The 144179-nt window shown below is 39.9% G+C and overlaps 1 long non-coding RNA gene and 3 pseudogenes across 1 annotated transcript; 1 reads left to right on the forward strand and 3 right to left on the reverse strand.

The window, feature by feature from the left end:
* Nucleotides 1-31359: 31359 nt before the first annotated feature.
* Nucleotides 31360-31902, reverse strand: LOC148009721 (uncharacterized). Its single transcript, XR_015689790.1, has 3 exons — nt 31787-31902; nt 31592-31684; nt 31360-31422 (listed from the first exon to the last, which is right to left on the reverse strand). It is a non-coding gene; the product is annotated as an uncharacterized LOC148009721 (long non-coding RNA).
* An 809-nt stretch (nt 31903-32711) lies between these two features.
* Nucleotides 32712-37272, reverse strand: LOC148009722 (pyrophosphate-energized vacuolar membrane proton pump 1-like; annotated as a pseudogene).
* Nucleotides 37273-41678: 4406 nt separating this feature from the next.
* LOC148009723 (TGACG-sequence-specific DNA-binding protein TGA-2.1-like) lies at nt 41679-43875 on the reverse strand (annotated as a pseudogene).
* A 13432-nt stretch (nt 43876-57307) lies between these two features.
* On the forward strand, nt 57308-116197 carry LOC148009724 (uncharacterized; annotated as a pseudogene).
* The last annotated feature ends 27982 nt before the right edge of the window (nt 116198-144179 follow it).

Below are 144179 nucleotides of genomic sequence, written 5' to 3' on the forward strand. Positions count from 1 at the left end.
TGCCCCTGGGAAGGGTAGGGGTCATGGGGTGGGTAGGGTATAGGAAAAGCGGCAGAGGCCATAGGAGGGGGGGGGGGGGGGTGCCCAAGGAATGGGGTAGGGGGGATAGGGGGGTTGCCCAAGGGGGAAAGGCGTACCCCCGTCCCGCACACGTGCGGGGGGCGGGGGTAAAAACATTTGCCGTGACGGGATTGAAAGGGCGCCCGGATACTGGGATGAGGCACGCGGATGTGACCGGGGCGCGTTAAGATGCGTAAAATCGAAAACGGACGCGTTCACGCGCGGGACGGGGCATGCAAAAACATATAAAAATAAAGAAAAATTAATATCTCCCAATCCAGACGTCAAACTGAAATGTCGTAAAAATAAAAAGTGGGCAAGACGGCAGGGGGAAGACAGGGAAAATATGCAATGGAGGTTCGGGGGGGTAAAGGACGGTCACGTGCAAAAAATACAAAAAACGGATCAAAAAACGCAATTAAAAATGAATATCGAAAGATCCGTGCATCGGAATGAGGTGCAGGAAAAAGGAAAAATGTGCAAAAAGACGTGCCCGACAATGCTATCACATCAAAACATAGTTCCGACCAAGATAAGACGTGTTCACGTGGGAAAAACCCAAAAAAAAACCCAAAAATGGGATCGGATATTAATATTGGACGAACCGTTCGCCAGAATGACATGCAGTAAAAAGAAAAAATGTCCTAGGAAAGGGGTGGCACAGGTTTGTCATGTTAAAACGCATTTCCAGTGGAAGTAAGAGGTCTTCTCATGCGAAAAACGCCAAAGGACGCCCAAAAACACATTTAAAAATTAATAATAAAATATCCAGAAGGCAAAAGAGGGTGGAGGAAAAAGGAAAAAGGTGGGGGAAGGCACAGGGACACGACTGCTAAATCAAATTGGAATTTCGATGCAAACAGGGCAGGTTCACATGGAAAAATGTCAAAAAGAAGCACGAAAAAGTCGTAAAAAACTGAAAAATTAATATTGGACAAACCGTGCATAGGAATGACACGGAGTAAAAAGGAAAAATGTCAGGGGAAAAGTGGTTGTCAGGGCTATGATGTCAGATCACGGTTCCGAAGCAAGAAAAGCGCGTTCACATGGAAAACTAGCTAATTTGCGTAAAATGCTTCAAAAATTAATAACTCAAAAATCGTGCATCGGAACAAGGGTAGATAAAAAGAAAAAATGGTCAGTTCAAAAGGAGGAACATGGCTATAAGGTTAGATGTGGACTGCGATGAACATAGCGTGCATTCACATAGCAGGACCGCAAATCAGGAATGAAGGAAAACTGCAAGGGAACAGTCCCAAGGGTGGGTGGAAAATGAACGAGGGGGTGGGAAGGGACCCCACCAAGGTAAAAACAAGTCATGGCATAGAGGCATTACCAGGTTGAGGCATATGCAGAAGGGTATTTAATATAGACGCGCAGGGACGCGTCCCCACACTTAAAACCTTAACGGATAGGGTTAACCGAGCAACAGGGACCTAGAACCACACAACAGACCAACCACTAACGTCCCCACACTTAAAACATGATCGTCACTGAGAAACAGAGTGTAGGGTTAGAAAAACTTGGCCCATGTTGTCGGGAATCAAGGTTGATTGTCAATGGCCCGTCTTGTGTTGTTGTCGGCTGCAGGAGATACCAAGGCATCTTCACAACACACATCCATCATGGCAGGGACCACGCGGCAGCACCCAGGGAGGTAGCTAGTTGAAGGGATCGCAGGAAATTTGTCGATGACAAGGAATGTTGCACTTAACTCACAGTCACTTAAATGAAATGAAAGAACTGTCACTCGCCCCAGGACTAATATCACTCGAGGAATAATGATTGAAACCCATATCGCATACCCGGTTTAGGAATCGACAAGGGGATGGTGCAGAAGGAGTATGCCAAGGTGCACAGTTGATGGTGCATTAGTGCATCCAACCCATCTGGCATAAGTGCAAGGAGGAAGGCAAGGGAGCCTTATAGTGCAGTGTACAGAACAGGGTGACGTGTCCTGTGATGACGGTAGAGACCCATCCCATGGGTACATAGGGAAACGGAAACATACTTGACTCCAAGTGTCGTAACGTCCCTCAATCTCACCTCTCGGTAATTGATTGAAGAAACTCCAGTCACACTTAGCCCACCCTCTGTCTCATGCTCTGTTGATAGATACAGGAGAGCAACCATGTCCTGAAACCCATTGATGTAATCCTCACAGTCACTTGTGCAAAGGTTGTATGCCTTGTGGGCATTTGATGGTGCAACTGTGCATCCCGCCCTGTGCTGGCATACGGTGCGAGAAGAAAGGCCAGGGAGCCTTATGGTGCAGTGCACAAAAACAAATTGTGCTTTGTGCATTGAGAGGCTTGTCCCGTGCATGCAACACTTCATTCATACTACTCACCTCTCATTTGATTTGAAGGGAAAAGACTGGTCACTCGCCCCACCCTCTGTCTCACTCGTTGTTGATAGTTACAGAGGGCAACCCATACTCACGTCCCCATCCGATTAGGATGGAAGCTCACGTCACTCGATTATTTGTCGATGAAGATCGCATCGTCAGTTGTTGAAGAGACGTACCCAGGGAGGTAGCCATCAAATCGAACGTTGTGTTGGATATGAACATGGCATCTGCTAAAGGACAGTTAGACGCTCTGCAGAGAAACCCAGGACACAGCGTACCAAGGGAGGCAGCTTCGGAACTGGATCCTGAGGATGTCAACTGATGAATCCACTTTCTGGACTGCTGGGTGTTGCCACCTTTTCCACAGCCAGCTTCTCGCCCAAGGGTGTTTGCCACTTTTTCTTGGAACGAGGCCTGCTATGACAGGGAATTGCTTCCTTTTCCCCCATAATAGATTTATTTTTTTTAAATCTTGTTTTTTTCTTCTTCTTCTTTTTTTTCCCCTATTCCCGAGGGTGTTTCCACCTTTTCTCGAAGAATAGGTCGGCATGACAGGGACCTAAGTCCTTTTCTCCCATGACCGATATGTATTTTTTTCTTTTTTGTTTCTTTTCTTCGAATTAAGCAAGGGAATGGTAGAAATACCATGTATCAAAACCAACCTCGCCACTGTCGCTGGTGGAAAATAGAGGATAAGAGATCAAGGCTAGAAGATGAGGCTGAGGAGACAGAGGGTTGCGTCCACCTCATCAGGAGTGGCTGAAGAACGGCTATCAGAATTAGCATCATAAGAAGTACAGTGCCGCGCCAACGAGGGAAAGGATCAGGTGACCGTGATTGTCAAGATCCCCAAGGAGGGAAGTACTTCTTCAGGCGATATCCATTGATCAGGAAGGGATCATCAGAGGCATCAACGGTCTGCACTTGGACAGAGCCATTAGGGTTGACGGCAAGTACCTTATATGGGCCCATCCACTGTTGTTGGAGCTTGCCAGGAAACTTGCCAAATCGTGAATCATAGACTAGGACCAAATCACCTTCTTTGAACTCATTGTGCTTGATGAAGCTGTCATGGTAAGCCTTGCATCGAGCTTGCGTGGCTTCCATGCACTGTAGAGCCATCCTGTGAGTTTCGTCTAAACATTCCAGGTGCAGGAGACGGCGTTGCAGTGAATCATTGTCCCCCAAACGCTCTTTGATAGCCACTCTCAAAGAGGGTAATTCTAGTTCAACAGGGAAAACAACTTCTGTACCATACACCAGCTGGAAGGGTGTCTGTCCTATTGCTGCTTTGTGGGAGGTTCTGTACTCCCAGAGGGTCTCTGTAAGTCGATCATCCCAATCACGACGATGTGTGGCAATCGTTCTTGTCAGAATCGAGCAGAGGATGTGATTGGTGACTTCGACTTGGCCGTTGGCTCTGGGGTAATAAGGAGTGGACTTGCGATGGCGGATCTTATACAACTCTGTCAACTCTTCCATGACTTTATTAATGAAATGAGTGTCTCTGTCACTTACCAGCTCTAAGGGACTGCCAAAATGGGTGATGGTATTCTTGTACATGAACAGGGCCATGCTGTTACCATCGTCCCGCTTTAGGGCTTTAGCTTCACACCACTTTGTAATATAATCCGTACATACGAGGATGTATCGGTTCTGTTTCCTTCTGGTAGGAGGATCGATTGGGCCTACGAAGTCAATGCCCCACTTCTCAAACGGCTTTAAAGGAAGGATAGGTTGTAGTGGCATGGCACTTGTCTTGGTAGGTTTCCCCATTCACTGACAAGCATCACATCTTTTACAGTAATCATAGGCATCCTTATGAAGGGTAGGCCACCAGTATCCTGCTAGCATAGCCTTCCTGGCTATAGCTTCTCTTGCAAAGTGGCCTCCACATGGCTCGTCATGGCAAGCCTTCAAAACAATCCCAATCTCATCTCCTGCAACACATCTTCTAAGCACTTCATCTTTTCCTTTCTTGTACAGTGCACTGCCTAACAGGGTGTAGGGGGCTGATTCTAACATGAGCTTCTTCCTTTCCCGACTAGAAATGCCAGGAGGGTACTGTTGGGTTGCCAGCAGATTGGCAATGTCTGCAAACCAGGGAGTTACAGTTTCTACCAGGATTAGGGAAGCATCAGGGAGGTCTGGATCATCCTACTCCTCATCTGCAGTTTGTGGGATACGCGACAGATGATCAGCCAGAACATGGGAACAACCAGGTTTGGTAATCACCTCAAAGTCGAACTCCTGGAATAGAAGAAGCCATCTCATCATGCGTCCTTTCACATCTGCTTTGTTCATCAGGAAGGACAGGGCCTTGTGATCCACATAAAACTTAAAGTGGATAGATAAGAGGTAGTGGCGAAACTTTTCTAGGGCAAACACCATTGCCAAGCACTCCAGCTCTGTCACTGTATAGTTCCGTTCCCTATCAGTGACTTTCTGACTTGCGTAATAGATCGGTTAATCCAGCTTCGAGGAGCCCTTTTGGCATAGAACTGCGCCTAAGCCTTCAATTGAGGCATCAGTGTGTACATGGAACTCCTTCGTCCAATCAGGAGGTTGTAGAATGGGTGCCTCAAATCAGACACTGCTTCAGAGTGTTGAAGGCTTTGTCACATTCTTCCGTCCAAGTAAACTCGGCATCTTCCTCAAAATCTTGTGCAAGGAGGTTGCCTTTGTTGCAAAATGGGCTATGAACCTTCTGTAGTAACCCACATGGCCTAGAAATCCCCTCAACTGTTTGAGGTTGGTGGGTGCTGTCAGAGCTGCAATCTTTTCGATTTTTGCAAGGTCTGTTGATATCCCTTGTGCAGAGACAATGTGGCCCAACAGAACTCCAGAAGAGACCCCAAAGATGCATTTGTCGGGGTTGAGGGAAATCCCATACTCCCGGCATCAGTCAAAGCATTGTTCCAGGTGTCCCCAGTGTTCACGGATCAAACTATAGACATAGAAGTCATCCAAATATACCTCAATAAAGTCGTGCAAATGATTTTGGAATGCGGCCATCATGACTCGCTGGAAAGTAGCAAGGGCATTACAGAGGCCAAACGGCATCATGCGCTAAGCGTAGGTCCACCATTCTGTGGTGAAGGTTGTTTTGGATTGGTCTTCTTCTGCTATCTGGACTTGGTTATATCCACTGAACCCATCCAGAAGGGAATAAAGCTCATGTCCTGCCACTGTGTCCAACAGTTGGTCTGTGAAAGGGATAGGGAAGTGATCCTTCTTCGTCTTCGAATTGAGCTTGCGGAAATCCACACATATTTGAAGCTTGCCATTCTTCTTGGGTACAACCACGATGGGTGAAACCCATTCACTATTTGCCACTGGATAGATGAACTCGACTTCCAGAAGCTTTAGTAGCTCTGCTTTCACCAATGTGGAATAATTCGGGTTCATTCGCCTCTGTCGTTGCCGTACTGGCTTGGCATCAGGCTCCAAGTCAATATGATGCTGACATATTGTGGGATCAATCCCCTTTAGGTCTTTGTAGGACCATGCAAACACGTCCAAATTCTCTTTCAACAAGCTGTACAAGGTTGACAACTCCTCTTCTAGGAGGCTACTACCCACCTTCAAGTGGCGTTCAGTGCCTTCTGCATCCACAAAGGTTAACTGCCTTTCACCTTCTACTTCATGGATGAAGGTCCCGCGGACTGCTTCTGGGTACAGATCCGACTCCTTCAAGGGAGTGATGTCCTCTTCTGATGTCCCACTAGACCCAGCTTCTTCTTTTGGTGGAGACTTAGGTTGCTCCTTAAGATGTTGAAATGGAATGAGAGCTGTTTCGGGTTTGGTTTCAAGATTAATTACCTCTTGGCTTGAAGACTCATCTTCTGATGACACATCCAGGAACATCACATAACAAGGACCCTCTGATGCCTGTTGGAATTGTGAGACTGGTGCTTGTTGGCACGGTGCATCATCATCATCTTTCTTTGGCAAGGATGGGTTAGGACAGCATGAGCCACTGCTGAAAGATGGCTTATTCTTCGTAATTTATTTCTTATAAAGATTTTGCATATGAGAAGATCCATTTACCAGACCAAATGGTACCATCGCCATTCTGTCCCATAGCATGAGCTCGTTTGCTTCTGATGCTTCTAGAACTTCTTCTTCATAGATATCCACTTCGGGTGGGATAGATTCTTTTGGTTCACTTTCATAACCTTCTTCTTCCATATCATCTCCATCCTCTTCTGTCTCTGTCTCTGTCTCTGCTTCTGTCTATGTCTCTGTCTTGTCTATGTCTCTGTCTTTGTAGGAGCTCTGTAAGAGAAGAACAGGTTCTCTGTTTCATCTTCTGCCTCTGTCTCTGGCTCTGCTATGGCCACGTAACAGGGAGAGCAGTACATCCATGCTTCTATCTCACTGTCAGAAGTGATTTCGGAAATCATTCCTGGTTCCGGTAGGAAGTATTCTCCCATTGACAGGGACTTTGCATCTTTTGGAAGTCGGCTTATAGTATCCACTCTTAAGGAACGTGCCACTGTTTTCTTGGGAATGATCTGTTTGACAGCATCTTCGTCTGCTGATGTTCCATCTGTAGGCTCAATAGGGGAGTCAGAAGATAATTCCAAGGAGGTGGATCCATGTCCTTTTTGAGCACCATAGAGCTTCAGCACCACTTTATTAGGTCCTCTACCCAAGGTCAAGGTTCCTTTGAACCAATCCATCCTTGCTTGGGCTTCAAAAAGCCATGGTCTACCCAGTAATAGGGGGTAGGATGTACCATAAGAGTTTGGCTTCACCACCAGATAGGTTAGCCAATAATCTTTCCCAGCCACTGTAGTCTTCACATATGGGAGAATGCCCAAAGGCTTGATTCTACTCTGATCCGCCAGTCTGATGAGCCATTGGGTTGGTTGCACACCTTGTAGGCCTAGATCCTTCATTGTCACATCCGTCATAATGTTCACTGATGAACCTCCATCAATCAATGCATTTGCAATGAAGCAGCCTTCTATCCACACACCAGTCTCGGGGGTACCCGGATCTAGGAAGGCGTTAGCCACATCCACTTCTTTTAGAGGCTCTGGAGCTTTGTTGGACTTTGTTGCTGTTGAGGGAGCAATCCTTAAGCCACGTCGTCTTGTCAATATACTTTTGAACCTTTTTCGGCAACTCGGAGACAACATCAATAATTGTCAAAATGTGAGGTTTGGTTTAAAGGTATCTAGATCTCTGACCAGATCGTATTCCTTAATAGGATCCACTGGCTTCTCTAACTAGTTAGGGAATGGGGCAACACCCATTTTCATTTTCCTTGTTTCTTCCAACAGAGGAATTATGGGAACTTCTTCTGCCACTTGTGGCACTTCCTCCTCTTCTATCTCATGGACCTCTGGTCTTGTCTCTGGAACTGTCTCTGTGACTCTCTGTGGCACTGTGGTGCTCTATACGGCATTGTCAGGCTCTGTTCTGTTCTGTTCTTCTAGTGGAAGATTGAACTTTACTGTTCTGGCAGGAGGATTGTTTTCTTTCTGAATAGGTGGTTCCTTCTTCTTTGCATGTGTGATGGCAGCAACTTCCAATTCCACTAAATTGGAGGTCGGCTCTTGGGCCTTGGCTGAATTATCAGTAGCACTATTTTTCACTGGGGCTGGGCTTGGACAGTCTTTTTCAGTGTGGCCTTCTCCTTTGCATCAACTGCATAAGGGCTTGTAATCCATTGACCTTCTGGGATTTGGACAATTTGGTGAAATGTGTCCCTTTTCTCCACATCTGTAACACTCCACTTCTAATCTCTGACCACCGCCAGACTGTCTTCCTCTGTAACTTTGTGAGGGAAATCTTCTAGGTCCGAAATTAGGACCAAACTCTCTAGGCTTGGGTCCAATATCCTGTGTTGTCATTTTGGATTCCAGCAAGTTGAATCTTGCATCTTCTTCCTTCCTTCTCCTATCATGCATCTCTTTCAGAGAGCAAATGTCCTCTGTATGGTTCTTCCGCAAACAGTAGGAACAGAAAGCTCCAGGGATGGTTGGTTTTCATGTACATTCAGTGGCTAAATGGCCTGCTTGATGACACCTACTACACCAAGTATTTGACCGCATCACATCTCTTCCTGCTCCTGCAACATTGGATATGCTGGCGGTATTCACTTTCAGCGTCTCTAGCTGTTCTGTAATCACATCCATCAACTTCTTTTTTATATTTGCAACTGAGTTGGATAAGTAATCCTTAAAGCTTTCTCCTCTTGAGGTACTGGCAATAGGGTTTTGAGGAGTCTCTGTAATCATTGCATAAACAGGTTGGGATGGTGCAGAAGGGTCTCTGTTGTGATTCTGATTCAGAGCTCTTGTTTGAACTGTTGGTTGTTAGCTCCAGTTGGTAGGGTTCCACTGTTGCTGCTGATTCGGCATTGGGGAAATTGGTTGGGACCATTGTTATTGTGGTTGAACCATCATTTGAGGCATGGATTGTGGCCACTGTGGATTTGGTGTACTGTACTATGATATTGGGGGCATCTGTTGGTAGGGGTAGGGGACTATCCCTGGGACTGCGTTTGGTGGGTACATCATTCCTAGCATCAGAGGAGGTAGGACTCCTCTTCTTGGATTCATCGCTAATCTAGCTTCCACTTCATCGTACAGTCTTGCACCTTCTGTTGCAGCTTGCAATGTAGCTGGTCTTTGCAGCTCCACAAACTTACGGACTTCTGGTTGTAATCCTCTGAGAAACACCCCCTTCTGAATACGATCATCTAGATTATGGTTAGTCCATCTCTTCAGGATGGATTCCATTCGTGAGACATAAGCTTCTACTCTTTCTCCAGAGGACTGACTTAAATTCATAAATTCCTCTCATATCCGCTCTTCAAAACCTTCACGCCTGAATTTAGTGAGGAAGGCCAACTTCAGATCGTCCCATGTGCCGAAAGTTCTTGCTGCTTGTCTCTCATACCACTGAAACGCCGTGCCCTTGAAAGTGGTGGGGAATATTGCCAACCAATGCTCAGGGGTTCTGGCATTGTTAGCCACACATGCTACCATAAACTCTGCTACATGAAGATCGGGGTCTTTATTGTACTCTCCCTTAAAAACTGGCAATGGAACTACATTCGCTGGCCTATCATCAATATTTCCAGGATGGATCTGGCTTGGAAGTGGACCTCCAGCAGGAGGAGGAAGGGCTTCATGTGCCATTGGGACTTCTATAAAGAGTTCCGAAAGGGCGTCAAGGCGGCTTCTACTGCGAGCTCGTTCTCGGCTCTGATTTTTGCTTTTTCTCTTCTCACGTACCTTTGGACTCGTTCTAACGCTTGCCTCTTTATTGCGTCATTCATTAGGGGGTTGGCTCCACTATGTTGTTAGTGCTCCACAGAGGGTTAACTGAAGGCTTCAGTCTCTCGAGGACTCTCTTGCCAACATTTCTTCTACTTCTTCCTTTTCAACGTCCCTGAATTCTGCTTTCATGCCACTGCACAGAGGAAGGTATTCGGTTCTGAAGGTGTCAAAATGCATACGTCTAAGCATTGTGGTGGTGCCATCATCATAGTTATACCAGATGGTTTCAATAGTGTAGGTTGTGAAAAACACTCTGTCTACCAACTTCCAATGGGTTGCCAATTGAACAAACAGAAGATTATCAGTGCACCAAGCATCCCATGTATCTTGATGTTGAGCATCTACGAACAAATTCCAACTCTTCTCCTTCTTGTCTCTGTGAACCTCCACAGACCAAGACTCCTGAAGCTTCTTCACAATCTCCCACTTGATGATGTCTTGAAACTTTTCAATGAATGCCAAATCTTCCATGTATGGTCATTCTCTCTGTTCTGCTCTTCAGTTTGTTCCCAAACAGTTTACCACCAAGATGCAAGTTTCTGCTGCTTCAACAGGAAGAGGAAACTGTCCACCACATAGAGCATGCATCATGATGGTGATGTGTTTCCGCCATTGTGGGATGAACTTCTTGTGGAAAGTGGCTTTGATTATGAGAAATTCCAACTCTTCAGTGGAAGAAGGAATTTTACAAACATCCATTGAATTCCTCTCTTCTTGGCAATGCCATTTCCTTCATTTTCAGCCTCTTCTGGTGCTTGTTGATGGCAAGGTTCCCCGGCTGCGCACCAAAAACATGGAGCCCCAAGAGGAACACCAAGGAAAAGGGAATTCTCTTGCAAGAAAATCTATCTTGTAACATCAACAAGCTTGTTTATTATGTTTTATATGATCACAATGAAGAAAAGAACACCAGATACAACAAATCTTCATGCAGCATCATGTAGATCTCCCAACGGATTTGATAGAATCAACCATATTCTTCAACATCTTCACAAAATCCATCAATATAACAAAGAAAGCAAAGGAATACACCATCTTTGAATGGAAAATACATCACATAGTATTCATCTTCAATATCTTCATAGTCTTCTCTCTCAATCTCTCATATACAATCACTCTGTTCAGTAGAATTGACTATCTCTGACTCTCTCTCTCTCTATCTCCATCAATAATACATCATATCCTCACTATAATCTCTCAAAATCACTCTCAATAATCCTTCTTCGGTCATGGATACCCCTCCCAAGAGGTATGTCTGATATAAAGAGTCACCAGAGCCACTACAGTGTCCTTTCATAGCTCACTATTGTCACTTCACTCCAGTCTTTACTTGAGTCTTCAGCAGCTACTTCTTCCACTTTTTTCAGCTCTTTTGCACTTGTATTCACCTCTTTCCGAGGATAGAAAACTTTTCCAAGCTACACTCTCATCCAACATAACACATACAGAAGCATACAGAAGAGTCTACAGAACAGTACCAGAATAGCTATAGTACAGAACAGAACAGAGACAGAAGCTCTACAGAAGACCTACAGAAGGTTACAGAAGGTCATCAAAACCACATAACTCATACTCAAACCATTCCAAACTCTCACAAACCATTCAATAAGCTTTCATAAGATCTCAATCTTCATCAATCAATACTCCATCCCTCCTTACAGAGAGAAAACAGAACAAAACAGAACAAAACAGAAGGTATACAGAACCAATCAGAACCTATCAAAACATCACAGAACCACTGATAAACATCATGAACTTACAAAACACAATCAATATCATCCAAAACACTCTCAAACCACTTCCAAACCAATCAATCATCTCATAAAATCAACCATTCAGCTCTCAAAAACAACAAAAATCAACCAAAAAACAAGTCATTTCAATACTCAACAGTGGCCAATGTCGTCTCATACGTCTAATGCTACGTAAATCCTCCCTTACATTGACAGAATTACGATCCCCGATTAAGTGATCCCATAATGTAGAGGTAACATTCTTGAATATATGCATGGGGTCCAACAGGTGATTGATCTTGAGTTCAGTCCAACATGGGAGACGAAAAAATATAGAGAATCTAAGGCACAAATAATATATTATTTCTCGTTCTCATAATGGAGTGTACTTTAAAGACAAACAAAAGAAGTAAACTAGTTACCGACTCATGCTAAGTGGAGGATGATCTTTGGCGTGTGTCCAAGTGTCCTTCCAATCTTGAATGGTCAGAGATTGTGGAGTTCTTCCATTAGTGGGGGGTGCATATTTGGGGTGGTCAATAGAAAGAAAACGATGAAACCTTCTTCAAGCGTGTCGGTCTAGAAGAAACCAAAGAGGGACCACAAATTGGACATGCATGATACCCTAAGGTAGTTAAACCTGTAAAAATAAGTGGGTTGATGATGACATCAATTTGATTAAGGGTAAGAATGAATAAAATAGAGTATGCAACTATACCTGAACACTCTCCATAGCTTGAAAAGTCATGCATGGTCCACAACAACATGCCCTTTAAAGTGAAATCTCTAGAGGACAATGATGTACTCACATCTTGCACCTCAGTACCTCTCCATAGCATTTCTAGCTCCTCGATCAAAGGCTCTAAGTAAACGGCCATGCTTTTTACTTTGTGTTTTCCAGGAATCAAAAGGGACAACATTACATGTCCTTTTTTAATTGTCATGGACGGAGGGATATTATAGTTCACCGATACCACTGGCCATACACTATATGAGGTGCTTTTGATGCCAAATGGATTTATTTCATCTAATTCTAGACCAAATCTCAAATTTCTGGGCTCTTCTTTGAAAGTAGGCCACAAATTGTCTACGTGTTGCCAAGCTGGTGTGTTTGAAGGAATTCTCCACTTTCCATCACTTGAATGGTAACTAGCATGCCATGATATGAGTCTCGCAATAGATTCACACTTAAATATAAGTTGAATGCATAGAATAATAGGAAAATGTCACAAAACCTTATGAGGCACATCAATTGATTTCATCTCCTAGTTGTATCTTGGTTCACCACAAATAGGACACTGTCATCCAGATGCATAATCCCCACGAAACAAGATGCAATAATTGACACATGCATGGATTTTAGCGTAATCGAGTCCTCCAAGAGATGTCAAGAAACACCTTGCTTGCTCCCTTCTAGTTGGTAATTTATTTTCATTTGGAAGCATTTGTGACAATAACCTGCATATATTGTGCAAACAGAGTTAACAAACTACGAATATTGTCTAGAAACATTTATGAATTAATATCAAATGATACATACTTCAATAATGCATTGAAGCTAGCATTACTCCATCCATAAATGGTTTGTAAGTTCAATATATCGAGAGATGCACATAGAACGGAGTAGGTCCCACTCTCCGTACATGCTAAGGTGTGACATTGTGATTCAATGTGCTAGAAAAAATCATCCTCGAAAACGATCACACATACATTTGACTTCCGTCGTAGCCAAGGTTCGCGATTGTGAAGATGCAATGTCTCATCCTCACTGGAGGATGTACTGTTTGTTGACTCAACATGTTCCATACTAGTAGAAGATGACGATATAATTACACCTGAATCATAAGGACATAAATGATTTCATTTGGTATATATGTCATATTCCCTAAATGCATTGATACTTACAACATGGAGGCAAACATTTTGATATTGAAAGACTAGGAAAGTCATGTTGATAAAAAAAATAACCAAAAGCTAGCATCTAATCAGTTTAATTGTAATTGCGCATCTATCAGCGCATGTAATATGTCTTACCTGCACATATACACACGCAATTACACGTGCTTATAGACGTGCCACACAAATATAAAAAGAATTTAAAAATTTTATGGCTTTCTTTTCAAACCTGTGCTTTCCTGCGTTTTTTGCGTGTTTTCTGCAGTTCGAGCTCGACATCACTAATCATGTCTATCTATCACTTCATGAAGACAATGAGGGAAGGAAATAGGAGTAAAAAGAGGACATAAGGAAGAAAGAGCCAAAGAGTAAAGAACAAGAGCCAAACAGCAAGGAAGAGAAGAAGAATCAAGCAACCTACCAAGGGAAGGGAGAAGGAGGACAAGGAGCTTGCAACCTAGCCGTCACCCATCGGAACAAGCAAAGAATGTGAGTTCTTCTTCTCTCTCTCAATATTGTTTGCTTTCTCTTTGTCTGTTTGTCTCTCTCTCTCTCTCTCTCTCTCTCTCTCTCTCTTTACATGCTATAGATTTTCATCTATGGAGGTTTTTTTGCTCGTTTTTTATAACAGTTTGCAAAATATGGTCCTGCTGTGTGCGTTTGTCAGCGTATCTAGATGATGCTGTAGACGCATGTATAGACACAAGAATAGAAGCGCTGACAGACATGGGTATAGACACATGTATAGACACAGTATGTAATATGTTTTATCTGCATAGGGTAGTAATGGATTTTTGCTTGTGTAGATGTGGAATCCTGGATCTTCTAGCACCGATCGTGAGTTGGAACGCATGAACAACACCTTAGCAGAGTTTTCTAGAGGTGTTAGTAGCTTTTTTGGAGGTTTTTTGAATAAGGAGCAATTCATGGGAGAGATGACAAATTATCTTGGTCGCCCTCCCATTGCAGAGGAGGTTTTTAGTGTCATGTCTAGGACACCTATCACATATTTTTCTAGCACTCCCGTACAAACACCAAACCTTGGCATACCAATCCTTGGTACACCTCTACTAACAGGTACTCCACACACTATGCATACACACAGATCAGATGAAATACATGGATCACCGAAAGCATGTGCATCTACAGAAGCACATGCATCGAGTGAGGTAAAGGGTAGTGCCCGTCGAGGGAGGAGGGAGAGTCATACGGGAGGACGAGGAGGTCAAGGGCTTTGTGGGGGTTGCCTAGGAGGTGGCTCTTGATCACCCTCACCGGGAAATGAGAGAGGTGAGCCTCCACAAATGTACTACTATGTCATGTTGGTGGTATCTTGCATAACCCTGAGGGGAGGGAAGTAATAGCCTACTTGAGGAGTGTCGTGCATGCCACATACAAAGATTGTATGATTCCCTTCAAGCACAAAAAAAATGGTTTGTGGCAAGAGGTGTTGCGGGCAGTACATAGAAGATACCCTAATCTCGAGAATTCACAATTCTCAAATGATTGGAAACGGTCAAAGGTGAGAGACGCGCTTGATAACAAGAGGTCTCACCTTATGACGCACGCCAACGAGTCACTATGGAGACAAGAGTAGGGGTGCCCTAGATATGGCCAACCACCCAATTGCCACCGCAAGGAGTGGAAAGAGGCCAAGAAGAGAGCAGTAGAGAAAAGGACAAGTTGCCAGCGTGTAGAAGCAGGACGTATCCAGATGGAAACCATGGGGTTGTTGCATTATGGATCGGGTGGTAGGGAGTCATGGGAGGCTGAGTTTGTAACTATTATTATATTTCTTTTTTAAAATTAAATTTTGTAATTTGTTTCAATTCATTATATAGTGTGTTCAAATACGTTGTATATTCAAATTGTTTTGTAGTATCATATCATTGGTAGGATGCCTACTCCTAGAGAGGTAGGATACCATCGAGGTCATAACCGAGTGTCCACTTGGCAGCATTTCTACGAGGAGGGACTCATAATGGAGGAGCAATATAATCCCGCCATGAGGATTCCACCACCAGAAGAGGTATGTTTTATTTTTTACATGAAAAGTATAGGTAACTCTAATTTATTTTTTGTAATGGTATTTATATACCTTAATCATTTGTGTAGGCGAACCCTTATGCAGTTGAGGATAGCGAAGGGGGGACTAGCAGTAGCGGTGGTGGCAGTGGCAGCGGTGGTGGTAGCGACGATGATGCCTCTTTTGAGGAGATATAAAGGAGCCCCATGCATGTATACCTCCCCTTGGCTTATAGTTTTCATTTTTGATATGTATTACTTTCAGCTACTAGTGCTTGCGACTATGACCATGCTTGAGGTCACAAGCACTAGAACTCATAATGTAAAAACGTTTCATCTATATATATGAAATTTCGTGTTCTACATACATTGTTTTGTTTTCAGTACAAAAATCTTCAAAATAATCTTTCTCTGTTTTCCCTAAGTATACAATTTGATGTTGATGGGGGGGAAAAAAACCAGAGAGCATGTGGCTTGCAAAGCCACATGTTCTCTGTTTTTTTTTTCATACCTTTGTTTTGTGCGTCTATCAGCATGTCTAAATTACAGGAAAAATGCGCGTCTATTATCGTCAAAAATTTGCAGAGTACACACCTTTTTAGATCCGCAATTACACGCGTGTATAGACGTAGAATATGAATATATCTACTTTTTTATAAATATGATTATATATTTACGAAGCGCGTCCATAGGCGTGTCTATATGCACGTGTAGATTTCACTATAAGCGCGCTTGTAGACGCGAAATTTTAGATGCGACAATAGACACGGTAATAAACGGGCCTAACATTTTTTAACACAATTCAAATATTGCGTCTACAAGCACATCTATGGAGTCTTTTTGTTGTAGTGTCTCTACTGAAATCTTGGGTCATCTGCCCAGTGCTATTCAAGGTGCATCTATCATCAAGACTATCATGTCTAGTCATTCTCGCAGTTGTAGCTTAATGTTGTTACATTCTGCTTTGACTAGATGCAGTTCTGACCACAACATATGCATGTTTTTCTAGTGTGACCTTTTTACCCTTATTGGCTAGATTGGCCCATTGAGGTTCTAGGGTCTTTGTTTATCATTGTTCGAGTATGGGATTTTGGTTGCTATTTTCCAAGTGAGAATCTATGCTTGTGCAGAGCCATTACTACTCTAGGATCTATTGGAGGACATGTCACGGTGCACATTTTCTCTCTTGCCTACTTGGGGGAGGTGCGAAGAGGGCAAAGCCCCCTCTACGGGGGTAATCTCTCACGACCCACAAGGCTGTTACGCTAACTACCATGCACGATTTGAAGAACCGTTTGTAGCCAAGTTTTGAACTACTTGCTCTAGATTTCAGCCTAGTGACAAATCTATGATGTGCTTTCGGCTCTATACAGCTCGATTTCAAGGGTTAGATTTGTCAAATTTGTATTCTATTCACATGTCCAATTTTGACAATTTTTTGTATGATTCTCAAGAGTTAAATTATTATAATTAGATGTCTAATTTTGGGTTGGTCTGATTGGCCAATTGAAAGGTTCCAGTCTAATTTTGTATATGTTTGATCAACCGATTGGCTTATATAGTAAAAAGAGTCATATTAAAATGATTAGAAGACCTAAAGATATTGGCTTCATTGGTCTAGTAAAGAGATTAGTCTAAGATACATATATCCTCAATAGTCAAAGGACTATTATGATTTTTTTAAAACAAGAATCTTCTCTTTCACCACAACAGAAACGAGGCATAGACGCGCATGTTAGACGTGCAAAGTCGGGGGCGTCTATCATTGTGTCTATATGCGTTGTAAAAGAGCGTGTAAATAGATGCAGATTTTGCATCTATATATCCGGGCAAATAGACGCGAATATAGACGCGTTTTCAGACACATAATTATTTAACCACCTGAAATTGGACTTAATATAATAAAAAAATCAGAGTTAATAATTATTTTTGCATTGCTCTCTAATGAATGGCAGTTCCTCTAGTTGACAAGCTTGATATAAGTAATTAGTGACAAGCGACACAAACCTTATTATACAATTAGTAGCAAGCATTGCATGTATCTCGTAATTTCTCTACTTGAAGATGATAAAAAATACTTCCTTTTTATTCTGAAAAATTCAATTTAGCTTTAAACTTGACTATTGATTCTTGAGTATGCACGTGTGTGCATGATATTTTCCATTGAATTAAGAATACACATTGAATCATTAAGCAAATTAAGTATGTTACAGTGAATGATCCATCTCATCTTCAATGAGATCAGCCCTTGCTAAACTATCTACTTCTAGGTCTATGTTACTGAGAGGTAACGAAACAAATAAGTCTATCCCACTATCATATGTTTCTCTTTTCATCTATATGTTGGTAAACATCTTTTCATCAGACGTCATCTTGGGTATTTCTCTTTTCATCTATATGTTGAGTTTGAAGATGTTTACCCTCACACCAAATAGCATTGAATAATGTGCACTAGTATTAAAAGATTAAGATCGAACATGTCAATTTATTATACAAAATATAACTAGAAATAAATTAATTGATAGTAGGTCTCACCTTTGATAAGCAACCTCGTGCGTATTTCCACTCTTCTTGAGATATATTAATTTCCTCCTCTTTTTCCATTCTCTCCATTTCCTCATGTAACCAATCTATATCAATATGACATGGGAGCGCATTTAGATAATCTTGAAATGAGACATTACGTCCATATCTGGTGCGAAATGCTCGACTTTCACTTTTTTTTCTTGCCCTTGCTTCATTATATAGTGTCACCCATTTGCTCATTACATCACTATTGAGCACACAAAAACTATTTAACTTACGAAGTTCTTCTTCTGTTAGCACTTTACTCATTCATTTTCCTTGAGGTATTAAAGAGGTCATCCTCAAGTCTTCATCGTCTTTCCATAGTCGTGGTTGGCATGGGGTCCAACAGGTGATTGTCAGTCTAATAAAAAAGACAAAAAAATATAGAGAACCTAACAAACAAACAATATATTATGTAAACAATTCATCATGCTAAATACTTTAAAGTCAATCGAGAGAAATGCACTTCTTACCGACTCATGCCGAGTAGAGGGTGGCTGTCGGCATTAATCAATCTCTCCTTCCAATCTCGAATCATTAGAGATTGTGGAGTCATTCCATTAGTAGGGAGAACATATTTAGGATGGTCAATAGGAAGAAATCGATGATGATTGTCATAGATAACCTTCTTTAAACGTGCTAGCCTAAAGGAAACTAGAGAGGGACCGCAAATAGGACATGCATGATATCCTGATGTGGTTAAACTTGAACAAACAAGTGAATTAATAAAATGTAATTGATTCAAGTCTTGAATTTCAAATATAGAGTTATATACATGTACCTGAACACTCTCCGTATCCTGGAAAGTCATGCATGGTCCACAACAACATGGCCTTCAACGTGAAATCTCTAGAGGATGCAAATGCACTTGTATCTTGCACCTCAATACCTTCCCATAACATTTCTAACTCTTCAATCAAAGGCTCTAAGTAAATGTCCATGTTTTTTACCTTGTGCTTTCTAGGAATCAGAAGGGACAACATTACATATCCCTTTTTAATTGCCATGGATGGAGGAATATTATAGTTCACCAATACCACTGGCCATACACTGTATGATGTGCTTTTGATGCCAAATGGATTGATTCCATCCATACCTAAATCAAATCTCAAAATTTCTTGGCTCTTCTTTGAAAACGGGCCACAAATTATCTATATGTTGCCATGCCGGTGTGTCTGCAGGGATCCTCCATTTTTCATCACTTGAACGATGACTAGCATGCCATGACATGAGCTTTCCAATAGACTTACACTTGAACATAAATTGAATACATGGAGCAATCGAAAAATGTCGCAAAACCTTACGAGGCACATCCATTGACTTCATCTCCACTTCGTATCTTGATTCGCCACAATTAAGACACTCTCGTGTGAACTCATGAATCCCACGAAATAAGACACAATCATTGACACATGCATAGATCTTGACATAATCGAGGCCTCCCAGAGATGTCAAGTAATGTATTTCTTGCTCTCTCTTAGTTGGCAATTTGTTTCCTTTTGAAAGCATTTGTGATAATAACCTACATATATTTTTAAAAGTGAGTTAAAAAACCACCAACATATATTTGTGCCTGATTTCAAAATAGAACAATTGATATTATGATTCATAAGTCAAACTAAATTGATACCTACTTCAATAACACATTCAAACTGACATTACTCCATCCATAAATTGTTTGAAAGTTAAGTATCTCGAGGGACGCACGAAGAACGGAGTACATATAACCTTCATACAACGGAGTAGATGATGCTACATATAGTCGGTCATCTGGCTTGGTAGAGTGACCTTCTCCCTGAACTGGTTGCAAAAATAGATGGTGTACCATGTTGTTCGAAAATCTCATCCTCTACAACTTGATGGGGCATTTCATGAGGGCTACTATCATGGTCGTCAATCTCCACTCTTCTTGAAAACTCAGCCTCAGCCTCGCGTCGACGTTTTGCAGCCTCTCGATGCCCGGGAGGGAGCATCTAAGGATGTGGCACCGCATCTTGCTTAACCACAAAAGGGAGTTTCATGTACGTTGATATATATTGAGTAACATAGACTAGCAATCTTAGAGTTAAAAAAAACAATGAATACCGGTGATTTTTCTTAGTCCCATTCTTAATAGATACTGAGGTGTGACATTGCAACTCGACATGCTCGAAAAATACACCCTCGACAACGATCACACATGCATTTAATTTTTCGTCATAGCCATGCATCTCGATTATGAAGACGTAATGTTTCATCCTCACTTGAGGATGTGCTCGTTGACTCATCAGCATGCACCACACTAGGTGATGATGACGACATCATTAAACCTAATTCATGACAACATAAAATTTGTTATTCATATGTTTACATAAAAACTTCAAGTTGGCTTATTAATTATTCTAAGATATCAATTTTAAATACACAAAACTTATCATAAATACATAAAAACTTATGATAAGAACTTACTATCAAAACTTATCTTAAAAACAAAAACTTATGATAAAAGCTAAATGCGCATCTATATCTGCATTTATCTACGCGTCTAAATCTGCACCTATTTGCGCATCTAACTTCGCGTCTATAAGTGCATTTACGTAAACTTAGACGCACATATACACGCGAAAATAGACGCAAAAGTCAAAATTCAAAAGATACTTGAATCATTTATTTTCAAACTGCGCCTTTCCTTTCGTGCGTTTTTTGTGCATTCTGAAGCTCGAGTTTAGCCGATATGCAGTCTACCTCCACTAGTCTCTTCATGCCTCACCTCCTCATGACTCACCTCTTCTTTCACTTCAAAGAGATAAGAGGGGAAAAAAGAAAGCCAAGGAGAGGAAGAAAGAGAGAACAAGAGAGAGGAGAACAAGAGAAAGAAGAAGCAAAGGGAGGAGACAACAAGCAGCAAGCAAGCATGAAGGGAGAGTAACTCACCAAGGAGAGGAAGAAGAAGAAGGAAGAAGCGCCACCACCCATCCACACTAAACACCCAAGGTGAGTCCTCTCTCTCTTTCTCTATGTATTAGGATCTATGATTGAACTTCTTATAACACAAATAAACCATGAATGGCGGTTGTCAGATTGAAATCAACCGACTGAGCGCATTTGTTAGCGCATCTAAATTTCAGTACAGACGCAGATATAGATACGAATCTATGTTTGCTGTCATTGCTTTTGCAGTCGCATCTTGTAACACGTGTATTTTACCTCTCAGACGCGAGAATACACGCGCTCTGCCCAGAAGCTTTGACTTTAGAGTTGCGTCTCCACGCACGTGTATTCTGCATCTCAGATGCGGGAACACATGCGCTCTGCCCAGAAGCTTTGACTTCAGAGTCGCGTCTCTAGGCGTGTGTATACTGCATTCCAGACGCGAGAATACACGCGCGCTACCCATAAGTATTCACTATAACAAAAAGGCTCCATAGACACGCTTGTAGACGCAATATTTGAATTCTGAAAAAAAATATCGAGCGCGTTTATTACCTCGTCTATTTCTGTGTCTACCATATCGCGTCTAAAAGCACGCTTATGATCAAAGTTACATGCACACTTAGACGCGCATATAGACGTGCGTATTGACGCATTACGTAAATATATAATCATATTTATAAAAAAGTGGACATATTCATATTGTGTGTCTATACACGCATGTATCTACGTGTTTGAAATCGTGTTTACTCTGCAAGTTTTTGACGAGAATAGACGCGCATTTATCCTGCAATTTAGACGCGCTGATAGACGTGCAAAACAGAGGTATGAAAAAAAAACCAGAGAGCATGTGGCTTTGCAAGCCACATGCTCTCTGGTTTTTTTCCCCCCATCAACATCAAATTGTATGCTTAGGGAAAACAGAGAAAGATTATTTCGAAGATTGGATACTGAAAACAAAACAATGTATGTAGAACACGAAATTTCATATATATAGATGAAAGGTTTTTACATTATGAGTTCTAGTGCTTGTGACGTCATGGTCGCAAGCACTAGCTGAAAGTAATACGTATCAAAAATGAAAATTACAAGCCAAGGGGAGGCATGCATGCATGGGGCTCCTCTATATCTCCTCAGAAGAGGCATCATCATCGCTACCACCACCGCTGCGTGTGCCGCTGCCGTTGTCGACACCGCTACTGCTACTTTCCCCTTCGCTATCCTTAATTGCATCAGGGTTCACCTACACAAAGGATTAAGGTATATAAATACCATTACAAACAATAATTAGAGTTATCTATACTTTTCATGTAAAAAATAAAACATACATCTTCTGGTGGTGGAATCCTCATGGCGGGATTATATTGCTCCTCCATGATGAGTCCCTCCTCGTAGAAATGTTGCCAAGTGGACGCTCGGTTATGACCTCGATGGTATCCTACCTCTCTAGGAGTAGGCATCCTACCAACGATATGATACTACAAAACAATTTGAACATACAACGTATTAAAACACACTACATAATAAAGTGAAACAAATTACAAAATTTAAATTAAAAAAGAAATCAAATAATACTTACAAACTCAACCTCCCATGACTCCCTGCCACCCGATCCATAATGCGACGATCCCATGGTTGCCATCTGGATACGTCGCGCCTTTGCATGCTGGCGACTTGTCATTTTCTCCGCTGCTCTCTTCTTGGCCTCTTTCCACTCCTTGCGGTGGCAATTGGGTGGTTGGCCATATCCAGGGCGCCCCTGCTCTTGTCTCCGCAATGACTCCTTGGCGTGCGTCATAAGGTGAGATCTCATGTTATGAAGCACGTCTCTCACCTTTGACCGTCCCCAATCATCTGAGAATCGTGAATTCTCGGGATTAGGGTACCTTTTATGTACTGCCCGTAGCACCACTTGCCACAAACCATTTTTTTGGTGCTTGAAGGGAATCATGCAATCTTTGTATGTGGCATGCATGACACTCCTCAAGTAGGCTATCACTCCCCTCCCCTCAAAGTCATGCAAGATACCACCAATATCAGTGATAGAGTAGTACATTTGTGGAGGCTCACCTCTCTCATTTTCCGGTGAGGGTGATCGAGAGACACCACCTAGGAAACCCCCACAAAGCCCTCGACCTCCTCGTCCTCCCGCACCACTCTCCCTCCTCCGTCGATGTGCACTACCCTCTACCTCACTCAATACACGTGCTTCTGCAGATGCACGTGCTTCAGCCGATCCATGTACCTCAGCTGATCCCTGTGTAGGCAAAGATGTGATAGGTGTCCTAGACATCACACTGAAAACCTCCTCTGCAGTGGGAGGGCGACCAAGATAATTGGTCATCTCCCCCATGAATTGCTCCTTGTTGAATGGGGTAATAGAGAATCCAGGATTCCACATCTACACAAGAAAAATCATATTACCCTATGCAGATAAAACATATTACATGCAACGTCTATACCTGCGTCTCTATGCGCGTCTATATTTGCGTCTCTGTGGACGTTTGTCAGTGCGTCTCTGTGGGCGTCTGTCAGCGCCTTTCAATGCGTCTATTTCCACGTCTATACCTGTGTCTACACTATCATCTAGATGCACCGATAGATACGCACAGTCGAACTATTTCTTTTCAAACTTACTTTAAAAACGTGCAAAAAACCTCCATAGATTACAAGATCCTGCATGTGAAGAGAGAGAAGAGAGAGACAAATAAACAGAGAAAGCAAACAAGATTGAGAGAGAGAAGAAGAACTCACCTTCTTTGCTTGTTCCAACGGGTGGCGACTAGGTTGCAAGCTCCTTGTCCTCCTTCTCCCTTCCCTTGGTAAGTTGCTTGAATCTTATTCTCTTCCTTGTTGTTTGGCTCTTGTTCTTTACTCTTTGGCTCTTCTTTTCTCCTGTCCTCTTTTTACTCTTATTTCCTTGCCTCATTGTCTTCATGAAGTGATAGATAGACACGAGTAGTGACGTCGAGCTCAAACTGCAGAAAACGTGTAAAAAACACAGGAAAGCATAGGTTTGAAAAGAAAGCCACAACTTTTTTTAAATTTTTCTACACCTGTGTGGTGCATCTGTAAGCACGTGTAATTGCGCGTTTATATGCGCAGATAATTCCTGTTACACGCGCTTACAGATGCGCAGGAACAATTTAGGGAATCAATGCATGCATTTAGGGAATCAATTGACTTATGTGGTGACATATATAACAAAGCTTGAGGATAAGAGATAACAAATTTGCAAGTCAATTGGCACATATGTAGTGACTTACTAGACCATCCCACTTACAATTGCATACAAGTATCAATAGGTGGATAAAGCACGAATGGTTTTTAGCTAGAGAGAGATAATGCAATGAAGGTGTGCACGAAAGAGATAGAGAAAGGCATATTATCCATCCATCAATCAAAGATATGTATACACTTTATATAGTAATTAAAGTATCGTCATTTTTAGGATGATCCATTGACTTCTGCAAGTTCCTATAATCTTGAAGTAGAATATAGCCAACCACACTGTCCATGGAAGGAAAACTTGGCCTCATCAAATTAACCAAGTTAATTTACTTATACATTTCATAGATAAGAGATTTGTAGTTGGCTTGTTGGTGTTACCAACAAGTGGACACACTGGCTAAAGATGACGAAAAGAGGACATGTGCACATTGGCTACATGTGGTCCACCTTATCTAAAATTATCTGTGAGCTATAAGTGCACCTTGATATGATTGGAATAGCTTGCACATGCACAAGGCAACTGATTTACATCAATCTACTCATGCTATGAATTGGCATGCATGGCTAGATTAAGTGCACAACAAATGAGACATGTGAGTGTATTGATCAGTTCTTTATCTCTCTCTCTCTCTATATATATATATATATATATTGCAAATGCACAAGTCAACCTTTGATCTATAGATACATCCAATCATCATGCCCTATCCAATCACATTTGTATAGGGCATGATTGGATGTATATAGGGCATGAAATTACATATATGTAATTAGCTTTGAATGATTGGATGTATATTTGTAATACTCAGAAAGAAGTAAAGTTGGTAATGTATATCATGTCCTATGCATGTATATGCCCTATACGTGTATATCATGTCGTATATACATGTATATCATGTCTGTATGATCCTATACATGTATATCATGTCCTAGTGTATGATTCAAGTGTAATTATGTCGTATATACATCCAATCATGCCCTATTCAAACAAATACTAGTTGTTAAGAGGTTTGGTCATATTTAGGGACTTTATGAGAAATGAAAAATATGTGCGTTTATTTTCGCATCGATAAGCGTGTTTATCAACATGGATATATAGACACGTTTTTCATACTAGCGTGAATAGATGGGCTGATACATGTGCTTATAAATGCGCCCGCTTTTTCGCGTGTACAGTGCGAATTTATAGGGCCTTTCTCTTGTAGTGATTGACTTTAGAATCGCATCTGAGAGTGCGTCTATGCTGCATCTCAGATTCTGATATACACGCGCTCTGATTAGAGGGTTTGACCTCAGGGATGCATCTGAATGCACGTCTATCCTACATTTCAGACACAATTATACACATGCCAGCTAGCTCTGATAAAAAATAAATTTTTATTTCTGGAATTGTACGAATTTGTCTTTTTCCTATGTTTTATTTGCAAATGTCACATCCTAGTTCATCTAGCAATGACCCAGATTTGGATCGCATGAATGATACATTGGGCTTGTTTGACAAAGGGATCAATGCATTTTTTGGAGGTTTTCCTAGTAAGGAAGACTTCAAGGGAGAGATGACTAGACACCTTGGCAGACGAGGTACTGAGCCTCATGTCTAGAATGCCTCTGACATCTTTGCCTGGCACATGCATCCAGTGAGGCAGAGGGTAGTCGATAGAGAGGGAGGAGGGAGAGTCGAGAGGGAGGATGAGGCTTGTGTGGGGGTTGCCTAGGAGGTGACAAGCGATCACCCTCACTAGAAGATCACGTAGAGGAGCTTGTATGCCAGTACTATAGAGTTACAGATACTGGTGGCATCTTCCATGATGATGAAGGAAGAGATGTAATGGCATACATGAGGAGCGTCGTGCATGCGACGTATAAAGATTGTTTTGTTTACTTCAAGAATCAGAAAAGCGGCTTGTGGCAGGAGGTGTTGAGGATAGTCCATAGGAGGTACCCAAATCCTGAGGGTCAGCGATTCTCGGATGATTGGGGATGCACAAAAGTGAGGGATTTGCTTCACAACAAAAGATCCCACCTCACGACACGTGCTAGGGAGTCACTGCGGAGACAGGAGGAGGGACATGGAGCCTATAGCCAACCACCTATGTGCCATCGCATAGAGTGGAAGAAAGCCAAGAAGAAAGCAACAAAGAAAGTGAAGAGTCACTAGTATGTAGAGGCGCGACGCATCCAAATGGAAACCATGGGATCATCGCATTACGGATCGGGCGGCAAAGAGTCGTGGGAGGAAAATTTTGTAAGTATATTTTGATTTTTAGTTTTTTAAAATTTATATTTCTTTTAATTCTTTATATAATTTGTTCTAATACATTGTGTCTCATAATTGTTTGTATATATCATAGTTGTTTTGCAGACGACTATTGTTTGTAGGATACCTACTCTTAGAGAGGTAGGTTACCATCGAGGCCATAACCACGCAGCCACATGACTTCACTTCTATGAGGAGGGTCTCATCACTGAGGAGCAATACAATCGGGCTATGAGGATTCGACAGCCAAAGGAGGTATGTTTTTCTGATTCGACAACCAGAGGAGGTATGTTTTTCTTACTTTCCTATTAAAAGTATAGCTAATTATAACTTTTTCTTTGCAATTGTACGTAAGCAACCTTGATCTTTTGTGTGTATAGGCGAATCCCGATGTGGAGCATAACGAGGAGGGGGATAGCGACACTAGTAGCCATGGTGGTGCTAGCGAAGATGTTTCTTCTTCAGATTCATAGAGCACCATACCTCCTCTATGACCTTGTTTTTTTGTATATCTATTATCCATTTTTGAGCCTACTGCTTGCGGCCACACTTTAGGTTGCAAGCACATAAACTCCCCATGTAAATGCGTTTTATCTATAATGAATACATGGATTTTTGTTTTCAATTCTCGTGCCTTCAGATCCATTGTGTTTTTTCCAAATGCACAATTTGATGTATGGGAGGGGGCAACCACATGCTCTCTGGTTTTTTTTTTCCAGTTCTGTTCTTCGCGTCTATCTGCACGTCTAAATTGCAGAAAACACGCGTCTATAATCGCGTCTAAAATGCAAAGTACACGAGCTCATACACTCACTACATAATTCAATTTTTTTTAAAAAAAATAAATATCTTTTTAAAAAAAGGAGATTTTTGGTTTTGCATTCGCATCTATCAACGTGTGTAAAAGCGCGTCTATGGGCGTGTCTATATGCCCGTCTAATTTGCCATATAGACGCGCTGGTAGATGCACAAAAGAAATTAAATAAATAATAATTTTGGTTTTTTTATGCACTTGTATTCATGCATGTATATGCGCGTCTATCATGCGTCTATTTTTGCGTATAAATTTCTTCATATATATGACTATAGACGTGAAATTGTAGACATGCAAATAGACGGGCGGGTAGACGCACCCGTAAGATTTTCTCTCAATTCAAAAATCGCGTCTAGAAGTGCGTCTAAGAGGCCTTTTTGTTATAGTGTTTGTAAAGTAAGTAATTCATAATAGACATTCTCATAGCTGGTAATGTTTGTTCATTGTATCCTCCTAAAAAACTATGATCTCTCTTGATAACGTTATAGATAGATTTCAATAAAGTATACAAGCTATTGATATAATTGTAGTATTTATGATATTTACTAAAATTCACTATACAAATTAGATTATTTTTAATTTATTTATATTTATATAGTTTTTTAATATTTTTTGTGTGATCCATGACTTGTTGTATATAGTGTTCCATGTGACACTAGTTGCATTATGCTTGGTAGATAGATGGAAGGATTTTAATATGCTGTGTTGTGGTGAATGGATTATTCAATGTTGTTATGTGTAATAGATATTTTGAGAATGTGCATTTTAACACGTGAAAATTGAATGCTTCATAGTGAGAAATTATGATATTTTTGTAGGCGTATAAAGGCAAGAGTTTTGCATGTTCATATGTAGAATTAATCTATTTTGAGATATGTTTATTATAAAAATGCCAGAAAGGCTTAAATATTAATTGTTTATATAAAGTTATTAGAATAGGTTATGGAAGGATTATTTTACTAGAAAGAAGTAGTACAAGAAAAGGAAAAGTAAGGAAATTAAAAAAAACATAAAAGATTCCATCAATGTATTTTGAGCATAAAAGCCTAATACAATGTATAAATACATGCATCAAGTAAGGAAAGGTAATGAAAGTAAAAAAACATAAAAGATGCCTTTAATGTATTTTGAGCACAAAATCATAATACAATGTACACATACGTGCATCACAAAACTACTCACCCATGCACATCAAGGAGAGATTACGAAGAGCTATCCATTCATCGAAGAGGTTGTACCATCTCCATCATCAAGCAATGCTCCTTTAGCTATTGGGCGAAAGCTTTAAACAATGGTTTATGGTCTCAAGCTTTATGTTTCTAATAGAGAGTAGGGTCACATGTAAACCTGGCACACCTTTAAGATCTCCAATAAGTCAAGTTTTCTAGTGTGTGACATGCCTGGGATTGCACCTCCCCTGCACCCTCCTATTACCCTATATTAGAAGTGTGGGGAAAGCAGGGCGCAACATATCCCTACATGCTCCCTCTTGCATCTTCCATGCCGCTCAATCTTCACAAATGCAAGGATCATTGCAACCTTTTCTAGGTGGAATGTCCGGCTCCCTCACTGCTAGCATCCTCTCTGCCTAACCGGATCATTGCATGCACAGACTGCCTCACACTGGAAACCCTCCCAGATATGGCGATCTACACAACATGATTTATATGCGTTATACTCTCTCAAAGACCTAATTTAATATCTGCAATTTGTCTCTCATCATATGGCATACAAACAAGAAGAACTTGCATGCAGCAATTTGCATGTGATTTCTGCTTTGCATGTAGAGGAATCGAAATCCTCAGCTGAGATTTCGTCTGCTTCATCACGCATGTTCCATATTTACACTTGACATCTCCTATGTACACAGGGCTCTGTGTGGGGCGATTGATCATCCGCATTGCAATGAAATTACTCATGAGCGATAATTCCACCATCTCTATTCCTCGCCCTCTAACCAGTTCGTTTCAGAATTTATCATAATCTGTAATTTCTCACTTCTTCATAGCCAAAACTGTGCGCATGTGCGTAGGCTGCCTTTATTGCGCAAAAAAACATCAGACATCCGACTCATGCAGAAGCAGCATTGGATAGGTTCAGCAAGTGTAGACCCAGCTTGCAGTGCTAAGCTTATTATCATAGCACACATCTACATCACATTGTAACATCCAGCTTGGTCTTACTAGTCATGAACACATGCAATTGGATACTGCAGTAGCTACTAATCGGATGCAAGAACTAATCTCGTGAACATCCTCAAAGCTGCATGAGTTCAATCGGACCTCGCAAACTTCAGGTGTTGCGTAGCCAATTAAGCTCGAGAAAGTTTGTGGTTTGGGATCTATGCAAGGGTTGTTTGACGATTCATTCCTGGATCAGTGTATGCATGCATTGTCTCAGCTGGAGGATCAGGTCTTGGGTGCTTCCCATTTTGCCTCATCATCGATGTTGCGAGGCACAGTATGAGCACATGTCGTGCACCAGAGCAGTATACCCTTCTTGACTGCCCCTCCTGCACCTATAACTCCATCGAGATCGTAGACGCCTATTGGTGTGACGTCTCCCTTCCCTCCCCGGCATAGCCAGTACCTTCCCATTGCAGTCTTTTGCATCAGTCATTCCTCATGCAAGGCACGCAATCCCTACGCCTATTAACAGTACTGCATTTTCATCCCCTCGTCACCGAGCTGGAGCTCTGCCACATCAGGGTGGCTCCCCACACTTTCCTTCCCAACCAGGAACAGTAACGGGGACGCATATGCATACGACTCTACTGCACAGATTCTCCCCATTCACATACCAGCTGCAGTGAGGCGTCTGGGAATGGGGTCTCATTCGTTCCTTCATGCTCCCCCTTGAATAGTCCAAACATATGCTGCTGGCACTAGCACTGAGGAAAACCATCACAAGGAACTTTCAATCGATCCCCATATAGGAAAAAAAGAGAATTCCCCATGGAATTCCCTAGTTGAAAATACATATAAGTGGGGAAAGTAAAAACTAGGGAAAATGGGACATTTCCTAGTGAGAATAAGTAGGGAATCACATAAGACTTTTCCTAACATAGGAAATATTTCCTATATAGGAAAATACAAAATTTTCTATGTAGGGAATAATTTCTATATAGGAAATATTTCATATATAGGAAAAATTTTCTAGAGGTGATTCCCTAGGTACTCTCACTAGGAAATCTCTCATTTTTCCTATTTTTTACATTCCCTACTTATATGTACCTTCAACTAGGGAATTCCGTAGAAATTCTCTTTTTTCCTTATCACTTTATCTACTTTTCCCTTCCTCTTAGACATGCTAATATCAAACAAGAAATTGCACAATAAATTTTTAACTAGAAAATTATATAGAGTATGTCATCATTTCTAAGTAAGGATCAATAACATACATCTAATGATCAAAATAGATTAAACAAATTAAGACATCAACAAAAGTAAAATGAAAATAATTTTAAAGGAGCATAGAACTAAAAACTAATTAAGCAACATGTGTCTCTTGATTGTTTTATCCCTTCAATCTCCAATATGTTGCAAAGTAATAAATGTTTGTCTACCCTCTTCTCTAAATTTCAACATGGGTGGCCGATAGATATCATCATATGATGGTATGCGTATCACTCCTATTGATACTCAAGTGATCAAATATCATTAGTTAGTATAACCATTTCAAAAAATGACTCATTATCAACATAAGAAAGCTGGTAATACCTGATTCTTGGCTGGAAGAAGTGTTAAGGCAAGCAATCTCAATGTCTTCCTTTCTTGCATTGTTAGGCTCTCCCCATCCTTCTCTCTCCCTCCCTCTTGTCAAATTTTGGCGGCCCTTAAGAAGAAGCCCTCTTTCCCTATCTTGCAATGAAACATTCGAATATATGCCATTGATGGTATGAGAAATAAAGATAGATTAAATTTTTATCTTTCTGTCCTACTTCTATTGCTTCTTTAATCCCCTTGTCTCCATGCCCTCCTCATTGCCAAGAAGGCACCTCCTAGCATCCCACAATCTCCCCTTGTGTCATCTTTAGTAACTTGTTTACCTATATATACATAGAGTTAACCAAAGCTCACGATAATACATTATGAAAAATTTCAATAACACAAAAGAAAGTAATTAGATATTTTGTATCAATTTGGGTCACTAAATTTGTACAAGTTTTTGATCCTTAAAGTTGGTACCTGCATCTTGACTTGAAGAAACATTATTGCGAGTAACCTCCTGATCTCCCTTTCTTACATTACCTCTTTTCCCACCTTTTGTTGTTCTTTAATCTATATTTATATATATACACACAATTACTCAAAGTTTTAAAATATGAATAACTATGAACATTTTAAATTAGACAAAGAGACTAATTAAAGCTAGTTAATCTCAAAATGAATCACCTAATAAAGCAAGATCTAAAATATGTACAAATTTTAATTTTCAAAAGACATATACCTGTATCATGATTTGAAGAGACATTAGGGCCAATTACCTCCTTAGCTTTCATTGTTCCATTATCTCTTGTACCATCATTTGTGATTTTGTTACCTTTATGTACACATAATAAACCAAAGTTTAGAAACATAAGAGACATTTGTAAAACATCAAAACATGCATTTGTAAAACATCAAAACATCAAAACACGCATACCTTTTTTGCCCTGTTCTTTATACCATCTGATAGTAAATTGAGCAGGTGAAAACAAGGAATTCATTGTTTATACTTTTATGGGCTCACCAACTTCTCCTTCTAGTTTGAAGCATCTTACAGACTTCCTGTTGAACAATGCGCGAAGGAGACGAGGAACAGAGGAAGAGAGAAGAGAAGAGAGACACGAGACACCGGAAGTGGAACCCCAGAAGTGCATCAAGTGAGCACACATTAGCTGCAACATCAGCTCCTTAGCTAGAATAGATAAAACATCAAGTAGAATAAACATAAGCTTGAACAGACGAATCAACTGAAAATAGACAAACAACAACTGGAAACAGTGAAACATAAGCTAGAACAACTCAACAGCTAGAATAATAATGAAACATCAGCTGGAACATTTCAACAGCTGGAATAAGAATGAAATGAAATATCATCCCATCAGCTCGAAACATTTATTATAAACAAAGCGTGGAATAATTTCAACGCATTAGCTGTAATATAGATGAAATGATATGAAACGTAGCGTGAAGAGCCAAAAATCAGCTAGAAGAAAGAAACATTTAGAATAATCAAATGATGAACAAAATACCGACAATCGTCAGCAAGAGCTCATCAGTTTTCTTACTGCTGCTCAGAGCCCAAGCAAACATCTCAGTAATCTGCTTCTAGGACTCTAGGAACATCTTTGTACACCTAGCCTCCAGATTATCACGAAATCGCTCAAACTCTCTCTGCATCTGCAGTTTCATCTCTTCTAATCTGAGAAAGCGCTCCCCCAAAGTGTGGATCATGGAGACCAATCTAAGAAAGCGCTCCCCCAAAGTGCTGTCAACTGGGGGCTGTTAATGCCGCAAGTTGGACTTTGAAGAAGTCCTATGGTTGAGGAATCTGTCCATCTTGAAAGCCTTTGCGGCCTCATAGTCTATACTGCGGCTGCACTTCTTGTGGAGAGATGTGTAAGAAGTATCATGGTCATCCAGAGACCGGTTGCGATAACAGCATTATCAATTATGGGACCATATGCATCTATGGCTAGACAGGTGGCAATGGTACAAAGCATTCCAAGAGCTACAACTGTGATCCCGTACATGGTTGCTAGGGTATGGATGACATAGATAGCAACATCAATAGCAAATATTGGAACAATTACAGACTTGTAGCCAAGTGCCAAACCAAAGATGACATTGGTAGCAGTTCCTGTCCTACAAGAATCAGCAACATCCTCGACTGGTCTGTATGTATTGTTGGTGAAATACTCTGTAACGTATCCAATTACCAACCCTACCCAAAGCCCTACTCCAATGCAAAAAAATAGTTTCCAGTTTTGAACCATCTTTGCACCACCGTTAGGATCATATATGTAAAATGTGGATGGTAGTGCCAGCCAACAAACAAAAGCTGCACCGAATGTCATTAAGATGGTGGATATCAGCAACTGTCTCTTCAGTGTAGATTCAATATCCCTTAGATTTGAGATCTCGAACACATCAGTTGCGAACAAGGTTGTGATGAGGCACACCACAATGCCCATAGAGCTAATGAGTAGTGGGAAGCACATAGCAGTGAAGTCATGATTTGTGCCAAATGATGACATGGAAGCCACAACAAGAGCTACGCAAGAAGCTTCAGCAAAGGAGCCAAACAAATCTGAACCCATTCCAGCAATATCTTCTACATTATCACCCACATTGTCAACAATGATTGCTCGATTTTGTGGATCGTCCTCTAGGATATTCCTTTCTACTTTTCCAACAAGATCTACTCCAACATCCGCAGTTTTGGTATAGATTCCACCTCCAACCCTTTCAAATAGAGCCACGGATGAGCGTCCAAGCCCATAGCAAGTGATGGCCTCAAAAAGGCCCTCCCAATCATCCTTGTAATAAAGTTGTAATAGTTTTATAGTGATGTATAAAACTATGAGGCCATTAGCAACAAGTAAGAAACCCATCACCGAACCTGATTGGAAGGCGATTTTGAATACTTGCATATCCCTTTTCTGGCTTCCAAAGTTGTGTGAGCATTCGCATATGTTGCGATCATCATGCCCAAAAATCCCGACACTATGAATGTCAAAGCTCCCAATATAAATGCAACTGTAGTGAAAATTGATGTAAAGAGAGCTGGGGCACATTCCTGCTTTGGATCGTATCTACAAGGCTGGGGCTTAGTACTGAACCCCTTCACAGATCCCAGGAACAAGAAAATGACAACAGCAAATATGCCCATGAAATAAACCAAAAACTTGTACTCTGTCAGCAAAAACGATGTGGCTCCTATGGATATGGCTTGCTGAATTTTAGCGCATTTCCTAATAGCTGCTGCATCTGATTCCTCATCTAATCTATCCTCCTCGTCACAGTCTGGTGATCCATTGAAGATGTTGTGACTGTGGGTGTCGTTGTTGTCAGATGATCCACAACAAGACAAATAATGAAATGATATTTAAATTATTTGCTCATGGAACCATATTGTATCATACTTACTAATGGGGATAAAAAGATGCATCAAAAGCATGATAAGATTCCTCCTTTCCATATCATATCTTCTTTTAATGTTTTGTATAACAACCCTCAACCCATAACCCAGAACGATTTTTACTAAAAGAACAAGAAACCTCCATTACACTTACCTTGGAGCCTTCAGATTTGCTGAGTTATCAACTTGAACATGTCTAGCAATAGAAGATACCAAATTCAAGTTATCCTACAAATTATGCAGATCATCATCACCAATCATGCCTCTTGATCCACCCATGTTGTTGAGCTGGAGCACATGCTCTTGACCAATGCTGCCTAGGCTTGATCTGCTAAGTAGTATGGATGTCCACGGCCAATTTAAGGATATGCTAATCATACCACCTGACCTTGAAATATCAGCTTGATTCATTTGATTCATGATATGGCCAGGTTGATCAGATGGATCAGAATCCTTTGTAGTCATGTTGGCCTTAATCTCGAGGAGGTTGCTGATGTTCAGGATATCTTGACCAAATTCGCCATGATTATCGCATGAAGTGACCAAATTCTTCATGATCTCTCTATTCCTGCAGCCTACAAATCAAATGTCAAGATGGAATATAGTCAATCACAAGAAGTTTTTTTGACATAATTTTCCCATGTGGAAAAGGGAACTGTTTTCCCTTGGTTTTCCCTAATAGTGTTCAATAACATGAGCTTCTACTTGGGAGCTCCTCTCTCAGCCAACCATCACAACTTGCAGATCCAGGGGCTGCTACTGCCTATTCATTACCCTCCACCTACTACTGATGACAGTCTACATGTGGTTCTATCTACTAGTTTTTCTGCTAATTCATCATCCTCACCTCAACTATTACTATTTGAGATCTTTCAAGTCAGCTACAACCAACATGACCTGTCGAGCTGCTGCATTTCCACTCTAAGCCTGTTGACCACTTATTGTGGACTGCCATGTAGCATCTCAATTGTTGCATTTCATATCTGCCCTACTTCATCTGGAAATTACATCACTTCATGATCCGTGTTTTGCTGTTTCAGTACTTCATCATCAATCTCCTTCAAGCTTCTTCAAGATTTTCATTATTTCTATATCTAACTCCATGAGTCATCTAAAATACAAAAAACAATATGTCTTTGCTATGGTCTTGGCAGAGTTACACTTCCTCTCATGATTTAAAGAGCATCTGATATTATTGAAATGCTATTTGTAAAGCCTTTAAGCAACAAGTGGCCAATAAGTCTAATTTAAAGTCTTTAAAAGGGATCCATTTCTTGCTAATGTGCAACAAGTGCAGCATTGTACCTTGAACTACAATGGTAAAAAAAAACTAGTCAACTCTTTCAAAGATATCTTCTTTCTAGCTTGAACAGAATCAAGTTTCATTTGCCAACTGTAGAATTCCTTACCTAAGGCGCTCCATCACACCATTCAATAATCCCACGAGCAATCACATTTCCCTACATGCAGAAAAATCAGCCTATTAGCAACATCCTAATAGTGATAAGACATGTACAATTTATTGATTTTACCTATGCTTAAAAGCCACAGACCTAGATGGAAATAACATGAAGTATAGCAAGGGCAGCATTGTATGATTCTGCTAGCCTACATGGGAGAGGCAAACTATATTGTACCCATCCTGAAGCTCTGGCCCATTTGATTTAACACACCTCAAACAGCTCTATTGATAGGCAATAACCACTTGAGGATTCAGAAATGTTTGGGCTGATCCATTCAACATAAACGTCCCTAATCTCATCAGTTGGTTAGCTAATCTTGGTGATCTCCAAATCAGTTCAGTTGATTAACGAGCGTCATAAGTCACAGTCTTCATTAACACCTTAAATCTCTTTACATTCACATGTAGCATAACATATTAAAGTTAATAAACTGCCTGTACCTTTGAGGTTAACCAGGGCCTTTCTCACACTTCTCTCACAATCGGTACAGTCCATTCGGACCAGAAGCTCCACCATCTGCACGAGCAATTATACCCCACAAGTTAGTTAACAAAATACTGCTAAGGCACAGAGTAAAACCGCTTCAGGAGCTACACTACATTCTTGCAAAGTTAAGATGTTGAATTGGAAAGGTAAGCAAATGCATCATTAATCTCTGCCCATTCCAAGTACATATTCATGCAAATGACAAGATTAAACTCTGTGTAAAGGAATGAGCTCACTTCCTTGTAAGGATTAGAGCCATCTTCTTTTTGCAGCTGAGGCCAAAGCTAAGCCTAGCACACTGGGCTGCAATAATGCAGCAGCTGAGGCCAAAGCTAAGCCTAGCTTTGCATCTCTTTCATTTGATATTGAAGCTGCTATTCTAGCTGTAACAATAGTAACAGACAAGGCTGCTTGCAATCGAGCATTTTTTGTTATGAATTTCTATTTTCTTCGGCCTTTGAACTAGTTTTTGAATGATGCAGTTTTTACTAGATTTCTCAGGCACTCCAAATGCTTCTCCAACCATGATTTTAGATGGAAGCAACTACCGGCTTTCATGAAAACAAATGGTTGTTCTCGTCTCATCCACAGCCAAGTCTTTAGCTCCTCAAGCCTTCTTGGAGTAGAATGACAGGTTCCAGGACTGTACCCAGTATAATCTGTAGTCGCCCTGCTGTAGATGTGCACTGCACAGAGAGCTGCCGCTAGAGGCAGAGAGGCGAGGGTAGGGGCAGGGGCAGATGAAGAAAAAGACGGCCATGGCCATGCAGATCATCATCTTCATCAAGCCGATCACGTCCTTGCTCCCTTCATACTGCCCCCTCCCTATCGCCCCTATAGTGATGCATCAATCGTCCTGCACGAGGTCCCTACCATCGACCTCTCGCCCTTGCTGTGCCAACAAATAGAAGGCAAGAACACCCAGTCGGGCCCCTGCTTCTGCCTCAGAACGGCTTCCCTAGGTGCCTTATCACCTTCTCTTACAACTTCGGAAGGGGGAACTCCTGTGGGAATCACCACCATCGGTGCCATTACCATTGTTTCCAGTGCCGCCATCTCCCCCAAATTCAGTAGAGAAGCATCACAGCAGGCCTTACCACGAGGTGGTGCTAGCTAGGAGTGTCTGAGGAATGTCTCTGCTTGGACGTTGATGCCGTCTCGCTAGGATGGACAGCACCTGTCCATCTCCTCTCTGGAGAAATACATCTTGGTGCTGCTGGATGTGCCGGCGCTAGAGCTACTGCTGCTACCAAGGGGATGATCTGATTGGCACAACACAGCAGGGATCTCGAAAGGTGCGACCGCTGGGGAAAGCCATCAGCATTTGTCCTGCTGCTGATGCTGAGGCTGCCGCCTGCGGACCCGAAAGCGAGCAAGAAAACACTTAAAAAGCGCCCTTCAGGAAGCTTTCTTCATCCACGACAATGCTTTCAATTTGCGCAGTTGAGGATTACCGCCTCACAGGTATAGTGCGAAGCAGTTGAGGATGGAATATCTTCTGGTTGGTGTAGTCCAAATCAACCACAACATGTCGATTTGTCAGAAACCCAACCTGAGGAGTCCCTATCCTACTCTCTACTATGGCTCCAAGTGTACCAAATGTCTCCTGACCTGCAACCTGTGAAATTCACCAGAGAGAGAAACGTATCAGAATTTTCAAACTAGTAATGATGCAACATTTATTTACATATATTGCAACTAAAAATCTGCCAATCTTCACCTCTACAGTGTAAAAAACACCATCAGTTGTTTAATTGATATATGATGAAGCATGTACACACTCTCAGCATTTCTCAAAGTTTATGGAAAGGAGGGGAAAAATGTGTGGAAAACATCTAATGACACCAAAAACATAGAAACACATGAGATGGTCATTTCTATTTTCTATACACAAATATGGACATCATCATGCTGCAATTGAGTATATCGGTAAATAAAATGATGATAGATTTGAGAGTGATGCCCCTCGAATATCAATGTAGACATATCAATCTGCCACTAAACTGTACACTATCATAATGCATCAAATGCCCTCATTTGATATGCTAGTTTATACAACTCAATTAAATAAAAAATACTAAACAGTTTGTTAGATCAATATAAGACATCAATCTTGATTACATAAAAGGGCCTACAGTTGATCCGAAAATTGAACTAAGACCACAAGCATGACATCAAAAGAGTAGACATATCGAGATTATGACCATGCTCTAAGGCTATGCAACTGATCCTTGAAATAAAATTTAGAAAGTTGGTTGTAAGATGCACACCTCCAAAACAAAAGTAAAATTATAGAATGACTAAATTTCAAGACAAGCAGTTTGTATTCAAACTTTAAAGTTATTCACTGGCTTTTTACCTGAGATCCTGGACCGATGGATGGGTCATTGCCCCTTAAATCTTCAGCCAGCTCTGTGTATACCTCTTGCTTAGGGGTTGTGGCTGGAATACCAAAATAAGAGAACTCTACCACATCAACATCACACCATATGCCTCCAGCTGGTCTACCGTGAGAGTTAAAGAGGACAAACTCTTGCTACAAAAGACATGTAGATGAGAGTTAAAGAGGACAAACTCATAGCAAGTTTGATGCTGTCAACCGTGAAAGTATTTGATGTGGTGAGCCTTGATTTGGTCCTTCATTCATACTAAGAGAGATCAAAATTTTCCTACAAGCTTAAATAGAATTGGCTAAGCAGCTGCATACTGACTAAAGGTTTAAAACTCTTCTTTGGCCAAGATGCATGCTGTAGACAGGTCTTCAGCCTTTTACCAGGAGCAAAATACAAAACAATGATCAATTAGAAAGGACATATAGGAAGACAGAAGGAAATCCCTTGCTACCTTACAGCATGTCCTGCTTCCTGAGAAGCTAGCCAAACAGCGATGTCAGGGGCATACACAACAGTCCAACTTGCAGCATGAGCCTTATGAAGGTCATGATTATTCTCCATAGTTAGTGAGAAAGTTGCTTCCCTTGAGATGTCTGGAGGTAGAGCAACTGCTTAGAAACTGCTGATGTCAGAATATATTTCAAGCTTGTAGGGAATGGGGTTGTCATTCAAGCTCTTTTGGGTGTGATTGTGATCTTTTGAATGAGGTTCCATGGGCTATATTGAGCATGAGTGTATGTTCTTAAACAGTGAATAAGAAGAGAAGTAAATGCCAGAAGATCACTTTGGGTTGTCTTGGCCTTTTGTTACAACCTTATGTGTCTGCTAAGAAGGCCACTGTCTTCCCTCCATTGTTGCAGGAAATTTGAAAAATTTACAAGCAGATGGGGCAAGCTTCTTAGTCTCTTAACTGATGGCAATGCAAGCTTAACTAATGATGCCCTGGAAATGTTTGCCACATTAGCACCATGTGCAAAGGGCCTGATGGCTATAAGGAATACTAGGTCCATACCTTTGCTGGTAAAACTGTTAACATTTGGGTCCACCAAAGGGAAGGAGAACTCTACTGCAGTCCTCTTGGCTTTGTGAAAGAATGGAGGAGGAGAAGTTAAAAGATCTGTCTTGATCCTTCCTACTGCTCTCTCCTCTTTGCAAAGGCTAGCATTGGATGGTTCTCCTAGAGCCCAAAGAAAAGAATCCCTGCTTTTGAAGATTCTTAGAGAATTTGATATTGAGTAATAAAACACGTAATTGGGAGATAATACCTGGTCAGATAAAATCATACACAAAACCCAAGTCCTAAATGTAGATTAAAGAGTTCTCTGCCATAAGTAGGTTCCAACCTACTTGTGAAGATCAATGTCTCCTTGACACACTCCATCACTGTGAGTATGCATTAATTTTTCCTGCATCTTTCATTCATCTTGAATAACAGGCTATTCCTCTAAGCAAAAAAAAGTCAATCGCAAGCAGACTGCCTTAAATCTCTTTACATTCACATGCAACATAACATATTAAAGTGAACAAACTGCTTGTACCTTTGAGGTTAACTAGGGCCTTTCTCACACTTCTCTCACAATCGGCACAGTCCATTCGGACCAGAAGCTCCACCATCTACACCAGCAATCATACCCCACAAGTTAGTCAACAAAATACTGCTAAGGCGCAGAGTAAAACCGCTTCAGGAGCTACACTACATTCTTGCAAAGTTAAGACGTTGAATTGGAAAGGTAAGCAAATGCATCATTAATCTCTGCCCATTCCAAGTACATATTCATTCAAATGACAATATTAAACTCTATGTAAAGGAATGGGCTCACTTCCTTGTAAGGATTAGAGCCATCTTCTTTTTGCATCCCTGCCATAAAGATCCAGCCCACAACTGGATAGCTCCTCGCCATTAACATCTGTACTTTTGTCATCATAACGTGTTCTTGAGTCGAAACTCTTTATGAAGTCAATGCAGGAAGGATTGGCATGATTCAAATCATGGTGGGGTGGTGATAATTTTGACCTTGTGACTTCACCTTCGAACTTTCAAAGGCATGCTGATTGGGTTCTGCAAATTGCATGGTGCCAAAGAACCGTGAGCTTGATTCTCCTGCACTCGGAATTCCTATTGACAGCAATTCAAAGGGACAGTTATCTTCAAGATAGGAGATGCATAAACACTAACTTCTAACATTAACAACTCCTTAGCTTCAGCACACCTTTGAAATCCTGAATCACTGAAATTCTCCTTATTTTGTTAAACTAAAAACCATGCACATGTTTCTATTAAATATTCTCGAGGACTTCGAGCTACACCGATTATCAAAAAATGGTGCAGCAATATAGAATACTAGCATGTCAAGAAGTTTTTGACATGTTCCCATGTGGGGAAAGGGGTTCCTCTCTCTTGTTTTTCCATATAGTGCTCAACATCATGAACTACCCTATGCCACCAGTCCCCCTGCCCTCAATCGCACCTAGCACCTAGCCAGGTATGCGGTCCCTCCCTCATAAAGCTCATGATGTCACCGTAATTCCAATGGGAATTATAGTGGGAATTTGTCTAAATCTTCTCAATGTGTAGAGATACAAACAACAGAGCACATTGACAAACTGTGGCCTAAGCTCCTGAAATTACCTTCCAAAGCAGCATCGCTAGTGATTAAATCAAGTTGAAGACAGTTGAGGAGGCGCCCAAGATCCACTGCACTTGTCCAATTCACAAGTGCATCTCCATTCTGAAGTTTCAGGCACCCACGATTCATTGTGCCTCCCCATATTATTCCCACAGGGCTAGGCTTTTCCTTGCCTTCCTAAGGATCAGTACTAGGCTGCCACTGTCTCCCTGCATGTCAAATGCCTGCTGGTTCTCGCCCACAATCAGGAAATCAGGAAATCAGTGAAAAAGCAACATGTCGATTTGTCTAGTAATCACTCTATCTCAACTCATGCAAGAGCTTGATGGGAATAACATAACTGCAATTGTTGTGGGAAAAACATGACTGCAATTGCTGTGAGCACTTTGAAACACATGGCAGCCCATGATAGCTCATCCATGCACAAGCTTATAATCTAGACTTATGCAGGCTTACTGCAAGCTGTGGAACTCAACCAATCTACATGCTCTGTCCCTCTCCTGTCTTCACCTTCACAGGTACATGCATTTTCTTCTGCACCAGCTGAAGTATATACTTGGTCATCAGGTAAGATGGTTTCTTCATAGTCAGCTAATGTGTGTTTGATTCCATCAAGTAATGCGGCTTCTTTGCAATAAGCCACTGGTGATTCTCTTCCATCAGCATGATATTTTCCCTGGCAATAAGGTGGTCTGCAAGCAGCATCTGCAGAATAGGGAGGAGACACAGACAATACTTGGTGGTTCTCTCTATCATCCTCCATCTTTGCTTTGGTTTTTAGGTCCAATGCTTTCAAAGCAAAAACCAGCTCAAAGGCTGCAAGTGTGCAATGGGTTGCCTGTACTGGGGTCAGTAGGTTTTGTAGCTCTTGGAGGGTATGCAGCCTGAGAGAGTTTGATCGCTTTAACAGCGAACTCAAAGTTTCAAGCTTTGACTCCATTAATTTTTGTCCTTGCACTATGTTGTGTGACATGATGAAAGAAGAGCTCCCAATCCCTATGGCTTCTTTCATGCTTTGATTTGCAATAAGCATCTGAAAGAACTCAAAGTAGTAGTCAGGCTCAGCAAACCTAGAAAAGCCAGAATATTATGAATCACAAGTAGCTTTAGACACTTTCCTGTGTCACTAGGAAAAGGGGATCTTTTCCCTTGTTTTTCCTTATAGTATTCAACATCATGAGCTTCTATGAGGGAGGGACCACATACCTGGTCGGGGGCAGGGAGCAACCACACTGAGCGGTATGTGGTCCCTCCCTTGCAGAAGCTCATGATGTTGTCGTAATTCACAATGTGGGAAGTATAGTGAGAATTTGTTGAAAAGTTCTTGTGTGCATCATGCCAGACCATGGCAGACAGCTTCAAAATGGCTTGGCAGAAATAGGATAAATTGCAACAGAAAACTCAAGAAGCAAAGGTTCACCTGCATGGTTGCTAGTTGATTTGAAAGCTCCATCTCTGCCTGGTGCATGTAATGCTAGAAAGCATCCATTGAAGCTAACTGTGTCTTTGACAATAGGCATGTCACATCATCATGGCTTATGCAACCATTAAACTTCTGCACATCAATACCCATTTTTGAGTACACGAGTGTTATAGCTGATGTGGGCCTCCAAGCACCTATCCACATAAATGCTGCTTCAAGAGCAGAGGAATGACGCCCTGCAGGAAAAAACTTTAACCAATACTAGAAAACATGCCTCAACACAAAACTCTATTTAGTGGGGGAAAGTAGAAAGAATCAAACACATTAAAGCCAAAGAATACTTGCATTCTCTTCTTGGCCACCCAAAAGTGGATTGAAATCTCACTCTATCACCTACACACGTATATAGAACAGATTCTCTGAAACTTATCATTTTAGCTTGAATGTTTTACTTACTAGACACAATATGTGTAAGCCAAGCTGTTAGTCACGACAATTTTCCTGATGAGAGTTTTGGAAAGAATATATATAATATGTGCTAAGAATAATTTTGAGAAACAAGCTAGAGTGTTTGAATGGTTTGAGCAATCAATAAGCCCATCTTGAGGCAATGAAAGTAAGCCATTGAGCGTGTTTAGATTAGTATTCTGTGCATGTTTGGATAGAATGACTACCAACTGTGTACTGAAAGTACTCTGTACATGGCTCCCTAATGCAATGAAGGTAAGTCATGCAATATCTAATTCAAATAGAATATTATTAGTGCTTTTTTAATGCTAGCTTAGAGTACATTTGTGTCAGGCAATTCTCCTGGACAACCATCGCTATATGTTTATTCTGTTCTCTTTCACAGGATGTGTTGCAGAAAATTTCTAAGTTTTCATTTGCTGAAATGCAAGCCATGGGGACAAATGGAATTGTGAAGGAATGCTTCTTGTCGTATGGACTTATGGGAAAAATGGAATAATGAAGGAATTCTTCTTGTTGTATGGGCTTATGGACCTAAGAGTCTCGCAACGGCACAATTCAATACAAGTTAATGCAATCCACAAGCAATGCAACAAATAAAAAGTGTGTGAAGCCTGACCTGAAATAGTTGCTCATGCAGTCCTTCACAAGCTGCCTGACATGGGAATCAGGGCTCTTGGAGACGAGGGCGAACAGGAGGGCCTACACATTGGCCTTCCACTGCAGCCAGACCTGAGCCAGCTGCCATGAGTCCTGGGCTTCCATGGGATCGATTAATGCTCGATGCGACGGATTGCGATGCCGATTAATGCTCGATGCGACGGATTGCGATGTCGAGCGTTGGATGTTGGACGCATGTAGTAGCAGAGCCCCTGCCCCATTGTTAGCCCTCGATTATGCACACACAGTGTGAATGAGTACTCTCTTTCCTTTTTTTAATGTGAAGGTTCGATCACAAAGTATTTTGAGGTTCATGGAAAAATATGCTATTGGGCTCCAAAAAGCCTTCCCATAGGCTTCAAAAATTTGTCTTTCTAAGGAGCTTGTACCCCCACTTTGAAGACATGCTCTCTCCTCCTCATCTTTCTACATGTTGCAAGCACTTCTCTTACATTCTATCTAGATAGTAGATCATATTTGAGCATTCTTATTGGCCCAAATGGTGCTAATGTTAATGCCCTGATGGCATTCCATAGGTTTAATATGTCTTCATCCAATACACCTTTGTCCCCAAACAATGCCATCTTCATCATAACCTCTACATTAAGGCCTGCAATTGTAATCCACCCTGTCACGTTCTTTTAGACAAAGCCTGCTCTTGCAAGGCAATGCCAGAGAACATGGAGAATTGACTCCCAAGATTGATGGCACATGACACACCATGCATGGATTTTTATAAACTTATTGGGCCTCTCCTTCATGTTTAGCTTCTAGATATACACCTTACATAGAGGGGTGTTCAATTTGTTTATGGATTACTAGACCACACTTTTCTAGTGCATTTCTGCCATATCTTCCAATGTTCCCTAGGGAAGATGGATCTCCACTCCATTTATTGCTGCTTGAGGAACACATCATTCTTCCTGAATTCCAAATGTTTCTTGTGCTTAGCTTGAATCACCTTTTTACCTCTAGCTATGACTTCCCCTTGAATTCCTCTTCGTATGAGTTTAAAATTTCTAACCATCTTCTCAGACTTTTCTTCTCCATGGCTTTGGAATTCTCTATCATCTTTTTTTGGGCCTACCTAATGCTCCTAATTATGATTTTTTCTTAGCATTTAAAATAAAGAAAATAGAGAATAAGGTATTTTGAATTTATTGTTTTGATCCTTTGTACCATTTGACTTTATTTTCAAGTCTTATATTTCTTGAATATATCTTCTTTGAGTCTTAATATCAAGGTGCTCCTAATTTCCCATCAAGCAAAGTATGTTACAGATGCATGAGGGATGCATGAGGAATACACTCCCAAGTTGAGTCTAATATGCTTCTTGACATGAGAGTCTAGGGCATAGCTACTACTTAAGATGGATGCTTATTGAAACCCAAAGCAACTTACTTGTACCCAGCTTCTCAAGAGGATTACCACACAACCTACTTGTACCAAGCTTCTCAAGAGGATAGGTTGAGGAGTGTACTAGATAGCTTGCATGAACCAAGCTCAAAGGACTATGCTAGGGGACTATGTTCAGAGGACAATGTGGTGAACAATGCATTACATGAATTTATGCAATGAGGCTAAGTCTCCTCCTAGTGATCTAGAATTGTACACATGCTTTAGTCATTTACTAGAATTTCTTCAAGCTATTTTGATAGAAAAAGATATAGATAATTACATGTTAGGCTTTAGATTTGCAAGCATTAATCACTACATAAAGGGCGTCATTAAATTTTGTTAGTTGTTATCTTTAAGATAACACACAAATTCAGGTGTATCCACCTATAGGTGGTCTGGATCAACTCAAGCTGGCATTGACCATCCCTCTCTAATTGTTGGCCATTGCCCTAGTTACAATGTGGGAAACAAGAGTCCTAGTTCAATTCTAGTGTCTTATACGATAATCTAGGCTATGGATCTTCAATCTTCATTAATCTCATTGGATTCATGATGCCAAAATTAGGCCTTTCCTGTGCATGTATTTTTGGTCACTATTGCATGTCACTTGGCTCACAGCATACATAATGTAGAAGATAATCAAATGAATTCCTCCATCATATGCTCAGTAATTAAGTCCCCAACCCAAACACATGCATGTTACTTGGCCTATGATAGATATGAACAATCGTAAAGGAGTGTTATAAACTTACTAGCATATAAAGCCCCCAACCCAAACACATGCATGCTCTCTTGATAAAGGGCATGCCTAAGCACAAGTTGTGGACATTGGCACCTTTAAATATCAACAAGTAACCTAACGATCCATTGTTGGTATGTTATTATAAAAGTGTAGTTAACTCATCAATATTCAAGGACTCAAATAATATTCCTAATTATTATCCTGAACATATCTCTTTTAATTTTTTACATAACATTGATGGCACTCCATCTTTTAATCTTTCCCTATTATTCATTTCAAGCTTTAAGTTTTTCCAACCTCACTTATGATTTGAAAAGTTTTATGAAAGTAATTTGGGTTTTATGAAAAGTTTTATGAAAGTAATTTCTTTGTTTCCATCTTGCTTTAACTTTGACATCTCTAGGATTTGGGTTCCTCCTTTTGAGGGTTGTTTGTTTTCTTGGATTTACCCTTCTCAATCTATGAGCTTTTTTCTTTTTACTTCTTTTGTGACTATGTTGCATGAAGTTCTTCCTTATCTTCACTCTTTTCTCCTTGGGCACTTCTTAGCTCCATTCCTTTGCAAAGCACCCACGTTCTTTGCATATAAAGCATGTAACCAAGAAGAGAGAGAATTCTACATTGACTAGCAACTCAATCACATTAGGATCATTGATGCCAGGAGGCATATTCCACGGTGAAACAAGAGTCCTACTTCACTTCTAGTGTCTTATATGATAATCTAGGCTATGGATCTTCAACCTTCATTAATCTCACTGGATTCATGATGCCAAAATTAGGCCTTTCCTGTGCGTGTATTTTTTGTCACATTGTTACATGTTACTTGACTCACAACATACATAATGTACAAGATAATCAAATAAATTCCTCCATCATATGCTCAGTAATTAAGGTCTGATGCTAAAAATCTTGAAAACACCCAAATTCTTTAGAATCAAGCAACTACAGCTCCAATTTTACTACTTGGAAGCCTAGATCCCTTAGCAACTTTGCTAACTCATTCAATCTTAGATAAATGAGCTTGCTTTTGCTCACATTAGTCACAACCCCAGATAGCTCTAGAAAACTTTCATACACTTTCATCAAATACATCTACTAGTTGCCTCTCTACTTGCACAATATTGGTAAGTTACTGTTGGCAAAGAATTGGGAGACCAAGTGTCTTCTTAATGGTATAGGAAGCCCCTTGCTTACTCCATGTCATTCAGCAAATTGAAACCACCATAAGCAAATTTTGTTGCACTGATTGAAGCTGAATGATCATCTCATGCCTCAATGACATCAAAGTTCCTAAATTCAAAAATCAAGCGTGCTCAAAGAAGTACTCTATAAGACAAACTCTTCAATAGCATAAGACAAAAAATATATCTACCTCCAAAACATGAACTTTGAAAGTGAATTAAATGACCACCATGTTGACAAAGGAATGATCGACTGTGAATGTACAAGTCACAATAGCTGCATAAATCCACAATGTCTAAGACATGCAAAAGCATAACTGAAGTTACAATGATCATCATTTAATATTGGCCACTGGCACACCTTGAGCATGAAGATTGTAGTAGAGTTTCTCAAAAGATACAACCAACCTATGCTGCCTTTGAATAATCTGTTGTCAACCGGCTTATGGATGTATGGTACGTTCCAAACTCTGGATGAGGTTGCAAAGCTCAGCAATTTGGAGCCGACAATCTGGAGGCAATCAACATATACAACAGGAACTGCATCCTTCTTGCTCTGCAGCTTCGCACCATCTGGTTGCACATAAGAAGGTGAATGACCTTGGCACTTGGTTAAAAGAGAGTGAGAAGTGGAAGAGAATAAAATGTTGATCCCCTTGCCGATAAGGCATCATCTCACATTAGCCCCCCAAAAATGAAGTTGAGCCTCATATATATCCTACTGAATTTGGAGGATCATATATTAATAACTCCATCTAATGTTTAGAAAAGCTACCCAAATTATTAGGTCCATCTAGCCATAGATGATTGGTCATTAGGATTGAGGTATTCTCATGTTCCTTGATGGGATTTATTTTACTTATCTAATTAGCAAAGGTACCATACTATTACAACATAAAAAAGTAGCTTCCTTTTATTATCATGTTACATAGGGTCCATTAACACAACATCTAGCACATGACAAACACTTTGAAAAACAACATTCTATTGCACAAAAGATAATATATAAAAACACAATTCCATGAAGTAGTATAAAATCCATCTCCCTACAGAGAAAACAATTGTCTAGCCTAGGATATGAGCTTCCAACCCCATAAGATTGGGTTGTATGTGATTACACTACTTCTGTCAACAACACACAGTAGGGAACTTATTAACTTGGAGCCATGATAAGCTTCCCTTAGCATTAAAGGTATCCTATATAATAGGGTCACTTGGCCTTTTGCCTTCTCAAGCACTCATGTAATCAAAAACACCTATCTCCTAAAAGATCATGGGATCCCAACCCACTAGTGAGTATTTTGGCATCTTATAGGATGCTAAGGCATATTGGGATGGAAATGCCAATGGCTTGAACTACAATGATAAAAATTTTGTCAGATTGTTCCATGAAAAAGAATAATTTTAGAGAATAATTTCAAAATATTTGTTATAATTAGACAAAATGATAATTTCATAGAGTAATTTTAAAATATTGGTAATAATGTTTTTTGGGGCCATAAATATAGTCGTTGGGATATGATCTTCACAAGTATATATGAATGGTCTTGCTAAAAATTCATGTGTCTATTATTTCCAAGGGTAGAGAAGGGATATGATAGTGCTCATGAATTTTCTTGAGTTGTTCCAAGATTTTTGGGAGCTTTGAATTACCTTTAAGGCTTGACTTATAGGAATAAGGGCTAGAGCAAGTTAGGAGGGATTAGAGGGTAGCATAAATAGACTTGTCATGGATGTTACACTTGATGTTTGTTATGACCACAAGATGATACTAGCCAAATAGGTGCCTATAGGAGAAGTTGTTACACAAGATTGCACACATCATAATTTTTGAATTGCCAAATGCATAGCATGATTGAAATCCTCATGGAGAGTACATTAAGATCCTCTAGGGGTTCAGCCTCTCTTATAGAGATTCAAACCTATGGTTTTTTACCCAACATGGAAGGTTTAAGATGTATAGGAGAGAATAGCCCAACATGCTTTCCTCCCCTCCTTGCTTTTTATAGTACTCTATTTTAATATTGGCCTTGTTGAGCATGTTCTTAGCACAAAAAGCATGCTTTTCTTTTGGCTCTCTTATTTTTTCTCAAAAGATAAATTCAAAATTTTTCCAATCTTAATTTGTTCTTCTTTTCCTCTTGTGTTTTCCTTTTATTATGATGCACTTTCAATGTTCCATTGAGAATTCGCAAGAGTTTCTACATTGTTTGAATTATTTCACCTACCTTTGAGATTGGTGAGAATTTGATATGCTCCCATCGATACTTTTCTATGGAATTTCTCAACTTCAAACCCTAATAAAATGAGAATATCCAATGAGGATTTCTTTGTTTTGGAGCACTAGTTCTTTGTAAAGGTAATATACTTCCACCCTTGTAAGGCTATTTAGGTGTAGCCTTCTTATTATTCAAGTCACCTCATAGTGAACCTTAAAGTAGCTTCCCATCTATCATGTTGCAAGCTTCCACATAGAGCTAGCTACAATAGTTGGCAATCACTAGAATCCTTGGTACTTATATTTTTGTGTTAAGACATGAAGTTTATAAGTTTAGTGCTAGTTTGAAAGGTGATAATATTTCATCATACAACTAGCAATGTAGTTTGCTTCATTTTCTATAGCCACATGTTTTGGGCAATGCAATTTAGCTTTTTCTCAATATGGCTACGCACTTTGCCTTGGTGGTTATTTTTTTCCATGTGCACTTCCATGACCAATATGGTCATGCACTTGGTAATGTGCTTTCCTTTTTAATATGGCTATCTAATTTTCATGATAGGGTATATATGATTGTGTGGTTTTCTTGCCATGCACTTTGAATGTTTGCTCTTGTTGCTCATTTGGAAAGTACGGAATATGATGTTAGTGTGTGGAGTTTCTATTTAATCCATTGGTACAATATGCTTTTTTCTCACTAATATAATCATGAGCTTTGCAATAAGATGGATGTCATGGCCATGATATATGCTTGGTCAATGTGGCCATGTACTTTGCTCCACATTGTAAGTGTTATTGTTGCTAAATGCAATGACTCTATTGTTGGGGCCACACAGTTTGTGTTATTCATGTGTACCAAACATCTTTCTTTTAATTTTCTTTTTTGTTATTGTGATTACCTTTCAACAATTGTGGTCTTGCCTTTGTGTCAATGTGAAAAGCTTAGCTGTGAGTAAGTATTATACAAATGTAAATGCCTAATCAATGAATATTTATTTACTAATTATACCTAGAAAAATCATGAATTCCAAGTTAACTTGATAGAATATCTATAATTCCCTAGTTATAGGATAGTACTTGCTAGTTATGACTAGTAAAAGGTAAAATTTTCTAATTAGGTTGATATTATTACTAGTTATACAATAACTTGCTAGATAATGTTGCTAGATAGGGCTTCAACTTTCTAGATACTATCTAGGAAAAGGATGTTACTAGTTAGAAGAGACTAGTGATGGCAAAATTATCTAGTTATAACTAGAAAATTCTACATTCTTCCTAGTTTGGTTAGTAATCTTCCTAGTTATAATGTGAACTTTCTATATAGTAAGTGGTTTAGAGTTTCTTGTGACCTTTGTCCTTACCTTCTCGAAACCATCATTATCAACTTGAATTGAGAAATAGAGAATTGTGATGAACATCATCTTTATCTTTGGAGCCCCAAGAGGAACACCAAGGAAAAGGGAATTCTCTTGCAAGAAAATCTATCTTGTAACATCAACAAGCTTGTTTATTATGTTTCATATGATCACAATGAAGAAAAGAACACTAGCACAACAAATCTTCATACAACATCATGTAGATCTCCCATGGATTTGATAGAATCAACCATATTCTTCAATATCTTCACAAAACCCATCAATATAACAAAGAAAGCAAAGAAATACACCATCTTTGAATGAAAATACATCACATAGTATTCATCTTCAATATCTTCATAGTCTTCTCTCTCAATCTCTCATATACAATCACTCTGTTTCAGTAGAATTGGCTATCTCTGACTCTCTCTCTCTCTCTCCATCAATAATACATCATATCCTCACTACAATCTCTCAAAAATCACTCTCAATAATCCTTCTTAGGTCATGGATACCGCTCCCAAGAGGTATGTCTGATATGAAGAGTCACCAGAGCCACTACAGTGTCCTTTCATAGCTCACTACTGTCACTTCACTCTAGTCTTCACTTGAGTCTTCAGCAGCTACTTCTTTCACTTCTTTTAGCTCTTTTACACTTGTATTCACCTCTTTCCAAGGGTAGAAAACTTTCCCAAGCTACACTCTCATCCATCAGAACACATACAGAACAGTTACAGAATAGTACCAGAACAGCTACAGTACAGAACAGAACAGAACAGAGACAGAAGCTCTACAGAAGACCTACAGAAGGTTACAGAAGGTCATCAAAACCACTTAACTCATACTCAAACCATTCCAAACTCTCACAAACCATTCAATAAGCTTTCACAATATCTCAATCTTCAGCAATCAATACTTCATCCCTCCTTACAGAAGATAATCAGAACAAAACAGACCAAAACAGAACAAAACAGAAGGTATACAGAACCAATCAGATTCTATCAGAACATCAGAGAACCACCAATAAACATCATGAACTTCCAAAACACAATCAATATCATCCAAAACACTCTCAAATCACTTCCAAATCAATCAAGCATCTCATAAAATCAACCATTCAGCTCTCAAAAACAACAAAAATCAGCCAAAAAACAAGTCATTTCAACACTCAACATATCCCCACACTTAATAAGGAAGCGTCCTCGCAACCCAGGAAAAAGGGAATACAAGTGCTTTTAAAATCACAACTTTGAGCTTCAATATCTTTTCAAAAAGAATCCATCCACCACGACCCCAACTTATAACCTGTTTCTGATATAAAAATACAACGAAAGAAAAACCCGTTTTACAGTAACACTTGTTATCAAACAAAAAATCACAACAAATTTGTAAAGGATATAAGAGTTTTCTTCTTCTTCATCAGCATCAGCTTCAACTCTCCATCCACAACCCCATCACCACAATTCTCCAAAATGTAGCTCACACACGAAATCCAATCCAATAGGAAACCACCACGTTCGTTTGACATAAATGAACTCACAACACAAACACTAATACAACACAACCATCTGAATGACTCCTCCAAAAAGAGAGTTTTTCATTAAAAAGCATCCACCATACATTGGAAAGGTATCAATGAAGATGATCCCTCTTGAAAGATTGATGTTGTCGGAAATGATCCATAGACAAGGATTCATCTACAAAGTTTTTGGGAGGATTTTGAAAAAACTGAAGACAACACATCCTTTTGAACAGGACTAGGTATCTGCTAGGCAAACAAAGGGCATGAAAATATAAAATATCAAGCTGTTGGGAATCAATGCTCACATTGACATTCATGCACAACTTTGGAATAGGCTTGGAATCATTATGAGAGTGCTTATGCATATACGCCAGGTACCAAGCAAAGTGAGCAATTAGTCTCACTAAGGGATCTGCAGACTGTGAATACTGCTGAGCAAAATGAACATAGTTCTGATAAGCTTGACTGGCAGCTGTCCATTCTCTTGGAATTACTGGCCAATTGATCTGAGGTCCGGTAAGGGAATCATCCGAACTCCATCCCCTTCTTCTGGAAATCTGATTATCAAACCCATCACAGTCACTAACTAACTGAGGTGGTTGAGATATAGAAGTGTTAGGAGAGGGTAGTGGAATAAGGAAAAGTGGATGAAGTGAGGGATAGGAAAAATCATAAAAGGAAGAAAAGTTTAAAGAAGGAGTGGCAGAAATTTAGAGGGAATCACTAAGGAAGGGTGTTAACTGATAAAGAGGAAATGTGGAGGGTACATGAATGGATGGAGAAGGACAAGGTGGAGAAGGGGAAAATACCCTATCCTCAATAAAGGAACAATATGTAAAAATGGGAATTTGAGGGAAAGATGAAGGTTGGAAAAGAAGGGGTAAAATAATTGTGGAATTAGATTGACAAAGGGAAAGATATATAGCATAGCGGTGAGCCATTTGTTGGTAATAGAGGAGGGTAGGAACAGAAGGTCCTAAGAGAGAGCGTCGATGATAGGCATCAAAGAAGGAAGAATCAAACGGATTATGTTTTGAAAGATAGGCTAAGAGATCCATCCTCAGTTGATTAGTACTCTGGGCAGAGGTAGGAGCTGTGTTGTGTCTTTGATTTAGGACCACAGAATCAATCATGGGATGCCACGAATTATCATGACAATCAGCCACTTTGGAGGAATAACTTTGGAACATGTCAGCTATGCACAACTCCAAATGGTTGACATACAAAACAGCCTGTAATACCACATCCCCCACGTACCATGCCATATCCACCTCATCTGGAATTAACAAGTCTCCTCGTAGATACATGTATGACATCAACATGGTATCTGGCGTGACAGAATCTTCAAACACCAGCCTTACTACCTCTGTCAATAACTCAGCAGACCAAGCCCCACTCCATCCATCCTCTGGAAGAGGTAAATCCATCGTGGAAAGCTTCATGTAGAAGACCAACTTCTGCAAGTGGTAGTGGACAAAGAAAGAATGGTCTGGTAGAACATATTCCTAAAACTGCTCAAAGGTAGACCATAACAAGTCCATTCTGGACTACAATCGTTCCACTTTATCTTGGAATAGAGGACACAAAGTAGCCTGTCTTTGAAGAGCAGCCAAGTCCTGCTGTGAAAGAGAAGGAATCAAGGGAACATTAGGGCTTGGAGGAACAGAGCGGGATTTTGCGAGTTGATCTTGCAACTGCTGGATTTGGGAGGCCACTGTATCATTAGCAATCTGTAAAGCTGAAAGTTTGTCATATAAGAGAGCTTGGAACTCTTGCGCTTCTCTGGACATCCTCTCCTTCTCCTCTGAAAGGCTAGTAACCTGTGATTGAGCCTCTAGTAACTGGAGCTTCAAAGAAGAGATCTCATCTCTTTGGGTTGCACAACCAGTTGGGTTTGTTGTTTCATTTGCTTAAACAAATCTGCTAGGGTATCCTTAGCAGAAGCTAACTCGGATGTTGCCTTATGCAACTGGTCCTTAGACTGCATGAGTTCTTCATAAAAAGACACGTACAGCTGTTGAACACAGGTTGTCACTGACAATTCAATGGAACTCTGAATGTCTTTACAGAGGAAAGGAATTGCATCTCCTGAGACTAGACTGTTCAGGAAGGGAACTGAAATGTCCAAGGATCCTTCTCGATGTGCTCGAAACAGGTTATTACAAGTGAGATACCCAGGGAGATCACTGCCAGAGGTAGCAGGGATGGGTACTGAAGGAAGTACTGAAGGAGCTTTTTCCGCTACCCTCTTCAAGCATTTGCACTGGATGACCAGGGGAGGCAGAGAATCATCATCCTCTATATCAATGGGTTCTGACTCATCTGAAGGTAGAGGAGGAGGTACTGGATCTGATGGAGGAGGTGGAGGCACAGTCTTCTGTAAACCGGAATAGGTCAAGAAGGCATACAAATATGATCCATATGTGACATTGGTAACATTACCCCTGGTGACTTTGACGAAATGTTGATCCATTTTAGTGAGGAGGTAAGTGCTCCAATCAATAGCTACTCCTTTCAACACCATCCTGGAAGCTGTAAAAAGCTCTTTGGACAAATACTGGGAAGGCATTTTGGCAGGCATAAACCTGTCCTGGAGAAACTGGCAGACCATCTTCCATACAGGATCAGTGATCATAGAAAAGGAACCTCCTGAAGAGTTGATCACCTTCTTAACATCCAGTAATTCCCTTGTCTGCTTTTGCAACAGCTTCAGAATCTCTTCATTAGAGAAAAGCTGACGAGTGGTAACAAAAGGTTCACCTTTGGAGGAAAGAGACAGAGCCTTCCCTAGGCCGCGAGGTGTCAAAGTCATAGAAATTCCCTGGACTAGTCCTGTCTTATTGCTGTAAGAGGCCAGAAACTCATCACATAACGACGGATCCTCTGGAAGCAATGGAAAAGAAGTAGCCACAAAAGCAGCGAGTCCCGCCTTCGTGAGAGGCTCAAAAGTAAGTAGGGAAGAGTAATCCCTACTAACTAATGGGACGTACTGGATAGGGGGAGGAGCGTGAGAAGGCGCCATTCAGATGGTTACACACACACCACAAACACAGACAATCAAGGAGAATGCCTGCAAAGTAACAGACAAAAAAACCAAGGATAAGAGAACAACCAAAACAATAAAACGTGACTCGACCAACTAACCCCAAGCAAACCACAACCTAGAAAAAATTCGACATGACCTTGAGACAAATGCGACCGAAAGCTTCATGCGATGCATCAGACAAACACCCAGAACCCCGTAGCAGGCAAGAAAAGAAAAAACTACATACCGTACCCTTAACTGTAACAAAGAAGCTAAACCAAAACATCACCACATCCGACACATATCAAGACTACATCGTGGATAAACCAGTGTTTGACCATGGAAATAACTCCAATGGCTGCGTATACCCATCCCACGAAACGGTTCGTTAAAAAAAAGGGGATTAAGTGCAGTGAGGGGAAAATTAATTTAATGAAGGGTTGATTTTAAGAAATTATTAAGAAATGGGTGAATTTTTATTAAGTGATAAACCTTAGCAAGAAAACGGCAATTCCTTCTTAAAAAATTTAATTACCAATTATTAGGTTAAAGCGGTGCTTTAATTCGAATCCCGGACTTCGATACCCAGACTGGGTCTCTAAATGCAAGTTCATTGATTACAAATTAAGGTGATGTGGAGCGCTTTTTTGCCAGCGCGTGCTCTTGTGACGGCTGGTTTATTTTAATTAAAAATTATTAAAGTGCCTCTTTAGCGCACTTAGTGCATGCTAAGTGAACGGCGGGTTTATTTTAATTAAACAAATTGTGTGTTGAGCGCGAATGCGCGTGGAAACCGTGGGTGAATAAATAGTTCATTTTAACAATTAATTTGTGATTAAGGGAGAAATGAAAATAAATAAAGCGCATAAAATAAATACCTGGAAGGGGTGTGTATGTAATGCAGAAATGCGCACGGAAGAGTCTCCCAAAAGAAGTGAATCTAGTAAAGGAAAAGTAAAGATCATTGACGAAACAACAAAGACAACTCCTTAGTGGATGTGTTAAATTTGTTTTTATTGGTTTTTTAAGTTTTGTAATTTGTGATTATTTATGGTTGGTTTTTGTTGCGGAGGTTGCTTTGTGGTTTGGTTTTGTTTTGTGTTTTTGGTTGGTTTGGTTTGTTGTTGTTTTTTTTTTTTGAATGGTAATAAGAATAATAATGAAATCAAGATATATAACACATGAATATGTGATGACGGGAAAAAATGAAAATGTAGCCATGGAGGAAATATCCACAATTTAGGGTATGAAAATAAGATGGGGATTTGTATGGTTAATTGTTGTTTGTTGGTTTTTTTCTTTTTTTTAAAATAGGGGTTCCATGTATGAAAATATTTTAAAGTGAAAAATGAATTTTAAAATGAAAAATGAATGGAAAAGGGTCAAGAGGGGTGAGGGGAATTTTGTAGAATTTTGTAGAATTTTCTTTAGAATTTTTCACTAATTGTAAATGAGTTTTTGACATTTGTTGGTAATTTGTGGGATAAATTAGGAAATATTGAATTTTCAGAAATTTTGGGGGTGAAAATTTCCAGCTAACAAATTTCCAAAATTTGGCAAAAAGCGGAGGGAATTGTTAGAAATTTTTCTAAATTTTTATGAGGTGGAAATTAATTTATAAATTAAGTAAATCAGTTAAATCAAGAAAATCAACTTAGTCTGGTAAGTAAGGTCAAATTAAGTCAGCTAAGTCCTGTTAGTCTATGTAAGTCATGTAAGTCTGACTAAGTCGAGTCAGGTTAGTCAAAAGGAACTAGGTTAGTCTAGGTGAAGTCAGATAAGTCAGTTAGGGGGACTAAGTCAGTGGAGACTAACCTAAAGGGGGTTAGTTAACCTAAGTTGGGTTAGGGTTAGGGTTAGGGTTAGGGTTAGGGGGAACTAACCTAACTAGGGTTAATGTAACCAACTGAAGGTTAAAGTAACTAATAGAAGGTTAGTGGAACTAATGTAAGGTTAGGTTAGTTAACTAATATAAGGTTAGTTAACTAACCTCTAATTGCAGTTAGGGAGGAGGAGGAGGGGGAAGAGGAGGAGGGTAGCGGGGGCGGCGTCAGGCGGTGCTCGACGGCGATCCGGCGAATGCGGCGGCGTCGGGCGGACGTTCGAGGACAACGGCGGCACGTTGGCGACAGGCGATGGCAGGGAGGACATCAGCGTCGACTGCGGCCGTTCGGCGGCCTCGGCGGCGACGGGCTGGCGAAGGCAGGGATGCGGCGGCATCGACTGCGGGCGTTCGGCGGCGTCGGCGGCGACGGCGGGCGGGCTGGCGGAGGCGACAGCGACGGCGACCTCCTGGCGACGGGCTGGCGGAGGCGACGACAGGGAGGACGGCAGGCGGCAGGAAGGACGGCAGCGCGTTCACGCGCGGGACGGGGCGCGTAAAAACTCATAAAAATAAAGAAAAATTAATAACACCCAATCCGGACGTCAAAACGAAATAGCATAAAAACAAAAAGTGGGTAGGACGACAGGAGGAAAACAAAGAAAATATGCGACGGAGGTTTCGGGAGGGGTAAAGGGCAGTCACGTGCAAAAAACACAAAAAACGAACAAAAAAACGCAAGTAAAAATTAATATCGGAAGATCCGTGCATCGGAACGAGGTGCAGGAAAAAGAAAAACTGTGCAGAAAGACGTGCCTGACAATCCTATCCCATCAAAACATAGTTCCAACTGAGATAAGATGCGTTCACGTGTGAAAAATCCAAAAATAAACCCGAAAATGGGATCGAAAATTAATATCGGACGAACTGTTCGCCAGAATGACACGCAGTAAGAAGGAAACATGTCCGCAAGAAGGAGTGGCACAGGGTTATCAAGTTAAACCGCAGTTCCGGTGGAAGTAGGAGGGGTTCACATGCAGAAAACTCCAAAAATACGCCCGAAAACACATTTAAAAATTAATAATAATAAATCCAGAAGTCGAAAGAGGGTGGAGGAAAAAGGAAAAATGTGGGGAAAGGAACAGGGGACACGACTGTCAAATCAAATTGGAATTCCGATACAAACAGGGCAGGTTCACATGGAAAAATGTTAAAAAGACGCACGAAAAAGTCGTAAAAAACCGAAAAATTAATATTGGACAAACCTGTATCGGAATGACTCGGAGTAAAAAGGGAAAATTTCAGGGGAAAAGTGATTGTCAGGGCTATGATGTCAGATCACGGGTCTGAAGCAAGCAAAGTGCGTTCACATGGAAAACCAGCTAATTTGCGCAAAATGCTTCAAAAATTAATAACGCGAGAACCGTGCACTGGAACAGGGGTAGGTAAAGAGAAAAAATGGTCAGTTCAGAGGGAGGAACAGGGCTATGAGATTGGATTTGGACTTCGGTGAACGTAGGATGCAGTCACATGGCAGGACCTTAAAAGCAAGGAATGAAGGAAAAGTGCAAGGGAACAGCCCCAAGGGTGGGGGAAACATAAAGGGGTGGGTGGGAAGGAATCCCATTAGGGTAAAAGCAAGTCATGGCATACATGCATGAGCAGGTTAAGGCATATGCAGAAGGGTATGCAATGTAGATGCGCAGGGACGCGTCCCCACACTTAAGACCTTAACGGATAGGGTTAACCGAGCAACAGGGACCTAGGACTATGCCACAGACCATCCACTAATGTCCCTACACTTAAAACATGAACGTCACTGAGAAACAGAAGTTGTAGGGTTAGAAAAACTTGGTCCATTTTGTCAAGAATCAAGGTTGAGTGTCGATGGCACGTCCTGTGTTGTTGTCGGCTGCTAGAGGTACCAAGGCATATTCTCGGCATACATCCATCATAGAAGGGACCACGCGGCAGCACCCAGGAAGGTAGCTGATTGAAGGAATCGCAGGAAATTCGTTGTCGATGATGAGGAATGTTGCACTCAACTCACAGTCACTCAAATGGAATGAAATAACAATCACTCGCCCCATGACTAATATCACTCGAGGAATAAGGATTAAAACCCATATCTCGTACCCGGTTGAGAAATTGACAGGGAAATGGGGCAAAGGAAGTATGCCACGGCGCACAGGTGATGGTGCATTAGTGCGTCCAATCCGTTTGGCATAAGTGCAAGGAGGAAGGCAAGGGAGCCTTATAGTGCAATGTACAGAACAAGGTAACGTGTCCTGTGATGAAAATAGAGACCCATCCCGTGGGTGCATAAGGAAACGGGAACATACCTGACTCCAAGTGTCGTAACGTCTCTCAATCTCACCTCTCGGTAATTGATTGAAGAAACTCCAGTCACACTCATCCCACCCTCTGTCTCACGCTCGGTTGATAGATACAGGAGGACAACCTTTTCCTGAAACCCGTTGATGTAATCCTCACGGTCACTTGTGCAAAGATTGTATGCCTTGTGCGCATTTGATGGTGCAACTGTGCATCCCGCCCTGTGCCGGCATACGGTGCAAGAAGGAAGGCCAGGGAGCCTTATGGTGCACTGCACAGAAACAAATTGTGCTTTGTGCATTGAGAGGTCCATCCCGTGCGTGCAACACTTCATTCACACTTCTCACCTCTCATTTGATTTGAAGGGAAAAGACTGGTCACTCGCCCCACCCTCTATCTCACTCTCTGTTGATAGTTATAGAGGGCAACCATACTCACTTCCCCATCCGGTTAGGATGAAAGCTCACGTCACTTGATTGTTTGTCGATGAAGATCGCGTCGTCAGTTGTTGAAGAGGCGTACCCAGGGAGGTAGCCATCAAATCGAACGTTGTGTTAGATAGGACATGTCATCTGCGAGAGGATAGGTAGACACTCTGCAGAAAGACCCAGGACACAGCGTACCAAGGGAGGTAGCTTCAAAATTGGATCCTAGGGATATCAATTAATGAATCCACTTTCTGGACTGCTGGGTGTTGCCACCTTGTCCACAGCCAGCTTCTCGCCCAAGGGTGTTTACCACCTTTTCTTGGAACGAGGCCTGCTATGACATGGAATTTCTTCATTTTCTCTCATAACAGTTTTGTTTTTCTTTTTTTTTCTTGTTTTCCCTTTTTTTTTCTTGTTTTCCCCTATTTCCGAGGATGTTTCCACATTTTCTCGAAGAATAGGTCGGCATGACAGGGACCTAAGTCATTTTCTCCCATGACCGATATGTTTTCTTTTTTTTTCTTTTTCTTTCTTTCTTTCTTTTTTTTTTTCCTTTTGTTTTTCTCTTCGAATTGAGCAAGGAAATGGTAGAAAGCCCATTTGTCAGAACCAACCTCGCCACTGTCGCTGGTGGAAAATAGAGGATAAGAGATCAAGGTTGGAAGGTAGGGTTGAGGGGACAGAGGGTTGCGTCCACCTCATCAGGAGTGACTGAAGAACGGCTATCAGAAGTAGCATCATAAGAAGTAGAGTGCCGCGCCAACGAGGGAAAAGATCAAGTGACCCTGATTGTCAAGATCCCCAAGGAGGGAAGTACTTCTTCAGGCGATATCCATTGATCAGGAAGGGATCATCAGAGGCATCAATGGTCTGCACTTGGACAGAGCCATTAGGGTTGACGGCAAGTACCTTATATGGGTCCATCCACCGCTGTTGGAGCTTGCCAGGAAACTTGCCAAAGCGTGAATCATAGGCTAGGACCAAATCACCTTCTTTGAACTCCTTGTGCTTGATGAAGCTATCATGGTAAGCCTTGCGTCGAGCTTGCGTGGCTTCCATGCACTGTAGAGCCATCCTACGAATTTCGTCCAAACATTCCAAGTGCAGGAGACGGCGTTGCAGTGAATCATCATCCCCCAAACGCTCTTTGATAGCCACTCTCAAAGAGGGTAATTCCAGTTCAACAGGAAAAACAGCTTCTGTACCATACACCATCTGAAAGGGTGTCTGTCCTATTGATGCTTTATGGGAGGTTCTATATGCCCAGAGGGCCTCTGTAAGTCCATCATCCCAATCACGACGATGTGCGGCAATCGTTCTTGTCAGAATCGAGCAGAGGATGCGATTGGTGACTTCGACTTGGCCGTTGGCTCTGGGGTAATAAGGAGTGGACTTGCGATGGCGGATCTTATACAACTCTGTCAACTCTTCCATGACTTTGTTAAGGAAATGAGTGCCTCTGTCACTTACCAGCTCTAAGGGACTGCCAAAATGGGTGATGATATTCTCGTACATGAACAGGGCCACGCTATTCCCATCGTCTCACTTTAGGGCTTTAGCTTCACACCACTTTGTAACATAATCCGTACATACGAGGATGTATCGGTTCTATTTCCTTCTAGTAGGAGGATCGATCGGGCCTACGAAATCGATGCCCCACTTCTCAAACGGCTTTAGGGGAAGGATAGGTTGCAGTGGCATGGCACTTGTCTTCGTGGGTTTTCCCATTCTCTGACACGCATCACATCTTTTATAGTAATCATAGGCATCCTTGTGGATGGTAGGCCACCAATATCCTGCTAGCAAAGCCTTCCTGGCTGTGGCTTCTCCTGCAAAGTGGCCTCCACACGGCTCGTCATGGCAAGCCTTCAGAATAATCCCAATCTCATCTCCTGCAACACATCTTCGGAGCACTTCATCTTTGCCTTTCTTGTACAGTGCGCCACCTAGCAGGGTGTAGGGGACTGATTCTATCATAAGCTTCTTTCTTTCCCGACTAGAAATACCAGGAGGATACTGTTGGGTTGCCAGTAGATTGGCAATGTCTGCATACCAGGGAGTTATAGTTTCTACCAAGAATAGGGAAGCATCAGGGAGGTCTGGGTCATCTTGCTCCTCGTCTGCAGTTTGTGGGATACGCGACAGATGATCAGCCAGAACATGGGAACGACCAGGCTTAGTAATCACCTCAAAGTCGAACTCTTGAAATAGAAGGAGCCATCTCATCATTCGGCCTTTCACATCTGCTTTGTTCATCAGGAAGGACAGGGCCTCATGATCCACATAAAATTAAAAGTGGGTAGATAGGAGGTAATGGCGAAACTTTTCCAAGGAAAACACCATTGCCAAGCACTCCAGCTCTGTCACTGTATAGTTCCGTTCCCTATTAGTGACTTTTCGGCTTGTATAATAGATCGGTTGATCCAGCTTAGAGGAGCCCTTCTGGCAAAGGACAGCACCTAAGCCTTCAATTGATGCATCAGTGTGTACATGGAACTCCTTCGTCCAATCAGGAGGTTGCAGAATGGGTGCCTCAATCAGACACTGCTTCAAAGTGTGGAAGGCTTTGTCACATTCTTCCGTCCAAGTAAACTCTGCATCTGCATCTTTCCTCAGAAGCTTGTGCAAGGAGGTTGCCTTTGTTGCAAAATGAGCTATGAACCCTATGTAGTAACCCACATGGCCTAAGAATCCCCTCAACTGTTTGAGGTTGGTAGGTGCTGTCAGAGCAGCGATCTTTTCAATCTTTGTAGGGTCTGTTGATATCCCTTGTGCAGAGACAATGTGGCCCAATAGAACTTCGGAAGAGATCCCAAAGATGCATTTGTCGGGGTTGAGGGAAATCCCATACTCCCGGCATCGGTCAAAGCATTGTTCCAGGTGTCCCCAGTGTTCACAGATCAAACTATAGACACAGAAGTCATCCAAATATACCTCAATAAAGTCGTGCAGATGATTTTGGAATGCAGCCATCATGACTTGCTGGAAAGTAGCAGGGGCATTGCAAAGCCCAAACGGCATTACTCGGTAAGCGTAGGTCCCCCATTCTGTGGTGAAGGTTGTTTTGGACTGGTCTTCTTCTGCGATTTGGACTTGGTTGCATCCGCTGAATCCATCCAAAAGGGAATAAAGCTCATGTCCTGCCACTGTGTCCAACAGCTGGTCTGTGAAAGGGATAGGAAAGTGATCCTTCTTCGTCTTGGAATTCAACTTGCGAAAATCCACACAGATTCGCAATTTGCCATTTTTCTTGGGTACAACCACGATGGGTGAAACCCATTCACTATTTGCCACTGGATAGATAAACTCGGCTTCTAGAAGCTTCAGCAGCTCTGCTTTCACCAATGTGGAATAATTCGGGTTCATTCGCCTCTGTCCTTGCCGTACGGGCTTGGCTTCAGGTTCCAAGTCAATATGATGTTGACATATTGTGGGATCAATCCCCTTTAGGTCTTTATAGGACCATGCAAACACGTCCAAATTTTCTTTCAACAAGTTGTACAAGGTTGACAACTCCTCTTCTGGGAGGCTGCTACCCACCTTCAAGTGACGTTCAGTGCCTTCTGCATCCACAAAAGTTAACTACCTTTCACCTTCTACTTCACGAATGAAGGTCCCACGGACTGCTTCTGGGTATAGATCCGACTCCTTCAAAGGAGTGGTATCCTCTTCTGATGTCCCACTAGAACCAACTTCTTCTTTTGGTGGAGACTTAGGTTGCTCCTTAAGATGTTGGAATGGGATTAGAGCCGTTTCGGGTTTGGTTTCAAAATTAATTACCTCTTGGCTTGAAGACTCCTCTTCTGAAGATGACACATCCAAGAACGTCACATAACAGGGACCCTCTGATTTCTGTTGGGTTTGTGGGACTGGTGCTTGTTGGCACGGTGCATCATCATCATCTTTCTTTGGCAAGGATGGGTGAGGGCGGCATGAGCCATTGCTAAAAGATGGCTTGTTCTTCTTCAACCATCTCTTATAAAGATTTTGCATATGAGAAGATCCATTTACCAGACCAAATGGTACCATCGCCATTCTGTCCCATAGCATGAGCTCTCCTGCTTCTGATGCTTCTGAAACTTCTTCTCCAAATGTATCCTTTGCAGGTGGGATAGGTTCTTCTGGCTCACTTTCATAACCTTCTTCGTCCATATCATCTCCATCGTCTTCTGTCTCTGTCTCTGCTTCTGTCTCTATCTCTGCTTCTGTCTCTGTCTCTGCTTCTGTCTCTGTCTCTGCTTCTGTCTGTAAGAGAAGAACAGGTTCTTTGTTTCATCTTCTGCCTCTGTCTCTAGCTCTGCTATGGCCATATAACAGGGAGAGCAGTACATCTATGCTTCTATCTCACTGTTAGAAGTGATTTCGGAAATCGTTCCTAGTTCAGGCAGGAAGTATTTACCCATTGATAATGGTTTTGCATCTTTTGGGATTTGGCTTACAATATCCACTGTTAAGGAACGTGCCACTGTTTTCTTGGGAAGGATTTGTTTGACAGCATCTTCGTCTGCTGATGTTCCATCTGTAGTCTCATTAGGAGAGTCAGAAGATAATTCCAAAGAGGTGGATCCATGTCCTTTTTGAGCACCATAGAGCTTCAGCACCACTTTGTTGGGTCCTCGTCCCAAGGTCAAGGTTCCTTTGAACCAATCCGTCCTTGCTCGGGCTTCAAAAAGCCATGGTCTACCCAGTAACAGAGGGTAGGATGTACCATAAGAGTTTGGCTTCACCACCAGATAGGTTAGCCAATAATCTTTTCCAGCCACTGTAGTCTTCACATATGGGAGAATGCCCAAAGGCTTGATTCTACTCTGATCCGCCAGTCTGATGAGCCATTGGGTGGGTTGCACACCTTGTAGGCCTAGATCCTTCATTGTCATATCCGTCATAATGTTCATTGATGAACCACCATCAATCAGTGCATTTGCAATAAAGCAGCCTTCTATCCACTGTCAAGCTCTGTTCTGTTCTGTTCTTCTGGTGGAAGATTGAACTTCACTGTTCTGGTAGGAGGGTTATTTTCTTTCGGATAGGTGGTTCCTTCTGCTTTGCTTGAGTGATGGCAGCAACTTCCAATTCCACTAAATTGGAGGTAGGCTCTTGGGCCTTGGCCGGACTATCAGTAGCACTGTTTTTCACTGGGGCTGGGCTTGGACAGTCTTTTGCAGTGCGGCCTTCTCCTTTGCATCGACTGCATAAGGGCTTGTAATCCACTGACCTTCTGGGATTTGGACAATTTGGTGAGATGTGTCCCTTTTTTCCACATCTATAACACTCCACTTCTGATCTCTTACCACCGCCAGACTGTCTTCCTTTGTAACTTTGAGAGGGAAATCTTCTAGGTCCGAAATTAGGACCAAAATCTCTAGGCTTGGGTCCAATATCCTGTGTTGTCATTTTGGATTCTAGCAAGTTAAATCTTGCGTCTTCTTCCTTCCTTCTCCTATCATGCATCTCCTTTAGAGAGCAAATGTCCTCTGTATGGTTCTTCCGCAAACAGTAGGAACAGAAGGCTCCAGGAATGGTCAGTTTTCGTGTACATTCAGTGGCTAAATGGCCTGCTTGATGACACTTACCACACCAAGTATTTGACCGCATCACATCTCTTCCTGCTCCTGCAATATTGGATATGCTAGCAGTATTCACTTTCAGCGTCTGTAGCTGCTCTGTAATCACATCCATCAACTCCTTTTTGATGTTTGCAACTGAGTTGGATAAGTAATCCTTCAAGCTTTCTCCTCCGGATGTACTGGCAGGAGGGTTTTGAGGAGTCTCTGTAATCACTGCATAAACGGGTTGGGCTGGTACAGAGGGGTCTCTGTTTTGGTTCTGATTCAGGGCTCCTATTCGAACTGTTGGCTGTTGGCTCTAGTTGGTAGGATTCCATTGTTGCTGCTGATTTGGCATGGAGGAAATTGGTTGGGACCATTGTTGTTGTGGTTGAACCACCATTTGAGGCATGGATGGTGGCCCCTGTGGATTTGGTATACTATACTGTGATACCGGGGGCATCTGTTGGTAGGGATAGGGAACAGTCCCTAGAATTGCATTTGGTGGATACATCATTCCTGGCATCAGAGGAGGTAGGACTCCTCTTCCTGTATTCATCGCTAATCTAGCTTCCACTTCATCGTATAGTCTTGCACCTTCTGTTGCAGCTTGCAGGGTGGCTGGTCTTTGCAGCTCCACAAACTTACGGACTTCTGGTTGTAATCCTCTGAGAAACACTCCCTTCTGAATGCCATCATCTAGATTATGGTTAGTCCATCTCTTCAGGATGGATTCCATTCGTGAGACATAAGCTTCCACTCTTTCTCCAGAAGACTGACTTAGGTTCATAAATTCCTCTCACATCCGCTCTTCAAAACCTTCACGCCTGAATTTAGTGAGGAAGGCCAACTTCAGGTCATCCCATGTGCCAAAAGTCCCTACTGCTTGTCTCTCATACCACTGAAATGCCGCGCCCTTGAAAGTGGCGGGGAATATTTCCACCAATGCTCACGGGTTCTGGCATTGCTAGCCACACACGCTACCATAAACTCTGCTACATGAAGATCGGGGTCTTCATTGTACTCTCCCTTAAAAACTGGCAATGGAACTACATTCGCTGGACTGTCATCAATATTTCCAGGACGGATCTGGCTTGGAAGTGGACCTCCAGCAGGAGGAGGAAGGGCTTGATGTGCCATTGGGACTTCTGTAAAGAGTTCCACAAGGGCGTCAAAGGCGGCTTCTGCTGCGAGCTCGTTCTCGGCCTTGATTTTTGCTTTCTCTCTTCTCACGTACCTCTGGACTCGTTCTAACGCTTGCCTCTTAATTGCGTCATTCATCAGAGGGTTGGCTCCACTATGTTGTTAGTGCTCCACCGAGGGTTAACAGAAGGCTTCAGTCTCTGGAGGACTCTCTTGCCAACATTTCTTCTACTTCTTTATTTTCAACGTCCCTGAATTCTGCTTTCATTCCACTGCACAAAGGAAGGTATTCTGTTCTGAAGGTGTCAAAATGCATACGTCTGAGCATTGTGGTGGTGCCATCATCATAGTAATGCCAACTTCTGATGGTTTCAACGGTGTATGTTGTGAAAAACACTCTGTCTACCAACTTCTAGTGGGTTGCTAATTGAACGAACAAAAGGTTATCAATGCACCAAGCATCCCATGTATCTTGCTGTTGAGCATCCACGAACAAATTCCAACTCTTTTCCTTCTTGTCTTTGTGAACCTCTACAGATCAAGAGTCCTGAAGCTTCTTCACAATCTCCCACTTGATGATGTCTGGAAACTTTTCAATGAATGCCAAATCTTCCATGGATGGTCATTCTCTCTGTTTCTGCTCTTCAGTTTGTTCCCAAACAGTTTGCCACCAAGATGCAAGTTTCTGTTGCTTCAACAGGAAGAGGAAACTATCCACTACATAGAGCATGCATCATGATGGTAATGTGTTTCCACCATTGTGGGATGAACTTCTTGTGGAAAGTGGCTCTGATTATGAGAAATTCCAACTCTTCAGTGGAAGAAGGAGCTTTACAAACATCCATTGAATTCTTCTCTTCTTGGCAATGCCATTTCCTTCATTTTCAGCCTCTTCTGGTGCTTGTTGATGGCAAGGTTCCCTGGCTGCGCACCAAAAACATGGAGCCCCAAGAGGAACACCAAGGAAAAGGTAATTCTCTTGCAAGAAAATCTATCTTGTAACATCAACAAGCTTGTTTATTATGTTTCATATGATCACAATGAAGAAAAGAACACCAGGCACAACAAATCTTCATACATCATCATGTAGATCTCCCACAGATTTGATAGAATCAACCATATTCTTCAATATCTTCACAAAACCCATCAATATAACAAAGAAAGCAAAGAAATACACCATCTTTGAATGAAAATACATCACATAGTATTCATCTTCAATATCTTCATAGTCTTCTCTCTCAATCTCTCATATACAATCACTCTGTTTCAGTAGAATTGGCTATCTCTGACTCTCTCTCTCTCTCTCTCTCCATCAATAATACATCATATCCTCACTACAATCTCTCAAAAATCACTCTCAATAATCCTTCTTAGGTTGTGGATACCCCTCCCAAGAGGTACGTCTGATATGAAGAGTCACCAGAGCCACTACAGTGTCCTTTCATAACTCACTACTGTCACTTCACTCTAGTCTTCACTTGAGTCTTCAGTAGCTACTTCTTTCACTTCTTTCAGCTCTTTTGCACTTGTATTCACCTCTTTCCAAGGCTAGAAAACTTTCCCAAGCTACACTCTCATCCATCAGAACACATACAGAACAGTTACAAAACAGTACCAGAACAGCTACAGTACAGAACAGAATAGAACAGAGACAGAAGCTCTACAGAAGACCTACAGAAGGTTACAGAAGGTCATCAAAACCACTTAACTCATACTCAAACCATTCCAAACTCTCACAAACCATTCAATAAGCTTTCACAATATCTCAATCTTCAGCAATCAATACTTCATCCCTCCTTACAGAAGATAATCAGAACAAAACAGACCAAAACAGAACAAAACAGAAGGTATACAGAACCAATCAAAACCTATCAGAACATCACAGAACCACCAATAAACATCATGAACTTCCAAAACACAATCAATATCATCCAAAACACTCTCAAACCACTTCCAAATCAATCAAGCATCTCATAAAATCAACCATTCAGCTCTCAAAAACAACAAAAATCAGCCAAAAAACAAGTCATTTCAACACTCAACAATCTTATTCTCATTTTACCTTTAATTCCCTATTACATAAAAGTAGGGAATCACATCCTTATAATTCCTTATGTAGGGATTTTCAAAGGAATGTGGGGAATGCTCTATATTCCCTATTATAAGATGTAGGGAACGTAGAGACTTTCAAAGAAATGTAGGGAATGCTCTATATTCCCTATTATAAGATGTAGGGAATGCAATTTCCTAGTTATAGATGGGGAATACGTACTTGTCTACATAGGAAATATTGGAGAATTTCCTATATTTCACCAAATTGCCTATGTGGGGAACGATTGAAAGTTCCTTGTGCATTGGTGTCAATAAGCAGTACCATTGCATCAAAGTCATCTCACTCATCATCATTGCGGATCGACAACGTGTTCTTCCAATACATGTTCAATACAATCAGGCACAATGCAAGAGCATGCTTAGTGACTATAGGATAGGGTGCATCCATATCAACTACACTAATGGACAAGCATACAGAGTTCTTGAATAAAAGGGATTTTAGACCATATTTGACTGTCAACCTCAACCACGCACAATAATTCCATATGGTGGTCACTGGTGATATTCTATATTCAACCGATTTATTTTCATTAGCATTGATTTGACTATCTAAGACCATAGCATATGTGTTGTATTTTTCGATTAAATAGTGTTGGATGTAGAGGATCAAGACATAGCACCTGCAGCACAGCCAACATTTTGCAAGGGACAGAAGGCTACATAAAAAAGGAAGCAGTCAGGATTTGCAGGACATGATGACATTAGTTGTGGCTGGACAGAATTTCTCAACCAAGTACAGTAATTGTCGCAGTGATTGGTACGCTTTGTCAATTTGTCTGCGAGTATATGTCAATTGTTTCTTACAGTGTCTTCATATGCAAGAACTTGGATAGCAGTATCACTGAGATAACTTGGATAGCAAAGATTGTAGAACGTCATGGGTATATTCTCTCAGTAAACTGAATCCCCATTCAATATTCGATGCTTGCACCCTTTGAATTAATGGTCTACATTTCAATGTTTATCTTGGAATTTGTTCAATTACCTATCTCTTATACCTTGGAAATGAAAACCCTTAATCTTACTACTATATTATATTAGTTATAGGTTCAGAAAGCCCCAAACTTCCAGAGGGTTTCCCGAACTTACCCCCTTTTCTAGACCTCCCTCCCCTTCCCCTCCCTTCTTTCTCACGTGTAATATCTCATTTTCTCTTCCCCCTCCCTTTTTTCATTAAAGCCTCCCCTCCCTCCCCCCTCACCTCCCTTTTTTAAATTAAAACCCCCTCCCTCTCTTTCACTTATAATCTCTCTCTTTCTTCCCTCCCCTCCCTTTTTTAATTAAATTCCTCCCCCCTCTCTCCCTCATGTGTAGGGCCTAGGTTCTCTCTCTCTGTCTCTCTCCTTATTTTAATTAAACAAAAAGTTTACATTTAAAAGTTAGAGAGAGAGAGAGAAAAAAAATATACAAGGAGCAAAAAAGAAAGAAGAGAAGAGGGAGGGAGCGAGGGAGAGAGAGGGGGAACATAGAGAAAGAGAATTATAGAGAGAAGAAATATACAATTTAAGAGAGAGAAAGAGAGAGAGAGAAAGAAAAAAGAAAAAGAAAGGGGAGAGAAACAGAGAGAGAGAGAGAGAAAATAAGAAGAAAAAGAGAAAGAATTTGAACACAATGAGAGAATTATAGAGAGAGGAAAGATAAAATTTAAAAGAAAGAAAGAGAATTATAGAGAGATGAAATATAAAATTAATTTTAATTAAACAAAAAGTTTACTTTTAAAATTTTAATATAAGAGACAATCAAAGAATTATAGAGAGAGAAAAGATAAAATTTAAAAGAAAAAAAGAGAATTATAGAGAGATGAAATATAGAATTAATTTTAATTAAACAAAAAGTTTACTTTTAAAATTTTAATATAAGAGATATATATATATATATATATACAAAGAAAAAAATAAAGAATAGAAGAGGGAGGGAGGGAGAGAGAGGGGGAACATAGAGAAAGAGAATTATAGAGAGAGGAAATATAAAATTTAAGAGAGAGAGAGAGGAAAAGAAAAAAGAAAAAGAGGAGAGGGGGGAGAGAGACAGGGAGAAGAAAATGAGAGAGAGAGAGAGAAAATAAGAAGAAGAAGAGAGAGAATTCGAACACAGTGAGAGAACTACAGAGAGAGAAAAGATAAAATTTAAAAGAAAGAAATAATTATAGAGAAATAAAATACAAAATTTAAGAGAGAGAGAGGAAAAGAAAAAAAGAAAAGAGAGGAGAGAAAGGGGGGAGAGAGATAGGGAGAAGAAAATGAGAGAGAGAAAATAAGAAGAGAAAGAATTTGAGTATAGAAAGAGGAAAGATGAAATTTAAAAGAATGAGAAAAAGAAAAAAATTAAAGAGAAAAAAAGAAAAAGAAAAAAGAGAAGCTTTGTTTTTAATTAAAATAGAGAGAGAGAGAGAGAGAGAGAAAGAGAGAGAGAATTATACAAAGAGCAAAAAAGAAAGAAGAGGAGAGGGAGGGGGAGAGAGGGGGAATAGAGAGAAATAGAATTATAGAGAAGAAATATAAAATTTAAGAGAGAGGGAGAGAGAGGAGAGAGGGGGGAGAGAGACATAGAGAAGAAAATGAGAGAGAAAATAGGAAGAAGAGAGAATTTGAACATAAAGAGAATTATAGAGAGAGGAAATATAAAGTTTAAAAGAAAGAGAAAATAAAAAATTTAAAGAGAGAAAAAGAAATGGAAAAAAGAGGAGAGTGAAGGAAAAGAGAGGAGAGAGGGGAGAGATAGAGAGAGAGAGAGAGAAATAGAGAGAAGAAGAATAAGAAGAAGAAAGAGGAAGAGAGATCGAAAAAAGACAAAAGAGAATATTCTTTTTAAAATTTAAATATTTTTTGAGAAAGAGAGGAAGGGAGAAAGAAGAAGGAGATAGGGGAAAGAAAGAGAGAGAGAGAATATATAATTTAAAAGAGAGAAGAGAGAAGAAAAATATAAAATATAAAAGAGAGAGAAGCAGAGAAGAAAAAACGGAAAATTAAGAGAAAGGGGAGAAGAAGAAAAGGGGGCGGAGAGAGAGAGAGAAAGAGAGAGAGAGAGAGAGAGAGAGAGAGAGAGAGAGAGAGAAAATATGTAACATGCCATAGGAATCCCCCCTTTGTAAATTTTTTAAAAAAAAGAAAAGTTTATTATCATCAGTATAAATTTTTTTACTCCCCCCTCTCTCCCCGCTGACAATACGTCGGGGAGAGAGAGAGTAGGAGTGGTGGTGATGGGGGGGGAGGCATGAAACCCCTAGGTGGGAGGGTTGGCCATGCCACCCACCTCCTCCCCCCCTTATATAAGGGGAGGCCCCTCCCCTCCCTCGGCTACAGAGGAGATTACGCCCCCCCTTCCATATGTCACCACCCCCATCAGTTGCTGCGTGGGCCCCTTTGCCCCCGACTAAAGATCATTCCTCTCTTCGTCCGCAGTAACAGTAGTCACCCCCCCTGGGGCTTTCGACCATAACCACCCCCCCTGATTGTTAGTCGGCTCTTTTCCCCCCTCCTTGCTTGGCGGTAGCTACACCCCCCTCCCTAAACCTACGACCGTAGCCACACCCCCTCCCCCCCCGGACTGATCACTAGTTGCCACAGGACACCCGTGAGGGAGAGTGAGAAGAAGGGAAGTAGAGGGAGAGAAGGAGAAGAAGAGAAGGAGTAGGAAAGAAGTAGAGGAAGAAGAAGAAGAGGGAGAGAAGGAGAAAGAGAGAAGGAGTGAGGAGAGAAAGAAAGAGAAAGAGAAGGAGAAGGAGAGAAAAGAAGGAGTGGGAGAGAGAAGAGAAGAAGAGGAGAGAAGGAGAAGGAGGGAAGAGAAGGAGAGAGAGAAGTAGAAGAAGGATAAAAAAAGGGGTAGAAGAGAGGAGAGGAGAAGAAGAAGGAGAAGGAGAGAGGTAGAAGAAGAAGAAGAAGAGGTAGAAGGGGAGAGGAGAGAAGTAGTAGAAGAAGAAGAAGAAGAAGAGGTAGAAGGAGAAAAGAAGAGAAGAGGAAGAGAAAGAGAGGGAAGGAGAAGAGGAGAAGAAGAAGAAGAAGAAGAAGAGAGAGAGAGAGAGAGAGAGAGAGAGAGAGAGAGAGAGAGAGAGAGAGAGAGAGAGAGAAGAAGGAGAGGGAGTGAGAGTTGGTGAGTAACTGCAAAGAGCCACACTTAAATCACTCCCTCAGCAAAGGACCCCATCCAGCAGTCTTTCCTACCTGAACCTATCGATCTAAAAACCGTCAAGGTCCGAACTGTCCAATCTCCGTGAGGCGGATGGCTCCCAAGAAGAAAGTCGCGGAAAGTGTAGGAGCCAAAGCCACCGGTAATGCTAGAGAGGTGAGTGGCGTAACCAATGCAGCAAACACGAATCAAGCCTAGGTTCTAAGCTTTAAAATTAATTAGGTATTATTTCTCGTGGAAGAGATGAAAGGGTTGGTGACGTGCATGGAACAAGAACGAGTCTTAGGGTTCTATTTACTCTAAGTATTAAGTTGCATGCGCGAAATGGTAGAGTTTGGAATTCGCATAAGATTATATGCATAAAATGATAGCTTTTATACACATAAAATCATAAGGTTATTGGCTTACTTCACATAAAATGATAGCTTTTTAACTAGTTCATTGCATAAATAGTCATTTAGAATTCACGTTTCGCAATCATGGTTAAAAGAAACACATGAAATGTTAGTTTCTGTTCATGAGATACACTTGCATCGTTGGACAAAACCCTAGACTTTCATATACACAAGTCACATGTGATCCAGTGCATTAGAAATAAGTACTCATTGCCAAGAATGAAGAGAGATAAAAGTCATTTAGGAGGTACAACTATACTAAATGCACCATGTGCATGATGGATAAGGTTGATTTGGAAATCCTGCATAGAACCGCACTAAGAGAATTGGAAGGATTGCATGCATCTAGACTACATCTTGAAGGTCTAAATGAAGAATCATGTGTTGCCATGTGTGTTAATTGAGCTTGGTTGGAACTAGAAGATGAAAAGACCTTTGGTTGGGTTGTGAATAAGGCATGTATGTTGCCTTGACTGATCAACTAATGCTTGAGTTAGGGATTAAGATACCCTAAGGTAAAACCCAAGGGAAGAGCAAATCAAAATAAGTTAAACATTTGCTTATGTAATCTTGTTTGAGATTGTTGGGATCTCACCAAGTCGCGAACGATCCAAGATAGAATGCTGGGAGCATTCGGAAAAATGACCCAGGATCACATCCAAAAAAAAGAAGTCACACCTTAGCAGTCAATCGTACAAACGACCTCGGAAATGTTTGTGCTTGTACTTAGGTACATTATTTGATTTCATTGCTCAAGGAACTAATTCAAGGAAAACACTTAATGCTTTAGGTTGAAATCCTGGAGGGAGAGGCAGGAACAGTTACCTTCGACTGTCTGCCTGGCCCTATCCAAGGGGGTTGTTAGCCGTGCCGGGTATATGGACCTAACCCACTGCGAGAGGTCTCTTTGTGGGTGTTGCTTGGAGCAGGAGGACACTTGGGTGCGAGGGGAGGCTATGGTTGTAAATCCCTTGCCTCCGGGTCCCGCACAAGAGGCCGACGTGACTCGAGATGGGAGCTTGAGGCCTATGTACTAGTTAGCGGGCGGAACTTAGAGCAGCAATCCTGTAGATTGCTTGGATAGCCTTCAGACATGATATTGGATGTACTCCAGGGTTTTGATAAGAAAAAAAAAACAAAACAAACAAACAAACAAATATCAAAACAAATGAACCCTAACCACCACCATGGCACGTGCATTCGCGCTAAACACATAATTTTTTTAAAAATAAAAATAAACCCGCCGTTCACTTAGCACGCGCTAAGTGCGCTAAAGAGGCACTTTAATATTTTTAATTAAAATGAACCAGCCGTCACAAGAGTACGCGCTGGCAAAAAAGCGCTCCACATCACCTTAATTTGTAATCAATAAACTTGCATTTAGAGACCTAGTCTGGGTATCGAAGTCCGAGATTCGAATTAAAGTACCACTTTAACCTAATAATTGGTAATTAAATTTTTAAGAAGGAACTGCCATTTTCTTGCTAAGGTTTATCACTTAATAAAACTTCACCCATTTCTTAATAATTTATTAAAATGAACTTTTCATTAAATTAATTTCTCCTCACTGCACTTACTTCCCCTTTTTAATGAACCCGGTTTCGTGGGATGGGTATGTGCAGTCTTTGGAGTTATTTCCATGGTCAAACATCGGTTTCTCAAAGTTGTGGTCTTGATATGTGTAGGTTGTGGTGATGTTTTGGTTCAGTTTCTTTGTTACGATTAAGGCTACGGTGTGTAGTTTTTTTTTCTTTATTGCCTGATATGGGGTTTTGGGTGTTTGCATGTTGCATAGCATGAAGCTTTCGGTCGCATATGTCTCGAGGTCATGCCGAATTTTTTCTAGGCTATGGTTTGCTTGGGGATAGTTGGTCGAGTCACGTTTTATCGTTTTGGTTGTTATCTTATCCTTGGTTTTTCGTCTGTTGCTTTGCAGGCATTCTCCTTGATTGTCTGTGTTTGTGGTGGGTGTGTAACCATCTGAATAGCGCCTTCTCACGCTCCTCCCCATATCCAGTATGTCCCACTAGTCAGTAGGGATTACTCTTCCCTACTCACTTTTGAGCCTCTCACAAAGGCAGGACTCGCTGCTTTTGTGGCTACCTCCTTTCCATTGCTTCCAGAGGATCCATCGTTGTGTGACGAGTTTCTGGCCTCCTACAGCAAGAAGTCGGGACTGGTCCAGGGTATTTCTATGACTTTGACACCTCGAGGCCTAGGGAAGGCTCTGTCTCTTCCCTCCAAAGGTGAACCCTTTGTTACAACTCGCTAGCTTTTCTCTAACGAAGAGATTTTGAAGTTGTTACAAAAGCAGACAAGGGAATTGCTAGATGTTAAGAAGGTGATCAACTCTTTAGGAGTTTCCTTTTCCATGATCACTGATCCTGTGTGGAAGATGGTCTGTCAGTTTCTCCAAGACAAGTTTATGCCTGCAAAAATGCCATCCCAGTACTTGTCCAAAGAGCTTTTTATAGCTTCAAGGATGGTGTTGAAAGGAGTCGCTATTGATTGGAGCACTTACCTCCTCACTAAATGGATCAACATTTCGTCAAAGTCACCAGTGGTAATGTTACCAATGTCACCTATGGATCGTATTTGTTTGCCTTCTTGACCTACTCATGTTTACAGAAGAGTGTGTCTCCCCCTCCTCCATCAGATTCAGTATCTCCTCCTCCACCTTCCGATGAGTCCGAACCCATTGATATAGAGGATGATGATTCTCCGCCTCCCCTAGTCATACAGCGCAAACGCTTGAAGCGGGTAGCGGATAAAGCTCCTTCAATTCTTCCTTCCGTGCCCATTCCTGCTACCTCTGGCAGTGATCTCCCTGGGTATCTCACATGTAATAACCTGTTCAGAGCACATCGATAAGGTTTGTTGGATATATCAGTCCCCTCACTGAACAGTCTAGTCTCGAGAGATGCAATTCCTTTCCTTTGTAACGACATTCAGAGTTCCATTGAATTGTCAGTGACAGCCTGTGTTCAACAGCTGTACGCTTCCTTTTATGAAGAACTCATGCAATCTAAGGACCAGTTGCATAAGGCAACATCTGAGTTAGCCTCTGCTAAGGATACCCTAGCAGATTTGTTTAAGCAGATGGAGCAACAAACCCAACTGGTTGCAACCCAACGAGATGAGCTATCTTCTTTGAAGATTCAGTTAACCGAGGCTCAATCAGAGGTTACTAGCCTTTCAGAGGAGAAGGAGAGAATGTCCAGAGAAGCGCAAGAGTTCGAAACTCTCTTAGATGACAAACTTTCAGCCTTACAGACTGCTAATGACACAGTGGAATCACAAGCCTCCCAAATCAAGCAGTTGCAAGATCAACTGGCAAAGTCACGGTCTGTTTCTCCAAGCCCTAATGTTCCCTTGATTCCTTCTCTCTCACAGCAGGACTTGGCTGCTCTTCAGAGATAGGCTACCTTGTGTCCTCTCTTTCAAGATAAAGTGGAAAGATTGCAATCCAGAATGGATTTGTTATGGTCTACATTTGAGCAGTTTCAGGAATATGTTCCACTCGACTATTCTTTCTTTGTCCACTACCACTTACAGAAGTTGGCCTTCTACATGAAGCTTTACACGATGGATTTACCTCTTCCTGAGGATGGATGGAGTGGGGCTTGGTCTGTTGAGTTGCTGACAGAGGTGGTAAGGATGGTATTTGAAGTTTCTATCATGATAGATACCATGTTGATGTCCTACATGTATCTACCAGGAGACTTGTTGATTCCAGATGAGGTGGATATGGCATGGTATGTGGGAGACGTGGTTCTACAAGATGTTTTGTATGTCAACCATTTGGAGTTGCGCATAGATGGCATGTTCTAGAGTTACTCCTCCAAAGTGGCTAATTTTCCTAATAATTCCTGGCATACCATGCTTGATTCTGTGGTCTTGAATCAAAGACAGAACACAGCCCCTACCTATGCCCAGAGTACTAATCAACTGAGGGTGGATCTCTTAGCTTATCTTTCAAAACATAATCCGTTTGATTCTACCTTTTTTTATGCCTATCATAGAAGATCTCTCTTAGGACCTTCTGTTCCTACCCTCCTGTATTACCAACAAATGGCTCACCGATATCATATATATCTTTCCCTTTGTCAAACTAATTCCACAACAATTTTACCCCTTCTTTTCCAACCTCAATCTTTTCCTCAAATTTCCATTTTTACATACTGTTCTTTTATTGAGGATAGAGTATTTTCCCCTTCTCCACCATGTCCTTCTCCATCCATTCATGTACCTTCTACCTTTCCTATTTATCAGTTAACACCCTTCTTAACTGATTCCCTACAAATTTCTGCCACTCCTTCTTTAAATCATTCTTCCTTTTATGATTTTTCCTATCCCTCTCTTCATCCACTTTTCCTTATTCCACTTCCCTCTCCTAGCACTTCTATATCTCAACCACCTCAGTTGGTTAGTGACTATGACAGGTTTGATCATCAGATTTCCAGAAGAAGGGGATGGAGCTCGAATGATTTCCTTACAGGACCTCAGATAAACTGGCCAGTAATTCTAGGAGAATGGACAGCTGCCAGTCAAGCTTATCAGAACTATATTCATTTTGCTCAGTAGCATTCACAGTCTGCAGATCCTTCAAAGAGATTAACTGCTCACTTTGCTTGGTATCTGGCGTATATGCATAGGCACTCTCATAATGATTCCAAGCCTATTCCAAAGTTGTGCATGAATGTCAATGTGAGCATTGATTCCCAGCAAGTGGATATATTGTATTTTCATGCCCTTTGTTTGCCTAGCAGATACTTGGTCCTGTTGGAAAGGATGTGCTGCCTTCAGTTTTTTCAAAATCCTCCCAAAACATTTATAGATGAATCCTTGTCTATGGATCGTTTTCGAAATCATCAATCTTTCAAGAGGGATCATCTTCATTGATACCTTTTTCAATGTATGGTGGATGATTTTTAATGAAAATCTCTCTTTTTGGAGGAGTCATTCAGATAGTTGTGTTGTGTGTAGTGTTTGTGTTGTGGGCTAATTTATGTAATACGAACGTGGTGGTTTCCTATTGGATTGGATTTCATGCGAGTTACATTTTGGAGAATTGTGGTGATGGGGTCGTGGTTGGAGAGTTGAAGATGCTGATGAAGAAGACAAACTCTTATATCCTTTACAAGTTTGTTTTGATTTCCAGTTTGATAAGAAGTGTTAATGTATAAAGGGTTTTCCTTTCGTTGTATTTTTATATCAGATACAGGTGATAAGTTGGGGTTGTGGTTGGATGGATTGTTTTTGAAGACATATTGAAGATCAAAGTTGAGCTTTTACCTGAACTTGTATTCCCTTTTTTCCTGGGTCGCGAGGATGCTTCCTTATTAAGTGTGGGGATATGTTGAGTGTTGAAATGACTTGTTTTTTGCCTGATTTTTGTTGTTTTTGAGAGCTGAATGGTTGATTTTATGAGATGATTGATTGGTTTGAAAGTGGTTTGAGAGTGTTTTGGATGATATTGATTGTGTTTTGAAAGTTCATGATGTTTATCAGTGGTTCTGTGATGTTTTGATAGGTTCTGATTAGTTCTGTATAGCTTCTGTATAGCTTCTGTTTTGTTCTGTTTTGTTATGTTTTCTCTCTGTAAGGAGGGATGGAGTATTGATTGATGAAGATTGAGATCTTGTGAAAGCTTATTGAATGGTTTGTGAGAGTTTGGAATGGTTTGAGTATGAGTTAAGTGGTTTTGATGACCTTCTGTAACCTTCTGTAGGTCTTCTGTAGAGCTTCTGTCTCTGTTCTGTTCTATTCTGTACTGTAGCTGTTCTGGTACTGTTCTGTAGACTATTCTGTATGCTTCTGTATGTGTTCTGTTGGATGAGAGTGTAGCTTGGGAAAGTTTTCTAGCCTTGGAAAGAGGTGAATACAAGTGCAAAAGAGATGAAAGAAGTGGAATAAGTAGCTGCTGAAGACTCAAGTAAAGACTGGAGTGAAGTGGCAGTAGTGAGCTATGAAAGGACGCTGTAGTGGCTCTGGTGACTTTTCATATCAGACATACCTCTTGGGAGGGGTATCCACGACCTAAGAAGGATTATTGAGAGTGATTTTGAGAGATTGTAGTGAGGATATGATGTATTATTGATGGAGAGAGAGAGAGAGAGTCAGAGATAGTCAATTCTACTGAACAAAGTGATTGTATATGAGAGATTGAGAGAGAAGACTATGAAGATATTGAAGATGAATACTATGTGATGTATTTTCCATTCAAAGATGGTTTATTCCTTTGCTTTCTTTGTTATATTGATGGATTTTGTGAAGATGTTGAAGAATATGGTTGATTCTATCAAATCCGTGGGAGATCTACATGATGCTGCATGAAGATTTGTTGTGCCTGGTGTTCTTTTCTTCATTGTGATTATATAAAACATAATAAACAAGCTTGTTGATGTTACAAGATAGATTTTTTTGCAAGAGAATTCCCTTTTCTTGGTGTTCCTCTTGGGGCTCCAGCCACGCATCGGACCCAGAGGAAAGATCGAGTTACCGCGTGTAGCTTGGATGTTGTCAAGGACCGAAGAAAAGATGGTGAAGCAGCAGATATGTAGCTTTTGAACTTCCACAGGATATATGAGATGCCTCAAGGGAGCCTTCATAAAGAAAAAGAAAAGAGGTGTGGAGCAACTATCTGGTTTAAAGTCTCACGATTGGCACAAAATGATTCAGGTAAGGATTTTCATAGCCATAAATATATTAATTAGTGGAGTAACTATGTAGACTAATTAACAATGTATGAATATTTACATATAGTTCATCCTTCCTACTAGCATATCCCATTGTGTTTCGAAAGATGTATACTTTTTACTTATTTTTTAGTTTACATATTACATACATCACATAGTAAACCCGCTTGAATTTATGGAAAAAACTAATCATAGTTCTCAATTGCATGTTGGTAGATTTGTGAGTTTGAAGGAAATCGATCCAAATAGGTTGCAAGATTGCTCGAGTATTGTCCATTGAGGTGGTTTGTTTGGTGGAGGAAACTTTTCATCGTTCCATTTTGACTACTCAAGTACACTTACTCGTACATCTGATTGATGAGATCACAATTTGTGGGGTAGTTCATACAAGGTGGATGTTTTTTCTAGAGCACTTTATGAAAACCCTAAAAGATTTTGTAAGGCAAAATGCATGGCCCGAGGAAAGCATGGCTGAGGGTTGGTTAGTGCAATCATCCCTTGTACAAATCTCTGAATATCTTACTAAAATGGACCCCTCTTTACCACGACTATGGAAAGATGATGAAGATTTGAGGATGACCTCTATAATACCTCAAGGAAAAGGAAGGAGCAAAGTGCTAATGAAAGAGGAACTTCGTAAGTTAAATGTATTTTGTGTGCTTAACAGCGAAGTAATGAGCAAATGCGTAACACTATATAAAGAAGCAAGGGCAATAAGAGTAAGCGAAAGGCAAGCATTTCGTGCTAAACATGGATGTAATGTCCCATATCCAGAACATTTAAGTGCGCTTCCACGTTATATTGATATAGATTGGCTACATGAATAAATGGAGAAGATGGAAAAAGAGGAGGCGATGGATATATCGCAAGAGGAGTGGGAATACACACGAGGTTGCTTATCAAAGGTGAGACATACTTATAACTATATTATCTTTAGTTATATATGATATAATAATTTCACATGTTTCATCTTTAACTAAATTATTAATATGATCTCAACAATGTACTACTAGTGCACATTATTCAATGCTATTTGGTGTGAAGGCAAACATTTTTGAACTCAACGTATAGATGATAAGAGAAATACCCATGATTGTGGTATCCTTGCAAACTTCTGGGATACCAATGGAACCATGGAAGGTTATTGTGGCTTGATCCAAGATATTTTAAAGCTTGAATTTAGGTGATTTTTTATATATGTACTAGATGTGAAGTGGTTTAAAGAAGTAGTAACAACGGGTGAGCATTGCACAATTAGACGTCATCCAAGTGGTTTTGTACTGATTGACTCTACAAAAGTTCACCAAGGCAAGAATGGCACATTCATACTACCTCAACAATGCAAGCAAGTATATTAGAAGCTATTTATTTTCATATATATTACTTCTTGATACATTTTTAAAATATAATAAATATCTAAGTTGCTTACATTTTGTTTTTTAAATGTAGGTTGTGTATCACCCAATGGTAAACAATAACCGATGGTGGCATGTCATCCCCATATCTAATCATTCAAAACCAATATATAGCAATGCTACCAATATAGAGATAGTTGATGACAATCCAAAAATAAATGATGATGTGCATGATGATGCCATGATCAATGATATACATGATGCAGTGCAAGATGATCCCCGTGAGGATGTTCAAGGAAGCGCAGAAGAGGATAACAATATGGTTGCAGATGATGATGAAGAAATTAAGCATAGCAATACATCTGACAGTGGGATAGACTTATTTGTTTCATTGCCTATTGGTAACATAGACCTAGAGGTAGATAGTCTAGCAAGGGCTGATCTCATTGAAGATGAGATTGATCATTCATTGTAGCATATATAATTAGCTTTGAATGATTGGATGTATATTTGTAATACTCAGAACGAAGTAAAGTTGGTAATGTATTCAAAAAAATACTAGCTGTTAAGATGTTTGGTCATATTTAAGGACTTTATGAGAAATGAAAAATATGTACGTTTATTTTTGCATCTATAAGTGCGTTTAAAAACGCGGGTATATAGACACGTTTTATATACTAGCGCTAATAGACGCGCTGATAAACGTGCCCGCTATTTCGCGTGCACAGTGCGCGTCTATATGGCCTTTCTCTTGTAGTGAGAATCCACGTCTGGTTCTGTAGTTGGAGACTCAAAGGCATATATTTGAAGGCTTGAACTTATAAGCCAAGACTCGAAAGATGAAGACATAGTATCACTTGCTTATCTAAGGGTTTAACTCATCTCAAAAAGAGAGCACAGTGTCAATGCTCCCATCGATGAAGGAGTAGATTTTAATATCTTGACCTATGAAGCATGGGCCCTACTATGCCAACCAGAGCTCACACCAACTAATACAACTCTTAATTCTTACAAGAAACACCCACAAGAACTTATAGGAAAGTGCAGAATCCTTGTAACTATTGAAACGGAAAGCTTGTGTATCCTATTCCATGTTTCTCCAAATAGTGCAAATTGTGGAAAGGAAACCCTCTTAGGAAGACTCTTCAAAAGGGTGACAAAATGTGAGGCCGATTATGTAGCACAGAGGATACACTTGACACTACCGAGTATGAGGATAATCACAATCTTTAGTAATGGTAACCTCATCAAACCTTGAGGGGAAAATACAAGGAATAATTTGACATACCAAGCAAGCCTAGTAATGAGAGTAAGGACTTGTTGAAAGAGTTGATACAAGCATGTGTTGAATAGGGAGAACCAGTGGTTAGTGAGGCCATGCTTGAAACAAGAAGGTTAGGAGATGATACCAAGGATAGGCTTTGGACTTACAAATATCGTAGAAGACCACAAAAGAAGCCCATGCCTTATAGACAAAGGTATCGATGGAGAGCCATCACAACACTATGATGGATATCAGAAGTATTGCTACGTGCTCAAGGGTATTACATAGATAATTGATGGATTTGGATACCAAAACCCCTTGCTAAACCACCTCTATCAGCTAAAGGCCAAATCGTATTAAAAGTAAAGAAGCGTAGGAGGAAATCCAAGTGAAAATCCAAGTCTCGAGTCAACAACTTTGGAATGACTGAGCCCCTTATGATTGAAATTAGGAAACCAAACATGACTATTCGAAAGGTAGATCCTCAGCCTAATGTGCTTAACAAGTGGATATCAAATGTAATCATCAAGGGTGCACAAAGACCACTAGTGCCCAAGGATCCTTTGACTTTCCAAGAGGATAATGAGCACCACAGGCGCAATGTTGCTCATGATAAGGCTGATTGCTCAACAAAGCAAATAGCAGAATCGTCTAACAGCCATGAGCAAATCTTCCAATCACTGCCAAATCCACCTAAGAGTCCCAAATATCCTACACCCTCTTTCCCTAAATGGACACATGAAACACACAACAGTCGTCAAGTGCAGTTGCTCAATCCCAATCTATATCTCCATCTTAGATTCTGAATGTCCAAGGTGTAGAGCATGATACCACCCCTAATTCTCAGCCTAAGGATATGCATGTGCAATCAACTGTGACTAGCTCAATTGATACTCAATCTACACAAGTGAATGTGCAAATGAAAACAAAAGAAATTACCAATTTCGATCTGCTTAAGGACTTGACACTGTAGTCTACCAACAATAGCCAGGAGTCCATTGAACTAGTCGCTACTAATTCCAATCAAGAATCACAACAGTCACAATCTTTGGCCGTGATAACGCCCCTTTGTGGAACATGTCCTTATCAATTCACTTGCGGAGGAGATATCGCAACCAACATCCTTGACACCTCCAGCACTTTCAAAGCACCTAAATCCTAGGATTGAGAAGAATTCTCTCGAAGATTCGGCCAAAGAGATAGTGTATCTGACCAATGGACCAGAGATGAAGTGCCTGATGAATCTTAATCACAAGCTATCAGCCATCACACGTGCATACATCCATGTGGACATCCTTTCAATATTTTAAATGTGCCTCCATATAGAAAGAAGAAAAATGATCCAGGTTTGAAGGTTGAAGATGTTACTCATGCAAAGAATACAAGATAACATGAGAAAGAGGAAAAGGCCACAGTAGAGTAGGGAGATAAATGGAGGGAGTATAAAAGAAAGAAGGAAGATGAAAATGAAGCACAACAACTTCCATATTTTGAAGAGGAGTTATCTACCCTTCTTGAAAGGGCTGACCCTAAGGGCTTCAATGTTTCTTGCTTTTTACCTAGTGATATTAACAAAAGATCTAATATGGTATTTTTAGACTCTGATTGTTTTCAAATTCTCAAGAATAAAGTGAGAGAAGTAAATGACTCAATCCTTCTTGTTGGGATGAGGTATAATTTACCTAAATTTGTTTTTACTCACCATATTTTTCTAGTAATAGACTTTCATGTTGATGCTTACTATCTCCATTCCTTTACTAGGTGTATAATGTATGAGCTTCCCTTCAATATACAACAAAAGATTGAGGTTCTTAATCCATCTATCTCATACTATATGAGGAGTGAGCTTGATGCAAGTGCTTTTGACCATTGATTCAATTCAATTGACTTTGAATCTTTGAAGCTTCTTCTAATTCCATACAATGAAAAGTAAGTAATTTGATATTTTGTTAGATTTTATGAGATCTTTTTTTTCTAGATTATTGAAATATTTTTGTTTTCAGTTCTCATTGGAGCCTCGTTGGAATAGACTGTATGGGAGACAATGTTTCCTCATCAATTCTATAAAAGAAAGCCATGGAAATGCTAAGTTGTAAGTTATATAATCTAGGGTCTCCTTGATATTTTGATCCTTTTGTTGTAGGTTCTCTAAATATTTTGATATTTCTTATGTAATAACTCTAAAATTTATTACCTTTTTTATACAAAGCTGTAAAAAGATTGATTAAAGTGCTAGAGAAAAGGCTTCCCATGCCTTCCGACTTACTTGCAACAATGCAATATAAACAAGTTGTGGTAACGTCTTGATTAATATGATTGGAACATACAAAGAAAATTTATTCTAAAAACTACCATAAACAAATTTCTTACTTTTACTTTATATTCCTGATTGTAGTGTCCTCATCAGGATGATAGTTACTCTTGTGGTGGCTGGAGAGTAATTGTAGATGCTCAAAGATTGGTTCAGTTTATTTATCTCAATGATGATAAACTTATAAAGGTAATTTGAAACATACTAAAATTTAAGATAAATTTTTATTGCAAAATAGTGCATTGTAAAAAATAACAATGAACTAAAATTATTTTCTTACAAATGTATGACATCTTACGAGGGATTGCTATACAAGTGAGCACATTTGGTATATAAGAGCAAAGCTAATGAAGTTTATAATGGCCAATTGTATAAAACCGACAGGAATGGATAATAGTGGGGGCTTCGACATTGAAGGAGAGGAGGTGCATGTAACTACAGTAGGTGAAGCTATGCCCTCAACACCCAATGCAACCAAAGCATTAAAGATAGGCAAAATGACTCCTAGAAAGGATGTCCCTTATCCTAAGAAAAGTTCTAAAAAAAAGTAGCTTTGCCTCAAATTGTATGCCCTTGTGTATAAGTCGTGGAGATGGACGACAAAAATTTGTACATGTATTTTATATTGATAGTAAAGAGATATTTTCTTCAATATCCTTGCATTGTATATTCTTCTCTCTCCTCATTGATATTTGTATAATGGGTGGGGGCTACAATCGGGGTTGACGAATGAGAGTCCAATGATCATGGGTAAGGATGTTGAAGTCATCTCCCTCATCGATAAGTACATTAAAAAACTGTATATTTTTTTAGCAACGAGTGTTATTAACAAGTAAGCATGTGCTAGTGTTTCCTCATCCATATCCTCAATCTCTATGATAGTGGCCACTCTCACATTTATAGGGGGTTGTAGCATTGGTGGTGGCTCATGCAATGGATGGGTTCAAGGGTAGTACCTCTTGAGGTGATTACCATTGAAGAAGCCTATGCCCTTGTCTTCTAAGGTCTAGAGCTCAACATTATCATTTAGACAACTAATGGTGTGGACTTTGAAGGGCCCTAATCCTCTAAACTTTATTTTCTCCTTATGATCCTTCATAGAGTATAGCAACACGAGGTCACCTTGGTCGAAGTCACATTGTTTGACATGCTTGTCAAACCAACTCTTGCATCATGTTTTTTGCAAATGAGTGCATGGGAAGCTAAGAGCCTCGGGGAAGTTACTATATGTATATCCTCTACATCACATGAGTTCAAGGCCTATTTGTAAATATCCTTATCTGTGAATTTTTCCTGAATAAAACATAACCATTTCTATTTAATCTGTAGATAACCCCTTTATATTATACCCTTCTATATGTAAAAAATATATATAATTGGTATTTAAAAAATACCTTATTTTGAATCCACATGATGCATACATATATTCATAAGTAACTTACCCAAGCTAAGAGCCGGATCTCAAAAAGAAAATCTAGCTCTATTAGGCATTCCATCCTCCATGCCTCCTTTCCATCCCATCTCTCTTGTACTACTACTCTCAAACTTGAAACAAAAAACTCTATTGGCAAGATGGCTTTAGTCCCCTAAGTCAACTTGAAGGGTGTTTTGGTTGATTGCCGTCTTATTGGCTATCCTATAGGCCCATAGCACTGCCATGAGCTTGTTATCCCAAAAATCGCTACATGTGAGGGCAGATACCACTTTAGTCAGGACATTCACTGGTATTTTGTTCGTGGATTTTGCTAACTATTGGCTTGAGGGTAGTAAGGTGATGATTTCATATGGATGATTAGGAATGTGGATAGAAAATTAGCAATCACTTCATTGATGAAGTGTGTGCCTTGGTCACTAACTAGCTCGATGGGATAGCCGAATTGTGAGATCACCTACTTCCAAAGGAACTTAGTCATAGTCCTAGCATTGTTATTTCTGGTGGCTCGAGCTTGAGCCCATTTTTTGAGATAGTCAATGGTTGCTATGATGTACTTGGCCTGGGAGCACTGTGCCGCGGGACTGATCTGCCCAATGAAGTCGATTCCCCATTTTTCGAAGGGTTGTCATGCTATTATCAAGGTCAACTCCATCTTATCTTTATGAATAGATATCTTGGTCCTCGATCACTCGTCACAACGCTTTACAAAACTTGTTATTATCACAAAATAGGGTGGACCACCATAGTTGAGATTGCAGCATTTTTCGAGCCATGGTATCTCTACTGAAGTGCCCTCCAACGATTCTAGCATGCGCCTTAGTAACCACGCCATACATTTCGTACTCGTAGATACATCTTCACAATGGGGCATCCTATCCTAACCTATAGAGCTAGCCAGTGATCAATTGATAGGGTTGAATTCAAAGGATGAGGCACTTTAGCCTAGCCTTTTCGATAGGGCTCTCAAGTAATCCATGCTCCAAGATCTGGACTATGAGGTGCGCTCTCACACCTATGATTGTAGTGAGCTTACCTCCATGTTTGATCGAGTTTCTTCTACCTCAAGCACTTTGGTAGCTCCATAATCCAAGATGCAAGCTCACAATCCTCAAGCTCCAAGCTCCACGCTCCACTGCCATGTGCGAGACAAGAGAAGAGAAGAGAAGAAGAAGAAGAGAGGAGAACATGGAGAGCTTCTCCACAATGGTTTCTCACCCTCACACACTCACTCCCTCACTCCCTCGCACTCCCTCTCTCAAGCATAAGCTCAAGAAAAACAAAACAAAAAATAAGAAGAAGAAGAGAAGAGGAGCACTAGTTTTAGTCACACACAAGAATGAGCCTTTTTTGCTTTTATACATACCCTCATTCCTTTTGGGCACCCATCTCTTTTTTACATGACCGGCTATTTTATCCTAGGTCCTGCTTTTCTTATTTCCTTTTATTTACATTGTGGCTTCACCCATGCCCGTCCACTCTTTACAAATTGCATAGGAGGGAGCCTGATACACTTTTATAACGATTTAGGGGCACTGTTGCATTTTAAAATGTGCCTCTTCCATTCTTGCACTTGCCTTGGGTTTTTAAGGGGTCCTTACATGTTTGACCCTTTTCCATCTTATTTTTGCTGTCGGGCTGCCTTTTTCCACTTTTCCCTATATTTTATTTCTTTTTCTTTCCTCTTTTTTATTTTTTTCCTTTCTTGCACTTTTTATTTTTTGCCTTTCTTGTGTCAGGTTTAACAATCGGATCCCCACTTATGACTACCAACAACAAATTTGAGTAATAATACATGCAAGCATCGTAGGTAAACTATGATAGAAGATTATGAATACATTAGAACTTGGCTAAAGTTTATTAACATCAAAAGGCATCTCTACACCTAGCACTTAGTTGCAAAAATCAAAGCACGCATCAAGGGATTCCTAAAATTGTAATACTTTTTGTAAGTCTAAGTGCTCACTCCATCATTACATCCTTAATTCGGTGTAGATAATGACGATGATGATGATGCTTCAACATCCTCCTTCATGATACATATTTGTGATCAAGAGTTAAAATTTGATACAAAGAGTTAGTTTGAAACCCATCCATCTACAGTCATCTCCCTTGACTAGTAGGCCCTATAATAATAGATGATTGCTTTACCAGGCTTGTATTTTGTCCTGGTATGCACTTGCCCTATAGTAATAGGTGACCACTTCAACATGCTCGTATCTTAAAAAAAGGACTACTCTACTATAAACTTCAAGATTTCCAAAAAGTTCAATGGCCTTCTACTATGTAGGAGATCGATCAGTGTATATGCTACAAACTTCAGGATACCCAAAAATTGATGGCCTCAAGTAGAGTATGCTATAAACTTGAATATGCAACTTGATTCCGTAGCATGCAACCAGGCGCATGCGATGATGTTGTGTTGGATGAGAAAGTAGAGGAGGTGCTTACTTGATAAGAAAGGTCATGGCAAGAGAAATTAGAGGCACATGCAGGCCTATTATACAACTACACTATTGTAGAGGAAGCTCTTGCTAATGATGTAGATTTTCAACCTGCCCATGGTTTCCTAGCTGAAGAAAGCTCCAACCTAGTGTACCTTTATGTTCTATTAAGGAATAATGATAAAGGTACTAATTGGAAAAGCTATATCTGCAGGATTGTGGGTCCATAGAGAAACCTAAAAATATTCTAGAAGATCTTATTACAACTTGAACATATGCTAGGTAGTACCTACATTGCTACATAGAGCTAAAATATCAGCAATTAGCATGCAACCATGTCATTGCCAATGTTCTAGGAATACACTACAGACTTCATTATGGTGCTCGATCTACTAGCATGCAAGTAACTATCCCAATAGTATTTTGTTGAGATATCGAGCTCCACTCGTGATACGCTAGGGTGACCGTTGTGTATTTATGTCACCGACTTGTCAGTTGCAGACGCGGTTGGTACACCGCCCATGAATAATAGCTACATGATAGCTATCCTTATCTACTCTAGTTCGTGGCTCAGTTAGTATGCCACCTTAGTTAGTTGAGTTTGGTTTGAGACCCATATATAGGGTTCTTCTATTTATTTGTACTTGAGTTCTTTTGGCTTACACAACTAAGAAGAGGAAAACTGTTTTCAACCTCCACCCTTGTGTGTATTCCCCCATTGTGCAAGCAATAAAGCTTCAAGTGAGACTCCTTCCTTCTCTCCCACAATCTTGACATGGTATCAGAGCCTTGTTCGTGGTAAGGAGCTCAAGAAAGCAAGCCAAGCTCGCGGTGTTCTGGTAAGAGGAGCAGTGTTGCTTTCATTTTCTGTTTTGGAAGCTGATCTTTGCAGGTAGCACAGTCGGAAATTGCAAGAGTGCAGTGTCTCAAGTTGAGACGCCCTTCGCGGTGAAGCAAGAGGGCAGTATATGCTACGGGAGAGGGCTTTAACCTCTGGCGACCCTGTTTTTTTGATTTGAGGCCATTTCGGGGCCTGTTTTGGAGGCGGAAGTTTTATGCACGCACTCAGGAAAAGGCCCAGTTTTATGCTGTGCAGCCACTGTTCTACAGGTCGGTGAAAAGTTACTGTAGAAATTGCATCGTATGCTTGTGTGTAGAGACATTGGGAGTTACAGAATCATCCTTGGTTTCTGTTTATGCAAAATCGTCACTAGGAAGTGACTGTGTGGTCAAATACCACTTTCGCCAGTTTTGCAGATTTGCCCTTGTGAGGGTGAAGCTGTGTTTTTTGCAGTGACAGAATTTTTTGCAGTATTCTGTAATGGCGTCTGATTCTCTTTCACAGATTGTAACTGAAAAGCTTGACAAGAACAACTTCCAAGCATGGAAGTTTAGAATGACGAATTTCCTTATGGGAAAAGGATATTGGGAATTTGTTGTAGGAAATGAAGAAGAACCAGTTCTTCCTGATGTTCCCAATCAACAGCAAATGCAGGCATTCAAAGCATGGCATGAGAGAGCCAGGAAAGTTATGTACTGGCTGTCTATCAGTATTTCAGACTCTATGATTGTGCATATTCAGGATGCAAGTACGCCAAAGGAGGCATGGGATACTTTTTCAAAAATGTATAGCACAAATACGTAAGCCAGGAAAATGCAGCTCAAGCAAGAGTTGCATAATGTGCAAAGAGAAAATATGAGCATCAATGACTACCACATGAAGATGAAGAAGATTGCAGATGCACTTGCTTCCATTGGATCGCCAGTGGAAGATGATGATTTAGTTTCTGTGACGAATGGTCTAGGAAAGGATTATGCACAGTTTCAGACATCCATTTCAGTTCGTGAAAGATTTCCTGATTTTGAGGAGTTGATTGCTCTTCTAATTTCTGAGGAGCAGAGAAATGGTGGTGCATCTTCTTCAGGAGGAACTTCAAAGGAAGCTGTCTTCTACTCAAATGCTGGAAGAGGTAGAGGCAGAGGTAGAGGAGGCCGATTTGGAGGCCGTGGTAGAAATTAGAATATGTAGCAAACTCAAGAAAACCATTCATATGGAGGAGGACGTGGTAACTCTAGAGGCAGGGGGAGCCAAAGAGGTCATGGTGGATGGCAAAGAGGCCAAAATGCAAACAGTAATATTGAATGCTACTACTGTGGTAAAATGGGTCATATGGCTAAGGACTGCTATAAAAAGCAGAATGACATCATGAATGGAAAACTGCAACAAGGAAATTATGCATCTTCTAGTAGACAGGGTGATGATAGAAATGAGCATTTGTTTATGGTGCAGCACATGAACAATTCTGTGACAAGTGCAGAAGAAAGCAATGATGTATGATATGTTGACTCAGGTGCATAAAACCACATGACAGGTCATGCAGAATGGATGGAGGATGCAAGGAAAATGGAAAAACCAGGATTTGTGGAGACTGGTGATGATACTGCACATCCTATTGTGCAGATTGGAAAAATTCCTTTGTCTATGCAGGATGGGAAAAAGAAATATCTGTCCGATGTATTTCATGTCCCGAATATCACTAAGAATCTGGTTTCTGTTGGTCAAATGGTTGAGCAGGGCTTGCAGGTCAGATTTAATCCTCATGGATGCTTTGTTGAGGATATGAAAAATAAAGGTCGCTTGATAGCAAAAGGAAAAAAGAAGGGCAGAATGTTTACGTTGGATGCAGACATGTCTGAATTGAGTGCAGCAATGTTTGCACATGGGACCGGTGTAGTTGCAGATATTGATATCTGGCATAAACGCATTGGTCATGTTAATGTACATCGACTTAAATCAATGCAGGTCCAAAATATTGTTGCAGGATTGCCAAAATTCAAGGTTGCAGAAATGCATAAGGTATGTGAAGCCTGTCAGTTTGGAAAACAAGCAAGGAAGCCATTTCCTAGACATGTTCAAGAGAGTGAGAAGCCATTGGAATTAATCCACTCTGATGTGTGGACTACTAAAGCTGCATCTCTTGGAGGCTATCATTATTTTGTCACTTTTATTGATGACTATAGCAGAAAAGTTTGGGTGTATTTTATGAAAAAGAAAAGTGAAGTTTTTGGGCATTTCAAAACTCTTAAAGCTATGGCTGAAAAAGAAACACGTCTACAAATAAAATGCCTAAGGTCAGATGGAGGGGGAGAGTACCTCTCAAATGAGTTTGCAAGATTCCTGCAGGAGCATGGCATAAAGCAGCAATATTCATGCAGTCATACCCCACAACAAAATGGAATTGCAGAAAGGAAAAACAGGCATATTGGAGAGGTATCTTGTGCCATGCTCAATGAAAAAGACCTGTCAGATTTTTATTGGGCTGAAGCAGTTGCTACAGCAGTCTATATAATGAACACGACTCCCACTGCAGCAATACATGGGATGACTCCAGAGGAGAGGTATACTGGTAGGAAACCAGATATTTCTCATTTGAAAATTTTTGGTTGCATTGCCTATGTACATGTGCTAGATGAGTTGAGATCCAAGTTGGATCCAAAAGCTGAGAAGTGCATCTTTATTGGTTACTCTCTGTAGCAAAAAGGGTATAGATGCTATAACCCTTCTACTCGTAAGTTTACAGTGAGCAAAGATGTTGTTTTTGATGAGATGAGTAGCTGGTATAAACCAGTAAATGTGATTGATGATGTAGATGCACAAAATGGTAATGCTGCACAGAATTCACAGCAGCAGTCACAAAATATTAGTGGACCTGGAGCGTCCTCTAGCAGTGGTTCACATTCTTCGCCATGGACAGGCAGATTGAGATCAGGAGAATCTTCTCAAAGTAATGCAGATAGTGGTATGCAGGTATCACGAAAAGGAAAAGAGAAGGTTGATGAGCCCATGTTTGATGTGAATGCAGGCCACTCTTATGTGGATGGTGAATCCAGTGGCTCAGAACAGAGCATTGATGATGGGTTGGGTATTCCTTCTATTGTTACATCTGGAGTAAGGAAGACCAGGGATGTTTTGAGAGCACCTGGGAGTGAACCTACTTTGCGCATGTCTACAAGAGCTAGGTATCATGTGGATAGGCTGAAATATGATGGATTTACAGCCATTCACTATGCATATATGGTCAAAGTGATACAGGAACCAGAACCCACTTCTTTTGAGCAAGCCATGGGAAAAGAAAAATGGGAGAAAGCCATGGATGAAGAAATGGATGCCTTGGAAGCAAATGCTACATGGGAGTTAGTACCTTTGCCTAAAGGTAAGAATGCAATTGGTTGTAAGTGGGTTTATAAGGTGAAGCACAATGCAGATGGTTCTGTGAACAGATACAAGGGAAGATTAGTAGTCAAGGGGTATGCACAAACATATGGCATTGACTATGAAGAAACATTTAGTCCGGTTGCAAGGATGGCAACTGTAAGAGCAGTCATTGCTATGGCTGCATCAAAGGGATGGTCTTTACATCAGATGGATGTAAAGAATGCCTTCTTGCATGGTGATTTGCAAGAAGAGGTCTATATGGAGCAGCCACCAGGTTATTGCATGTTGTTCATCCTGAGTTTGTTTGCAGGTTGAAGAAAGCCTTATATGGCTTGAAGCAAGCACCTAGAGCATGGTCTAACAAGATAGGACAGTATCTTGTCACTATTGGTTTTCAGATTTCCAAGGCAGATTTCTCACTTTATGTGAGAAAAACAGAGAAAGGTATTATGCTACTTGTCATTTATGTTGATGATTTGATTATGACAGGTGACAGTGATGAAGATATCCTTCATGTGAAAATGCTATTGAAGCAAAAGTTTCAGATGAAGGACTTGGGAGAGCTGCGTTATTTCTTGGACATTGAGGTGATTAGATCACCAAGTGGGATACAGCTCTTGCAGAGGCAGTATGGATTGGACATGCTATCCAAATATGGGATGACAGGTTGTAAGCCTATTTCAGTTCCTTTGGAGCAGAATGTGAAGCTGAGCACAGATGCAGGTGAGCTTCTAGAAGACCCTACTATGTACAGACGCATAGTAGGAAGCTTGATTTATATGACTATTACCAGGCCAGATTTGAGCTATGTTGTTGGATTGGTAAGTCAGTTTATGCAGGCTCCAAGGATTGGTAAGTCAGCTGATTTATATGACATTGCAGTATGGACTATTTTATGAGACTGGGGTTCAGATACAGTTGCATGGATACACTGATGCTAATTGGGCTGGTAGCATTTCTGATAGACGATCTACCAGTGGATATGTGTTTTCTTTTGGGAGTGCTGCAGTCACTTGGAGCAGCAAGCAACAGCCTACAGTTGCCTTATCCAGCACAGAGGCTAAGTACAGGGGCGCAGCAATGGCTGCATGTGAGGTAGCTTGGTCGCATAAGCTACTTTATGATATGCATCAGCCTACAGATGGGCCAGTTGTCATTTATTGTGACAACATGAGTAGTATACACTTGGCAAATAACCCAGTCTATCATGCTAGAACAAAGCACATTGAGGTGCATTATCACTATGTGCGAGAGAGGGTTTTACTAGGTCTTATTGATCTAGTTTATGTCAGCATAGAGGATTAGGTAGCTGACATATTCACGAAGGCATTGGGCGCAGAGAAGCTGCGCAAGTTCAGAGACCTGCTTGGTGTGCAGGAATTGGGATTGAGCTTGAGGGGGAGTGTTGAGATACCGAGCTCCACTCGTGATACGCCAGGATGACCGTTGTGTATTTATGTCACCGACTTGTCAGTTGTAGACGCGGTTGGTACACCGCCCATGAATAATAGCTACATGATAGCTATCCTTATCTACTCTAGTTTGTGGCTCAGTTAGTATGCCACCTTAGTTAGTTGAGTTTGGTTTGAGACCCATATATAGGGTTCTTCTATTTCTTTGTACTTGAGTTCTTTTGGCTTACACAACTAAGAAGAGGAAAACTGTTTTCAGTCTCCACCCTTGTGTGTATTCCCCCATTGTGCAAGCAACAAAGCTTCAAGTGAGACTCCTTCCTTCTCTCCCACAATCTTGACATATTTTGGGTGTACACTATTAGTACTCTATAGTGGCAGTACCATGTGTCTACTTATTTTCACAAAATAATTTACCAAACCCATGTCCCACATGTCTACTCTAGCCTACTTTACAAACTAATTCACAAATGTCTACTCTAACCTAATTCACATACTAATTTTCTTAACCCATATGCAAGTTGGGAGAGCTTGATAGTCGAGTAAAAATTTTTATTGTTTTGTATAGTCTTGTTCTTTATTAAAATTTATTGATACTCTTGTAGCTTGGGAGTCTCCACAAAAGTAGTTGGGAGGTCTTTTTGTGTGTGTTCCATAACATCAAGGTTGTCTATCAAGTCTTTCAAGGCAAGTTATCTATTGGCCTCAGATTTCATATTTTCCCTCATACTATCTTGACATTTCATAAATATAGTCACTTTAATATTTGTATCACGGTTAAATCATGTCTTCAATAGGTAATTTAAGAAAATGTACTTGTAATTATAGATGTGCATGTACATGCTTTAGACAAAATAATCAGGATATTCTTCGTAACTTGCATCCTCCTATTGAAGAAGGTGTTGATATTATACTCGAAGAACAAACAATATTGATAAAAAATGAGTGAAAAACAAATGTGGTGCAATTATATTGCATATGATGGTGGTGGACATTATGTGGTCCCTTCCACATATTTCAAATACCAACAATTCAAAGTTGCATATAATGGGTTGGGTAGAAACTTAGGCCCTCTAAGAAAACATGAGACACGTTCACCTAGTAATGATAATGACTCTACACATGGCAATAATGATAATAATGGCAATGGTCCTATCCTATAGATATTAGTAACAATAGTAATGCAAATGAATCTCTAGCAAATAACTCTTTTATTGACATTCCTACTGAGAATGGCAATGGTCTTTGTTAAGAGGAACACAATGAGAGTCACTATAACTTCCACAGTGAATATGATGAGCATGAACATGATAATGAAAACAACCCTACTATGAATTTGTTAGCTCATCAGATTATAGAGAGACTCATCGAGCCTCAATCACTTTGGGATGAACATGAAATCTCAATTACTGCTTAAGATAATATGATTCAACTCTTATTCGGGGATATGGGTGGCAAAAGAATTGGAAAGCGTAGTGTAGAAAAAACAAAGCCAAGTTTATGTTAACTACTAGTTCAATTACCAAAAGCGTGGGATGGTGATCTAGATGGTGTGAGAGTTCCAACATGTTAGGAACAAGTGAACTCGATGTTTCATGAACTTGGAATGGTTAAGCCAGAACATTATATATTATGTATAGGTGATGAAAAAAATCCCCATGAATTTGAATACTTTTAACCTAGTAATGAAGACTTTTACTACAAAAATGTTATAACATGTGGATGTAAAGATAATTGGAAAAGTGTAAGCTTAAGTGTGATTGCTTTAGTTGTTGTGAGAAGTATAAGCAATGTTTAAAGATTAGAAAGGACACTATAGCTTTTTATTATTTACCTATACAAAAACAAATTAAACGTTTAGCTCAAAGCAAAAAAAAATTTCATGACATGCAAATAATATGGCATCAAAAAGATAGGTAGTTAGGTATGAATCATGTTAGAAAGTATACATTACATTCTCAATAACTTGTTTTTTTGAATTCTTAGAAAGAGGCTAGAACAAAATAAATCAAGATTATAACTTTGTGTGTAAAATAGTGACAAACATAAAAATAGTAGGGTAAAAGCTAATCTTTGTAACTTGGCTCTTTTTTTGCATTGGGATGGATTCTAAGCATCTTAAACAACTCAACATGATTGTGGAGTGGTAGAAATTAAGATTCTAAATGGTGAAAAATATTCCACTACGATAGGCATACTTCCTGACTTGTTTCTAGCTTTTAGTACTTGTAAAGTCATAGAAAATCTAGTGATGTATTTCATGCATTTTTGTGGCCTTTAAATACTAAGTTTGAAGAGCTTTATGTTAATAGACTTGAATTTTTTTATAATTATTCACCAAAAATTATATTCAAAGACTCAATAGGCCATTCTAAAACATGTAAAATTTGTGCATTGTTAATGATGGTTATTGGGGACCATCCTACATAGTGTAAAATATATATCATTCAAAGATGGTGGTCAATTTTTTTGTCGTAGAGACAAATCTCATGCAAGTCTAGATGTTACTAATCCATCATTTTCAAGATAGATATCTATATGATTTAAATAGATACTTCATACTAGGGCCACGGATAAAAGGAAAAGCTAGTTACATGGTCATAGCCTTGTCTAAAGCAAAGAGATCCTCCACAATGGGTGAGAGAGAGAATGCACTAAAGATATAAGGTTTGTTTGGAGAGTCATCACTCTAGAGATTATATGACTTGTATGGGTTAGATTTATCGTAAGATTTAGTATACGACACAATGCACATTCTATCACTTAATCTATTTAGTAAATGTATAAGTTCACTTATGAAAATTTTACCAATCAAGACAAACAAAGCTATTGATAGCTATACAAAAATGATTTATAATCTTTCTCCTCCTTCCATTTGATATGGATAGTGGCTGCATGCTCCAAGAAAATACCATGAAAGTTTTAAAGCACAAGAGGATCAACAATTTATGCAATGGTTCTTGTCATGCATCATGAGCATTGTAGAGGGTATTCCAAAGGAATTTTGTGATTTAGATATTATTTTAGTGGATATAGCATGTGCATTTTATAGTTATAACAAGAAAAAGGTTGGTCTAGGAGTTGCAAAGACAATCAAAATTGTGTTTATTGTGCAAACCATAAAATAACTAAAAGTTGGCTAAAGGGCCATAATATACAACATGATTTACTGCACAAGAAGGAAGAGCAACAAAAGCTCATGGATATAATGGATGCAAATCAACACACTATTCTACCTCTTGAGTTTCTTGGAGCTTCTTACATATGGAAAAGAGAATATATAAGTGTTTATCTCCACAATACTTTGGTTGCATGTCAAAAGAAGTAAAAGACAAAAGCCAAAGCAAAGGATCCATTGCTAATGAGTCATTCATCTTACTTTTGTATTATGGTTTCACAAGAATTCAATTTCATATTTAATAAATGATTTTCTTGTATATGTAGGGGAGATCTATCTTGATATCAAAGGCTCCTATCCGATGGAAAATCTCACCACCAACGCAAGAAGAGACAGATAATCATGAAAAAAATACATTGGATGATGAACTCATTAAAGAGAACATGAGTGATGTTTTTTAATAATTATTTAATATTTTTATTTTCTTCCTTAAATTTACAAAATATTCTCATTTTGTAGGAAAGGTTATATGAAGCCAATAACTCTTACGATGAGGTTGTTACATCCCATGAGATGTTGGAAGAAAACAATATGATTGTAATGGTTTGGACTTTCTTTTATATATTTGAATGTTGATATTCTAAAATATGAAGATGTCATGCAATGAACTATCTAAATTGATGAAAACATATAGGATGTAGAAGAGGATGTGGATTGATCGCAATTTGAGGATCAAATTATTCATTTATAATGAGGTATAACAATTTTACTAAAAGAATTATCATTATATTAAATCTTTGAAGCACTCATAGATGATATTAATAACTTGCTTATATATCATAGGATTATTTGCTATAAGAAATGACTCATTTATGGAGCTATTAAATCGCTCTACGAAGGTTTGATATCTCTAACATACATATATACACACACACACACACACACACACACACACACACACACACACACACACACACACACACACACACACACACACACACACACACACACACACACACACACACACACACACACACACACACACACACACACACACACACACACACACACACACACACACACACACACACACACACACACACACACACACACACACACACACACACACACACACACACACACACACACACACACACACACACACACACACACACACACACACACACACACACACACACACACACACACACACACAATCTTTACTTATATTTATGATGTAATTCATTTGTTTGATTACACATAATGAACATGTGGATGCTAAAGAGTTGCAAAATGAGAATGTAGAGATTGTTATTGGGAGAAAAAGCAACCATATATGCAATGTCTTTTTATATTTTAAAGTTGAATAATGACTTTTATCTTTGCATGTCTTTTACAATAAATGTATTTTTCTAAAACATTGATGATATCTTGAACATGAGCAAGAGAATGGAATCCAATTTTCAAAGTAGAAAGATTACTCATGAGAACCAAAAGTAAAAAAAGGATGAAGCATGCCTCTTGTGAAAAAGTAGTGTTGTTTTAATTGAGATAAAACTTTTTTTTAATATATGTGTTGATCATAATGCATGATCTTAGTTCTATCCAAGATTCTGGAAGAGGCTGTTAGTTCTCACAACATGAAAAAGCTCAACCATCTTATCTTATGACTACTTTGGTATGTTATAAATGTTTACTATTATATTTACTTTATAAGTTGGCTACTAGTTATATGGATAGCATTTTGAAATTATTTCTCATTGATACATAATGGTTATGTAGTATAAAGTTTACTCTTGTATCAAAAATAGATTATGAGTGACAATATTGGATTGTGCTTTTTACCCTTTGTGTTTCTTTAATTTGTGTAGGTGGAAACATTTGATGATGAAGATCAAGAGACCATATTTATGAAGTTTTTTGACGTTCAGAATATTGATTAGTTATCTATATCATTGAAATCATCTCTCAACATCATAAAGAGAGATTCAACCTCTGAAGCAGATCATAGAGAGCAAAATCCTTTTGTAATTAAAGAGATTATTGTGTACTAGCTTCTTTATACAAAAAATTATGGTTATGAGAAGTGTGAAAAATGCATTGTGCCTTGATGATGTACTCCTATTGGACTAAAACATAAAAATTAGAACATCTTATGAAAACATTAAATTTTGATGTGTAAACTTGTTTGCATCATTCAGACTCTTCATTGAGTTGCTAATATTCATATTTTGTACAATTGAGTCTATTGCTCCATTTAGACTATGATTATTTGTATGGGTATTTATTTGTTTTCAAGAACTTGAAATGAGGACTTTACTAGATAGATAGAGTTATATCTAATTAAATTAAATGTATTTTTTTTTTTGGTTGGTTTATGTATGTAGTAGAATCCATCTAGTTTTTTAGTGTGTAACAAAATTATGTTGTGAAATTATTATATAGTAATTTGAAATAGTAAATTATAGGAAATTGCTAAGTAGCAACCTTTACAATTTTGCTACTCAAGCAAATGGCTATATTGTAATCTCTCTAGATTAATTTTTATATCTATTAAATATTTTATTATAAAGATATCTAGCAAAACATCCACTTTTTACTATTTGAGACTTTTGCTAGATATGTTGTAACCTATCTCATAAACTTCTATTTTTTCACTATATAGATAAGAGTTTAGAGTTCCTTCTATGTTAGCTATAGTTTTCACAATGGTGCTGCATTTTTGGAAGTGCGACATGAAGTTGAGGGTGGTAGCAATTGCAAGTGTAGTTAGTTCACTATAAGGGTCATCACTTCTTCAAGCTGGGATGATAGAATGAGATTGGGGAGGAGGCAAGAGATGAGGTTTACTTATGGCTATGGTTGTTGAGGGGTTTCTAATTGTTGAGAGAGAGAGAGAGAGAGAGAGAGAGAGAGAGAGAGAGAGAGAGAGAGAGAGAGAGAGAGAGAGAGAGAGAGAGAGAGAGAGAGAGAGAGAGATCATCAAAAGGTTGAGTTGATAAAGATTATTGAGGTTTTTCACATAGTCCCATGCGCTAGTTGACCCTAGTAGTGATCAGTATATTTTGGGCATCCAATTCCCTTGAGCATGCCAAATGGTACCTTATACAATAGCTTGTACATCCTTATAGTCTTCCTAACAACATCTCCATTAAGTATTTTTGCCTTTTCAAATCGAAATAATAGGGCTTGAACATGGAAGGAGGTAGTATTTGAAGAATTAATCAAAGATGTTTAGTTATCCTTTAAAGTCTTTTAATTAGAGGTTACCATGTTAATGGTAGTTGATTGATTCTGAGTTTCTTTCAAGTTGAAAAAAGCTACACAAAGGAGGAGCCTAGGGCTAGAACCAAAACTCATATAAACTAGTCAGCAAGAAGGCTGTGGCCCTAAAGGTCCTTCAATTTTGGGATGTTGAAAGTTCAATAGGAGAGCTTAGCAACTTTAGCTACAAGCAATTTCATCAATACCATCAACATTATCTTGGTCAACAAAAAGAGTTTCTTGGGTATTTCATGGTGCTTTGAATTAAAATCTTGTATTTTCCTTTGTATTACTGCAAAAGAGATTTGGGATTTACAGTGTAATTGGAAAATTTTTTAATGTAGTTAGAGGTTCTAGCTATCATCTTGAGTTAGTGTTTGTGAGTTCCAATAAGAGTACTACAATGTTAAGGGATTGAACTAAGTCTTCATCGGTGAATACATTTGTTTCTTACTTCTATCTCTTGACTTGTCATGCCTTTCAGAGACCCCGTGTCTTCACGGCCAATGCGCATAGCTCTTCAACTTTGTGGTGCACCTGACATCAAACTTGATTAAGGTGAGGGTTTGATTATGGCAAGTTACATGGATACAAATGTGATTTCTCTATAGGTTGTGAATCAACTACTAGAACTAAGGTCATAGATAATTGAGTTTGGGGATGTGGATGTGGAACTCAAGAGATATTTGTTGAACACATGTAGGATGATGATTGATTTATACAAGAAATAACAAATAATGTAGGAAGATGTTGATAGTGGGATAGAGGATCAAGCACTCCAAGCACTTGAGTGGGTCATCCAAGAAGAGTATCTCTTTGATGCAAGTAATGTAACCACATATCTCAAAGGTTTTGATGGATGTATGAAACTATATGAAATTCATGAAGATCAAAGGCTTGCCTATTTCTCACAATGTGAATAACTAGACAATCCAAGACACAAGTTCAAGATATATAGTGAATGCATGATGCAACTTGAAAAAGATTCAAGAATGCTCTAGAAGTAGAGATTCATACATTAGATCGAGAGGCAAACAATGCTCTAGGGAATGTGCAAGATATGGGAGATGTATGATTTGGTTCCTAACTTATCTAATGTTTTAGATGTTTTTTCACCAAATGATTTGATAGAGGAGGAAAATGATATTTTTGATACTATAGTACTCTCTACTGCGGCTTTGTTTAACCGTGTAGAGGATACATTGGTAGAACTTGAAGTCAATGCAATGATAGGAGTTGCACATGCAGACATACTACTGACAGATGATGGCATTGAAATAGATGTATTGACTGTGATTGTGTATGAGGAGGTACATGATGTATATGCATTATTTGATGTCAAAGGGGTCATTAGATAATGCTAAGTTGATACATGTATATGCTATGAGGACAAATATTGGTAGATATCCTAACTACTGTACTCAGGTAAGTTACTCACGAATATATGTGTGCATCACGTGGGTTCAAAATAAGGTATTTTTAAAATACAATATTTATATATTTTTTACATACAAAAGGGTGTAACATAAATGGGTTATTTACATATTGAATAGAAAAGGGTTTTGTTTTATTCATGAAAAATTCACAGATAAGAATATTTGAATGCACGTGATGTAGATGATATACATATAGTAACTTCCCCGAGCTACTGTATACATTGATGGTACAGATGTAGTGAAAATAAATGCTTTGAACAATGCTTTGGTAGAGGTAAGCAATGCTCCAATAAATACAATCGTATTGACTATGGACACTGAGGTAGTGGTAGTTGAGGATTTGCAAGATAAGCATGCATTAGCAATGACTACTGACAACACAGAGGATATCATGTGTCACGATGAAAATGACATAGGTGTTATGTTTCCCGATGATGTTGAGTAAGGATATTGTAGGTCTACTTGTAGCAAATTCTAGAGTCTCCATGGATGTGTATGATGCATCTAATTGTGATGTTGTGATTGGTTCTCTTGAGCTTGGGTGTTTTGACACTACAATGTGTGCTTATGCACTGATTTCTTCCTATGTGAGTGATTTAGATGCCTTGACTAGGGTTATGGATGTAGTGGAGATGGAGAGTAAGGTGTCAAAGTACCAACATAGGTTTCTTCCAATGCATTGGGAATAGAGGGAACAAGGATGTGTTTATGTGTATGCATATAGGCAACTACAAAATTTTTCTATCTTGACAAAGATGCATGCAAGAGGATGATGTGGTCTTATGATCCTAGAGATCCACATATATTGCATAGATCGTATGATCCAAATTCAAGAAATTGGTCTTGTTACGCATGTTTGAAAACAGTGTTGACTTGGATGTTTGGTCTTCGAGGAAGATTGCTTATGCATATGTTTAGTGAGGTGATGATCAAATGGGTGTATGATCCAGGTGGCTACCTAGTATGGCACATTTGTGGGATGTGCAAGTTTGGAGGGGATGTATGTCACACAACTAACCATCCACTATAAGACAAATTCAAGCTTGTTATTCTCCAAGTCAATAATGGTAAGTCACATCATGATGGGTTTTCATGGGCTACTAGTGAGATTGAAGAGCTAAAGTTCTTACATTGGTCAAATTTTTATGTTGCCTTTCTTCTCTTTGAATGAGGTTGCTACACTGTGTACTTCTAAGAAGTAACTCTTGATCAAATGTATGAAGGTTGCTACACTATGTACTTCTAAGAAGAAACTCTTGATCAAATGTATGAAGGTTAGATACATATGCTCCAAAGATTTTTTGACAAGATGATAAGATGTTTCAGTGTAGGACGTTGGTATCAATTGAAGTTTAGCTCTATTAATGCAGCTGCTAGTACTTAATGGATGTTATAATATGGAGCTTTATGAATAGAGTAAGGTAGACCTTAGAATTTGAAGAGTTTGAGGAGAAAAAGGCTTTTAGAGTATGTAGTCATACTTTTAGTTGGCTTTTTCTAGATGCGAAGGCATAGAGAAAGTGGTGGGGGTACAACATGTTCAAGGGCTTTTTCATGATGGAAAAGAGTAAAGAGAATTGGGAAGAAAGTGAAAGCGAGACACATGTCACAAAGAGAACATCAACATAGAAAAATGTAATAGTTCATTGATCCTTTTGATGTTGATGCTCAACAAGAAATTGAGGTGGAGGAGTGTTTGTAAGTTGAAGGTGACAATGACGAATGCAGTTGTAGCTAGTCAACTGTGATTTTCATGGCTCCTTCATGTTGGCTGACATGAGAGATTGAGAGGAGGCCAAAGATGAGGTTATGGCTATGGAGAGAGAGAGAGAGAGAGAGAGAGAGAGAGAGAGAGAGAAATCATCAAGAAGGTTGAGGTGATAAGCCTTCTTGAGGTTTTGTGCTTGGTCCCAAGTGTGCCACTTGACCCTACTAGCGATTAGTATGTTTTGGGCATCTTGTGCTTGTGAGCATATCAAATGGTGCCTTATACACCAGCCTATACACCCTTATAAGCTTCCTAGAAACATCTCCATGAAGCATTTGGGCCCCTTTAAATTGAAATAATAAGGGGTTGGCCATGGAAGGAGGTAATATTTGAAGAATTACTTAAAGACATTGAGGTATCCTTAAAAGTTTCTTGATTGGAGGTTATAGTGTTGTTGATCGTTAATTGATTCTATGTTTCTTTCAAGTTGAGAAAAGCTACACAAAGGAGAAGCCTGGCTAGATATGAAACCCATATCAACTATGTCAGCAAGAAGGCCATGGCCTTGAAGGTTCTTCAAATTTAGGATGTTGGGAGCTCAATATGAGAGCTTAGCAGCTTTAGCTACAAGTAGTTTCATCAAGATCATTACATTAGCATTATCTTCGAATAACTGCCCCTTTCTTGATTGATCATAAAAAAGAGTTACTAGTTTTATACTCTTTACTCCAAAATGTGACCGGCTTTATACGTTTTACTCCAAAATCTATGTATATTGGAGTCATCTAGTTCTTAAATATCTGATAACATGAGTTTTTTGGGTATTTGAGAGTGCTTTAAACCAATGTCTTGTTTTTTTCTTTGTCCTATTGCAGAAAAGAGATCTGGATTCATACTATAGTTGGGAAAAATCCTAACAAATTTATGCTCTAGCTATTGCCTTGAGTCAATGTTTGTGAGTTTCAAGAAGGGTACTATAGTGTAAAGGGATTAGATGAAGTCTTCATGAATGAATAAATTGGTTTCCTACTTTCCATCACTTAACTTGTTGTGCCTTTCAGAGACCCTATATCTTTGCGGCCAATGACATGCTCTTCGACAATGAGTTTTTAAAATACATTTTTTACATATAGAAGGGTGTGATATAAAGGAGACGTTTACATATTTAATAGAAAAGGGTTGTGTTTAATTTTGAAAAAAAACACAAATAATGGTATTTTTAATAGGCCTTGAATACATGTGATATAGAGGGGCTACATATAATAAACCCCTCAATTTGGGGATCCCATGGTGTAGGTAGAGCTCGGGAAAGTTACTATATGTATATCCTCTACATCATGTGCATTCAAGGCCTATTTTAAAATATCCTTATCTATGAAATTTTCTTGAATAAAACATAACCCTTTTCTATTCAATCTGTAAATAACCCTTTTATATTACTCCTTTTTGTATGTAAAAAATGTATAAAAATAGTAATTTAAAAATACCTTATTTTGAACCCACGTGATGCACACATATATTAATGAGTAACTTACCCGAGAGGTAGAGTGAGATGGAGGCATATCATGCCATGGTTAGTCCAGATCCTTGCCATGCTATGTGGTGGTGGTGATGGGGGAGGGGGGGGAGGAAGTTTTGCCATGCCATGGTTGAGGTTGATGGGGGGATATGAGGTCATGTTTTAGGTGGGGTTATTGAGAGTGAAGTGGAAGTGTAGAAAAGTTTCTTTATGGGTTTTTGTTTTTGGAGAGTTTGAGGGGTATGGAGTGGGTTTTGGCCATATGGGGATATGTAGACGTCATGGTAAGGTAGTGGATAGAAGTTTCACAGGGTTCTTTCTGGTATGATAGGAAAGGGGGATTGGAAGCTGAAGAGCACAAGGTGTTTATTGTTTGGGGGGGGGGAACATAGGCTTTTTTAGGTTTTACGAAAAGTACTAAGCCTTATTTTTAATGGTGGCATTTAATATAATGTGTCCTGAGGTGCACCTAAAAGAGGCCATCTATATTACATGCCTTCAAAGGATACTAAATAATCTCATATATTTTCCTACACATTTACATATAAAGCAATATCACATATCTTCAAAGGGTATTTACAAATATCATATATTTTCTTTGATGTTTAAATATAAGGCAATAAGATGCCACATTTTTAAGGAAAATTAATTTTTTAATTATACTAAAAATCCCCTTATATAAGTATAAATTTATCCAATTTTTTAATTATACTAAAAATCCCCTTATATAAGTATAAATTATACTAAAAATTCCCTTATATAAGTACAAATTTATCCAATTTTTAAAAAGAAAGTAGCCCTTTTTCAATGGTATGTGGCACATTGTCATATTTTCTTTTGCACCATGGAGTATAAAATATAATTGACAATGTTATGTAAGAAAATTGTAAGCCTATGTGGCACCTTGGTGTTGAATCCAAATCTAAGGGCTTTCTTCTAAACTGTTAAAAGCAAAAACTATAACAAAATCTATATTCAGCATGCTCTCGACCATCTCTCTCTCTCTCTCACAAACAATTGACTACAATAATTGATTCTCCAATTGAAGGATGCAAATGAATCAATGGAAAAGTGAAGTGAAGGATATGCATGAATTCATAATAGGGTGGTGATTCTCCAGGCCCTCTTGGATCAAACTAGAAGAATCCTTACTCCTTTCTACTTCATTGGTCTTTACATTGATGTAAGGGACAAATATTTTTTTGGTTTACCCACCACGATCAATTCATGTGTAAAGTATTTAGGAAACTCACACTACCAAGATTATTTATGTTCAAGAGTCACTTTAAAAATCAATTAAGATCGCATTGAGAGAGAGAGAGAGAGATTGTGTGTGTGTGTGTGTGGGGCGGGGGGGGGGGGGGGGGAGGTGAGGGAGGGAGGGAGGGAGGGAGGGAAGGAGGGAAGGAGGGGGGATATATAGACACACACAAAGCTAGAGGGGTTTTGCATAGGGAAGCAAAATTGTACATTTTGGATTGAATATTGAAGAAAAATGTGCCTTTGCCTAAAATCGAAGTCAAATTTTGCAAAATTTACCTATATTGAATGTCTTTTGTAAATGAGAAAATGTGTAGCAACCATAGGCTTGGGCATGTGTAAAGCCCTTCTTGTTGCCCTTTATCATTACAATCTTTATATTGGGAGCTAGATTGCTTGCGTTCATATTTTAAGTTTACTTTGGTGATTTAATTTGTTTATCTAGTTGATCATTTCCATTTGTAGATTTTAATGCTAATATTGTATATGGTATACCATTTACCATTAGTACGGTCATTGGACATCGATGACACATATTTGTCCAATTAAGTCACCAAAACCTTTAATGTTTCAACACATATTATACATTTTTCCTAATCATGTGGCTTTAAGAACAATCTACCACCATTTAAAGTATATGCAAAATAAACTTTCTAATGAGAATTACATCAAAGACTACACATGTGAAGATTTTTATGGCATTCACATTTTTAAAATCCTATCATTCAGATAGCGATATCTTTCAATACATACATGACTTAGCTTTGAGAATAATCTATAACCATTCAAATCATACGCAATATAAAAACTTTTCGTAACTAAATTGTTTCAGACACTTTACGTACTGATGATTTGTATGGAATGCATATTTTCAAATCCTATCGTTCTCACTTTGATAACTATATATTGGGGATGGTATCACAAATTATATTATATTATCAACTTTAGAACTTTTTGCATAGACTTTATGCATGCGCATGTATGCTCAAATCCAATCATAATAGAGTGCCTCTCTTCTCACCTAGTTTCTTGCTAAGAAATATGAAATATCTCATCCCTAGGAGCTTTTTAATATGAGATTTAGTAAATAATTTTCACATTGAGGATGCTCTTGGGGAGTAAATATCTAGAATTGCCTAGCAAGAAAATGGTAGTTGGAATAGAATGATGCTCTATGAATGTTGGACTCAAGAATATGTCCATGTGAACAAAGCATATGAAGAGAAGTTAAGAAGTTAAGAATAGGAAATGAGTTGTGACACATCTCCAAAGGTAGGTATCATAGTGACAATGATAGGGTTTGAAAATATTGATTCCATACAAATATTTACAGGTGTAGTTTGTAATACAATTTTGTTGAAAGTTTTATATTGTATATGCTTTAAATGCTTGTGTATTGTTGTCAAAGCCTAGTCAAGAGGAGACGTCTACTTCAAGCTTTTAGTTACCTAATTGGGCACGAATGTGGTGTAGATATCAACGTTGAATTGCTTTCTTGCTTTCTTGCAGCCAAACACGGCATTGACCAAACTTTGTTGTCCTTTAGGAGACACGACAGGTCCTTCGTACACCAGCTTCGGCTCTTCGACAGTAGCTTCTCTCTTCTCGCTGGAGGGTCCGAAGCCTCTCCACCACCCCGCCACGAATTCCTTTCTGGCATCTTAACAATCAGAGCAGGCCTTCCATCAAGAAGAGAAGAGGCTTCACTCTCGCGCGCGCGCGCGCCCATATATATATATCTATATATAGAGAGAGAGACATATATATATATATATATATAGAGAGAGAGAGAGAGAGAGAGAGAGTATCACATGTAGTGGAGAGCCAAAACTATAGTAAATTTGGGAGTGGGAGTGAATCTCTATTTTGTTTTAGTTTTAGCTTTTAAGACTTCACTTAAAAATTCTTGAGGTTTGGATGCTGCCACATAAGCTTGGAGCATAGATTATATATAGCATTGGGCCTTGGCCTAAACCTCGAGATGCAAGTGTACTTCATGCTACTTATTGAAAAGTGATTGTTTTATTTGACAATAATTTGGATATATTTTTCATCATTACATTCGTAGAATGGGTTTTTATTGTAATTTGAAAAAAGCATGCAAGTTTCTCAAGGATAAATGTGTGTTGTTATTACCTTATTTACATGACTATACATATGTTAACATAGGAATTTTTTGATATCCTTTGAACAAACTTTATATGGATAGTTTCTTATACATGTGCTCTCTCCCCCTTCAATATATTATATACAATAAATAACTCATTAAATATATGGCTTCATACTTATTCACAAACTTTACTATTATTATTATATCGAGCTAAATGTGGTTGGTAATTTCAAAACATGACTTCTTGAAGTGTTGTAGTGGGAGAAATCTAGATCATAGTGGTGGTCACAGAAAAAAATCATATCCGAGTCTTATAGGGCTTTTGGGTGATATAAAAGGGTCTGCAAATGTGTGTGTGTGTGTGTGTGAGCTATGTACTATGGTGGAGAGCTTGGGAAATGCCAATCACGCTATAGTTTCAAAAAGTGAAATATCGAAAAATAGTACAACATGTAGACCCAATACTGACATTTAAAGCAATGGAATTATTCATGGAAAAAATTGCCCATGTCATCCCTATCTAGATCACTTGTGGATGTTATGCCTCTTATGTGAGACGCATTTGGAGCTGATTTAGCTCAGCCATTGACTATTTTAAACAATCCCAAATCTGACCAAAACAGGGCAGCCACTTGTTACTTCAATTTTATGCTTACAGGTCTTGGCATTTGATGCCCGATTATGCTTGGTTGGTGTCTACATGTCTGGGAATGTATGCCTATGAGTTGGCACTTGATTTGAGCTTGGTTTGAGCATTATTTTACTCAATTTTGGACTGTTATTTGCCACTGGAAACTTTAGGGCTGAAGCTATTTATGCTACAGTTGGGTTATGTCTATTGGTCCAGAGGGTGCTCTCGGCTACATGATGTATCTGGACTATGCCACATGTCTTGTTTATGCTCTAGAATGCTTTTGTGCTAAGATTCGAGCTCGATTTTGATTTGACTGTCACTTCTTTGCAGCTGGCATTTCATCTATAACATGGTTTATGCCTAAGCTACCCAATACAAGTTATGATATCTTGGTGAATGCTTTATGCTTTGGCTGTGGTGGATGGCAGTTGTTTGATCTCGTCTCGACATTCACTTGAGTATTTTCTTGAGCCATTGGACATTGACTTGGCTTCTTCCATTACGACTCAGCTTTTTCCGTTACGATCTTGGATGCTATATGAGATTTGATACTCTGATTGTGAGTCTTGGCTATTACTTGGATGCCCTTACAGATATTGAGCAGTGAACTACTCCCTTGTTTTGGTAGTTGCCTATTGAGCTGTGATTGCTCGTTTGCTTTTGATATGCGGGATACTTACTAATCAGTAGACTTGGATAGTGCTTGGGATTTATAGTTATGGTTGTCCTACTTCTCTATTGTATGGCACCTATACTATCTGGGCTGCTATTGCCCATGTATGTTAGGGAGCAGTTGATCTTTATGGCCACCCGTGTATGCACATAATTTGTTGCTATGTATTTTATAGAGCCTCTTACCTGGATACTTTTACATAGATATTTGGGCTTTTATTGGAGCTTGATTCTTACAGGTTTATTTACCACTTGCCGTTCTTGGCTAGACATGTATGTCCGTACATGGTATGAGACACTGCAAGGCTATGTATACTCCTATATTTCGGGGATGCTTATGCATTTATGGCTCCGAGGCGCATGCTTATACTTTTATGGCTGTGAGCTACAGTGGTTGGATATGTCATGCTTTAATTGCATCCGTGGTTGATACCTTTGTGTTCTCCCCTTCTAGTTTGGATGAGTCCCCTTTGCAGTATGCTATGATGACTTCCAGCTCTTCTAGTCATGCAGCCAATCCTCTTGATGAGCCTGTTCTCTCTAATGAGAGTTTTCCTGATTCTTTGAGCTACTTGGATGTATTGGATAGTCTTACTCATGTTATTACAGAGCAATTGTCATCTTCTACAAGTTTTACAAGTTTTGTTTGTTTTCATTGTGGAAAGAAAGGGCATGTGAAGCGCAAATGCTTCAAGTGGATTAGAGAGGAGAAAAGATTGCGCCGCACTAGACATGAGAGAAGAGTGAGTGACACAGCAGGTGAGACCACTATTGATAGTGGTATGGTGCATGTAGTTACCCATGATTATGGAGTTGAGCCTAGACTCCTGGCATCATGGTACCCTACAAATTACTTACTCAGTGATACGGCCTATACCTTTTGTTGGCTTTTAGATTGTATGGCATCTTGTCATGTTACTCCGCACAAAGCTTGGTTCTCTTCTTACAGGGAGGTTGACGGATATATTTTTTTGGGCCTTGAGCAGGATTGTCATGTTATTGGTACAGGGGATATACACTTGGCTTTGCCAAATGGGTCTTCTCTTATGCTTTGTGATGTCTTGCATATAATCTATGTTAGTCAGTTGCATGGTGCAAGATATTATGTCTCTCTTGGGGATACTTCATGGAAAATCCATCGTGGTTGCCTGGTATTGGCTAGAGGTGCTAGATATGGTAGTGATTGATGCCAGGAGGCATATTCCACAGTGGATTCTGTGAGGTTTTGCGGTGGATTCCGTAAAATTTTATCACAAGGGCTCATACACAAGGTGGATTCTTTGTGCAAGAAGTCGATGGGGATGCCTATCCTTTTCGAGGGTTTTGTTAATTTAATGTGTAAATGGGTGATTCCATAGCAGGTGATTCCGCAAAATACATATTTAAATTAATAAACTTTTATGAGTTTAGAGTGCGCACTCGTAATAAATTAAGGTTAGGATTGATTTCTAACCAATTTATTTTTATAGCTGAAGACTTCTAGGTATTCACTTTTGTTGGTTTAATTATATTATTTTTCTAACAATTGTGAATGCTTTAGTTGATGTGTAAAGCGAGTAGCGGTGGCATTGGGAAGCATTGGAGGATAGTGTGTATTCAAATTATCATCAATTTTTTATGGGCGCGTATCTTAGGCATAGCGCCTATATTTTGTTGCGCTTATTTATTAAAGCACTTAATATTTATTTATTATTTTTGTATGCACATGGATGCACGATTTAAATACTTGTATTGGACATTGTATTTGGATACCGCCTGACTTCTTGGGTGCCCAATAGCTTTGATTTTTTAGTGGCACAAAAGCAAACACAAAAGCAAAAGCGTGCTAATTGTAAATTGGGCTATTTCTTGAGCTTGAAGATGAATAATATATAAAATACATGCTTTGTGGAGCGCTCACACAAGGCATGGGGGGAGATTGCACCCAATTGGTCTCTTGTTCATATCGTGCAAGCTTTCTTCACTGTTTTTTGTGCAAAAAGTAGAGTTCTTTTGTTTTTGGGGACCTTCTGACGCTCACTACGCATGCATACGACATCCGATCTGTGCATTAGTGGTATCAAAGTGAAGCTGAGATCGAGAGCTTCCAATCGCTTACCATCTCGCGTGAAGGCGGAGCTCCTGGAACGATCGAGGTCTATAGTCAGTCTCGTGACAAAAGGTCAATACTCGCATGTTCTTGGCAGTTAAGAACTTCCTGTTGTACACTCAGATCGCGAGGGACTCGGCCTCTGCAAGCAGAGGACCACGTGGGAAGATCCTTCAAGAAGTCGTGAAGAACAGATAATAAATCTCAGTCATAACTTTTCAAGCTTTAGTAATAAGCTTATCAGCTTTTTAAAAAAAAGCTTATTAAAAGCTTCACTAGCCATTTTTATCCGCCTGCAGCCGCAGCATGAACTGGCCGCCTACGCCGACTCTGGCAAAAACATCCTCTGGTCCTCAAAAATCAAGCTTAGTCACTAAAGCTTAAAGCTCCAAATCCTCTAAGTTACTCAAGTCACTAAGTCCTACAAGTCATCTTCAACAACTACTATAGCAGCAGTTTATATTCAGTAATACATAATTCACTTTACTACCCTCTGGAAGCCCCTGTTCACACATGTTAACTAACAGAAGCAGATTACAGCAATCAATCATCAACACCATGTCTATACGCAAAATTATTTTCTTGGAAGACAGTTGTGACATTGAACTTTGCAATCGTAAAGGAGAAATACTACAAAAGCCAAACTAAAAATATACAAGCCTTGTAAACCTGCCTTTGAGCTACGCTCATGCCGCTAACAAGGTTTCGAGTGTGTGAGGTCTTTTGGAATTTTGCAGGATGATTGATCAAAACATGGATGATCTTATGGCTGAAGGTGATCTACCTGAACCAACAATGGAGCAAAATTTGGATTTGATTATGATGCAACTGCAAGAGGAACGAAGAGCACGACAAGCTTTGCAAGCTCAATTGGCTGAAGGTGATCTACCCAAACCAACAATGGAGCAAAATTTGGATTTGATTATGATGTAGCTGCAAGAGGAATGAAGAGCACGACAAGCTTTGCAAGCTCAATTGGCCAATCTGCAACGATCTACAACCGACTAAGATGGATCGCAACCTGAAGATCTTATACGATGTACCATCAATGCAACACTTGAAGCCCAATCTATTCGCAAAGAAACAAAGATAAGTAAAAGAAACTTCAAATTTCATACTTTCAATGGATCACGTGATGGAAAGACTGTTCTTGCTTTTATCAGTCAATTTGATGATTATTTCCATGAAGAAACATATGCTGAGTAAGACAAAATTAAATGTGCCACTAACCATTTAGTTGACCGAGCATCCTTATGGTGAACTGTGGTCCGCAAAAGCATTGATTGTCCCACTACTTGGGAGACTTTCCAAAACAAATTTTTGCAGAATTTCCTTCCTCCCCAATTCCACGAAAAAGCCATCAAGCAATGGGATCTTCTACAACAAAGGGATTGTGAACCTATTTTCCAATATACTGAACATTTTTGGAATGCCCTATTGCAACTACGAATGCTCGAAGATGCACTATAAGGGTACACACATATAGCGACGCTAAGCAGCAACGTTTTTTTCGGCGTCGATATTAACGTCGCTATCTGTGTCGCGAAAAACATCGCTATTATTGCGACGCAAATAGCGACGTTTTTAGTGACGCAATAGCGACGCAAATAGTGACGTTTTTAGCGACGTAGATAGCGACGACTTACTGCGGTAACATTTCACAGAGACCTGAATGTTTCTTTCAAATGAGTGCATGAAGGCGGAGAGAAAGAGAAAGGGAGGTGAGCAAGGGAGATGAGCAAGGAAGCAAGCCGCGAGCCGCACGCGAGGAGAGGAGAGCCACTCGCACAAAGAGGTCGTGGAAGAAGAAGAGAGCACAACGGTATGCCCTGTTTTGGTTTCTTTACAATCTTTGTTTTGCTTTGCGATGTAGGTTAGAAAGTGTTGGTTTCTCTTCGATCTTTATGTTGCTTTGCAATGTAGGTTACGAAGTGTTGAAAGAGAGAGAAATGGAAGCGAGTGTTTTCAAAATTTTTCTTGTGTTGGCAATCTTTGTTTTGCTTTGCAATGTAGGTTAGAAAGTGTTGGTTTCTCTTCGATCTTTATGTTGCTTTGCAATGTAGGTTACGAAGTGTTGAAAGAGAGAGAAATGGAAGCGAGTGTTTTCAAAATTTTTCTTGTGTTGGTTTTTATTCTTTGCAATGTAGGTACGAAAATGTATGTGTGTGAGCATAGTTTAGAGTCGACCTCAAAGATAGATAAGTTTAGAGCCGAACTCAAAGAGATAGATACGAAAATTTAAAAAAAATGACCTGAAATATATATAGTGAAGTGGTCCCAATATACAATATAGAATCGTTATTAAATTATCATTCCATTACATCGCAGTCAAGATGTTTAGTACTCACGACCAACATGGTGGTGATCGTGAGGCTTGGCTCAATCAACGTGTCCCCTGTCCATGCACGCAATGCAAATTGGCCATTCGTCGAAAACATCGTTTGTCCATAGAGCAAGTGCAATGGTATGGAGAGTTTCGAGTTGAGATAATCGATCAAGCAGTCTTGAATTATGAGATTGCGGTAAGTTCTCTTTCATTACGTACTATATGATATGTAATTGATTTAAGTATAACAGTTTGGGGTTATCTTAGAAGTTAGCTCCTTAACGTCCTTTACAGGGTCACGGCCATGTCGATACGTTGCAGTCCGCAGATCTCTTGCATCTAGTAAGACGGGTTCGTTCGTGCTCTATACAAATGCCGTCCGAGACAACTAACTGTCTCATAGAAGGTGATAACTCTCAACCCCCCTTCTATGGGTGAGAATGCTAGAGACATGGACGATCCTCCTGCTTTTTTGGAGCCAGAGTTAGAGGACACGATCGAATCATTGCTTCCAACGGACTCGGAATCCCAAGATCCTTTAATTGCGGAGGCTGCCATTCCATTGTATGATGGGAGTCGGGTATCCCGTTTGAAGACACTTCTTGCATTGTTGAGCATATAAACAAAGTATGGATGGAGCGATGTGAGTGTAACAGAGCTATTCAGGTATATTATGATGTGTATGATTCTTTATTGAAAGCCATTAAAATGTGCTATGTAGTACTCTAATAACGTGCTTCATTGCAATTTGTAGAACGTTGAAATCTTACATTTTGCCTTCCCAAAACACGATGCCTGAGTCTCGTGATGATGCAAGACAAGTCCTGCGAAAGCTAGGCATGGATTATAATTGCATTCATGCTTTCCCCAATGATTGTGTTCTCTTCCAGGGAGAGTTTGAATTGTTGGCCACATGTCCCAAGTGCGGTGCGGATAGGTATCGAAATGACTTGCAGGGACAGAATGTTCCGCAGAAGGTTTTAAGGCACTTTCCACTGATACCACGTGTTTGTCACATTTTTCGGACCAAGAGTTTTGCAAATTTGACTACATGGCATGCGGAAAATTGATCCACTAATGGTGTACAACGTACACCAGCTGACTCAGAAGCATGGCATCACATTGACGAGACTTTCCCTAACTTTGCAAAGGAGGCGAGGAATCTACGATTCGGTCTTGCCATGGATGGGATAAATCCTTTTGGTTTACGTTCCACCTCCTATAGTGTATGGCCCGTGGTCCTTGTTAACTACAATATACCGCCATGGCTTTCCACCAAGAAAGGACACCTTTTGCTCAGCTTGCTTGTGCCTGGATGATACAAAGTCAAGAATATGGATGTCTACCTCTCTCCATTGATTGATGACCTAAAGGAGTTGTGGGAGGGAATTGTAGTGGAGGACATGAGCAAACATATTGGTAGGCGATCCACAACTATAAGGGCAATTCTTATGTGGACCATGCATGACTTTCCAGGTTATGGAGAATGCTCTGGTAAAGCGTGTTTTCTTATTTTGCTAGTTTTCTTTGAGCCATGTTGGTGTTATGACATGCCTCATTGTACATGTGTGTTATATAGGGCTAGTCACGACAGGTTACCATGCATGTCCTCTGTGTGGACCAAGGTTGGATTCTCGTATGTCAAAATCTATGAAGAAGATGGTATTTGAGGGACATCAGGCTTTTGTGCTAGAGTGTCATGTCATGAGAGAAGGATTTCTTGGCCGCCCTCTTGCAAGAATGAACGCACTGAGCTGGTTTGATCACAGGATGGTGGACCAAGACTTGCTTCCTAGTGGAATGCGATGCTTCTCAATTTTCTATGAGCTGACTTATTGGAAAAAATTGAAAATTAACCACCTTTTAGATCCCATGCACATTTTTAAGAATGTGGGTAGCTTGCTATGGGACCACCTCATTGGGCAGCGAGACACACTAGGAGCGAGGATGGATTTGAAAGCAGTGGGAAAGACAAAACCATATTGGCCTGTAAGTGGCATCAACGGTCGAGTGCAATTTCCGCGCGCTCCTTGTTTTTTTTCTGGCAATGAAGTGCGATGAGTAAAGGAAAACATCAAGTCCTTTTGCACGCCGAATGGCCTAATGCGTTCTCTCAAGATAGCATTCATAAAGGATGACCAACTGACAGGACTCAAATCCCATGATTGGCATAAGATGTGTCAGGTATGTACGGTATAAGGCTGCGTATGGCATGATTCTGCATATTAGATTTCAGAATCTCCGTTTGTTTATACACAATATTAATTACATGGTTTTCACAGTTCGTTGCCGATCGCAATTGCAGGGTCTCTGACATCGAAGGTACGAACAACCATTTACAAATTGTCCGAGTTGGTTCAGTTTGTCTCCCAAAAAGAGATTCACACATCATCGATTGAATCCGCGAAATGCATGGTAGTAGAGACTGCTTGTCTTTTGGAGAAGTATCTTCCCACTAGCATGCCCACAATACAAACCCATCTTCTAGTGCATATTGTAGATGAATTGCAAGTTGCAGGTCTAGTCCATAGTCGATGGATGTTTTTCCTTGAACGGTTCATGAAGACCTTAAAGGGATTTGTGCGACAACGGGCTCGTCCTGAGGGTAGCATGGCTAAAGGTTGGTTAGTGTCGGAGGCCTTGGTGTACATTTCTGAGTGGTTGTCCACTGTGGACCAGGACAAAGGCTTGATATGTCACTTAAGGAGGATGATCGTCTGAATGGAGATGTCCTAGTGGGAAACGGAATAGAGAAGAAGATGGACGCATCCATGGAGTCCAAGGTGAACCGATTTTGTATACTGCGTAGCGCTACGATGGAGAAGTGGCTGCAACGGTATGAGGATGCTCGAGTTGAGCGAGAGTCTACAAGGTCTGACTTTCAATGGAGTATGTGGCAACGGCCCATTCGATATCCAAAGGGCTTAGAGGACATGCCTCTACTCATGTCCACTAGATGGCTACATGAGGCCCTAACCAAAGCATCTCAAGATGGAGAAACAGTTACTGAAGAAGAGTGGGACTTCTCACGTGGATGCAATCCCAAGGTATGCAATCCCAAGAAATTACAATCTATACTGCAAATCGCAACTAATATACTTGTTCTTCTCCTAATATAAGGTCCATAGTGCAGCATGGTCACGTGGATGATATTTCAGAGTAGAGCACATCAACAAGTTACGCTCGACAATGGACTCTGGAGTGATGGCAATGTTTGAGCAGGAAAGCCGACGACATGCCACAGATCCAAACTGTGTAGTTGCAGAGATGGAGTATTTCGGATGTTTACAGAGTATCCTTGCAGTGGACTATCGAAGTTTCTCCGTGACCATATTTGATGTGCAATGGTTCAAGGTTACTCTTGAAGGAGCAGGTGCAACTGTTCGGCGAGGGCCAAGTGGCTTTGTTGAGATTGACTCAACAAAGAAGTGGACCGATTTGAGTGATACATTTGTTTTGCCAAATCACTGTGAGCAGGTAAGAGTCCCTAATACTTGACGCACTTTAACAATCTCAAAGTGGACTTTTATACTAATCGTAATATGGATCAGGTCATCTTTTTCCCTTATCCGCAACAACCTCAATGATGGTATGTCATTCCCATGACATCTAGAAGTATCCCCGTGTTTGCGAGAACCCCCGTACCAATCGTAGAAGAGACACCTTTAATAGCGGCAATGAGAGAAGGCATACAAGAAACTAGGATGAACCACCTGGAGGACCAAGACATCTCACCTATGGAGATAGAGGATGGGTTTTTTGAAAATGAAGCAGAGTCCTCATTTTGTGGAGAATTTTGTATAGATCTCCCGGTGTATACTGAGCTATGTCAAGATGAGATTGTGGAACCCTAAACAAAAGTGACTCGATCAAAACGTTCCTCCCACTACAGCTATGCCACTTTTTGTAAATCGATTCGGAAAATTTGTATGTTTTTGGAGTATGGTGTTTTGTATTATCTATTTTTTTAATTATTTTAAAATTAAGTCTTGCAAATTAAGTCTTAGTTTTATTATGACTTGCAATTCATTATCTAATTGACTTATTTTTCCTTGTATGTGCAGGTTTAGGATTTGGGCACGAACGGTAGGATGAGTCGGGATTTTACAGATGATGACATTGACACGATGCTAGCACGTTTCTCACTGGAGCAGCTAGCACGGGTCAGAGATAGAGCCGATGCACAGCTTTCCCATTCCACCTCAGCACAATCGGCAGACTCTAGATGGTTCGATGCTTCGGTCTCCAATAGACGCAGTCGGAGGTCTTGCTTTGCTTCAGAGTCACGTAGTTGAGGAGGAGGTAGCTCCTGTTGTGGGGATACAGATGCAATCTCTCCCACTCGCACTGCCACCAGGAAGTCGACACCGTCTTTCACTAGCCGTGGCGGGCAGATGTCTACTGCTCCCACTCCTTCACGCACCCCGCCGATCACTCCCAGGGCCGACAAGAAGTACACAAAACCCACTCCTCCAGGTATGTATTTTCGCATCCTTTTTCCCAGTAGCACTTATCAATTCAAGTTGTGTTTGACACATTTGTATTAATGTCATGAAAGTACCCGTTTGTAAAATCTTGCAGATTACTCATATCTCATAGATAAGGCCTCTGGCCATTTATACATGAATGATGATGGAAAAGCTGTCATCTCTAGGATGCATGAGTTGTGCCAACAAGTATTTTGGCACAACATTACAGACAAGTGGAAGGAGATCCTAGATGCTAGCAAGGAGTACATAATCGATACATTGTATCGAGAGTTCCCTCAACCCTCTAGCAATAATAGATTTTCGAGAGGGTGGATGATGACACGTATGTGTGACTATCAGTCGCATAGGCGGTCTGATGCACGTGAAGCAGTCAAGCAGGGCAAATCGAAGCCAGAGTGGCTGGATACAGAGGACTGGAGTAATCTCCAGGATGAGGTGACATCCACTTCAGACAAGTGGAAGTAGCAGAAGGACGCAGCAAAGACACGCTTGGACGCAAGATCAGTGCATCACCTTGGTAGCGGCGGCCACACAACATTCCTGGTAGATTTTGTAAGTTTTAATAGGGTAGAGTACTCCAATTTAATGACATCCATGTTGATGTATGTATTTCGAACATGAATCTCAAGTATGTTGTTTTTCAATATTTGTGTGCCACAGCAAGGTTTTATGAATCGTGACTCGACTGCACTAGAGGTGACATATGGGGAGAAGCATGGCTTGAGTGCCCTGATCGAGAAGCTCTATGCTCGCAGAGGACTGGTAAGTAGTAATAAATATCATTCCTAATTTCAGAAATCTATCATTATATGTCAGTTTGTATTTGGTACTCACAATTATATATGTATTTGTTGTTGCAGACTCCCTTCGATATGCCACTACAGCGAGAGGAGTTTTCTGATGCGGATGAGTCGTAGAGAGCATATTAGGCTACATAGGATTACTCCCCATCTTGTATTATATAAGGCCTTATGGCCTCTATCCTCCATATATAATAGCAAAGTGTATATGATTCGGACTTCTATGTTGTAGCATGACTCCATATTTGCTTTGTTGCAGTAGCACTTCTCAATTTAAGTTATGTTATTTTCTTCATCAATGTAGTGCACATTTGTGTTAATTAATGTCATGAAAGTACTTGATTGCAAAGTCTTGTCATTATTTGGGATCGATTGTCTAACTTCTTTGACAGCAGGAATTGTCTGTTAGCCCTGTGTGGCTCTAACTGTGGCAGGGCTGCATCTGCAGCTCTGCCACAAAAAAATTTTATTCTCTGCAACCGTCGGTATCAACGTCGGAAAATAATTCTGCAATCGTCGGTATTAGCATCGAAAATTCCTCTGTAACCGTCGCTATTTTTGTCGCTAATTTCGTCGCTATTAGCGTCGTTAAATAGCGACGATTTTGTAGCGATGCTAATACCAACGATGAGGATATTTTATATATATAAAGAAAACGTCGTTATAGCATGTATATATTGTAGTGATGTACCAGAAGCAACTCATAAACGCAAGTTTATGTCTGGCCTACTTGGACATTTTTATGCGGAAGTCAATATGTTCAAGTCAACAACCCTTGAAGATGCAATTTCCTTGGCCCATGACACTGAAGACAAAATTGACGGAGGAGACAAGCGACCACAAAAATTCCCAACTAATGGTAACGGTGGTTCCAAACAATTCAATTCAAATTTTTGAAGATTCATTCAAAGTTGTTTTCTTCCATCGTCATTCCGTAAATCTTGGACACGATGACTTATTTTGCAATCAAACACGAATCCAAACCCTAAGCCATCTCTTCAGTCAAATCCCAACATTCCTAAACTTCCTACCATTACCAATAATGTATCCAAAACAAAACCCATAGTTTGTTATAAATGTCATCAACCTAGACATCTAGCAGTCAATTGTCAATCCAAAAAGCCATTAGTCCATATCAAATATTTGGGAGCAATAGAAGATGAAGAATGTGAGGAAATGCTGGACTTTACGAAAGAAGATGACGACATTGGTACTACTTCTGATACTTTGCTAGGTATGCCAACTCCCCATTCCTTATTAACAATGAAATTTTTTATGCATGGCAAAGAAAATACTATTTTACATGATGATGGGAGCACATATGACTTTATTTCTGCAAAATTAGTCAAAGAATTGAATTTACATACTGTTTCTACACATTATCACATCAAGGCTGCATTCCTAGGTATGAGATATAATGGAACACAAGAGGTTCATAATTTAGAAATTAAAATTAGTGATTATACTGAATGAAGAAATTTCTTAGTTGTACCTTTGCAGTTTAGTGACATTATCTTAGGAATGCCTTGGCGTCATCAATACAATCCTGATATAGATTATTATACGCATTCAATTAAAATTTATTTTCAAGGAAAACAAATCACACTACATGGTATACACGCTTCCAACAATTTTCCATTGCTTATTCATACTTAGGCTAAACGTACATTACGTAAAAGTAGCAAATCCTATTTAATATGGGTGAATTAAATTCAAGCTAAAGAAAAATAGATGCATCCTAGGCATGCATAATTTCTTTCCCAATTCCAAGATTATTTTGTTGCTAATTTACCACCTGGAAGATCATAAGATAGATTTAATTCCTAGAACACAACCACCATGTAAAGCACCATATAGACATAACCAAATTGAACAGAAAGAAATTCAAAACCAAATAGAAGAATTGCTTAACAGAGGTTTAATTAGACCTAGTAGTTCTCCATTTGGTGCACGTATCTTATTAGTGAAAAAAGAAAAATAATACTTATCGCATGTGCATTGATTATCGTGCCCTAAATAAAATTATTGTTAAGAATAGATACCCGATTCCTAGGGTAGATGATCTTATGGACAAACTACAAGGATCTGCCATATTTAGTAAGATAGATATTAAATCTGGATATCATCAAGTAAGATTGGATAAATCTAATATATTCAAAACTGCATTTAGAACACAATTTGGACACTATGAATTTTTGGTTATGCCTTTCGGTTTAACTAATGCACGAGCCACATTCAGTCATATGATGAATCGCATATTTTTGAAACATCAGCATTGTGTCATTATTTTCTTTGATGATATATTAGTTTTCAATAAAAATGAGAATGAGCATTATAAACATTTGTCTTTAGTTCTTAAGTTATTAAAAGACAATCAATTATATGCTAATCCCGAAAAGAGTGAATTCTTCCAAATAGAAATTGAATATCTAGGACATATTATTTCATCAGAAGGTATTAAAGTCAACCCTAAAAAGATAGAAGAAATTTTAAATTGGCTGATACCAAAAAATGTGCATGAATTACGTTCTTTTCTAGGTCTTGCTAGCTTTTATAGGAAAATTGTGAGGAATTTCTCATTACTTGCATTACCTTTGACAAAACTCTTAAAGAAGGGTATCGTGTATAACTGATCAGACAATCAACAAAAGTCCTTTGATTTATTGAAACATGCTTTAACTCATGCTCCTGTATTACAATTACCTGACTTCAATAGACCATTCTTTTTAGTAGTTACTGATGCTAGTGGATCTAGAATAGGAGCAGTCCTTATGCAAGATTCTCATCCCATAGCTTACTCTAGCTACAAACTCAAACCATCTAAACTTAAATATTCTACCTATAATAAGGAATTGCTAGCCGTAGTACAAGCCTTACGTCAATGGAAACATTATTTAATGGGATCTGAATTCATGATCAAAATTGACCAACAAAGCATTAGACATCTCCCTAGTCAACCACAAATATCTGACCGACACATTAAATGGGCTGCTTTTATTCAAATTTTTCAATATCAACCTGGAAAAGAGAATGTTGTTGATGATGCTTTGAGGGGAAGACCGACAATTCAAAATATTTTTGTGATATCATTTGATTCCCTTATTCCTATGAAAGGTACTTATCATCAGGATCCTACTTTTCAAGCTAATTGGAATAAGCTAGTTGCAAATAATTGGATTCCTATTGATTCATTGTCTTACACTAATGGATTTATGTTTTATGAAAAAAGATTATGTGTGACTGTTCCATTTCGATCATTTGTTTTGCATGAAATTCATTGTTCCCCATATCCAGGTCATAGAGGAATTATATCTACTTTGCGTACATTGATTGAAGATTTTTATTGGCCACACATGGACACTGATGTATCTAATTTTGTATCTAAATGCTTAATTTGTCAACGAGTTAAAAGACACCATGGTAAACAATATGGTTTACTAATGCCATGATCCATTCCATCATGACTATGGGAACAGATTTCAATGGATTTTATCACTGGTCTACCTAACACTAAAGCTAATCATGATATGATTTGGACTGTTGTAGACAGGTTCAGCAAACAAGCATATTTTATTCCATCCAAGAAAACTTTAACTGCATCTCAAGCTGCTCATTTGTTTTTGAAAATTGTTTTCACTAACCATGGTTTATCAAAAGTCATTATTTCTGATCGTGATTCTAGATTTTGCAATAATTTTTGGATTACTTTGTTTTCTAACTTAGGAACAAAGATTGATTTTTCATCTGCATTTCATCCTGAAACAAATGGTCAAACAGAAGCCACTAAGAGTACTATTTTAGATCTTTTGCGTGCTTACACCATTTCAAAACCACACACATGGGATACATATCTACATTTACTTTAATTTACATATAATAACACACCACATACAGCTACAAAGAAAGCACCATTTGAAGTTATTTATGGATATCGATTGCCTACACCTGTTACATCATTATCAAACAAAATTCAAACTGCTGATGATATTGCTAACATGCATGCTACTATTTTTTATGAAGTTAAAGATATGATTGCCAAAGCCCAGCAATCATATACAAAAAAAAAAAAAGAAAAGAGAGGCTATCAATTTTAAAGTTTATGATTATGTTTGGTTACGGATTGAAAAACACAGATTACAAAGTGTAGATAAACACCCAGTTGTTAAATTAGCACCTAGATTTTATAGACCATTCAAGAGCATACACAAAATCAATGACAATGCATTTAACCTAGAATTACCACAACATTGGAAAATCCACAACACCTTCCATATCAATTTATTACGACCTTTTAGACGACAACTACCTGTACACCCTATCTATGAAAACCCTTCTTTGCTAGATGAAGAAACTGAAATCCTTGAGCTTGAAACTATTATAGATACTGACTTTATGACCACTAGAACTGGCCATAGATATTCTAGATATTTGGTCAAGTTTAAAAATCATCCTGTTGAAGAGGCCCAATGGATGCACACTAGAGACCTAAGTGCTTTCCCCACACTGCTAGCTCCACATTGAGCTAATAGCAATTGAGGACAATTGCTATCCCACCCCAGGGGTATGATGCCAGGAGGCATATTCCATGGTGGATTCCGTGAGGTTTTGCGGCGGATTTCGTAAAATTTTATTACCGGGGCTCATACACAAGGTGGATTCTTTGTGTGAAAAGTCGATGGGGATGCCTATCCTTTTTGGGAGTTTTGTTAATTTAATGTGTAAGTGGGTGATTCTGCAAAATACATATTTAAATTAATAAACGTTTATGAGTTTAGAGTGCGCACTCGTAATAGATTAAGGTTAGGATTGATTTCTAACCAATTTATTTTTGTAGCTGAAGACTGCTAGGTATTCACTTTTGTCGGTTTAATTGTATTATTTTTCTAACAATTGTGAATGCTTCATTTGATGCATAGAGCAAATAGCGGTGGCATTGGGAAGCATTGCAAGATAGCGTGTATTCAAATTATCATCAATTTTTTATGGGTGCATATCTTAGGCATGGCGCCTATATTTTGTCACGCTTATTTATTAAAGCGCTTGATATTTATTTATTATTTTGGTATGCACATGGGCGCACGATTTAAATACTTGTATTTGACATTGTATTTGGGTACCGCCTGACTTCTTGGGCGCCCAATAGCTTTAATTCTTTAGTGGCACAAAAGCAAACACAAAAGCAAAAGCGTGCTAATTGTAAATTGGGCTATTTCTTGAGCTTGAAGATGAATAATATATAAAATACATGCTTTGTGGAGCGCTCACACAAGGCATGGGAGGAGATTGCACCCAATTGGTCTCTTGTTCATGTCGTGCAAGCTTTCTTCATTGTTTTTTGTGCAAAAAGTAGAGTTATTTGTTCTTGGGAACCTTCTGACGCTCACTATGCGCACATACGATGTCCGATCTGTGCACCAGTGATCATGTAGTGTATGTCTCTCATGTGGGAGATTCTATGGTTGCAATTACACAGATACCACATGCATTGTTATGGCATTGTTGCTTAGGCTGCCATGTATGACACACTGAGATGGATACTTTATGTGATATGGGCTTATTACTTGCTCTTCCCCATGCTACTTGCCCTCATTGTACTCATGGTCCGTGTAGAGCCTCTTCGGCTTATGGTAATCGTGTGAGGCATGCTCCTCTAGATCTAGTCCATGTTGCAGTATATGGATCTATGCCTTCTCAGTCACTTGGTGGAGTGTCGTATTTTGTGACCTTCATGGATCATGCTACCCACCATACTGTTGGGGTAAAAGGCCCTTGGGCCTACCCATGTACAGTGACCATTCATATTCTTTATTCATATATATATATATATATATGAAAGTGTAATAAGGCTGTCATAACATTGTTGACAACATGTACATTGTGTGTGCTCTTCTCTCCCACGTCTCTTGCATCCCTTTCAACTAGTATGAGAGCAGGTCCTTCGCGATCGCTTCTCGGCCTTCCCCAACATCTACACGAGGTATGAGAGCTTGCTTTTCACTCAATTTTCAGCCATTCTTTGACATGAACATTAGGGTTTCATGAAGAGGCAGCCATAGCTTCCATCATTGAAGCTTGTTTTCTTCGCCTCTTTCTTGGACTTGTCCTAGGCTTGTGTAGGCCTATCGTAGGCCTTCATTGGGCTCTTGCTTATCCCCTACCCACCCTAATTTGGCCCCTCAAGTACAATAACATGCTCACATTTTATTTGTGTTTGTTTGTAAAAATGGCTCAAAAATCACTCTTTTTGTCATAACTTGGGCATTCAAAACCCGATTCAAGCAAGGTAAGAATCTAAGTTGGGATTTTGGCATGCTCCAAAGGTAATGTTGATGTTGGATTTGCCATATTCTGATGACAGAATATCCTGCAACAGATTTCAAGTTTGAGACAATGTATATTTGTATGCCTATGGCTTATATTGGGATGCTTCTACTGATGTCTATTGATACCAAATCACTTCTGGATGTTATGCCTCTTATGTAAGAGGCATTTGGAGTTGGTTTAGCTCAGCCATTGACTAGTTTGAATAGTCCTAGATCTATCCAAAACAGGACAGCCGCCTATTATTTCAATTTTATGCTTACAAGTCTTGGCATTTGATGCCCAATTATGCCCGGTTGGTGCCCTACATGTCTGGGAATGTATACCTATGAGTTGACACTTGATTTTAGCTTGGTTTGAGTATTATTCTACTCAATTTTGCACTATTATTTACTACTGGAAACTTCAGGGCTAAAGCTATTTATGCTACAATTGGGTTATGCCTATTGGTCAGGGGGTGCTCTCGGCTACTCAGTATGATGTCATGATGTATTTGGACTATGCCACATGTCTTGTTTATGCTCTAAAATGATTTTGAGCTGAGATTACAACTCGACCTGGGTTTGACTGTCACTTCTTTGCAGCTGGCATTTCTTCTATGACATGGTTTATGTCTAGGCTACCCAGTACGGGTTATGATGTCTCGATGAATGCTTTATGCTTTGGCTGTGGTGGATGGCAGTTGTTTGAGCTTGTCTCGACATTCATTTAAGTATTCCCTTGAGCGGTTGGACATTGACTTGGCTTTTTTTGTTACAACTTGGCTTTTTCCGTTACGAATTTGGATGCTATATGGGATTTGATACTCTGATTATGGATCTTGGCTATTACCTAGATGCACTTATAGGTATTGAGCAGTGAACTGCTCCCTTGTTTTGGCAGTTGCCTATTGAGCTGTGATTGCTCGTTTGCATTTGATATGCGGGATACTTACTGATCAGTGGAGTTGCATAATGCTTGGGATTTATAGTTATGGCTGTCCTGCTTCTCTGTTGTATGGCATCTATGCTATTTGGGCTGATATTGCCAGTGTATGTCTAGGAGCAGTTGATCTTTATGGCCACCTGTGTATGCACATGGTCTACTGCTACGTACTTTTACAAAGCCTCTTACATGGATGCTTTTACATAGATATTTTTCCTTTTATTGGAGCTTGATTCTTACAGGTTTATTTGCCACTTGTCGTTCTTGGTTGGACATGTATGTTAGTACATGGTATGAGACACTGCAAAGTTATGTATACTCCTATGTTTCGAGGATGCTTATGCATTTATGGCTCCGAGGTATGCTTATGATTTTATGGCTGCAAGCTATAGTGGTTGGATATATCATGCTTTTGTCTACTAGGCTTGTCTGTTTGGGAGCTTTTGCATCCGTGGTTGATGCCTTTGTGTTCTCCCCTTCTAGTTTGGATGAGTCCCCTTTGCAGTATGCTATGACAACTTCCAGCTCTTCTAGTCATGCAGATAGTCCTCTTGATGAGCCTCTTCTCTCTGATGAGAGTTCCCCTGATTCTTTGACCTCCTTGGATGTTTTGGACAGCCTTACTCATGCTATTACAAAAGCAGTTGTCCTCTTCTACAGGTTTTACAGGTTTTGTTTGCTTTCATTGTGGAAAGACAAGGCATGTGAAGCGTAAATTCTTCTAGTGGATTAAAGAGCAGAAAATATTGCACTGCACTAGACATGAGAGCAAGGCTAGTGATAGAGTAGGTGAAACCACTATTGATAGTGGTATGGTGCATATAGTTACCCATGATGATGTAGCTGAGCCTAGTCTCCTGGCATTGTGTTACCTTGTAGACTACTTGTTAAGTGATATGGCCTATACCTTGGATTGGCTTTTAGAAAGTATGGCATCTTGTCATATTACTCCCCATAAAGCTTGGTTCTCTTCTTATAGGGAGGTTGGCGGATGTATTTCTTTGGGGCTTATGTAGGATTGTCATGTTATTAGTACATGGGATATACACTTGGATTTGCCAAATGGATCTTCTCTTATGCTCCGTGATGTCTTGCATATACCTATGCTTAGTAAGAGCCTGATCTTTGTTAGTCAGTTGCATGGTGCAAGATATTATGTCTCTCTTGGGGATACTTCATGGAAAATCCATCGTGGTTGCTTGGTATTAGCCAGAGGTGCTAGATATGGTGGTGATTATGTAGTGCATGTCTCTTGTGTGGGAGATTCTATGGTTACAGTTACGCAAATACCATATGCATTGTTATGGCATTGTCGCCTAGGCCATGTACGACACACTGAGATGGATGCTTTATGTGATATGGGCTTATTACCTCCTCTTCCCCATGCTACTTGCCATAATTGTACTCCTCTTTGGTTTATGGTAATCGTGTGATGCATGCTCCTCTAGATCTAGTCCATGTTGTAGTATATGGACCTATGCCTTCTCAGTCACTTGGTGGAGCATCCTATTTTGTGACCTTCAAGGATCATGCTACCCACCATGTTGTTGGGATAAAAGGCCCTTGGGCCTACCCATGTACAATGACCGTCTATGTTCTTTATTCATATATATATGAAAGTATAATAAGGCTGTCATAACATTGTTGAGAGCACCTACATTGTGTGTGCTCTTCTCTCCCGCGTCTCTTGCATCTCTTTCAACTCCTATCAAAGAAAGTCCTTTGCGATCGCTTCCCAGATTTCCCCGACATCTACACGAGGTATGAGAGCTTGCTTCTCACTCAGTTCTCAGTCATTCTTTGACATGAATAGTAGGGTTTAATGAAGAGGCATTCATAGCTTCCATCATTGAAGCTTGTTCCCTTCGCCTCTTGCTTGGACTTGTCCTAGGCTTGTGTAGGCCTATCGTAGGCCTTCATTGGGCTCTTGCTTATCCCCTATCCACCCTGATTTGGCCCCTCAAGTACAATAGCATGCTCACATTTTATTTGCGCTTGTTTGTAAAAATGGCTCAAAAATCACTCTTTTTGTCATATCTCGAGCATTTGAAATCCGATTCAAGAAAGGTAAGAGTCTAAGCTGGGGTTTTGACACGCTCCGGACACGATGATGATGTTTGATTTTCCAAGTTCTGATGATAGAATATTCTGCAATAGATTTTAGGTTTGAGACAGTATGTATTTGTATGCCTATGGCTTATGTGATGCTTCTATTGATGTGTATTGATACCATATCACTTGTGGATGTTATGCCTCTTATGTGAGAGGCATTTGGAGTTGATTTAGCTCAGCCATTGACTATTTTGAATAGTCTTAGATCTGTCCAAAACAAGGCAGCCACATGCTACTTCAATTTTATGCTTATAGGTCTTGGCATTTAATGCCCGATTATGCCCGGTTGGTGCCTACATGACGTCTGGGAATGTATACCTATGAGTTGGCACTTGATTTGAGCTTGGTTTGAGTATTATTTTACTCAATTTTGGACTATTATTTGCTATTGAAAACTTTAGGGCTGAAGCTATTTATGCTACAGTTGGGTTATGCTTATTGGTCACGGGGTGCTCCCAACTACTCAGTATGATGTCATGATGTATTTGGACTATGCCACATATCTTGTTTATGCTCTGGAATACTTTTGAGCTGAGATTAGAGCTCGATTTGGGTTTGATATTCACTTCTTTGCAGGTGGCATTTCATCTATGACATGCTTTATGCCTAGGCTACCCAGTACGAGTTATGATGTCTTGGTGAATGCTTTATGCTTTGGCTGTGGTGGATGGCAGTTGTTTGAGCTTGTCTCGATATTCATTTGAGTATTCCCTTGAGCAGTTGGACATTGACTTGGCTTTTTTCATTACAACTTGGCTTTTTTCGTTACGAATTTGGATGCTATATGAGATTTGATGCTCTGATTATGGATCTTGGCTATTACCTAGATGCACTTATAGGTACTGAGCAGTGAACTGCTCCCTTGTTTTGGTAGTTGCCTATTGAGCTGTGATTGCTCATTCGCATTTGATATGCGGGATACTTATTGATTAGTGGAGTTGGATAGTGCTTGGGATTTATAGGTATGGCCGTCCTACTTCTCTATTGTATGGCATCTATGCTACTTGGGCTGCTATTGCTCGTGTATATCAGGGAGCAGTTGATCTTTATGGACATCCATGTATGCACATAGTCTACTGCTATGTATTTTATAGAGCCTTTTACATGGATGGTTTTACACAGATATTTGGGCTTTTATTGGAGCTTGGTTCTTGTAGGTTTATTTGCAACCTATCACTCTTGGCTGGACATGTATGCTAGTACGTGGTATGAGACACTGCAAAGTTATGTATACTCCTATGTTTCAGGGATGCTTGTGCATTTATGGCTTCAAGACATACTTATGCTTTTATGGTTGCGAGCTACAGTGGTTGGATATGTCATGCTTTTGTCGACTAGGCTTGTCCTTGTGAGAGCTTTTGCATTCGTGATTGATGCCTTTGTGCTCTCTCCTTTTGGTTTGGATGAGTCCCCTTTGCAATATGCTATGACGACTTCCAGCTCTTCTAGTCATGTAGACAGTCCTCTTGATGAGTCTGTTCTCTCTTATGAGAGTTTCCCTAATTCTTTGAGCTCCTTGGATGTATTGGATAGCCCTACTCATGCTATTACAGAGAAGTTGTCCTCTTCTACAAGTTTTACAGGTTCTATTTACTTTCATTGTGGAAAGACAGGGCATGTGAAGCGTAAATGCTTTAAGTGGATTAGAGAGTAGAAAATATTATGTCGCACTAGACATGAGAGCAGAGTCAGTGATACAGTATGTGAGACCACTGTTGATAGTGGTATGGTGCATGTAGTTACCCATGATGATGCAGCTGAGCCTAGAGTGCTAGCATCCTATTACCCTACAGATTACTTGCTTAGTGATACAATTTATACCTTTGATTGGCTTTTAGATTGTATGGCATCTTGTCATGTTACTCCACATAGAACTTGGTTCTCTTCTTACATGGAGGTTGACGGATGTATTTCTTTGGGCCTTGAGAAGGATTGTCATGTTATTGGTACAAGGGATATACACATGGCTTTTCCAAATGGGTCTTCTCTTATGCTCCGTGATGTCTTACATATACCTATGCTCAGTAAGAGCTTGATATTTGTCAGTTAGTTGCATAGTGCAAGATATTATGTCTCTCTTGGGAATACTTCATGGAAAATCCATCGTGGTTGCATGGTATTGGCCAAAGGTGCTAGATATGGCAGTCATTATATAGTGTATGTCTCTTGAAAGGAGATTGTATGGTTGCAGTTATGCAGATACCACATGTATTGTTATGGCATTGTTGCCTAGGCCATGTATGACATACTGAGATGGATGCTTTATGTGATATAGGCTTATTGCCTGCTTGTCCCCATGCTGCTTGCCCTCATTGTACTCATGGTCCATGCAGAGCCTCTTTGGCTTATGGCGATCATGTGAGGTATGCTCTTGTAGATCTAGTCCATGTTGCAGTATATGGACCTATGCCTTCTCAGTCACTTGGTGGAGCATCATATTTTGTGACCTTCATGGATCATGCTACCCACCATGTTTGGGCATACCCTTTGGTACAGATTGAGAATGATGTTGTTATGCTTTCTATGCTTTAAAGGTTTATGGATTCTGCTAGTTGCAGGCCTAGGTACTTGCATATGGATTATGAAAGCTATGCTATCTCTCCTAGCTTACGGATCTCTTATCAGCAGTATGGCATTGATTTCTTATGCTCTCGGTATTATGGGATTGCTCATGGCATGTGCTTGACCTTACAGGCGAAGGTCACTGGTATGCTTACCACAGTTGGATTGTCTTATGGCTTTTGGGCTGAGACCCTTATGAGGGCAGTCTACTTGGTTAATAGGACGTTGTGCTTAACTTTGGATGATATTACACCACATGAGGCATGGAGTGGTATGAGACCCTCCTATGATCACTTGATGATATTTAGCTGCCATGCCACTGTCAGTATGCCACATGAGCCTATGTAACACAGATGTCTTCTCCTTGGTTATGGAGATGGTGACTTTACGGCTTACAGGTTTTGGGATTTAAATGCCCAACAAGTTCCACGCAGCCATCGTGCTGTCTTTTATGAGATGCAGACACCTCTCAAGCCTCTTGATGCGCGTTCAGTGTGCTTTATGATTTATTCTACAGCCGTATGTCAGTCTGCCGCTTTTTTGAGGCCACATACTATCTTGAGACCCCGTTTCACTTGTGTTCGGGATGCTGGCCCTATGTTGATGATTGACCTTGGAGACTCTATATGCTCTCTATTGTCTTTTATGTGTTGTGTTGATGCTATGTGCCACTCTAATGCTTTACAAACGTGCACTTATGAGTTGTGTTGCTTGCTTCATGGGAAGCAGTCATGGATTGCTCTATTGTCTAGAGTTATGGGATCACTTATCTCTTGGATGTCATGGACTCAGGGATGCTTGACTCTTCTTGTGAGGAGGTTCCTGACACTTATTGCATAGCTCACTTTTCGATTGGGCATTGGGTGAGATGCCATGCTTCCTCACCCTATCTCTTTTGTTTTGTTTTGTTTTTTTACTCCCTAGCCCATTGGCCTTTTAGTGGGAGGTTGTTGGGGTAAAAGGCCCTTGGGCCTGCCCGTGTATAATGACCACCCATATTCTTTATTCATATATCTTAACGTATGTAAAGTCTCCATCCACCCACAAATTAACATATGTCCCAGTGTTTCCCATCTCGTGGTATTGTACCAGACCTCGCCACCACCACCACCACCACCACTACTACTACTACAAACAAAAATAGAAGATGTTAAAGAACAAGATCTTACCCTCTCTTTGTTTTTTATCTATTCATTCTCTTCTCTCCTTCCATCTCTCTCTCTTTTTCTCTTTCTTTATTATGTTGTATGTTTGTTCCCTCTCTCTCGTTCCTTTTTTATATTTCTCTTCCTCTCCCTTTCTCATTTCCTTTAACACAAAATAACGTATGTTGCAGTGTTTCCCATCTCGTGGTATTGTACTAGACCTCGGCACTACCACCACCACCACTACTACTACAAACAAAAAAGAAGATGTTAAAGAACAAGATCTTACCCTCTCTTTGTTTTTTATCTATTCATTCTCTTCTCTCCTTCCATCTCTCTCTCTCTTTCTCTTTCTTTATTATGTTGTATGTTTATTCCCTCTCTCTCATTCCTTTTTTATTTTTCTCTTCCTCTCCCTTTCTCATTTTCTTTAACAAAACATCTCTCTCTCTCTCTACCACTACAATAAACAAGAAAAGAAGAAACAACAACAACAACAACTACTACTACTACAAACAAGAAAACTAAACAACAATAAACAAGAAAATTAAAAAAAACTACTACTACAAACAAGAAAACTACTACTACTACTACTACTACTACTACTAGGACAACAACAAAACACTACCACTACCACTACCACTACCACTACAACAACAAACAAGAAAAAAAGAAAGGAAGAAATAAAACAACAACAATAACAACAACCTCTCTCCCTCCCTCCCTCTCGCTCTCTTTCTCTCTTTCTCTTTTTCCCTATTATATTTAATGTTTTCTCTCTCTCTCTCTCTCATTTCTTCTTTCCTTTTCTCTCTTCCTCTCCCTCTCTCATTTTCTCTTTCTCTCTCAATACACATGATTTTTAACAAAAACAAGAAAAAGAAAAGGAGAAAAAACAAAAACAAAGCAAGAGGAAACAATGCACTCACCGCAAAGGCCCTAGGATGGATTCGATGGCTCCTCTTCGCAATTACGGCTCCTCTTCACCCTCCGTACACTTTCTCCTCTTCATGGCAAGGTGGTGGCGGCGAGAAGCTTTCCTTCTCTCTCCCTCTCAAATGCAAGATGGAGTTCACTCTCCCTTTCACTCTCCCTTTCACTCTCTCTTTCATTCGTTCACGCAAAATGACGTGCTCGGGTTTCGGCCCATATTTTTTCACCTGAGTACCATCGCTATTTGCATCGCCATTTATGTCACAATTATGTTGCATTTGCGATGCAAATAGCAATGCAAATAGTGATGCCACTAATTTGCGTCGAAAATCGTCGTCGTTATATGTGTGTATTCTTGTAGTGTTGAGTGACCACCATATCTTCAATTCTGGACTGTGAAGAACAGTCTACAAGCTGTGTAAAACTCGGTAGCCCCTTGTGTTGATGGCTCATGCTCCTTGGTTATACTCATTTGATGTTCAAATGGCTATGATTGGTGCTTGATACTTTGGGGATGTTATGGTTAGGTTGTGAGATGTCTTTGGGCTGATTCAAGCACTTCAATTTTTTTGTTTTGACAGAGATATATGTGATGTAATACATAGGAATGAATACACTTGATAGAGGTTTATGCTATGCCTAATGTGTTTAGGCTATCTCTTAGGTGCTACTATGTTGTATTCATTTATACCATGAATGTTAAACATCTAGAGATGACTTTGGGGGTGTTTTGAGCTTGGTTTAGAGCTTGCCAACATTGTCGTTGGCTATAAAAAATTGTAGGTTAGAGGAACCATACCTATAAAACACAATATTAGTGAGTTTGGGAATCTCCTAATTCCCATTTTTTGAAGACTAAAAAGGTAGCACATGGATAACATGCCCATAAGTTTCTCTAAACCATATGATGTGACCAATAATTGGAAAGCACTTGAAAGAAGGAATTTATTGAGTTATAGAGTGCTCGATTTAAGTTATATTCTTGCATAATTCATTTTAGTTGAGTTTTATGCTTCCGGTGAGGCTCTCTATTACTGTTTTGATATTGACATAGTAGCATTTTCTTAAGCAGTGATTATACATGTTTTGTGCCTCATATCTAGGCTGAAATAGATCATTTTATTTAAACATTTTTTGATGTTGTGCACTATGAACACTAGGTACCATTTGTAGATAATCTATGCCTAGAGTTGTCATATGTTATTTGTGATGCATTCATATATGCTATTGATTTTAAATGCCTTGGCTATGCTAGAATATGATCAATAATTAAATTGAAAAGTAGATTTTGAAAATATCTTACTGGTTGGATTATGCATGTCTTCTTGGTTAGTTGTGTGACAATTTAGGCTTGTCTTTGCTGACATTTCCTATCATTTTGGGCTGCAATGATAGCTCATTGTCAGTTATAGTAGAAACCTTCTACATATCAAGGGTGCACATAACTTTACCATATGGCAAAAGTAGTGCTACAACATTTTGGTGTAGAAAAAATAGGTCAAGGCTATTAAAACTAAGAGGATACGTCCGGTAAAAATAGAGCAAAAGATTGGGATATTCTCGATGAGCTTGCATGCTCTATGATTGAGCTTTTAGTTTGTAGACTCTTTGTTGTTCAACATAGAGAAGTTGGATTCTGCCTATGCTATGTGCACAAGACTTGAGGAGTTGTATGCTTAAAAAAATGTTGCTAGCAAGATTTATTGGCTAAGAAGTTGATGCTCTACATGAAGGAGCATACTACCATGTCTGTACACCTCAATGCATTCAACTCAGTTTTTAACTAGCTAGTTGTTTCGAAGTTTAATATCAATGATGAGTTCAAGGCCACTTTCTTGCTATGCACTTTTCTTGAAAGTTGGGATACATTTAGGATGGCCATGAGCAACTCTAATTCATTACTTCTATACTCTAATATGGAGAGTTCTTTGCTTATGGAAGAGTTGAATCAATAGAACAATGCAACCAATAAGTCTTCCAGTGTGCTGCACACTAGAGGCAGGTCTCGGCAATGAAATTTTTGAAAATAAAGCATATAGTATTTCTCATGTGGGAAAGATATAGAGTGCCATCATTGGAACAAGAAAGATCACTTTAAGCATGATTTCTATAAGTGGAAGAAAGAGAAAGGCAAGGGTAAGAAGATTGATGACAACAAGGATGAGAAAAAGGATAGTCGCTCTACAAAGAAGAGCAATGTCAAGATAGAGAAAGTCAACGTAGAGAGTGATAGCAGAGGTGAAGTACTCTTTGTCTCTTCTTGCTTTAGTGCATACTCATTGGTGGATAATTTTGATGATGACATGTATACTTGGATCTAAAAATAGAAGTGTTGGATTCATGTCATAGATGCCTTGTCCAAGTTGCTTTCATCTTTCCATTCTCATCTTCTAAGTCTATATGCTCATCTACTTCTTTATCATCCACTTTATTAAAGGCATCTTGGGCACCAACCTAGCCTCACCCTCAATCTCAATGGGCAGAGGTGTTCCAAGATCAAGATCAATCTCATCCTCCCCCTTCTCAAACTCCATTTCTTGAGCTGCAACTTGTGGATGCAAGGGTTCAACCTTCTGACATGTCCACCTATCTTTGTCTTCTTTCTTGTATCCTAACTCCATTATAATACTTTCTACCTTTGAATGCATATCCATTCTCCATCATTCTCCCTTCACATAAAACTCAATCATTTCTTCCTCTTCTTGGACTCCTTTGGGTTGGCATTCTTCAAGATAGGGGTAGTCGATGTAGAGGTATTCTCCTTCTAGGTGGTAGTCGATGGGAAAATCTTCGGGGCAGTAGTATCCATCTCCCTCAAGAGGGATTTTTTTGTAGAAGTATTGATCTTCAGGGTAGTATTCTTGGTAGACTTAGTCTTCAAGGAAGCAGTCTATGTAGTAGTAGTCGGCTCTCTTATTGGAGACGAGAACTCATTTCTAGGCTGAACTCATCCTCCACCTTTTCTTCTTTGTCATCTTCATCTAATAAGAACTCTTCTTCTTTTTTCACTTGCTTCTTCTTCTATTGGCTCCTTAGTTCTTCTTTGATTAGCTTCACTTCATTCTTTAGCTCTTGAAAATTTTTAGCTCTCATCTACTTCAAGTATGGTTTGGCTCACTCTTTGGCTTCTTTGGATCCAGAGGTAGTCTCCCAGTTCCATCTTAGTATGATTTCTTGTTGCAACTCCATGTCAAGGTCTCGGGCCCCTCCCTCCCTCCCTCCCTCCCTCCCTCCCTCTCTCTCTCTCTCTCTCTCTCTCTCTCTCTCTCTCTCTTTGTGTTGCTCTCCCTCTTTCCCTCCCTCCCTCCCTCCCTCCCTCCCGCCCTCCCTCTCTCTCTCTATCCTTCTCTCTCCCTACTTTCCCTTCTTCCCTTTATTTTTCTCTCTCCCTTTCCCTCCCTTCTCTCTGTCTCTCTTTTCCTTTCCTCTCTCTATTTTTGTCTTTATCTATTCCTCTCTCTCCCTCTTCCTCTCTCTTTGTATTGTCCTCCCCATTTTCTCTCCTTCCATCTCTTTATTTTACTATCCCTTCCTTCCTCCCTCTCTCCCTCTCTCTATGCATCTCTTGGTAAACAAAAAGAAAGAGATAAGAGAGAATGCACTTACCTCAAATCTTGAAGACGAATCCTTTCGTGCTTCTCTCCTTATTTTTCTCCTTCTTCATGGGTTCCCTTCTTCTCCATTGTAGTTGTCTCCTCTCTCTTCGTGAATGAAGGTGGCAATGGTAGTGGAGGCAACATCTCTCTCTCCCTCCCTCCCTCTCTCTCTCTCTCTCTCTCTCTCTCTCTCTCTCTCTCTCTCTCAACCTCCCTTGCTTTGAAGTCTCTCCCTCCCTTGTTCTCTATATATCTCTTCATCAACAAAAAGAAAGAGAGAAGTGAAGAAAAGAGAAAAACAAAGATAGAAGAGAGAATGCATTTACCTCAAAGATTAAATAAGAATCCCTTCGCACTTCCCTTTTTTTTCTTCTTCTTCTTTGTTCCCTCTGAGGGCTGAAATGATGAACGGGTTGCCTCTTACCCATCCAACCTCCAATCCTCACTAAGAGAACTAAAGAGGGGCACCACCTAGCCAAAGGGAGGATGGGCTAGGACATCCCTTTTCTCAAAGAGAATCAAGAGAACCAAGACACAAATTTACAAGAGAGAATATATGTGCTAGACACCATATTGGAATATAAGAGAGAGAGATGAGAGGAGAGGGAGACAAGAGGAGAAGAGGTAGAAGAAGCTTGCCATTATGCTACATGGAATGAGAAGATGAGAAGAGAGGGAGATAATAGGAGAAGAGGTAGAGGAAGCTTGCCATTATGCTACATAATAAAAGAACTCACTCATAGCTTACCTCAAAGAGATGAGGATATTCTAGAGTGCTCTCATGGACTTGTCATTGTCCTTCCTCCCCCCTTCATTCTCCATGGGCTCTTTATATAGCCTCCATGAGGGATTAGATTAAGCTAATCTTCTTGATTAACATAATCCTAGATGATGTATGGCATCTTTGAAAATATGGAGCATAGTGAATGGGATAAGTCCCCACCTTGGTCATCATGCAAGAAGCCAAGGGTGGTGGTAGACAACATAGAGAAATGGAGCTAGATTACAAGAGGTGGGTGCCCAAAGCACATTATTATAATATATTTACAAGAAGGATAGAGTGGAAAGTTGGTGTGATGAAAGAGAGAAGAAAATTGCATGTAGCCAGCAGTCTGCGCCTTCGTAACTTCAAATCCGTGAAAAATTTGAAAAAAGTTCCTTCTGCAACTTTGTAGACCAGGTCTAAACCAATCAGGCTTCGTGAAAATTTTCTTGAAATTCGCTTTTTCTTGGGAGTTATTGAGATTATAAAAAACGGCTTCTAAAAGCTGCTTTGACTTTAGTCCCCCATATGTATATAAATACATATAAGCATGTGACAAAAGGGGTCCATGCTTGTAAGCTTTTGTGCAAGATCCAAATGACACCATGATGTGGATATTGACTTGTGTGCTAGGGTGAGGTGTTCTCTAATGATGGTGATAGATTCCAAATCTTAGTGATGCAGACGGAGCCCATGTGTAGTTGGAGGCTAGTCCTTTGACAAATCTATGCATTCACTCAACTCCTAGGTGTAATCCATTTTCATCTTCACTAAGATAACCATCCCTTTGACCCTTTACATTGACATGCCTCCTAAGAACTTGTTCCCCCCATTTGCTAGAGTTATCATAATCGAGAAGCAATGTAGCATACCTAGTGCTTGAAGAGTAAACCCAGAGTGATATGGTAGGCTCTTGATAGGGGCTTTGGCCAAAATTTTGTGGTAGTAATCCGGGTTGTAAAAAACCCAGATCACCTCTTTCTGCTTTATAAATGTCTCCTCCCTCTTCGTGGGTGGATGGCGATGGTAGTGGCTCTCTCTCTCCCTCTCTCTCTCTCTCTCTTCTCTCTCTCTCTCTCTCTCTCTCTCTCTCTCTCTCTCTCTCTCTCTTTGAACCTCCCTTTCTTTGAGCTCTCTTCCTCTCTCTTTTTCTATTTCACACTTGCTCATTTACAAACTTGTAAAATGCCACACTTAGATTTTAGTAAATTTTTTTTCAAAGCATCATCACTATTAGCATTGCTATTAGCGTCGCTATATGTATCACTATTAGTTTTAGTGACGCTAATATCCACACCACCTAATCGCAGTGAAAACAACTGTTGCTATGGCAATACCGCCTAATCATGTCAAAAGTAATTGTTACTATGCTTCCATTTCCTTGTAGTAAAAATACTTACTACTACGGATAGGCTTATAGTCTTCTTAGGGAATAGTATCAATTATATATTAATAGGGGATTTTTTTCCCTTTATTGTAATATGGAAAGTTATCACCAAATTACTAGCTATATTTAGCCCAATATAGAGATAGTAAGTCTATGAACAAGCACTACACCTTATTCTTCATTGTCATGTCAACTATAATATTATAGAAAGTTTTCGAATTACTACCCGGATCTAGCCCAATATAGCAATAATATTAAATTTTATGAATAAAAACTAGATCTTATTTTTCATTGACATGTTTATTATAATATGTAATATCTTGAGGGTGAATCTATAACAAACCATCCATAGCGTGTGTTAAAGGCGTCACAATATAACTATGTAGAAGTCTAGGGGTTTTGTGTGATAGAAAAGTATCTATGAATTTTGATAGTGGAGAGTGTGGCATTTCAAATTATTTTATAATTTTGGAAAGTTCAAATAATTTGGGATATAATTGAAAAAATACTTTACATTTGCATTCAATGTGGTTTTTCCACAAAGACTTAGAGTTGCCTAGGGAGTAAAAAGACTTACTAGTTGTTCACAAGCCTTAGTATTATTATGTTGTTCACAAGCCTAGGGAATAAAAATACTTACTAGTTGTTCACAAGCCTTAATATTAGAGTTTCCTAGGGAATAAAAAGACTTACTAGCTGCTCACAAGCCTTAATATTATTATTTTGTTAGTAACTTGAAAACATAATAACCTCCTATATTGAAGAATGGGAAAAATCTAGATCATAGTAATGGCACAAAATAACTATGTAGAAGTCTAAGGGCTTCGGGTGATATAGAAGGGTTTACCAAATTTATCAAGAAAAGTGATTAGGTTAGTATATATAAGTAAATAGACTCTTTTCGCTCAACTCTCAGAGAAGAGAACAAATGAAAGTGCTGATGAATCAGTTGCAGACATCATTAAATCACTTCATGTCACTAAAAGAGCATGTTATGATATCTCAAGTACCAAAGAGGAGTATACCAAGTGGTTAGGTTCAAAAAGTGCTAAGATAGTAAGATGAAGAGAGTGTTCAGTATGAGTGTAATTCATTATTTAAGAGAGAAAGAGAAAGTTCATCTATGTGAATGAGTCTTAAAAGTTTAAGCACTATATAAAAGGGTTTCACTTTCTATCTTATTTGTTGAGGTTTCAAATCTCTTTCTTTGCAGGAAAGATAGCTAGGCCTAAGATATCCACCAAGAAGCTTTCCCTTAGAGCCTCATATTCTATTCAACTTCATGGAGTATCTACTAGCTCAAATATAGTCTTAGACAATGATACTTCACTACCTACAAATGGACCACCCCCTTCTTAACATAACCTAGTTTCCTCAAGACGCCCTAAGAGGGGCCCTCCTTAGTATCCCCACACAAAATGCAACTAGAAGCCACGTATAATATACCATCACTCTTTTGATCTTGTCATTCCAAAGGTGAGACTTGTTTGTGAGATTGTGCAAGACCTTTATCATAGAGAAAGTAGGAGATGGTTTTTGGCACAAGGTTAGCGTAGACCCAATTGCTTCACAAAAGAATGTCTTCATACTCTACAGTGTACTATAGAAGCCTTTTTGGTAAACTTGATGACTAATACTAAACATTGTGTAATATATATGAAGTGCATTATTGTGACTCCGAAGGACTTCCAACTTGTAAGAAATCTTCAAGTAGTGAAAGATGTATTCGTTTTAATGGGATGAATATAAATTATAGTATTATCTTTGTGGAATAATGTTCTCCTTGTCCACTAGACATGTGACTATATCCCAATTATGCAAAACTATTATACACTTCTAAAAATATGTAACGTGTCCACCTGTTATCTTCAGGAAACGTCTTAGCAGTCCATCGGAAAGGATGTCTAGAAAGCTCCGCCCAGCACTCCCATGGAATGTTATGGGGTTTGCGATCTAGGACTTTCCGCGTCTGCCATGTAGCGGAAGTATTCCGACCATTCCCACTTAGGACCGACCTGAATTAGGATTTTTCCTATTGGTCATTTCCTAACGGCAACTAGCGTCAAACCCGAGCGAACTACTTTACGCAGAAATGCCAGGTTCGAAGCGGATTCACGCTGCACTTGGTTCAAGGAGAATGGGAAACAAGAGGGACGCAAGGCTCGACCTCTCAATGGCAGCGACAACAGGGTCTCAGCTCCTTTCTCCAGCCTTCCCCCTCTAGCCTACGATAGTGACAACATAGGGAATTTCCCTGGCTATCTCCAATACCACTTATATAGGTGAGGGGAGGGGGATCCTCCCTCCCCCATGTAGCATCCCGCATGCCTTCCCCCCCTCCATGGCACCTAGCAGGAATGCTTAATCATCCCACTTTCCCTCCCTCCCCCCCAGCATGAAAACCGACTGGGGGGAAAGGAGGGAATTAAAAAATTTTGCAATTATCCAATTAACTATCCTCATGACCTCCTATTAAGAGGAGGTTCATGCGAAGAATGCGTTTATTTAGGAATCGGATATATTACAGTCTCTCCCCCTTGGAGGAATCGAGATGCTCTCATCTCGAGATAAACTGGGGATATTGATGGTTGAGAGTGCTTTTATCTATCCAAGTGGCATCCTCCTCGGGATAATATTTCCACTAGACGAGGCATTCTCTCAAGGTTCTAGATCTCAGTTGTCTCTCCCTAACATCTAAGATCCTGTCAGGCCATAGTTCAAGGACTCCTTGACTAGGCATTACAACTTGTTGGTCATCAAGTATATGGTTAGGATTTGGTACATACTTCTTTAATAGGCTGATATGGAATACATTATGAGCCTTTAGGTTCTCAGGGATTTTCAGTCTATAAGCATTAGGTCCTAGGCACTTGAGGATCTTGTACGGTACACAATACCTTGGATTTAGCTTTTTGCAATCTCCTAAGGATAGAGAACTCTTCTTTGGGCGTACGTGAATGAAGACCATGTCTCCTTCCTCGAAGATTCTATCTTGACGCTTCAAATTTGCATATGCCTTTTGTCTATCCTTGGGGCCTTGAGAGTCCTGTCTTATTGACTTGATTTGGTTATCCATCTCTTCCAACATCTGCCTTGAAGCTTAAACCCTCAAGGTTGGATCTGAGAAGTTTAGGGGACTTTGATAGTCATGACCATACAATGCTTGGAAAGGGGTCATTTGAATGCTTTGCTGGTAAGAAGCATTGTAGGCAAATTCAACCAAAGGCAAGTATTGAATCCACCTTTTTGGCTCACGACAGCAGTGTGCCCTAAGTATATCCTCGATAACTTGATTGACTCGCTCTATTTGGCCATCTGTTTGGGGATGGTAGGCGGTGCTAAAACAGAGTTGAGTCCCAATGGCTTCAAAGATAGCTCTCCAGAAATGTGATGTGAAGAGAGAATCACGATCACTAATGATTCTTCTGGGTAACCCATGTAGCTTGAATATCTCCTTGATAAACAATCTTGCAATATCTGAGGCTTTATAGTTTGTCTTTACTGGAATAAGGTGTGCAAACTTAGTAAGCATGTCAACCGCAACCATGATGGAGTTGTATCCCCCCGGAACTTGGGGTAGGCCAACAACAAAGTCCATACTGATGAATTCCCATTTCATTTGGGGAATGTCAAGTGGTTGCAACCTCCATGGTATCTTGATATGTTCGGCTTCGATATGTTGACAAGACAAACACTCGGTGACATATTTGAGAATGTCACCTTTAAGCCTCTCCCAATGGCAGCTCTTCCTAACTGCATTGAGAGTCTTGGCATAGCTAGGATGCCCTGAGAAAGGGGAATCATGAGCTTCCCACAATATCTTCTGCTTAATTGACTTGCTTGCCGGTATACATACTCTCGTCCTATAGTAGACAAGTCCACTATTGATAGAGAATTCATGATACTTAGCCTATAGATTTTGATCATGATCCTTGATAAAGATTTCCCTTAGTATCTTTTTATAGGCTGGATCATGGTATGTTTCCTCTCTAGCTAACTCAAGTATTGGGTTGTTTGGCATGGATACCTTTGTGGCTAGAGATCTAGCTGTTGATGGATTCTGCAAGATTAGAGAATTAAGGAATGCCTTGTGACTGAGTGCATCGGCAACTACATTCTCTTTTCTTGGTCGGTACTTGATTTCAAAGTCATACTCCTCCAACACTTCAATCCACCGATGTTGCCTCATGTTGAGCTCGTTCTGGGTAAAGATCCACTTGAGACTCTTATGATTAGTCACTAGAGTAAACTTGTTACCCAACAGGTAGTGTCTCCAAAGCTTTTGAGCATGGATGATAGCTAACAATTCCAGGTCATGGGTAGCATAATTCTTCTCATGACTCTTCAGTTTCCTTGAAGATTATGCTACAGGATGACCTTCCTACATGAGCACACATCCTAAGGCAAGTGTGCTAGCATCAGTTACTACCTCGAACTCCTTATTGAGGTCTGGAAGTTTTAGGATAGGTGCTGATACCAAACTTTGCTTCAATCTATCAAAGCTATTTGTTCGGGAGTTGACCATGCAATGAATGTTTGCTTCTTCAGTAAGTCCGTCAGAGGTGCTGCAATCAAGGCATAATTTTTTATGAAGACCCTATACCATCCTGTCAATCCAAGGAAACTGTGTATTTCTTTGACAGTTGTTGGTATTGGGCCATTCTAGCACATCTCTGACTTTGGCTAGCTCTACTGAGATTCCTTCCGCTGATACGATGAATCCTAGATATTCAATCTGATGCTTG

The sequence above is a fragment of the Lygodium microphyllum genome, chromosome 30, assembly GCF_053477565.2.
Source record: "Lygodium microphyllum isolate KBCC chromosome 30, Lygodium_microphyllum_v1.1.10, whole genome shotgun sequence".
Lineage (NCBI taxonomy): Eukaryota > Viridiplantae > Streptophyta > Polypodiopsida > Schizaeales > Lygodiaceae > Lygodium > Lygodium microphyllum.